Genomic DNA, 144,179 nt, shown 5'->3' with positions numbered 1-144,179 from the left:
GACGAGAGACGTAACACCCCCCCAAATTGTATTTGTCACATGTGTCGAATACAACAGGTGTACAGTGTACAACCTTACAGTGAAATTCTTACTTACAAGCTCTTAACCAGCAATGCAGTTTTAACAAAATACCTAAAAGAGAGTAAGACAATAATAATTTAAGAGCAGCAGTAAATAAATAAATAATAGCCATTTGATTAGCTGTTCAGGAGTCTTATGGCTTGCGAGTAGAAGCTGTTTAGAAGCCTCTTGGACTTGGAATTGGCACTCCGGTACCACTTGCCGTGTGGTAGCAGAGAGAACAGTCAATGACTAGGGTGGCTGGAGTCTTTGACAATTTTATGGCCTTCCTCTGACACCGCCTGGTATAGAGGTCCTGGATGGCAGGAAGCTTGGCCCCGGTGATTTACCCGGCCGTATGCACTGCCCTCTGTAGTGCCTTGTGATGGGAGACTGAGCAGTTGCCATACAAGGCTGTGATGCAACCCGTCAGGATGCCAAGGAATTTGAAGCTCTCAATCTGCTCCACGACAGCCGCGTTGATGAGAATGGGGACATGCTCAGTCCTCATTTTTCTGTAGTCCACAATCATCTCCTTTGTCTTGACCACATTGAGGAAGAGGTTGTTGTCCTGGCACCACATGGTCAGGTCTCTGACCTCCTCCCGATAGGCTGTCTCATCGTTGTTGGTGATCAGGCCTACCACTGTTGTGTCATCTGCAAACTTAATGATGGTGTTGGAGTCGTGCCTCGCCGTGCAGTCATGAGTGAACAGGGAGTACAGGAGGACTCTGAACACGCACCCCTGAGGGGCCCCCGTGTTGAGGATCAGCGTGACGGATGTGCTGTTACCTACCCTTACCACCTGGGGGCGGCCAGTCCGGAAGTCCACTATCCAGTTGCAGACGGAGGTGTCATTTAGGCAGGTTACCTTGGGCACAGGCACTATGGTGGTCTGCTAGAAACACGTTGGTATCACAGACTCAGACAGGGAGAGGTTGAAAATGTCAGTGAAGACGCTTGCCAGTTGGTCAGCGCATGCTCGGTGTACACGTCCTGATAATCCGTCTGGCCCTGTGGCCTTATGAATGTTGACCTGTTTAAAGGTCTTACTCACATCGGCTGTGGAGAGCATGATCACACAGACGTCCAGAGAAGCTGATGCTCTCTATGACTAGTGGGAGTTAGACTGTACTTGCCTCGAAGCGAGCATAGAAGTTATTTACTCGTCTGGTAGGTTCATGTCACTGGGCAGCTCTCGGCTGCGCTTCCCTTTGTAATCTGTAATAGTTTGCAAGCCCTGCCACATCCGCCGAGCATCGGAGCCAGTGTAGTATGATTCAATCTTAGTCCTGTATTGATGCTTTGCATGTTTCTTATAAGCTTCCGGGTCAGAGTCCCACTCCTTGAAAGCGGCAGCTCTACCCTTTAGCTCAGTGTGAATGTTGCCTGTAATCCATGGCTTCTGGTTGGGGTATGTACGTACAGTCACTGTGGGGATGACGTCATCAAATGCACTTATTGATGAAGCCAGTGACTGATGTGGTGTACTCCTCAATGCCAATGGAAGAATCCCGGAACATATTCCAGTCTGTGCTAGCAAAACAGTCCTGTAGTTTAGCATTGGCTTCATCTGACCACTTTTTTATAGACATAGTCACGGGTGCTTCCTGCTATAATTTTTGCTTGTAAGCAGGAACCAGGAGGATAGAATTATGGTCAGATTTGCCAAATGGAGGGCGAGGGAGAGCTTTGTATGCGTCTCTGTGTGTGGAGTAAAGGTGGGCCAGAGTTTTTTTCCTTCTGGTTGCACATTTAACATGCTGATAGAAATTAGGTAAAATGTATTTAAGTTTCCCTGCATTAAAGTCCTCAGCCACTAGGAGTGCCGCCTCTGGAAGAGCGTTTTCCTGTTTTCTCATGGTGGTTACAGCTGATTGAGTGCGATTTTAGTGCCCGCGTCAGTATGTGGTGGTATGTAAACAGCTCCAAAAAATTCTGATGAAAACTCTCTAGGTAGAATGTGTTGTCTACAACTTATCATGAGATACTCTACCTTAGGCAAGCAAAACCTTGAGACTTCCTTAGGTATCGTGCACCAGCTGTTGTTTACAAATATGCGTAGGTCCCCGCCCCATGTCTTACCAGAGGCTGCTGTTCTATCCTGCCGACAGAGTGCATAACCCGCCAGCCGAATGTTATTAATGTCGTCGCTCAGATACAAACTCGGTGAAACATAAGATATTACAGTTATAGTTTTTAATGTCCCATTGGTAGAATATACTTGCTTTCAGTTCATTCCATTTATTTTCCAGTGATTGAAGGTTAGCTAGCAGTACAGAGGGCAACGGCAGATTAGCCATACTTTGCCTGATCCTCACAAGGTACCCTGATCTCTTCCACAAAATCTCAGTTTCCTTCTCCAGCGAATTATGGGGATGTGGGCCTGTTCGGGTGTTTGGTGTATATCCATCTCGTCTGACTCATTAAAGAAAAACTCTTTGTCCAATTCGAGGTGAGTAATCGCTGTTCTGGTGTCCAGAAGCTCTTTTCAGTCATAAAAGGCGGTAGCAGCAACATTATGTACAAAACAAGTTACGAACAACGTGAAAAATAAAAATAGCACGGTTGGTTAAAAGTCAGTGAAACGGCAGCAATCCCCTCCGGAGCCATCTTTCTCCTTTCTGCATTATTTGGAGTGGCGCCAGAAGAGGCCCCTCTAAACAGTTCTTAGGGCAACATACTGGCATTTACTACGCTTCTAACTTGACGTCTTATACCATTTAAGTAAAAGGATCGGTTTCCTCCTACTTTTAACCATTGAAAAAAGGATGTTATGCAACATCTCAAGCTAGAGAAAATACGTTACTCCATTAGGGGATCTTTAATTACATTTTATAATATCTGGCAACCACTCCTTGTCACAGTTGTTTGAATGATTGGACCAAGGCGCAGCGTGCGTACCATTCCACATGTTTAATAAATATGAAACTCACCAAACAAAACAGAAGAAAACGAAACGTGACGTTCTGGGCTGCTCACAGGCAGCTACAAAAAAACAAGATCCCACAATCTAAGGTGGGAAAAAGGGCTGCCTAAGTATGATCCCCAAAACATATAAGTATTGTTGTAATTGTCATTGTTAAAAATAAATAAATAAAAATATAAAAATATAAAAATGGCAGATTAATTGGTATTGACATTTTTTGGTCCTCCAGCTGCCTCTGATTGGGAACCATACTAGGCCAACAAAGAAATAGAAACATAGATATGCCCACCCAAGTCACACCCTGACCTAACCAAATAGAGAATAAACAAGGCTCTCTATGGTCAGGGCGTGACACTCCTATCCTTTGTAGAAGACAGGAACCCATCTAATTTCAGAACTCCATAAACCAATCCAAATTAATATTTTGTAACTTTATGTTTTATAATATGTTTGTATTTCTTTTTACTATTTGATTATATTACTCATTTTACGGTATATGCCTGCTTTAAGTCTGGTTTTGAGGTTGGGCTCTATTAGAGCATGGGGGTGTTGGGGTGGGTTTGATTTGATTTGGTAGGGGATCCGTGTGTGTTCTGCCCTCTACCTGTTCTGTCTGTTATCTGTAGAATCATAAATGCCAAAAATAAAAAATAAAAATATTTGATAGATGACCAGCAGGATCAAATAATAATAATCACAGTGGTTGTGGAGGGTGCAACAGGTCAGCACATCAGGAGTAAATGTCAGTTGATTTTTCATAGCCGAGCATTCAGAGGTCCAGATCGCAGGTACGGTAGAGCGATCGATAGAGAGTCGAAAACAGCAGGTCTGGGACAAGGTAGCATGTCTGGTGAACAGGTCAGGGTTCCATTGCCGCAGGCAGAACAGTTGAAACTCGAGCAGCCGCACGACCAGGTGAACTGGGGACAGCCAGGAGTCATCAGGCCAGGTAGTCCTGAGGCATGATCTTAGGGCTCAGGTTCTCCGGGAGGTTAGGGAGAGAGGGAGAGAGAGAGAATTAGGATACCAGATAAGACAGGAGAATTACACCAGATATAACAGGCTGACCCTAGCCCCCCGGCACATAGACTATTGCAGCATAGATACTGGAGGCTGAGATAGGGGTGGGTAGGGGGACACTGTGGCACTGTCCAACGATACCCCCGGACAGGGCCAAGGCTTTCCACTAGATGTTGGAACATTGCCGCGGGGCATTAGTGAGGTCGGGCACTGATGTTGGTCGATTAGGCCTGGCTCGCAGTCAGTATTCCAATTCATCCCAAAGGTGTTCGAAGGGGTTGAGTTCAGGGCTCTGTGCAGGCCAGTCAAGTTCTCCCACACCGATCTCGACAAACTATTTCTATATGGACCTCGCTTTGTGCTAGAGGTAGAACGATTATGATTTTTCAACGCCGATACCAATACTGATTATTGGAGGACCAAAAAAAGCCAATACCGATTAATCGTCCGTTTTTCTATTTTTATTTATTTATTTGTAACAATGACAATTACTGTAATTGCTGGACTATTAAGCGCACCTGAATATAAACCGCACCCACTGAATTATTAAAAAATATGTATTTTGTACATAAATAAGCCGCACATGTCTATAAGCCGCAGGTGCCTACCGGTACATTGAAACAAATGAACTTGGTCACTATCTTCCTCCTCCTGTGCACTGAAACCATTGAAGTCATCTCCTTCGGTGTTCGAGTTGAATAGCCTCAGAATTGCTTCATCCGATGTTGGATCGTTTTCATTGTCGCTCTCGTCACTTTCATCCGGAGGCAAATACCCCGCTGAGCTCATGCTGCCCCTTCAACACGCAGCAGTCCAGCCTTTCGAAACCCGTTGATGATAGTGGATTTTTTGACAATGCTCCACGCTGTCAAGACCCACTGGCAGACTTGACCATAAGTTGCTCTTCGCATGCGGCCCGTTTTAGTGAAGGATTTCTCCCCACTTGTCATCCAAGCCTCCCACTGAACAAGGAGTGCCACCTTAAATGCACGATTTACACTGATGTCGAGTGGCTGCAAATACTTTGGGCCATCTGCTTTTCTTCCCTCTGAAAGCTTTTGTGGTCTTTTTGCACTGAGTCAGTTCCTCACGCTGCTGTTTCCAACGTCTTATCATCGACTCATTAAGGCCAAGCTCCCGTGCAGCAGCTCTATTTCCTTTTCCAACAGCCAGATCGATCGCCTTCAACTTGAAAGCTGCATCATATGCATTTCTCCGTGTCTTTGCCATGATGAGGGTGACAAAATTACTACCGTAATCAGAATGATGGGAAGTTTGAGCGTGCTCGATTTACGTCACATTATGTGACGGTGCTCAGTTTTTTGGCGGCATGAATCTTGTGAAAGCGGGAAAAATCCATAAATTAGCCGCGTCATTGTATAAACCGCGAGGTTCAAAGCGTGGGAATAAAGTAGCGACTTATAGTCCGGAAATTACGGTACAACAATACTGAATAAACACTTTTATTTTAACTTTATATAATACATCAATAAAATCAATTTAGCCTCAAATAAATAATGAAACATGTTCAATTTGGTTTAAATAATGCAAAAACTAAGTGTTGGAGAAGAAAGTAAAAGTGCAATATGTGCCATGTAAAAAAGCTAACGTTTAAAGTTCCTTGCTCAGAACATGAGAACATATGAAAGCTGGTGGTTCCTTTTAACAAGAGTCGTCAATATTCCCAGGTAAGAAGTTTTAGATTGTAGTTATTATAGGAATTATAGGACTATTTCCTCTCTGTACCATTTGTATTTCATATACCTTTGACTATTGGATGTTCTTATAGGCACTATAGTATTGCCAGTGGAACAGTATAGCTTCCGTCCCTCTCCTCGCTCCTACCTGGGCTCGAACCAAGGACTTTCTGCACACATCGACAACAGCCACCCTCGAAGCATCGTTACCCATCACCCCACAAAAGCCGCAGCCCTTGCAGAGCAAGGGGAACAACTACTTCAAGGTCTCAGAGGGAGTGACGTCACCGATTGAAACACTATTAGCGCGCACCCCGCTAACTAGTTAGCCATTTCACATCGGTTACACCAGCCTAATCTCGGGAGTTGATAGGCTTGAAGTCATAAACAGCTCAATGCTTGAAGCACAGCGAAGACCTGCTGGCAAATGCAGGAAAGTGCTGTTTGAAGGAATGCTTACGAGCCTGCTGCTGCCTACCACTGCTCAGTCAGACTGCTCTATCAAATATCAAATCATAGACTTAATTATAGTATAATAACACACAGAAATACGAGCCTTAGGTCATTAATATGGTCAAATCCGGAAACTATCATTTCGAAAACAAAATGTTTATTCTTTCAGTGAAATATGGAACCGTTCCGTATTTTATCTAACGGGTGGCATCCCTAAGTCTAAAAATTGCTGTTACATTGCACAACTTTCAATCTTATGGCATAATTATGTAATTATGTAATTAATTACAGTCTTTGTTAGGAAGAAATGGTCTTCACACAGTTCGCAACGAGCCATGCTGCCCAAACTGCTGCATATACCCTGACTCTGCTTGCACAGAACGCAAGAGAAGTGACACCATTTCCCTAGTTAAAATAAATGTATGTTAGCAGGCAATATTAACTAAATATCCAGGTTTAAAAATATATACTTGTGTATTGATTTTAAAGAAAGGCGTTGATGTTCATGGTTAGGTACACATTGGTGCAACGACAGTGCTTTTTTCGCAAATGCGCTTGTTAATTCATCACCCGTTTGGCGAAGTAGGCTGTGATTCGATGAGAAATTAACAGGCACCGCATTGATTATATGCAACGCAGGACAAGCTAAATAAATCAGTAATATCATCAACCATGTGTAGTTAACTAGTGATTATGTTAAGATTGATTGTTTTTTATAAGATAAGTTTAATGCTAGCTAGCAACTTACCTTGGCTCATTGCTGCACTCGCGTAACAGGTAGTCAGCCTGCCACGCAGTCTCCTCGTGGAGTGCAATCAGCCATAATCGGTGTCCAAAAACGCCGATTACCGATTGTTATGAAAATGTGAATTTGGCCCTAATTAATCGGCCATTCCGATTAATCGGTCAACCTCTACTTTGTGCACGGGGGCATTGTCATGCTGAAACAGGAAAGGGCCTTCCCCAAACTGTTTCCATAAAGTTGGAAGCACAAAATAGTCTATAATATTATTGTACGCTGTAGCGTTAAGACTTCTCTTCACTGGAACTAAGGGGCCTAGCTCAAACCATGGATAACAGCCCCACACCATTATTCCTCTACCAAACTTTAATATATTTGTTATTTAACTAGGCAAGTCAGTTAAGAACAAATTCTTATTTACAATGACGGCCTACCCCGGCCAAACCCTAACACGGATTGCGCTGGGCCAATTGTGCGCCGCCCTATGGGACTCCCAATCACGGCCAGTTGTGATACAGCCTGGAATCAAATCAGGATCTGTAGTGATGCCTCTAGCACTCAAGATGCAGTGCCTTAGACCGCTGCGCCACTCGGGAGCCCAAATGGCACTATGCATTGAGGCAGGTAGCATTCTGGCATCCGCCAAACCCAGATTCATCCGTCGGACTGCTAGATGGCGAAGCGTGATTCATCACACCAGAGAACGCGTTTTCACTGCTCCAGAGTCCAATGTCAGCGAGCTTTCCACCACTTCAGCCAGCGCTTGGCATTGTGCATGGTGATCTTAGGCGTGTGTGCGGCTGCTGATGTTGTTTCCAGAGGCAGTTTGGAACTCTGTAGTGAGTGTTACAACCGAGGACAGATGATTTTTATGCACTCGGTGGTCTCGTTCTGTGAGCTTGTGTGGCCCACCACGTCGCAGCTCAGCTGTTGTTGCTCCTAGACGTTTCCACTTCACAATAACAGCAACTGGATCCTGGACTTCCTGAAGGGCCACTCACAGGTGGTAAGGGGAGGTAACAACACATGCGCCACGCTGATCCTCAACACGGGGGCCCCTCAGGGGTGCGTGCTCTGTCCCCTCCTGTACTCCCTGTTCACTCATGACAGCACAGCCTGGCATGACTCCAACACCATCATTAAGTTTGCCGATGACACAACAGTGGTAGGCCTGATCACCGACAACGATGAATCAGCCTATAGGGAGGAGGTCAGAGACCTGACCATGTGGTGCCAGGACAACCTCTTCCTCAACGTGATCAAAACAAAGGAGGTGATTGTGGACTACAGGAAAAGGAGGACCGAGCATGCCCCCATTCTCCAGCCATCCTAGTCATAGAATGTTCTCACTGCTACCACACGGCAAGTGGTACCAGAGTGCCAAGTCCAGGTCCAAGAGGCTTCTAAACAGCTTCTACCCCCAAGCCATAAGACTCCTGAACAGCTAATCAAATGGCTACCCAGACTATTTGCATTGCCCCCCCCCCCCCTCTTCTACACTGCTGCTATTCTCTGTTATTATCTACACATAGTTACTTTAATAACTCTATCTACATGTACATATTACCTCAATTACCTCGACACCGGTGCACCCGCACATTGACTCTGTACCGACACCCACTGTATATAGCCCCACTATTGTTATTTACTGCTGCTCTTTAATTATTTGTTCTTCTTATCTCTTACTTTTTTTAGATATTTTCTTAAAACCCCATTGTTGGTATCTGTTGTTTGCTGTCAGCCAAGTGTAGCTGAGGGATGCAGTGCGCTACTACCTAATAATCTCACACCATCATCACTTATCTGTAATGACTTTTATGGTGGGACTATAACACTGAGTGGCTGCTCACTGGGGTGGAAATGCACATTTATCATCAAACCCAAACAAAAAAGAAAGGCAAGGAAAGGAATGAAAGTGTTTTAGCTCTACCAATATGCTGCCTAATGCCTGAAAACACTCATAAAGTATCCTTTCAGACAGGAACTCAAGCATACCTTTTCTACTCTGTCATTATGTTTGCTGTGCACCTCTCAAGTTATCCCCATACCCAGAACGTATGAGTGATTTACCTTCCTAGTTCCCTTTCTCCTCCACACAAACACAGGTAAAGATAATTATAGACTCAAACAACTACCCCTAGAGGTTATTCTTCTCAAAGGATAAGTGCAATATGTGTGTGTGTTATTTTTCAGTTTACTGGGCATGTTGTGTCATGAATAGGTTTGCCAACTTGCTGCTCCTCATGTACAACATGCAGAAGACCAGAGCAAAGAAATTAGAGACATAAGAGGTGGCTAATATGAATATATGAAATCAACTCTGGCAAGGCATCAGTCTGTGTTGTACTTCCTCATTCAATCAGATGATTCATATTCATTGGCCCCAAACAAATCTATTAATGTCCCCAATTGGGTGACGGCAGTATGTGGGAGTTACTCACAGAGCCACGAGTCTGGATTTTTATAATCTCAACACTGTCCCTCTTACAGATATAGGATCTTCATTTGATCACTCTTTTTTTGCAGATCATTTTCCTGCACTGCAGGAAATACAAACTTGTCATGTATTTGAGTTTCAAAAAGGCTTCTAAAGTTTGTCATTTCCACTTAGACATTTCAGACTTGATTTGCGGTAACAAAATTGTATCAACCCCTAAAAAATATCCATTGATTATAGTCCACATTCTAATTCACATTTCCTGTTGCTGGAGGATTATTTCCCTGCCCTAGCAAACTGGCTCAAATTAAGATCCTACATCTGTATGTGTCATAAAGATAATTGATAAAATTTTATACTACAACAAAATATGCTTCCTGTTGTCATTGTCTTCAGGTTACTTTGCTAGACATGCGTAGGTTGGTATCTGCAGAGTAGACATTTTTGGGGAAGTTAAATCAACAATATACAGTTGATGTACTCTACAGAGGAGCAGGAAGACATCAGATCAGATCAGCATCAGTTAACATAGCACACCATGTTCAATTCTGTTCTTGACCTTGCTACAAATGATCCTGGTCCTGTCCAACTATATCTCCATAGAAACCACCATGTGTTTAGAAAAATGTTTCTAAGAATATTGGTTCTGAAACGCAGTCAAATGTAATAACTTGCCTCAGAACATGTAGCTATGATTACCTGGGACAGGTAGAAAGGTGAGGGGTCTGTTCTAGTGAACACAGTAAGTCCACTATTCTAATGCCTTCCTCAAATCGGTCGACTAAGAGATAGAGAAACAACAGATTTGTGAGACTGCTACCATGTGACCATGAGATTGTGATTGGGAATGGCACATGGAGGTTGCACTCAAACACAGGGTTCTGGTTGATTGTGGTGATGGTATGAAGGGGATTAGAGTTACCCCCAGGGCTCTCACAGTGCCAGGCATGAGCGTAGTGTGCAGTAGGTGTGCTGCGAGGTGGAGGTGTTCCTGTGTGCACAGGATTTGGGTTGACCAGGTCCCGACACAGGGAAACTGAAACCCCCGGCTTGTTTTCTGTCATGATTTCTCAGTATATCTCTGCCCATTGACCATGCTTATAGAAATGGCTGCACTTTGTATCTGTGAATGAAACTCTCTGTTTAGGTTATCCTCAGATCACTTTGTTTTGAGGCGGTCGTATAAGCTTGAATACACCAGTCAACAGTAGACCCTGAAGGTTGGGCTCAGAGGTCATCTGTAAACCTGTGAACAACATGTAAGACTGACATATTAATCCAACTTCTACACAGACTACTCCATTGCTTTCAATGATTCCCCTGGCCCCTCTAGATCAAGAGAAGTCATAGATAAGCTTTGAAACGTCTTTCATCAGCGTTTGGAGCTCTAAGGTGAAGAGTGGGCCAATAGCGCAATAGATTTGGCCTTTATACGACTGCATCTGATACACAGCTGAAATAACTTATTTCTCAATTGTTGTCATCAGCCTAGAAATATATTAGGCTGCCTCAGAAAAGCAGCAAAGTGTAAATGTCAGTGGTTTGTCACAGCTGCATTATTTATGTTGACATATTGAGAAGGCCTATTCATCAGCCCTATCTGATGTCTCTGGCATCCAGGATAAGGGTAAAACAGAAAATATGTAATAGAAAAGTGCAGGAACGCATTGCCACTGGCTGTATCACAGTAATGTTTTCATTTATATGGTTTAACGTCTTCATTTATGACATACAGACTGTTTGAGCAGGACGGAGAAGACTGTCTGAGTGATGGACTACACTCATTATCTGCATTCATCTCTGTGGCTGTGGTGGTGGTGCAGTGGTGTTGTGTTCAGGCAAGCTGCAGAGTGTCTAAGAATTGATGATCTGAGCCCAAATCATGAAACACAGTAGAACAGGTTATAAACAGTCTATGCCGCATGCTTTTAAAACATGACATGACTGTTGATATGAACAGTATACATGTCTACTACAGTGTATATATACAGTTGAAGTTGGAAGTTTACATACACCCTAGCCAAATGCATTTAAACTCAGTTTTTCACAATTCCTGACATTTAATCCTAGTAAAGATTCCCTGTTTTAGGTTAGTGAGGATCACCACTTTATTTTAAGAATGTGAAATGTCAGAATAATAGTAGAGAGAATGATTTCAGCTTTTATTTCTTTCATCCCATTCCCAGTGGGTCAGAAGTTTACATACACTCAATTTGTATTTGGTAGCATTGCCTTTAAATTGTTTAACTTGGGCCAAATGTTTCGGGTAGCTTTCCACAAGCTTTCCACAATAAATTGGGTGAATTTTGTCCCATTCCTCCTGACAGTGCTGGTGTAACTGAGCAGGTTTGTAAGGCCTCATTGCTCGCACACGCTTTTTCAGTTCTGTCCACAAATTTTCTATAGGATTGAGGTCAGGGCTTTGTGATGGCCACTTGACTTTGTGACCCTTAAACTATTTTCCCACAACTTTGGAAGTATGCTTGGGGTCACTCCTAAATGCAGGTGTTTCAGCCTAGCTTAGTGCTTTCTGCCAGGGGAAAATATGGAGTGTGGGGGTTGGTAATGTTCTCTTGTTGCGCCGTGATTGGCTCAGTGTTCTGTCACTCATGGAGACACTATGTCACCGCAAAATCTACGGGGACAGCTCGAAAATGTAAGCTTCTTGGGTGCTGCCATAGAGTTACATTAGAAGTGCCCATCCAAGAAATCACGTGATATCTCCCATAGTTTTGATTGGACTGATCATGTCAACTTTCAAAAGCTTAGCTAGCAAGCTAGACAAGCAGTCATCATCATGAATCACATCAAGAATCTACTGGCAAATCATTTTCAATCCTTGTCATATGAACAGAAATGATAGATAAAACATATCAGTGCTCATCGGCCATTGGACAAACATTACACAACAAGTTGTGAATCGCAAATTCAACAATGTGGTTTGGAAGGAATCAGTGGCTAACTGCAAGTGTTGCAAAGCAATCTCTAGCCTGCTATTCAGTGGAGTGGGTGTGATCCAAGTCTGGGTTTAAGGGTCTCTTTTCCAAGCTTAAAGGGATAAACATTCAACACCATGGGCCAGAGAAGGTTGAATACATTGGCCGTTCTGTCAAATGTTCTAAACAATTGGAAACCCGGAACGGGGATATCTCAGACTTCAGTGAGTTCTCTGGATTTATGGTGCTTTCAAGACAACTGGGAACTAAAAAAGAAAAAAACAACAACTTGGAATTCCAAGTCAGGAACTCTGGTGTCTTTCTAGAGCTCTGACCTGAGGATCACTGACGTCATAAATCGACCTTGTTTTTTTTAGTTCCCAGTTGTCTTGAAGTGACTATGCATAGATGATAACGACAGCGGTGTAAAGGGGGGGGGGGCAATGCAAATAGTCTGGGTAACCATTTGATTAGGTGTTCAGGAGTCTTATGGCTTGGGGGTAGAAGCTGTTTAGAAGCCTCTTTGACCTATACTTGGCTTTCGTACTGCTTGCCATGCGGTAGCAGAGAGAACAGTCCATTTTTCGGGCCTTCCTCTGATACCGCCTGGTATAGAGGTCCTGGATGGCAGGAAGCTTTGCCCCGGTGATGTACTGGGCCGTTCGCACTACCCTCTGTAGTGCCTTGAGGTCGGAGGCCGAACAGTTGCCATACCAGGCAGTGATGCAACCAGTCAGGATGCTCTCGATGCAGCAACTGTAGAACCTTTTGACGATCCGAGGACCCATGCCAAATCTTTGCAGCCTCCTGAGGGGGAATACGTTTTGTTGTGCCCTCTTCACGACTGTCTTGGTGTGCTTGGACCATGTTAGTTTGTTGGTGATGTGGACATCAAGGAACTTGAAGCTCTCAAACTGCTCCACTGCAGCCCCGTCAATGAGAATGGGGGAGTGCTCAGTCCTCTATTTCCTGTAGTCCACAATCATCTCCTTTGTCTTGATCACATTGAGGAAGAGGTTGTTGTCCTGGCACCACACTGACAGGTCTCTGACCTCCTCCCTATAGGCTGTCTTGTCATTGTCGGTGATCAGGCCTACCACTGTTGTGTCATCGGCAAACTTATTGATGGTGTTGGAGTCGAGCCTGGCCATGCAGTCATTAGTGAACAGGGAGTACAGGAGAGGACAGAGCACGCACCACTGAGGGGCCCCTGTGCTGAGGATCAGTGTGGCGGATGTGTTGTTACCTACCAGTCAGGAAGTCCAGGATCCAGTTGCAGACGGAGGTGTTTAGTCCCAGGGTCCTTGATGAGGCTTATTGATGAGCTTTGAGAGCACTATGGTGTTGAATGCTGAGCTGTAGTCAATGAAAGGCATTCTCACATAGGTGTTCCTTTTGTCCAGGTGGGAAAGGGCAATGTGGATTGCAATAGAGATTGCATCATATGTGGATCTGTTGGGGCAGTATGCAAATTGGAGTGGGTCTAGGGTTTCTGGGATAATGGTGTTGGTGTGAGCCATTACCAGCCTTTCGAAGCCCTTCATGGCTACAGACGTGAGTGCTACAGGTCGGTAGTCGTTTAGGTAGGTTACCTTAGTGTTCTTGGGCACAGGCACTATGGTGGTCTGCTTAAAACATGTTGGTATTACAGAATCGGACAGGGAGAGGTTGAAAATGTCAGTGAAGACACTTGGCAGTTGGTCAGCGCATGCTCGCAGTACACGTCCTGATAATCCGTCTGGCCCTGCAGCCTTGTGAATGTTGACCTGTTTAAAGGTCTTACTCACATCGGCTGCGGAGAGCAGCTGGTGTTCCCATGCATGTTTCAGTGTTATTTGCCTCAAAGCGAGCATAGAAGTAGTTTAGTTTGTCTGGTAGGCTTGTGTCTCTGGGCAGCTCTCGGCTGTGCTTCCCTTTGTAGTCTGTAATGTTTTGCCAGCCCTGCCACATTCGACGAGCATCAGAGCCGGTGTAGTATGATTTGATCTTAGTCCTGTGTTGACGCTTTGCCTGTTCTGTTCGTCGGAGGGCAAAGCGGGATTTCTTATAAGCTTCCGGGTTAGAGTCCCGCTCCTTGAAAGCGGCAGCATTAGCCTTTAGCTCAGTGCGGATGTTGCCTGTAATCCATGGCTTCTGGTTAGGGTATGTATGTACGGTCACTGTGGGGACGACGTCATCAAATGTACTTATTGATGAAGGCAATGACTGATGTGGTGTACTCCTCAATGTCAACTGAGGAATCCCAGAACATATTCCAGTTTGTGCTAGCAAAACAGTCCTGTAGCTTAGCATCTGCTTCATCTGACCTTTTTTTATTGATCTAGTTACTGGTGCTTCCTGCATAATTTTTTGCTTGTACGCAGGAATCAGGAGGATAGAATTTGCCAAATGAAGGGCGAGTGAGAGCTTTGAATGCTTCTCTGTGTGTGGAATAAAGGTGGTCCAGAGTTTTTTTCCTTCTGGTCGCACATTTAACATGCTGATAGAAATTAGGTAAAACAGATTTAAGTTTCCCTGCATTGAAGTCTCTGGCTACTAGGAGCGCCACCTCTGGGTGAGCGTTTTCTTGCTTGCTTATGGCGGAATACAGCTTATTCAATGCTGTCTTAGTGCCAGCCTCTGACTGTGGTGGTATGTAAACAGCTATGAAAAATACAGATAAAACTCTCTAGGTAGGTAGTGTGGTCCACAGTTTATCATGAGATACTCTACCTCAGGTGAGAAATAGCGCGAGACTTCCTTAGATATCGTGCACCAGCTGTTATTTACAAAAATACATAGTCCGCCGCCCCTTGTCTTACCAGACACCGCTGTTCTATCCTGCCATTGCAGCGTATAACCAGTCAGCTGTATGTTGATAGTGTCGTCGTTCAGCCGCAACTTTTTTTTGATTGCACGTTTGCTAGCAGAATGGAAGGAAGCTGTGGCCTACGAATTCTCAGTAGGCAGCCCGCCCGCCCTCCGGGCTTTTTCTCCATGTCCTCTTCACGCCAATCACTCACAGGGATCTGGGCCTGTTCCCGAGAAAGCAGCGTATCGTTCACGTCGGCCTTGTGAGGGCCGAGAATCCACTCTCACATAGGTACATGGTTGCAAAGGGCATCAGTGTCTTAACAGCGCAATTTGCCAAGGAAGGATACTCTGAGCACAGCCCAATCCAGAAATTGTTGCAATTTCGATGAGGCTCTCTTCAGATATTGTTTAGTGGGCTGGAGGCAGGGCATGAAAGGGATAACGAATCCAGTTGTTTATGTAATTCATTTTGGGAAAGTACCTGCGTAATTGCGCACCCAACTCACTCAGGTGCTTCACTATATCACATTTGACATTGTCTGTCAGCTTGAGTTAATTTGCACACAAAACATCATACAGAGTCCCTGTAATCCTAGATTCAGATCATTCAGGCGAGAAAAAACATCACCCAGATAGGCCAGTCGTTTGAGAAGCTCGTTGTCATGCAAGTGGTCAGACTATGAAAACTTTGGTCAGTAAAGAAAACTTTAAGCTCGTCTCTCAATAACAAAAAACGTGTCAATACTTTGCCCCTTGATAACCAGAGCACTTCTGTATGTTGTAAAAGCATTACATGGTCGCTGCCTATATCATTGCATAGTGCAGAAAATACACGAGAGTTCAGGGGCCTTGCTTTAACAAATTTAACCATTTTCACTGTAGTAAGCTGTCAGGCATTCCCTTGATAGCTGAACACTAGATGGTTTAATTATATTTTTGGCAGTGAAACGAGGCTACTCAGGCGAGATAAAAAAACTCACCCAAATGTATAGCCCCTTTGAAAAATATAAATGGACTGTTGAAAATGTGAATAATTTATTATTATGTTTTACATTTTTAAAAATGTGAATCACATTTTTAATTGGGAGTACCCCCGACGGCATTGCGCATACCCAGTTTGGGAATACCTGCTTTAGATGTTTATAACAGCTGAATCTGAATTCAGTTCACATTTAGCCTTGAATACAGGAAGTGTTAGATTTCTTGAATATGCTTCGCATCATGACTGACCTTTCTCTATTCAGAAGTGATCAAATTGGAGAAACAAAAGGGGCCCAGAAAAATAACGTTTTTTGATCGGCACATTCATTAGCTACCACTGCATGACATTTGCAAGGCCTTTAACAGTAGTGAGTGAAGACGTAACACACTCCAGGTCCTATAGCTTGTCAATGTCAGGCATAATGGCAATGTGAAGAGGGCTTAATTATAGGCCCATTTGTTGGAAGAGTCTGACTAATTTGTCATTTTTAGCTGTATTAATAAAGAGAGGTTAGGAAATTGAAAACGGATTTAGACTGGGCTGTAATTATTCGTTCTATGGATCAAATCTTACAGACTAATTTGTGCAGAGGTTGAACATTTGAATTCAATCTAAAGGAAATTAAGACAAAACCTATATGACCTAATAGCAGGTCCATTTTCACTTTGTGTTTTTATTCTTCTATAGCAAAACTTTATCACCATACATCTCAGGCCTCTGCTCCACCAACACAGCACAGCGTCTCTAGAGAGAAACCTGTGAAGTATGTCCATGGCCGTCACATTAAATGTGACAACACGGTCATGTGCACTATACTGCGCCCACATCGCTGTCTGTGTTTCATTATTAAAGGGTACCAATTTATTGATATCTCACTGGCTGCAGGCAATATCTTGAAATAACCTGTCAGCCACTGTTTGATGGGGATATTTCAGTTGTAATTTCATCAGTTTCTTAATATCTATGTGTTGAGCAGCTGACTACTCTCAGACACATTTTGTCTTTAAGAATCTTCTCAGATGAGTTAATTCATAGCTTACTATAACCACTTAATCTGATTTCATTTCAGTAGCTTTATTAGTCACAGTCTTTAAAATAATACACTCACAAACATCACAACTGCTACAGACTTGAAATACACCCTAGATATGAGCAGGCAGCGACAAGTGGTTTTTTTCCCATCTAATGACCTCACATCTTGCTGGGTGATATTAAACCATCCAACACAGTCAACGGCCACATTACACACACAACTTACTCCACAACTGACAATATTGTTTCAATTACAGATATGCAGCTTGCTTCACCTGTGGGAATACTAACTGTAAAGATGTGAAATAAGATAGCCTAGTGGTTAAGAGCATTGGGCTGATAACCACAAGGTTGCTGGTTCAAATCTCTGAGCCAATTAGGTGAAAACTTGTCAATTTTCCCTTGAGCAAGGCACTTAACTCTAGTTGCTCTGGATAAGAGTCTCTTTTATTTAATGTAAATCACATAATAGTTAAGTGAGGGCTTAGTGGATAAGTATTGGTGTGTTCTCCAGAAGCAGTACTAGGTCCTGATGCCATTTGCTAGAGGGTCTGTCAAATCAGATTTTATTGGTCACATACACATATTTAGCAGATGTTATAGTGGGTGTAGCTCAATGCTTGTGTTTCTAGTTCCAACGGTGCAGTAATTCCTAGACTACCTTGGCTTGCTTTCCTAGTCTCATGGTCTCAACATCTGGGCTCTCGTGTAAGGTACAGTAGGCTACGTAGTGAACAAGACAACTGTAGATTACGTAGTGAACAAGACAACTGTAGATTAGTCCTAATGCCCCATTTGAGTACTCTCTCTCTCTCTCTCTCCTCACTCTCACTCTCCCCCCTCTCTCCCTATCACTCTCTCTCTTTCTCTCTCCTTTCTCTCTCTCTCCTTCTACATCTCTCGCTCTCTCTCTCTCTCTCCCTCCCCTACTCCCTGTCTCTCTCCCTCTCTGCATGTGGGTAATCTATCATTTGGACTCCCCAAATCACTAACTAACAAATCGAAATGCTCTAGTGTGGTGACTAATGTTGCTCTTGGGAACTGTATGACAAATAGCTGACGCACATAAACCATCAATCCCACCATGTCTTTATCAATCCACCGACATCTCTATATATCTATATATCCCTACTCCCTCTTGTGGAGCTATGGGGAACTGCTTACAAGAGCACAGGTTGATTTTTTTTCCATTGGAGTTTATTTTTTCAATGAATCTTGTTGCATGCAGCACCAGCAGTCGAGGTGATTTTATATACCCCCAATCAACTGATAAAATACTGTATTTGACACACACACACACAGTGAGTAGGTCTATAATCAAAGAGCAAACATGTTTATCCTTCCCCTGTCCTTACTAAACAGGATGAGATGGAGAACACTGCTGTAATAGATTCTGACAGCATTCATAATAAGCCATTGTCATGATGATTCACAATACGACAGGTTGGGCACATTCATCAGAAAGGAATGGCAGCACTTGAAAATCCATTAGTGGTATTTGCCACTTCTCCTGGACTGATGACACATACAATCCCCGTACAATGTGGGAGAAACTTTCAGAGTTTATGCTGTTTTATCAACTCCAAAACTCTCTGATGACTTTGTGATTTGATGTCCTTAAGGTGGGGGTGCAGTCCAACTCTCTATTGAAGATAGTAGTTGCATGGACAGAACAAGCCTAATCCCACATCAGTCTTTCATTAACGCAGGGCTCATGCACATAATGCCTCTCTCCCCTGCTCAAGGATGTCAATCACGCTGGGAGATGAAAAGAGTTATGTGAGTTTATTTATGGGTGCTAGTAGATTTGTGAGGTGGGTGGAGTGGGGGAGAGGGAGAGACCCTTAACTCTGGCAAAGACACACAGTAGTCTCTCTCTCTCTTTCTCTCTCTCTCTGCCAGGCCAATCTTCCTGTCTTCAGTTAGGTACCAGCTGTCTATCAAGCCATCTGCTGCCTAGCCCCCGTCTCAACTGTGGAGCTGCCCTTCGCTGGTGGAGGGAGGGAGCCAGGCAGGTTCAAGGTGGGGGCCACCAGTAGGTTGCCTCCTGCCCTGGTTCTGGTGCAGTGACCTGGCAGGGAGGGCTCAGGGGAACAGTTTCTGATTAGCAGACTACTGTGCCGGGAGGGAAATGTACAGTCCACTCTGGACAATATTGATCTGATGTGCTGCCAGCATGACAATTAATATAACATTCCTTTCATTCTTTTAATATTTAGTCAGATAGAGATATGATTGTTTCATTAAAAAGGTTAACTGCAGTGAGCACTTACTCACTCTTCAGATTAAACATTGCATATTCTTGGCAGTTTTGATTACTCCCCAAATCATACATCATTTCTCTCAGCAGTTTTTTTTACTATTTCTTCACAGTCGTAAACTTACCCTCCTACTTTTGAGTGTAAAGAAGCCTCCTTCATGTTGCCACAACCATTTCCCACGGATTCATTCCTTCTCCAAATAGAGAGATTGCATAGCTTTGGATACTGCCTTTGTCTATAGGCCACAGCAATGTGTATAACTAGTGCAATGGGTCTATCCATATGGCAAAAAATGCTGACTACTAATTACATTTCATCTCTGGTATGAATAAATGTTTGTGTTGACCATTTTAGAGACAGTACTTACAGTACTCCACCAGAGGGAGGTAAAAGCTCAGAGAACACCTTATCCCAAGAATTACAGCCACAATCAGACAGCCACAACACAAATGCTAATATTGCCACATTTAACTGCCTATAATCTCATGTAAGAAGGCTGATCTGATGCCGTGTGTCAATTATCCACATCTAGGCTACTCAGCCATTGAATTAATTCAGTAAATCAACTATTTCAGAAAAGGGTTAGAGATTTTAGTCAGCCTTGGTTATGGAAAATCACTTGCTTATGTTCAGTTTGAATATTTCAAGCCTGAATTACAATATTCATTGTGTTTAGGGTGAGGTACTCGCCATGCACACGGATGATGTTGTGATTTTCATAATATTGATGCATGAGCTCAAGAACTTTAACATGTTTTGCATGACCTTTGCCTATATGTTGCATAGTGAGGTTGTCTTTAATGAACTCAAGGATCAGCGGTGGAGAAATATCCCAAGGTCTTATTCAAATGATAAAAGAGTTAAGATGCTTCTAGGCTGTTCTATAGAGAAGTGCTTGATTTTGTGCTTCATTTGGTCAACAATGGTTTTTGAATGTGAGAATTTAGGCCATACTTTGTGTCTTGCAGGCAGGAAGTATGCTATCAGATCAGATGGTTTGAGTTGAGAATGCCTGACAAGGTTGTTGTCCCAACCAACCTTGCAACACCTGTGAGACTGAGAGGGATGTTTATGAAATATAAAACCTGTTTGTTCAAAGAAAAGCAGTACAGCGATGATTTAAAATGTATGTGGAATTTCATAAATTAAAGCAAAGCATGTAAAAATATCAGATTTGTTTTTGTATTCAAATGTATTAGTTTTCTGCATTGGCAACAGTCAATTTATTTTCACCCCTGCTGGAAATCCATTTTAGCTTCTATCGATCGATGTGTCACAATGTCATTCAGATTTGAACAGAAAACACATTTGCTGTTTCATGGACAGCACAAATAATGTTGAAGAGGAATTAAGATTGATATGTTTTTTGTATATATATATATATATATATATATATAAGATGGGGGTTATCGTTACTGCCTTGCTAGTAACGGGCTGAGAATGGGACAAGTTGCTAGGTAACAGTGTAAAGAAAACACTAAACCGCTCAAATCCAGGCTGCGATTGAAATCCTGCAGCAATTCCACACATATTGCTCTATAAAGTTCTGTAGAAAACACTCAAGCTGAATGAAGGTCAACTCTTTTGATGGTCCAATCATTAACATCTCAATGGTGCTAAAAATAATCTTGCAATCAATTACTTTGTTGCCAGATTTTACATTATGCCATTAGTACCACTATAATGAGAGTACCACTATAATGACAGTATCACTATAATTTGCTTGGAAATGGAAGAGTAGTTTGACACACAACAGGTGCCATGTATGTGTCTTGAATGAAAATGTGTAGCCTACAGTTACACACTGAATGGCTGATTCAAGGTTTCATGAAGTGATTTTAATGCAAAAGGTGACATAATGTATGCAATTGAACAATTGGCATAGAACCCTCTGGAGTCCCTGGTTCTACCAATATGCTGTCAGTCAGGTGCCAAGGGCTGCGGACATATGATACATCATCATGTTTTTTAACCTAATATAAAGGATTAATGTGCCTGAAACTGTTATTTCCAACTGAAATGATTAGTTTACCTTTATTTAACTAGGCAAGTCAGTTAAGAACAAATTCTTATTTACAATGATAACCAAGGAACAGTAACTGCCTTGTACAGGGGCAGAATAGATTTTGATAGATTTGATAGATTTTTACCTTGTCAACTCGGGGATTCGATCTAGCAACCTTCCAGTTATTGGCGCAACGCTCTAACCACTAGGTTACTTGCCGCCCCATGAATGGTAAACATAAGACTGAAAATGATCAATCTATTGTTTGTTTATTGTGCTACGTTTACAGAGGCTACTAGTCTACTAGTCTAAATACATGTCATACAAATATTTGATAATCACATCCTTTGGAGTATGAAGCATTGTGACTGTGCTGCAAACAATATGGCTCTGTGTGAGAAGCAGGCCTTTGTGGTGGAGGTTTGGGAGAGAGAAGAATCCCAGTGTTGGCAAGTAGGATGACAAATCAGACATTCATGGGTGTACTGTCGCTATGGAAACTACTGTTAAGATGACAAGGAGGCAGCATTATGCAGTAGCGGGAAATCTTTCAAGCTGATACTCCTTGGCTAGCTGCTTAATTAAAAAGGCTTGTGTAGGGAAGCAGAGACAGTTGTGTTTAATCATAACTTTGATCCACCTGGAGATGATTACCATCAGGTATCCTGACACTGGCCTGACTCGTCTGTGGTAATACTCTCTCTTTCTGTCTAACAGAGCTGCTTGGCTCACAAAGTCCAATTTAACATTTCCTTATAAACTCCAAATGCAACAGTTTGTAAGTTGTTTTGAGAGTGTTGGAAATCAGTTGGAAATGTGTGTTTGCTAGTTTAATGCTACCATGTCATGACAATATTTTCAAGCCGGTGTCTGAGCATTTTTTTCTCTCGATTTTGTGTTATTGACTGCGTCTCCCATGCTTTTCATCACATGCATTCAGTACATTATGAAAAACTGTTGACATGTTGTACACAAACACACATGCTCATAGACACACACACACACACACACACACACACACACACACTTTTGTTTTACAGAGATGTACTTTACCGTTTTATTTAATAATTGGCCTTTCAGAAAAGGCTTTGACTGCTTGGGGAAGCTGGTGTCTTTGTGTTAGGAGAGCTCTGTGGTTATACTGAGAATACCTTATTTACAGAGCAGGTCTATTCTATCCACAGAGCCTGTCAGTGTCAGGATCTGCAAGGTTCTGTCCCCAACAGAGACTTGTTTAGTTCAAGACTTATTTTGACAAACATCAGTCTCATAATCAGGTTTGAGAGAAGAACCAGTTTTGACCTCTATGGGATCGGCGTCCCCCCCGTGGGACGGTTGAGCTAACGTAGGATAATGTGATTAGCATGAGGTTGTAAGTAACAAAAACAATTCCCAGGACATAGACATGTCTGATATGGGCAGAAAGCTTAAATTCTTGTTAATCTAACTGCACTGTCCAATTTACAGTAGCTATTACAGTGAAATCAAATCAAATCAAATGTATTTATATAGCCCTTCTTAAATCAGCTGATGCCACAAAGTACTGTACAGATACCCAGCCAAAAACCCCAAACAGCAAGCAATGCAGGTGTAGAAGCACACAATTTACCATGACATTTTTGAGGAGAGTGCACAGTTATGAACTTGAAAATGGATTAATAAACCAATTTTTGTACAACATTTTGAACAGATATGCAATGGTTCATTGGATCAGTCTAAAACGTTGCACATACACTGCTGTCATTTAGTGGACAAAATCTAAATTGCGCCTGGGCTGGAATAACACATTATGGCCTTTCTCTTGCATTTCAAAGATGATGGTACAAACAAACAAATACAGTTTTTTTTCTTTGTATTATCTTTTACCAGATAGAATGTGTTATATTCTCCTACATTAATTTCTCATTTCCACAAACTTCAAAGTGTTTCCTTTCAAATGGTATCAAGAATATGCATATCCTTGCTTCAGGTCCTGAGCTACAGGCTGTTAGAATTGTCATGTTAGGCAAAAATTGAAAAAAGGGGTCTGATCCTTCAATGACAGGTGCTTTCATTCTCTGAATGGTCTCATGTATATGAATTTGTTCTGTAGCTGTAGGTTTGTGATCCTTTGATCTTAACTAATGGATATGTCAGGACCAATATTGAAAACGAATCAAATAGGACAGATAACACAAATCCAATGTGTCTTTAATCTTTAACATTTAACACACCCTCTCTCTTTTAATTAAAAAGGCTTTAAAATCCTTCTTTAGCCTGTCTCCTACCCTTCATCTACATTGATGGAAGTGGATTTAACAAGTGACATCAATAAGGGATCATAGCTTTCACCTGGATTCACCTGGTCAGTCTGTCATGGAAAGAGCAGGTGTTCCTAATGTTTAGTACACTCAATGTATTTGCACTACAAATTTGATGGACAACGGATAGATTTTCCATTCTCCTTGTGGATTTTGGCTTTAAAAAAACATAAATGTAGCTTCACAATGACACTCTTTACCTTGGACAAAGTAAAGCATGATTTCCCACGTGTTCTATTTCTGCCCTCCATGCTCTGCAGCTGTCTTTTTAATGACCTTGATATGAGACAATACTGGGTCTGTTACTGGATCACTGCTCTCGCCATAATAATTCATTAAACCAGAGCCTATTGGCCAAACTGTGCTAGTTTAACTATGCAAAATATGCTTATTAGCCTCTTACCTTTCGCCCTACATCATCATCATTTTAATCTCTCCGTTGACGATATTATAAGGCCATGCATAATGATTTCCAAGTCCTCGCACGCGGGTTTCTGTGGGTTAGTCTAGAAAGTTTTAGCTTAATTTCCCTTCTCAGTATGAAATATTTAAAGTTTTTTTCTTAGCTCTCAATGAGTTCCAATGCTTGTTTGAAATAAGACTGCCTGTTTGCTCCACACATCAAAATATAAATTAAAGTTGATAGATATTTTTGTTTTTTTGGAACTGCCATTGTTTCTGTGAAATATGCTAGCAGCCTCCCCTGACTTGTGTACACTCCACACATCCATTTCCCGTTCAGAAAATACAGCAGCAGCAATACTCCCACTCACTAGGAGATCATGTCCTGAAACAGTGACTTTTACCCAGCAATTACCTTTAATCTTCGCGCAGACTGTCTCATAGTGGAGAACCTACTCGAAAAAAATATCATGCCTCCCCTGTAATGAATTTCTAGCAGGTGTTTGCTCTACATTTTGGTGCGTTGACTTCCACATTATGAAAGTTTTACCTGAATAATATTTACATTAAATATATAGGCTATGCATGAATGTAACTTGCATTAAATACCCTTTATTTATAGGCTTTGAAGGCCTTATTTAAGGGCAGCTAATATAAAAAGTATTAATAACCTTTTGAATTATCATCATGGCTATTACAAATATTGTTTTATTCTCATGGTATTGAATTTGAGACACATAGCCTATTTGAAATGTATGGACTGAAGATAAAAGGCAAAAAGAAGGCAAAGCGTATAGTAGAGAGACGCATTTTCTGTGAGTAGTGTAGCCTAGCCCTAGAGCCTCGAGCTTTGCATAACCAGTTGACACCTCATTGCGGAAAAACCCTCTAAAAAACTGCGCGGACATGGTGCCTGTACCTTGTACCTGTGTGACTTCCAGTTTAGCTTGTTGCGCATCATCGCATGCCATCTACGCTTTGAGAAGTGGTGGGGTCCTTGTGGCAACGAAAAGCGAAGCAAGATTTTAGAAAATGCAAAAAGTTTGCTCGGTGCTTATTTTTTTGCAGTGGGAATATGTTTATGACAGATGTGCAAGAGAAAATGAGAGAGTGAGGACAGGGATGTCGGTTTGTCCATGGACCCATACAAAATACTCTTGTTCTTATCTCTCATGAGGACAAACCTTCGGGAGACGTGACTTACGGTGGTTTTGTGTTGAGAACAGTTCCAGTGGGATCTGGATTGATTTTTATTAAGATTTGTTTTAGTGAACAGATTTAAGTTAGAATTTGACATTTTGAGTCTCGAATTATATATTTTTTTTTATTTTTGCTTATTGGGTTTGAATTTTATGCGGACAATTGTTGTGTTGCTTTATAACCTACCCACTCGATGTAGACGTGCGTCGACTTTTATTCACAAGAAGTGCTGTAGCCCACGGTCAAAGAAGTCAAGGCTTGAATTCTAACTTCAAAACGGAGGAATATTTATTTGTGAACAACTCGACATGGGGATATTAATATTTATCATCACTTGTTGCCTTGGCTAAGGACATTATGATGGACTAAAACAAGTATTTCTTCTGTTAGATCTGTTGCTGTAACCTACCCCGCCCTGCTTCCCAGGGGCTAACCCTTTCCCCTCTATTCTGTTTTCCTTACTCCTCGCAGAATGGCCCGGTTCGGAGACGACGTCCCCGGCTTGTTGGGCTCTGGAGATGGGGGCTCTGAGCGCAACAGGACCCGGGAGGGACCGGCTCTGTCTACAGGTGGTGGAGTGTCCCCAGCCTTCAAACAGACCAAGGCGCAGAGAGCCCGCACCATGGCCCTGTACAACCCCATCCCTGTCAGACAGAACTGTTTCACCGTAAATAGATCACTCTTCATTTTCGGAGAGGACAACATTGTTCGGAAGTACGCAAAGAAGGTCATAGAGTGGCCATATCCTTTGTGTTTAAGTGTAAACACACACACACACACACACACACACATTCGACAAAAGTTCTTAACTATATTGAACTGTCTATCTATTATGTTAACGTTTGTCTTATAATAATGAATACCGTGAACAGTAGAATTCAGCACCATGGACAGCACCAGCAGTGGTTGTTAAACTTATTATAATTCCACTCAAAATCAGGTGAATACAAATATTTTACCTATAGTACCATCTTTTTACAAATTAAGTTCCAAAATGTAACACCTAACAGGTCCACTTCATTGACCACTCACAATCCACTCAAGGTTAAGGCAGACATGTTTTAAACCATGATAACTTCCCACTGAGTAAAATAGCTGTTTATGATGCTGAACGATTTCCACAGGAGTAGACTTCAGGGTTCTGATGTGTGTCATTGATCAAAAGTCCTACAGGTATTGATATCCCCAATGGAATAAAAGGACACAACCAAATGGAAATGCATGTGATGAGTCAGAGTCAAGAGATGTGTCTGGGCAGAGCACAGACAACAGTATAACACTGTCAGTGGCCCCTTCTTTGTGGTGCTACTAACACAGCCCTTGTTAACCTGTTGGGATTCAAGCCTCAGTCTCCTGGTGGTGAATTAGCATGATGGAGCACGACAGGACAGGCTGTCATAGAGGCAGGCAGCAGGATGCAGGATAAGTCTGGCACTGTAATTGACTGCCAGGAATGAACATAAACCATGATGAAGTGTTTGAGACTGAAGTCTTGTTAGTTGACAGTGTTTTACTCAGTCGTAATTCTTATAGCAATACAGCTCTGGGTATAGATCTTTATTATCAGTGGATTTCAGATTCCTTGTAATTCTACCTTTACCTTTGCATTATAGCTGATGGGCTTCATTACCACCCCTCTACCTCTGGTCTGTCCATCATTTTATGGTTAATTCACTGTGTTAAGATAAATTGATTTACCTAAATTGGATCAATATCCGAAGGCACTCTTGAATATCATTTAATGTCACCATTTTCCACTATTCTAAGGTTATTTACAATGGTTGATTTGACTATGAATATAATGTAATATGGTCTAAGCATTTTTCAAAATATCATAGAGGATTTGCATCAGATTTTAAGGTGTGTATGATGATCAAAATGCATGAACAAAATAATGTGTGTTATCATTGGAAGACTGCTGTAGAGTATGTAAGGCTTAACATGCATGGTTGTCTTTGCCTTTGTCTCTCAGTGGGAGAGCGTGACTCACATGTCAGTCAGTGGAAACTGAATTACACACGTAGACCTCCATTCTGCTCCATGCAGCATTTTCTGTCAACAAGATGCAGGTGTTGTTGAGCGTGATGATCACTGGCTGTATATTTGAGGAATATCACCACATTACCACATGTCACTGAGGAGAGGCGATGGAGGGATGGAGAGATGGAGGGATGGGAAATGGAGGGATGGAAAAATGGAGAGATGGAGGGAACGAGAGATGGAGAGATGGAAAGATGGAGGGATGGGAAGATGGAGGGAACAAGAGATGGAGAGATGGAGGGATGGGAAGATGGAGTGATGGAGGGAACGAGAAATAGAGAGATGGAGGGATGGAAAGCGGAGACGGTCACTAATAGCCTGGAAATGACTTGGCAAAACACCAAACCAAATGGATGGCCATTTCTTAGTGAAAAGGAAGCAAAAGAATGCACTTCTGTTGGTCAGCTACTGTTAATCTACAGTACAACAGGTGTCCCAGTTGTGTTGTTATTGTGCTGCCCTGCTAAATGGCTTTTTGATAGACTATTATAGCAAAATAGTCCTTACGCTATCATTTTCATGGGAGTTCATATTTGTGGTCTGATTTCCCATTATTAATTCAACATCGAATCCACTGTTTACCCATTGAACATATCAAATGAGATTGTAGTATGTGGTGAGGGTAGGCAACATGCGGAGGAGTTCAATCCATATATTATTGTGACTGCAAGCATATCATTGTTTATGCTCTGCAGTTTGTGGCTATCTTGCTGTTTTGTTGGGTGGAAATTGCAGAAACTAACCCCAAGGTTAATGTGGCATTGTGTGGGGAGTGTCTCATATTATCTAATTGACTTTCCCAATTTAATGAACAACCATTACATCTAATGACATCTGATCAGTCTGCTGTATCATGTGGTATAAAGTGATTAGAACTGTAACTGAGGATCTCATTCAGAGTAGTTTCCTATCATGATGTGGCACAGCACAGGCTGATGTTGGTGAGCTTTAGATTCAGCATTTAGAGAGCGCTGGCAAATATCCAACATAAACCTTGTAAGACATCCTCACTTGTTCACACACACACACACACACACACACACACACACACACACACACACACACACACACACACACACACACACACACACACACACACACACACACACACACACACACACACACACACACACACACACACACACACTCTGCATGACTTATCAGAAGGTCATGGCTGTGTGCAGAACAACATGCTCCATATCATAAGCAGTTCTTTATTTTTGAGTGCTCAATTAAAACCAGTGATTGATGAGGGGTTTATTTCCAGGCTTCCGTAACTGGCTTGATGCAGGAGCAGCAGGGTTGTGTCAGGGTCGATGTGGAGGCTGGCAGGGACTGGGTGGAGGAGCCAGGCAGGCCTAATGAAATGTGGCCCACTCTGGTGCAGGTGGCCTGGGGAGGACGAGCAGCTGCTCTCCCTGCCTGATGCCCACTGGGAGGCTGCTACAGGAAGTGCCCCGGGGTGTAGATACTCCTTTAATAATTGATCCTGCCCATTGCAGAGGAGGTCTGAGGGGCGTGGAGCTGACGCCACCCTCTGTAGCCACACCCCACCTTTAGCGTCACATTCACTGACAGCAGCAAATCACAATTTATCTGGCATTGGCACGTCACTACATTTGCCTTTTCTCTTGGTTCCTGTATTCTTGGTTGATCTATGCATCATTTTATTGCGATCATTCAAAATTATTTTTCGCTCAACTCTTAAGACAGCCTTGCTATTCTAGATCGAATTCCCTCAACAAGTTGCCTTCCATCAATCCAGTAACCTTTACATTCATAAGATAATGGTAATATACTTTCAATCAGAAAGGTACTTGAAAGGCTACCTGTTGTGTTTCAATGTCTTTGTTTAATATTATAATCCATCTACAAGCACTATTTGGCATTTTCTCATGTTTGTTTAAAATCATGTTCCCCTCTTCAGTAACCCAGACTCAGTCTCAGTGATTGGTTATTTTCCTCCATATGTGTAATAAGGTTTGAATCCAGTCTAAAAACACAGATGCACCCTGTATCACATTCCATCTCCACTGCTATTTTTAACCTGTTTGAGAAGCGCGAGCCAGCGCAAACTTGTCAATATGACTCACACGTCCCCACGAGCCCTCATTACAAAGTCCCTTCGTGGATAAATGACATAGTTTCCTCAGAAGACAATTCATGAATGATAAAACTGAATTATACATATTGAGATAAAAAACCTTGAGGTTTCTCTGCAGCCCCATGCCTCCTCAATATAGGCTGATTATAAGATGATACTGTAGATACACCTGTCCCTGGAGAAATCACACTTCTCACATTGGATGATATAAAAACACATGGCTTTGTGTATGTATTTAATATATTGTGTAAATGACTCTGAGTGGAGAAGAGATTTTAAACGCAAATTAAATGAATAAGGCAGGTTTGGATTGTCAGGAGGGTGGTTGCAACATGTGGGCCGTCGCAATAGCTCTGACTGACGCCCATTAAATGTGAGCGCTGACTTTTGGCCGAGAGGAGCCTGTTGCCGTGGATACCTCTCTCTCTATCTCTCTCTTCTCTCCTCCCCTCTCTCTGAGTGCAGTGTCAGTGCTCTTGTGTTTGAGGGGATGGGGGTAGGGTGTGGTTGTGGAGGAGTGCCCATAACAGAGAGAGCCATGGGAGTTTGGGTCCCATTTTGTGAGACTGTAACAGCTACAGTAGCACAGTTTTCTATAAGTCCTGGTTGAATATAGTTTGTTCAGTGCTCCCATTAGAGCAGGCCAGGAAGTATTTAAACCCAGCAGAATGGTAAAGGTGTGACGGTATGGGAGCTTCTGTTTATTTAGTTCTTCAATGCTCAGACGATGAGGGGCGTCCCTGTGTGACCCTCCAGGCAGCAGCTCCAGCTGCCAGCTCTGTTTGCATTGATCTCTTTCTCTTCCTCCCTCTCTCCCCTGAGGAGATTTAGGCTCCCTCGTTCTCTACCTCTTTTTTCCAAACAGCCAAAATAAATCCAGTGCCCACGCACAACATTTGAGAAATACACATCCTTGGTGTCATCTATGTACTCCATTTAAACCTCCAACCACCAGGGGTCCCTTGGTACAAGTGGTACGCTTGTAGTAAAGTGCCCTTATTTGTAGGATCAGACTCCTGATCTTCCCACACATCCCCAGTGTGCCTATACTCGCCTCTCCTCCAGCTCTCCTCCAGCTTACAGGGTTATGGCCTGTCTCCTGCTGCTGTCCCCAGCTATTGTGCACAGCAGTCTCCTGCCCCTCTCCATGGCTGGCTGGCTGGCTGGCTGGTTGGACAGCCTCAGGGCATTGTGAGGAGCTGACAGCCAGGGCCTCTGTGTGCCAGCCAGCTGTATGGAGGAGAGGAGGAGGCAGCAGCACTCTTCCAGGTGCTCAGCAGCAGGCTAGATTCACACTGGTGTGCCTGCCAATGGAGAAGTCAGAAGAATAGATACATCCTGACATTCAATCAATGAGAGGGATTGTCATCAGATGTCTTAGGAGGGTGGTGTTTTAGATAGGGCTGATGATACTGTCATCCCTGTCATTCTGTATGGGGATTATTAGGCCTCAGCACTCTATGATATATCTCTCTCATGGTGGGACTGAAATACTGCATTATGTTTTTGAATATTACAGGTTACTGTATTTGGAAAACTGTGACTTTGAAATTAGATAGAAGAACAGTATTTATGTGAGGTATATTGTGACAAAGGATTCTTCCTTAACTTGTTGCTTCACTCCGTTTGAGTACATGATCTTAGCCACCATCATCGCCAACTGTATCGTACTGGCTTTGGAGCAGCACCTGCCTGGAGAGGACAAGACTCCCATGTCCAAGAGACTGGTGAGTCAACCATCTACTAATGCACTGTGTCTTTATTCAGTTATTATCAGTGGGATTCTCTAACCTTACGGAGTCTTATTCAAAAAACACTAATTACTTCAAAATGTCTTCTTCATGAAGCTTGATATTTATTTAAAACCTGAAATGTTCTCCAAAGATTAAGTGGATAGTTGCAGCAAAACGAGAACACAAAATCTTGTTTTATTTCTTTATAGTACATTGTTAGCTTAGAAATGAGTATTTTGTGGAAGGCATGTCCCATATTTCTGAGTTACTGTGCGATGTTGCTGCATTGTTTATTCATGAATTCTGATTTCAGTATACCCATTAAACCAGGTCCAAACCGGGCTGTATCCTCTCAGTTCCCTACTGTCTGTGAATGCCCAACACAGAAGAGTACAAATAACTGTGTACTACTGTGACATTTATTATAAACCGGGTAGTTTGGGTCCTGGATGGTGATTTGCTGAAATAGCTTTCAGGCGTGTGTATATTTGACAATATGTCATTGGTATGATGCAAAAATACTTGTTTACTGTTTTATTTATGTTGGTAACCAGTTGATAATAGCTATAAGGCACCTCTGGGGTTTGTGGTATATGGGCCTTATTGCTTAAATATAGCCTGCTATTATATGGGTGTTTTGGCAAGTCACAGTTATCACCTCTAGCTTGTTAGTAGCTCGTTAGTTTCACAGTTGTGTTTTACAGCTTCCTCCAGTAGAGTAAGAAACTAGCTGGATTAATTGGTTCTTATTCTATAGCTATTAGAGCCACAGCCCTCCTCTATATTATCATGCCAAGTGCATCTGAGCGCATGAGAGTGCTTACCTACCCGCTGAGAGAAAGTGTAATTAATCCTTTCCTGAGCATGTGTAAGGGTTAGAGAGAAGCTCTTGGCAAGGGCAAACAACAATGATTAGAATATGATTGTTTGTTATGTAGTACCTATATTCAATAGGGTTATAGTATATGCATCTCCTTTTACACAGATTTCAGTTTTTTTCTAACGTGTGAAAGTGTGATAAATATGTTCACACACACAATACTGTTATTGTATAAGCCTCTGTTCTGTGACCTTTCATATTGACATGGCCATTTTGTGCTCTATTTGTCTGATGTGTCCGTTTTTAATTCACAGGAAAAGACAGAGCCTTACTTCATTGGGATGTTCTGCTTTGAAGCTGGGATTAAGGTTGTGGCGTTGGGATTTGTATTCCATAAAGGATCCTACTTGAGGAACGGCTGGAACGTCATGGACTTCATTGTGGTTCTGAGTGGGTGAGTACCCTGGCCACTGAGACACTACAGGACTACTACTGCTGTATTACATTCTGTATTGCATTCTGTATTGCATTCTGTATTGCATTCTCCTGTTTTGACACCCTGTTTATGGCTGCTTCCTCAAATAAGACAGTTGTATTGCACTTGCACTAGCCTAGTTCATAAAATATATATTTTTTAAAAACATTTTATTGAATGTTCGTCGATGTTACTGGTGTGTTTAATCGACTATTTTATATGTATTAGACTTTATCAGATGGATGGTTATCTGTTGTTAATTTCCTGGAAGGAGTTGAATACATTTCTGAGGCAAATATCGTGGCACATCTTCTCAGTTCTGATGCCAAGCACAAAAAACACTGTCCATGGAATAATCCGATTTTGCGGAGGCATAGCTTTAGGGCTCGTGGTGTCGTCCACTAAAATAACACACAAGATTGCAGTTTACCTTTTACAAACAAGGAAAGGAACTGTCTCGACTCCTGGAGCAAATTATTGCAGTGGTCAATGGAAAGGTTACTGCAGGTTATTTGCAGAGTGGCCTTTGATTTACAATATAATACCTAAAAGGGGTAAGGGATTCTCTTGAAAGGCTGAGGTATGGAGGACAAAGACAGTTTATGTTCGTAACAGCACTGCCTGTTAAAAACAGGGGGGCAACGCTGGTTCACTTCTGCTCCAAATCAAATAGAAATACACACATACGTTCACAGATTAAATATTAATCCATTCCAAAGTGCAAAAGTACAAAGTGTGGCAAGGCTCTTACAGAATTATACATGTTTCTCTGCGTTTCCTTATTAATGGGTGCTGAATGAGGCCCAGCCGTCTGCTGAAAGGAGGAGAGGAAAAGAAGGAGAGGAGAGAGGGATGAGGTGGTGAGAGAGGGGTGTCAGACTGGGGCTGTGGAGCTCATTTTGGCATATTTAACAAAAGGCTTGTAACTCAGAATGAATTTGTAGCACAACACACACTATAGGCCCAATGAATAAGTCCTATGAGTTATTTTCAGAATAACCAGAGCATATAACCAGCACTCTATTATGGTCAGTAAAAATGTAAATTGGCTCTTATGTTGGAGCGTATGTACAGTACTAGAATCAAAAGAATCAAAGTATGTATTGTAACAGTGTCACGTCTTCTAGGAGTAGTGGGTTTGGTCTCCTAGGAGTAGTGGGTTTGGTCTCCTAGGAGTAGTGGGTTTGGAGTCAGGTGCAGAGAGCAGAGGGTTCGGACAACCGTATTTTTTGGGGGTACAAGAGGTCACGCCAAAACACTAGGCGCATAACACTGACCGGCCCAAACACAGGATCCAAACAGTCCGGAAAAAATAGAATACAAATGCACATCCACAAACGAACAGAGGAACAATCCCGCACAAACATAGGCGGGCCTAACAGGCTTAAATATACATAAATCAAGAAACAAAATAAGAGACCGGTGCAACCAATAAGACCAAACGAGCAGAAAAGGAAAAAGGGATCGGTGGCAGCTAGTAGACCGACGACGACTGCCGAGCGCCGCCCGAACAGGCAGGGGAGCCCCCTTCGGTGGGAGTCGTGACACACTGTGAGCAGAGCCCATCTGCTACTGCCTAATATGACAGGCTTGTGCTATAACACACTCCACATATGGTTAAAATCACACTCTTAACATGAAATGTTCCTTGCCTCCTTCCCTCTGTGCCCCATTGGAAGATCCAGCAGACCAACGTTAGTAGAACACCAGAAAACAGGTCCCAGCCGGCTCTCGGGAGAGGATTTCCCTGCCATAGTCAATGTAGTCTGGAGCCTCCCGCGGCCATTTTTGAAAATAGGCCTCCTCGCCACTGGAAAGTCATCCCCTGAGCCAAACTGGTGCTCGCTCTGTGGTCATTTGAACCAGTCATGGCCTTTAAGGTATTAAACATAACAGTGTTGTGTTTGGCCTACAGCAGGATTCAGAGTAATCACTCAGCGGGAAACTCTGGATCTTTCTGATGAGGCTTGAAATATGCTCTCTGGCTTCGAACGGGGCAGAGAGTAACAGTGTTATAGTGATCAGATGTTAGGTGGCTCATTTCTGTGATGCCGTGTTCTTAAAGCTTTGATAATGTCTCCTCAAACACACTGCCCTTGACCCCCTCCTCCACTCAACCCTCCTCTCTGGCTGTGTGTCGTGATGTGTGTGTAGATGGTTGTGAGTGGAGATGTTAGACTTGTCAGATAATCCCAGCCAGGTGAGAGGAGGGTGGTCTGGCTATAGCTATTCTTTCTTCTGCATGAATTACCGCACCACAGCCCAGATTAAAGATTGAATTAAAACACAGCAAGGAGCAGATAATTCAAATTGATTGGTTTACTCCGGTTCACTTTCTCTGTAGACTCCATCTCATCTGGCCTCATTTCCCCCTTAAATGACCTGTCGTGTCTAACCTTTGAGATACATGATTAACACTCTACTCAGACATTTGTCTTCTCACACTGCGTATATTGATAGTCTTACATCTTCCTTTTCAGGCTTTACTGAACATTACATTATTTTCAGGGATACAGTTGAAGTCGGAAGTTTACATACACCTTAGCCAAATACATTTAAACTCAGTTTTTCACAATTCCTGACATTTAATCCTAGTAAAAATTCCCTATTTTAGGTCAGTGAGGATCACCACTTTATTGTAAGAATGTGAAATGTCAGAATAATAGTAGAGAGAATGATTTATTTCAGCTTTTATTTCTTTCATCACATTCCTAGTGGGTCAGAAGTTTACATAAACTCAATTAGTATTTGGTAGCATTGCCTTTAAATTTTTGAATTTAGGTCAAACGTTTTGGGTAGCCTTCCACAAGCTTCCCACAATAAGTTGGGTGAATTTTGGCCCATTCCTCCAGACAGAGCTGGTGTAACTCAGTCAGGTTTGTAGGCCTCCTTGCTCGCACACGTTTTTTCAGTTCTGCCCACAAATTTCCTATGGGATTGAGGTCAGGGCTTTGTGATGGCTACTCCAATACCTTGACTTTGTTGTCCTTAAGCCATTTTGCAACAACTTTGGAAGTATGCTTGGGGTCATTATCAATTTGGATGACCCATTTGCGACCAAGATTTTCCTTCCTCATGATATCTTCCCATCTATTTTGTGAAGTGCACCAGTCCCTCCTGCATCAAAGCACCCCCACAACTTGATCCTGCCACCCCAGTGCTTCACAGTTGGGATGGTGTTCTTCGGCTTGCAAGCCTCCCCCTTTTTCCTCCAAACATAACGATGGTCATTATGGCCAAACAGTTCTATTTTTGTTTCATCAGACCAGAGAACATTTCTCCAAATGACCCACTGGAATTGCGATTCAGTGAAATAATCTGTCTGTAAACAATTGTTGGAAAAATTACAAGTGTCATGCACAAAGTAGATGTCCTAACCGACTTGCTAAAACTATAGTTTCTTAACGAGGTTTGCGGAGTGGTTGAAAACGAGTTTTAATGACTCCAACCTAAGTGTATATAAACTTCCGACTTCAACTGTATGTGCCGGATGAGTGCATTCCAGTCTCTTGATACTTGATAGACCAATATCTTGTACTTTTAATGTCAGACAATAGTAATGTGAATTGAATATAAAATTCATATAGTGTGGGGTGAGCAGTCTGCTTCTCAGATCATTTCGCCAAATTCCTCAAATTGCTTGGCTTACCAAGCATACAGTATGTGTTGTTAGATGACTGTATTTGGCAGTAGTTTCTTACCTCACCTGTCAGTGACTGGCTCTTGCCAACTGATCTCAGCTTCCAGATGTGACATTCTTGCGTTTCTTTTGATTGTATTACTCTTGGTGAACCCTTTCCACTTTCCAGCACTGACCACCAGACAGGTTGACATCTGTGTCATATTTTCTCCACTTTGAATGTACAGAGAGAGTTGAATGATTCATGGACCTGGATGGTAGAAGACATCTGCTTTCTGACTTATAGAAAATCTGGGCACATATCAGCTTCCAGTCAAGCATGACATCAGTCAAGGAAGTCATCAGGCCTGGCATACAGCATGATCAGTATATTTCACATGAAATGGTCCACAGCATGAATACAGTATGCCCCGATCTCATCTTGAAAACATCCCCCTCTGTGGGGGATTTGATGTAGTCTGGAGGTTTTATTGGATTCATTTTGAGTATAATGAAGTGACGTTGAGATGTTTTTTTTCTTTATTATTGTTCTGTCCACGGCAACCGTAATGTAATGCAATGAATTTTGCTCCCGCTGTTGTTCTCTCTCACAGACAATCACACTCACAATTCCGGCAGGGGTTTGCAACCTTGTTAAGAAATGAGTGAAGATTATGAGATTCGGTGGTAATAGGGGATGAGTCATCAGTATCCATTCGTTATTAATTAACAGATGTGCAGACAGCGGTCAGAGGGAAAAGGAACGGTCTAAGGACTCAACATTATATTTCTCTGCAACTTAAAGGATTTTACAGTATTGCTATTATCTGCTGTAGCCTAAATGTATTTCACTACAAGTGAAGTGAAAGAGAAAGGGATTTTGTGCGTTCACTTGTGTTGACATGCAGATGTGAGAGATATCTCCTACTGTACTCAAATGTCTTCCCACTGGGCACACCATGTCATTTCAACGTGGAAATGTGGGGAATTTTTGGTTGAGATGTTGATAAATGGGATTTCAACCTTTATTCACCCACTCAACAAGACAGACAGAAGTGTATTGAATTCCCAAAGTGTTATCACTGCACTTTCAACCATTTAAAAGCACCACAAAGTTCAAATGAGAATACAATGTGAGATATTTTGTATTTATGTTATCACTGTGCTTCATCTAATTGCACAACTAAATGACCTGGATTGTAGTTGGGATTACATTAAAAGTACATAGTGCAAGTGATCAAGGCTGTTTGAGATACTGCACAGATGTTTATATTGTGAAGATCTCCACAGACCTGCAACCTTTGCATGCTATCTTGAACATGTATGCTTTCTATGATCACATAAGAAGTTGCAGTAACCTCTATGTGGCCATGGATGAGATACACATTTTAAGGTTGACTAAAAACTGTTACATTAGTTTGTAAGATAGCCTTAACTTTAGGCTAGTTACTGTATTACAAAAGTCATATTGAATAGTGTTCAGGTTGACAATGCAACCAAATATCAACATTTAGAGATGTATCTAATGCTTGGATAGTTTCATCTGAGCCACTGGCTTAATCCTATTCTTTAACTTTATTTTTGGTTTAGTTAAGACTAAAGTTAATAGGCTATTTAATGTATCGCAAAAGTGACATTGAATTGTGTTTGGTTGTCAATGCAACCAAATATCGACATGTGAAGGAGATATACACTACTGGTCAAAAGTTTTAGAACACCTACTCATTCAAGAGTTTCTCTTTATTTTTTATATTTTCTACATTATAGAATAATAGTAAAGACATTAAAACTATGAAATAACACATATGGAATCATGTAGTAACCAACAAAGTGCTAAACAAATCTAAATATATTTTGTATATGAGATTCTTCAAATAGCCACCCTTTGCCTTGATGACAGCTTTGCACACTCTTGGCATTCTCTCAAACAGTTTCACCTGGAATGCTTTTCCAAGGAGTTCCCACATGTGCTAGCACTTACTGGCTGCTTTTCCTCCACACTGCGGTCCAACTCATCCAAAACCATATCAATTTGGTTGAGGTCGGGGGATTGTGGAGACCAGGTCATCTGATGCAGCACTCCACCCCTCTCCTTCTTGGGAAAATAGCCCTTATACAGCCTGGAAGTGTGTTGGGTCATTGTCCTGTTGAAAAACAAATGAGCGGGCCAAACAAGATGGCATTGCGTATCGCTACAGAATGCTGTGGTAGCCATGCTGGTTAAGTGTGCCTTGAATTCTTATTAACAAGTCACAGACAGTGGCACCAGCAATGCACCATCATACCTCCTCCTCCGTGCTTCATGGTGGGAACCACACTGAGACCATCCGTTCACCTACTCTGCGTCTCACAAAGACACGGCGGTTGGAACCAAAAATCTAAAATTTGAACTCATCAGACCATTGGACAGACTTCCACCGGTCTAATGTCCATTGCTCATGTTTCTTGGCACAAGCAAGTCTCTTCTACTTATTGATGTCGTGTAGTAGTGACTTCTTTGCCGCAATTCGACCATGAAGACCTGATTCACACAGTCTCCTCTGAACAGTTGATGTTGAGATGTTTCTGTTACTTGAACTCTGTCAAGCATTTATTTGGGCTGCAATTTCTGAGGCTGGTAACTCTAATAAACTTATCCTCTGCATCAGAGGTAACTCTGGGTTTTCCATTCCTGTGGTGGTCCACATGAGAGCCAGTTTCATCGTAGCGCTTGGTGGTTTTTGCGACTGCACTTGAAGAAACATTCAAAGTTCTTGACTTTAACCGTGGTGACTGGCCTTCATGTCTTAAAGTAATGAAGGACTGTTATATCTCTTTGCTTATTTGAGCTGTTCTTGCCATAATATGGACTTGGTCTTGTACCAAATAGGGCTATGTTCTGTAACCCCCCACCATACCTTGTCACAACACAACTGATTGGCTCAAATGCATTAAGAAGGCACACCTGTTAATTTAAATGCATTCCAGGTGACTACTTCATGAAGCTGGTTGAGAGAATGCCAAGAGTGTGCAAAGCTGTCATCAAGGCAAAGGGTGGCTATTTGAAGAATCTCAAATATAAAATATTTGGATTTGATTAACACTTTTTTAGTTACTACAAAAAGTTAAAGAATTTAACGAAGTTAAAGAAAGGGACTAAAATCTAACTTTAAATGCACTTTAAATGAAGTTTGATTTGATTTAGTCTTATTCTTTAACTTCGATTTTTGGTTGAAATGGAGATGTAAATCCAACATATTCAGTATTATCTTTAAGATTACATTTGATTGAAACCAAAGATTGAAACCTTAGGCTTATATGTATTGTCTATTTTTAGTTGAAATTAAACAATAGCTGTTGGTTGATAACTTCGCAAATGACTTATAGAGAGAGTATGGTTACATTTCATTTGCAATGTTAAACCTATCCTTTGGAATGAATTCAATAGCAACAGTGAATCTATTAAGAGATCTCTCAAATATAGTTCTGACAATAGCACATTGGTTATAGTCATTGACACATATCAAAGCTAAGCAACGCTGGTTTTGGTTTAAATCCTGCTGATAGTGGATATAATGTTGAAGATCTGACATTGTTTTAAAGGTACAAATTCAACATATTCTATACAAGGTTTGTCTATGATGAATATTGGTTACCATGATGATACAATTATGTGGTTGAAATTTCCACCTGAAAACAACAATTGAGGACTTTTTGCAAATTCAATGTGCACAAAATTACCAAAAGTATGTGGACACGTGTTCGTCAAACATCTCATTCCAAAATCATGGGCGTTGGTCCCCCTTTGCTGCTATAACAGTCTCCACTCCTCTGGGAAGGCTTTCCACTAGATGTTGGAACATCGCTGCGTGGACTTCCATTCAGCCACAAGAGCACTAGTGAGGTTGGCCGCTGATGTTGGGCAATTAGGCCTGGCTCGCAGTCGGCGTTCCAATTCATCCCAAAGGTGTTCGATGGGGTTGAGGTCAGGGCTCTGTGCAAGCCAGTCAAGTTCTTCCACACTAACCATTTCTGTATGAACCTCGCTTTTTGCACAGGGGCATTGTCATGCTGAAACAGGAAAGGGCCTTTCCCCCGAACCATGAAAAACAGCCTCTCTCCATTCTTCCTTCTCCACCTAACTGTAGATGGTGAAGCGTCATTCATCACTCCAGAGAACGGGTTTCCACTGCACCAGAATCCAATGACGGCGAGCTTTACACCACTCCAGCCGATGCTTGTCATTGCGCATGGTGATCTTAGGCTTGTGTGCGGCTGCTCAGCCATGGAAACCCATTTTAAGAAGCTCCTGATGGAGCGCTACGCGCTTCAGCACTCCCATTCTATAAGCATGTGTGGCCTATCACTTTGCGGCTGAGTCGTTGTTGCTCCGAGACGTTTCCACTTCACAATAACAGAACTTCCAGTTAACCGCGACAGCTCTAGCTGGGTAAAAATTTGATGAAATTACTTGTTGGAAAGGTAGCATCTTAGGACAGTGCCACGTTAAAAGTCACTGACCTCTTCAGTAAGGCCATTTTACTGTCATTGTTTGTCTATGGAGATTGCATGGCTGTGTGCTCGATCTTATACACCTGTCAGCAATGGATGTGGCTGAAATAGCCAAATCCACTAATTTGGTATGTTCACATACTTTTGCATATATAGTGTATTTTCCACATACTGTAGATTCCACGTCACAATATGTTGCAAATTACATTGAAACAATGTTGATTCAACCAGTTTGTACCCAGTGGGTTGTGTGTTTGTGTAAGCTTAATACAAGGTAAACACAGGAAGTGCAGATTTGCCTACCACACTATAGCAGTAGATTAAAAAAGACCTGATTAGTGCAGTGAATGTGAGTGGGAGGGTAAATGGATTGCCAATCAAGCCAGCTGTGGATTGCCTGTTATCGGCCAGCTGTGGACTGTAGTGATTTAAATGCAAATACAATGTTGCTAATCTTAGGCCTGGTTACAAGTGGAAACGTCCCCAGCACCATGTAGAAGAGAAGACAAGAATCCCCCCATGCGTAATGGTATTAATTGGCACCTTGGTCCTAGTGGCACGCAGCCCCTCTATTAGACTGAGAACACAAGACACTGAGCTCCTCCCTCACAGGCCTCACTGTGACAATGGCACTGCTCTGAGTGTGTCACTGCTCTGTGTCACAGTGCCGTGCCACACTCACACTGGAAAGAGTGAGTTCATCCATATAATTTACAGTATTTAATTGTGTCTGATTACATCCATTTCTGTAACCTTGACTTGAGCTTCAGATTACTAGAATAATTGCTAGATTTAAGATCTACAGATGCCAGAATACACTGACAATATTTTGCGAAAGCAGCAGTTACTTTTCCTGGGGTCCACACAAAACATAAAACATGACACAATACATTAATAGACAAGAACAACTCAAGGACAGAAATACATCTATTTCAAAAAGGCACAAGTAGCCTACATATCAGTACATACACACAAACTATCTAGGTCAAATAGGGGAGAGTCATTGTGCTTTGAGGTGTTGCTTTATCCTTTTTTTTAACCAGGTTTGCTGTTCATTTGAGCAATATGAGATGGAAGGGAGTTCCATGCAATAATGGCTCTACAGGATATAATACTGTACGCTTTCTTTATTTTTTTCTGCATTTGGGGACTGTGAAAAGACCCCTGGTGGCATTTCTGGTGGGGTAAGTGTGTGTGTCAGAGCTGTGTGTAAGTCAGTGGCGGTCGGTGCCGTTTAAGATGAGGGAGGATGCTACATATTTTTTATGAACATGGCCTTATTTATATTACAGCATATTGGATGACTGTCATTCATATTCCATTCACCTAGCTCAATGCAACATCGGTTAGGCTACTACATGATACTCAAATTTTCCCTGTACCCATCATGAGGTAGCCTACGAAAGAAAATTTACAAAAGTAGGTGCACAGGTCGAGAGAATTTTGAGTAATCAATATGACAGACAGTGACACATTCAATACCACATTGCACACTCTTGCCTGAATCTAGCTGACCTAGGGTATAATCATTAGTCCAACAACATTAGTCCAAGAGTTTCTATTGGACAAATTTAGGTATGTTTATCCCCGTTGTGTTTTTCAGCCGATTCGGTGCTATGAATACACACCTGATCACATGCAAACACAGTTCACTTTCATACGAGACACATACAAACAGCTTGTTGTATTTATAATTCCTTCCAGCATCTATCTGGAAGGCAGGGTAGCCTAGTGGTTAGAGCGTTGAACTAGTAACCGGAAAGTTGCAAGTTCAAATCCCCAAGCTGACAAATCTGTCATTCTCCCCCTGAACAGGTGGTTAACCCACTGTTCCTAGGCTGTCATTGAAAAAAATAATTTGTTCTTAACTGACTTGCCTAGTTAAATAAAGGTAAAATAAAAAAATCTATGCACTCTCCTCCTCTGACATTTTCCCTTCGCTTGTGGACTTCAGTGCAGAACACATTGCTCTCTATGCCTTAGCTAGCCATTTTGTTCTACCTCCCACACATGCAGTGACCTCACCTGGTTTAAATGTTGTCTCTAGAGACAAAACCTCTCTCATCGTCAATCAATCACTAGGTTTACCTCCACTGTATTCACATTTTACCATACCCTTGTCGGAAAATTATGCCTTGAATCTATTCTTCCACGCAAAGAAACCTGCTCCTTTTACTCTCTGTTCCGAACGCACTAGACGACCAGTTCTTATAGCCTTTAGCCGTACCCTTATCCCACTCCTCCTCTGTTCCTCTGGTGATGTGGAGGTTAATCCAGGCCCTGCAGCGTCTATCTCCACTCCCATTCCCTAGGCGCTCTCATTTGTTGACTTCTGTAACTGTAAAAGCCTTGGTTTCATGCATGTTAACATTAGAAGCCTCCTCCCTAAGTTTGTTTTATTCACTGCTTTAGCACACTCTGCCAACCCAGATGTCCTAGCCGTGTCTGAATCCGGGCTTAGGAAGGCCACCAAAAATGCTGAAATTTCCATCCGTAACTATAACATTTTCCGACAAGATAGAACTTCCGAAGGGGGCGAAGTTGCAATCTACTGCAGAGATAGCCTGCAGAGTTCTGTCATACTATCCAGGTCTGTGCACAAACAATTCAAGCTTCTACTTCAAAAAAATCCACCTTTCCAGAAACAAGTCTCTCACCGTTGCCGCTTGTTAAAGACCACCTTCTGCCCCCAGCTGTGCCCTGGACACCATATGTGAATTGATTTCCCCCCATCTATCTTCAGGCCTCGTACTGTTAGGTGACCTAAACTGGGACATGCTTAACACCCCGGCCGTCCTTGTGGAGTTTGGAGTGTGACTGTTTGAGGTTGTGGACAGGTGTCTTTTATACTGATAACAAGTTCAAACAGGTGCCATTAATACAGGTAACGAGTGGAGGACAGAGGAGCCTCTTAAAGAAGAAGTTACAGGTCTGTGAGAGCCAGAAATCTTGCTTGTTTGTAGGTGACCAAATACTTATTTTCCACCATAATTTGCAAATAAATTCATTAAAAATCCTACAATGTCATTTTCTGGATTTTCTTTTCTCATTTTGTCTGTCATAGTTGAAGTGTACCTATGATGAAAATTACAGGCCTCTCTCATATTTTTAAGTGGGAGAACTTGCACAATTGGTAGCTGACTAAATACTTTTTTGCCCCACTGTATAAGTATAGTTTTTTCTAAAACTTTTTAATGTTTCACTATTTTTATTTTTATGAAATTCACTGAGAAGCATGATCCTCCTCTTCCTCTTCTGGGGAGGCCCCACTGGTGTATGTTGACTATGCAAACAATTTTGAATTTTCAACACTAATGTTTCTTATAAAAAGAAGACGTGATGCAGTCAGTCTCTCCTCAACTCTTAGCCAAGAGAGACCGTCATGCATAGTATTTATATCAGCCTTATAATTACAATGAAGAGCAAGACGTGCCGCTCTGTTCGGGGCCAGCTGCAGCTTTACTAGGTCTTTCCTTGCAGCACTCAACCACACGACTGGACAATAATCAAGATAATACAAAAGTGTCTTGCTTTTTGGAGCATGTCTTTGTTTGGTAGGACTGTCTTTTGCCTCTGGAGTTTGAGGGGATGAGCCTGTCCGCTGGAGGGGCCCCTCACTCAGATATGAAAATGCGTAATGCATTCGCAAACAAGGGTGCCTATTTCGTCACATATACACTTCGGTTAATTACAAGTGAAAACTATATAGGTCATGCGTGCATATCATGAATCCTACCCTTGATATGCCCTTCTGTCACCTCGTTGTCAATGTGTTATTAATCATTAGCTAAAATAAATGTTATTAACGTGACCAAACATAATGTGTCCAGAAAGAACACATACTTTTGGCTACTCACCCTTGCTCAGCATTGGGGGAAAATGTGGAAGACATTTTACCTATTGCAATGTCAACCATAACAACCCAATCAATATGTCCTAACAGCTCGCAGTAACTATTAAGTCTGTTAAATCCGATTAGTGTCTTCCACCTTCTTGTTGGAAATGCCTGAGTCTCTCTCGGATGTGAACGTCCTCTCAATGAGGTGATTTCCTTCTTTTTCTGTGACTCTGCTCGCCGACAACGATCTATGGGATGGCCTGCTCTAGTCTTTCCGGTGAAGGCGCCTTTCTTCTTGTGGTATACTCCACTGGGATGCCCTTGACTTCAGGTCGTCAGCCGCCTCGTCTGCATGCTCGTATGTAACCTGGCCATTATCCAGAAATACCGGCATTTTTTGCCAGGAATGGTTTTTGGAAGCGAATACCTTTCTCTTTAAGTATCTCACCCGCGTAGTCATGATCAAAGAACACTCGTTGGCCTTGGAAGTTAACAGGCTTTTTCCTGGCTGCACGTAAGACTTTCTCTTTGATGGAGAATTTTAGGAACCGTAGTACTATGGATCTTGGTGGGACGTCGCTGGAAGGTTTTGAGGCCAGAGCTCGGTGTGGTCTCTTGATTCCCAGGTCAATGTCGTCTTCAAGTATTTCTTTGAATAGACCCTTCACAAATTTGTGCATAGAGTCTTTTTCTGCACCTTTTGCTACAGAATAAAGTCTAAGGTTGTTTCGACATGAAAATTAAAAATCATACAATGTGATTTTCTGGATTTTTGTTTTTAGATTCCGTCTCTCACAGTTGAAGTGTACATATGATAAAAATGACAGACCTCTACATACTTTGTAAGTAGGAAAACTTGCAAAATCGGAAGTGTATCAAATACTTCTCCCCACTGTATATGGTTGAATGATCAGTATACATGGACACACATACTTTTGTTTAGTAGCAGTTCATTGGTCAAAATAGAAAATGGTAGAGGGTCTAGAAAGCTGCCCTGCGGTACACCACACTTTACATGTGTGACATTAGAGAAGCTTCCATTAAAGAAAAGTTATATTAGAATAATAGCTCTGAATCCACGATATGGCAGAAGTTGAAAAACCATAACATATAGTTGAAGTCGGAAGTTTGCATATACTTAGGTTGGAGCCATTAAAACTCGTTTTCAACCACTCCACAAATGTCTTGTTAACAAACTATAGTTTTGGCAAGTCGGTTAGGATATCTACTTTGTGCATGACACAAGTAATTTTTACAACAATTGTTAACATTTCACTTATAATTCACTGTATCACAATTCCAGTGGGTCAGAGGTTTACATACACTAAGTTGACTGTGTCTCTAACAGTTTTAGAAACTTCAGAGTGTTTTCTATCCAATGCTACCAATTATATGCATATCCTAGCTTCTGGGCCTGAGTAACAGGCAGTTTACTTTAGGCACCTCAGTCATCCGAACTTCCGAATACTGCCCCCTAGCCTTAAGAAGGTCTTACAGTCAGTTTCTTAACAGGTGCATGTTTATAAATAATTGGAAGAAGCAATTTCATAAATTCATCAAGTGCAATGTCTGGATGCTCATTATTAATCACATCAATCACATTTTTGACATCATCCACATAAGAGTCACTGCAAAATCTTTTGTATGATCTCTTATACACTAGTTTAGCTTTATACACTCTTTTAGGCCCAGGTTTTGGAACTTTGTCTTTCTTGGATATAGCCACTATACTGTGGTCACTGCATCCAATGGGTATGGATACAGCTTTAGATCAAAGTTCTACAGTATTAGTAAAAATGTGATCAATACATGTGGAGGATCTTGTTCTTGTAGTGTTTGTAGACACCCTGGTAGGTTGATTAATAACCTGAAACAGATTACAGGCAGTGGTTACAATGATAAGCTTCCTCTTAAGTGGACAGCTTGATGAAACCAGTCAATATTCAGATCCCCAAGAAAGTAGACCTCTCACATACACTATATGTTTGTCTGTTGCCAGTTCGTCTTGTTTGTCAAGTCAACCAACCTTTTGTTTCTCAGCTCCTGCTTTTCCCCAGTCTCTCTTTTCTCGCCCTCCTAGTTTTGACCATTGCCTGTCCTGACTCTGAGTCTGCCTGCCTGACCACTCTGCCTGACCCTGAGCTTGCCTGCCGTCTGGTGCCTTTGCCCCTACTCTGGATTACCGACCCCTGCCTGCCTTGACCTGTCGTTTGCCTGCCCCTGTTGTTGTAATGAACATTGTTACTTCAACACGGTCTTACCTGAGTCTTACTTGAAACGTGATACTATCAAGCATTTCACATATTATTATTAAGATACTGACTGTTAGCACTTTGTGGCCTATACCAACACCCCAAAAGAGAAGGTTTTTGATGTGCCAAGTGAACCTGCAACCACAACACTTCAATAAAACTTGACATAAGATATTTTTTAAGCATTACAGGGATTTGGCTCTGAATATATACAGCAACACTTCCCCCATAAGCATTCCTTTCTCTTCGATAGGCGTTATTTCCCTGTATTGCTACTGATGTATCATCAAATGAATTATCTAAGTGAGTCTCAGAAATGGCTAATTATGAATGTTATCTGATGTTAGCAAGTTATTGATTTCATTAACCTAATTTCTAAGGCTACATATATTAAAATGGGCTATTTTCAGCCCTTTCCTGGGTAGCTTATCATAATATGGAAAAGAGCAAACAAAGCAAGAGAAAAAATATACATTCAGCAGTCCATTAATCAGTTGGTGTGTGTAAGTAAGTATGTGTGTGTGCTGCAGGGTTGAAACTACGAACCCATTGGCTTGGCTCTCTCATCCCTTCCAGGCTTTTGGGAGGGAGGGTAGACAATGAGCCTGTCATAGCGGATGTAAGCAATGTCCCCACGCGCTCTGGCAGCTTTCATGGCTGGGATAAGTTATTTCCTCTTCTGGCACAGAGCTTCGTGATAGTCCTCATTGAGGAAGATATACCGTGCATTCAGAAAAGTATTCAGACCCCTTGTCTTTTTCAATTTTTTTCCAATTACAGCCTTATTCTAAAATTAATGAAATAGTTTTTTCCTCTCATCAATGCACACACAATACCCATTTTTTTGCTATTTATAAAAAATTTAAAACTGAAATATCACATTTACGTAAGTATTCAGAACCTTTACTCAGTACTTTGTTGAAGCACCTTTGGCAACGATTACAGCCTTGAGTATTCTTGTGTATGACGCTACAAGCTTTGAACACCTGTATTTGGAAAGTTTCTCCTATTATTTTCAGCAGATCCTTTCAAGCTCTGCCAGGTTAGATGGGGAGTGTTGCTGCACAGCTATTTTTAGGTCTCTCCAGAGATGTTCGATCAGGTTCACGTCCGGCATCTGGCTGGGCCGCTCAAGGACATTCAGACTTGTCCTGAAGCCACTCCTGCGTTGTCTTGGCTGTTAGGGTCGTTGTCCTATTGGAAGGTGAACCTTCGCACCAGTCTGACGTCCTGAGCGCTCTGGAGCAGGTTTTCATCATGGATCTCTCTGTACTTTGCTCCGTTCATCTTTACCTCGATCCTGTCTCCCAGTCCCTGCCGCGGAAAAACATCCCCACAGCATGATGCTGCCACCACCATGCTTCACCGTAGGGATGGTGCCAGGTTTCCTCCAGATGTGACACTTGGCATTCAGGCCAGAAAATCTTGTTTCTCATGGTCTGAGAGTCTTTAGGTTCCTTTTGGCAAACTCCAAGTAGGCTGTCATGTACCTTTTACTGAGGAGTGACTTCCTTCTGGCCACTCTACCGTAAAGGCCTGATTGGTGGTGTACTGCAGAGATGGTTGTCCTTCTGGAGAGTTCTCCCATCTCCACAGAGGAACTCTAGAGCTCTGTCAGAGTGACCATCAGGTTCTTGGTCATCCCCTTGACCAACGCCCTTCTCCCCCGATTGCTCAGTTTGGCCAGGCGGTCAGCTCTAGGAAGATTCATGGTGGTTCCAAACTTCTTCCATTTAGGAATGATGGAGGCCACTGTGTTTTTGGGGACCAATGCTGCACAAATGTCTTGGTACCCTTCCGGGGGATCTGTGCCCCGATACAATCCTGTCTCGGAGCTGTATGGACAATTCCTCCAACCTCATGGCTTGGTTTTTGCTCTGACATGCACTGTCAACTGTGGGCCCTTATATAGACAGGTGTGTGACTTTCCATCATGTCCAATCAATTGAATTTACCACAGGTAATTTGTAGAAACATCTCAAGGATGATCAATGGAAACAGGATATACCTGAGCTCAATTTTGAGTCTCATAGCAAAGGGTCTGAATACTTATGTAAATAAGGTATTTCTGTTTTTATTTTTAATATATTTGCATACATTTAAAAAAAAGTTTTCGCTTTCTCATTAGGGGGTGTTGTGTGTAGATAGCAGAGGAAAATTATTTATTTAATATTATTTATTTAATCAACAACATTTTGAAAAAGTAAAGTGGTCTGAAAACTTTCAAAAGGCACTGTATGCTCCTCTCAAGTTCTTTGCTCTTTCCAGAACAGCTATTCTTGAACCTCAGGAACGTGACCTCTTTCGGCCTGGGCCTGTCACCTGGGCCGGTGGTGGGTTGTGCGTAGTTTAAATTATCCTTCACCTGTAATAGAGAGACACCACTGTCCTCAACGGTGCTCCTGATGGCTTTGGTCTTTGTCATGGTAGCAAAGTAGGTTACGCTCTTACTCCCCGCAGTTCCAGACAGGGCAGGTTGCAGGGAAGATTGAAAACAACAAATCATTAAAATCCAGACAGAAATATATTTACACAAGAAGCAATCTAATATCACACAGTCAAAACTCTCCGTCGTTTAGTTAAGTTCACCAAGCCCGGGACAATCCACGGTCCCAGCCACAATGGCTAACCGTATCACGGGCTGCTTTCTAGCCCTCAAGAAAATCCTGCTAACTTGTTTGTTTTAAACTCTAGTCTGTGCTTTGTTCCTCTGTCTTCAGGGACATTGTGACATGAATGATTTGGACCTGCTTCACCTCCATCCAGATCTGGCTGTGTATCAGCGCTGACTTATGACCCGTGCTGCAGACTGAGACATGTTTATGGCAGAGCTTTGAAAAGTGGGGCAATTCAATCCCTGACTCTAGGCAGGATTTACAGCTGTGTCTGAGAGTAGAGGAGAGAAGAGACGGATGTGACGGAGCGGGACGGTGCAGGGGTGTCCACACAGACAGGACAGACAGACAGGACAGACAGCTATCACAGCTAGCAGGCCCATTGTTCTTCCTGGGCTTTATAGCCAGGCAGCTATTTTAAAAAGGCTCCTAATGGGAGAGTTTCTCAGTTTCCGTCCTGTCACAGCATCAGCAAAGAAACTAGCACTGGCAGAGCCGACAGAGCCATAATGAGGGGAAGAGGAGTAAGTAATGGGAGCCCATGGTTAGTGTCACATTTAGGAGTGAGCAGGAGGAGTTCACAGATGAGGGCTGACTGTACTTTGAGTGTGCCGTGGGTCTGGTCACAGCTCCATGAAGGAGTGACTGTGTTAATCAGACATTCAGTCTGTTGGTTCTCTTCACCATGTGATTCGGGTGCTGTGCTGATCTGTTCACACACTATTATTATCTCAGGCTGACGTAAGAGAGGGTGTTCCGTGACAATGTGGCTCTGGAATGAGCTGGCCAGAGGCAATGCTTTACTGAACCTAAGGGAGGATCCCTGACAGTGTAGGCTTCTATCATTCAGCCGTCACGCACACACGCCCATGCCCACATATGCTCACACATACGCACACACGCACACACACACACACACACCCACAGACACACTCAAACACACACACACACCCACATACACACTCAAACACACACACACGCACATACACACTCAAACACACACACACACACACACACACACACACACACACACACACACACACACACACACACACACACACACACACACACACACACACACACACACACACACACACACACACACACACACACACACACACACACACACACACACACAGTCTCAAGAGGCCATCTGCTGTGTGATCCATTGATGAGTATGGACAAGGCAGGGGAGTTTGTGTCTCCTGGAGCAGTGACCATGGTGACCCTCCACTATGTCCCTCTGGTCTGGTCTGACCACCAGGGACAGCATGTCAATAGACTCTGTTTGGAGGTTTCACATAATGCTTTGGGACATCAAACTGGTTCAAGGAGTAAATCATTATTTCTGGACAGAAAGAGTATTATTGACCTCTTTATGTTTTTGTGTGGACTGTTTTCACTTCATTCAACAACATCATGAATTGTGTTAGAGTAGGAAATGGAGTGAACATGTTTTATCTCTTATTTAGGATTTGTCTAGTGAATGATAATCGGATTGGTCAAGTACCCACGGTGAGCACTTGTTGCTGTGCTTCAAAGAGAGGATGAGTGGGAGAGACACAGGGAGAGATTTTAGAGAGCTGTCTGCTCCTCTCTACACAAGCGCACTGGAAAGCTTTTGAGATCAGACAAAACAGTTATGATTTTTAGGGTAGTGTACATTATTACTTGTTAAAGGTTTGGTAAATTGTTGTTAAAGTGTCACAGTTTGTTATATTTGTGAGAGAGATAGGCCTCCTCCACAAACTTGAGGCATTGTTCAAGTTTTGTAAGATGGAGAGAACATTTACTTCTCTAGGAAGAAAGGGGCTGGTTCTCTGTACTGCTTCTCTATATCACAGCATGATACATGATATTTGTATCAGATATTTACAAAATGATTTACAAAACAGATATTTGAAAATGATCTGGATGTTAAAGGTCCCCATTTCTGTCCTCTGCTCTTTGTCACCGTGTATTGGTAATGACCTAAATCAGTTTATACTGTATCCTCAAAGAGAAAGGTGAAGGCAGATTAACCACATACAGAACTGAATTATACTCCTCTTGTCTTTGCTCAGTGTCTCTATGGTCCCCTCTAAAGGATGTAGTACCCTGAACTATAATAGATATGACCAGTATATTGAATTTGATCAACCTTTCTGTTTCCCATCTGGTCTCAGTGGTCAACATATAGTACAAAAAAATATCCAGCCATGTTGTAACTCTCAGAGGACTTATAGGCTATTATAAAACGGGTGGTTCGAGCCCTGAATGCTGATTGGCTGAAAGCCGTGGTATATCAGAACGTATACCACGGCTATGACACATTTGTTATTTTTACTGTTCTAATTATGTTGGTAACCAGTTTGTAGGAGCAATAAGGCACCTCAGGGGTTTGGGGTTTATGGCCAATATACCAGTGTCACGTCTACTCCCGCTCCTCCTCTCTGGCGCTCGTTGTCGCTAGTTTTCTTATCATTACGCACACCTGTCACCATCGTTACGCGCACCTGCGCCTCATGAGACTCACCTGGACTCCATCACCTTCCTGATTACCTCCCCTATAACTGTCACTCCCTTTGGTTCTTTCCTCAGGCGTTGTTGTTTCTGTTTATATGTTTAATGTCTGTACGCTACTCGTGTTTCTTGTTTTGTTCCATGTTCGTTTATTTATTAAATTCACTCCCTGTACTTGCTTGCTGATTATTAGTGTACACGTTACAACCAGGGCTAAGGGCTGTTCTTAGGCATAATGCAACTTGACCATATACCACAACCCCTTGGGCCTTATTGCTTAAATATAGCCTGTGCTTTCAAATGACAACACTGGAATCATGCAGTATTAACTTCTGCAATGTTAACACCCTTTGGGCTTTGGTTGGTATATGAATTTGAGGATGCAATTTCCAACCAAATCCTACAAGACATGGAATATGTTTTTTCTATGTGGGTTATTACATTTGTATCCTGCTGTAAAGAAACCAGATGGCTCTACTGTATAGTTCTTCTACTGTTTGTCTTTCTATTTACCTCTTGATCAGACAAACAAAGACACCTGGCATCTGCTAAGGATAATTCATATCTATAGCAGCACAAATGATCAACCTGTGGTTTTATTCCCCATGGTGTGGGTTTGTGGGGCAAGCAATGTTAAGGTAACTCACCATTCCCCCTTTTCCTGTAGAAATGTGTTTTGTAATTGTTTTGGAGTCACATTGTTTCACTGGGACACAAGTTATTTGCTGAATTGTCCTCAGGGAGCTTCAAATGGCCCATTTAGGTGAAATTGCGTTTTCACTGCTGTAGGATGCCTTTTCTAACTCCTCTCTACGAAGAGTACATTTTTTCATTATTGGCTGTATTGATATCCATGTTCTACAGGATACCTTAGATATAGTTAGGGTGTTTGACTGTGTTTGACCAAAGTGTTTGGTTTGGGGACACTGAAATCAAATGGGCCTTCCTTAGCACAGGGAGGTACAGGCTTCCTCCTGCTACACACACATCATGGCCTTTGATAGCTGCCCACTACTGGGCTGTCTGAAAGGGCTGGTATCCCTGGGTGTGGATCCAGTTCCCACACATATAAAAAGTGCCCACAGACTGGGTCAATGCAAAAAAAAACGACTGAAAGCTTCAACTTTTGTTTTTAATGTAGTGGCTTTAGGGCCTGTAGTTGTAGTGTACAGTTAGCTCAGGCCCTCTGGTCCAGTGGGAGATTCAGGGGTGAGGCTGGGCAAGGGCATTCCTGGGATGCATGGAGATACAGAAAGAGATTATGAATGAAATAAAAGGCTCTTTGAAGTCTGCATGTGGTAGTTATGTAATGGAGGAAGAGACTAGGCATTAACTCACCCTGCTGGGTCAATATGGAGTGTAATATAGTAGAGACTTTCAGTTTAGTATTGTAGGCTACTAGGTGATACAGTAACCATTGATGTCAGATGCCTAAGAGTACAATTTTTGAGAAAACATGATTTCATCCTGGCATCCTGGTGTAACATAAGCTATTTTTCACAGCAGATGGCTGCCAGCGAGAGAATGCTCTTCCAAATACAGTATTTTGCTTAGAAACTGTCATGTGTCAAGGTTCTCTGGTACACTATAAACATATAGAGCAACAGAATGAATTTAGCATATTATGTTTCAGTTTCAATTTTTATTGTCATGTGCACAAGTAGGGTGAAATGCCTTTCTTGCAAGCTCTTTCCCAACAATGCAGTAATAAATACACTATATCTACAAAACACCCCTTCAAATGAGTGGATTCGGCTATTTCAGCCACACCCATTTCTGACAGGTGTATACAATCCAGAACACAGCCATGCAATCACCATAGACAAACATTGACAGTTGAATGGCCTTACTGAGGAGCTCAGTGACTTTGAACGTGGCACCGTCATAGGATGCCTCCTTTCCAACAAGTCAGTTCGTCAACTGTCTGCCCTACTAGAGCTGCCCGGTCAAAACGTCTAGGAGCAACAACGGCTCAGCCACGAAGTGGTAGGCCACACAAGCTCACAGAACAGGACCGCCGAGTGCAGATGCGCTTAGCACTCACTACCGAGTTCCAAACTGCCTCTGGGAGCTACGTCAGCACAATAACTGATCGTCGGGAGCTTCATGAAATGGGTTTCCATGGCCGAGCAGTCCCACACAAGCCAAATATCACCATGCGCAATGTCAAGCGTCCTCTGGTGTAAAGCTCGCCGCCATTGGACTCTAGAGGAGTAGAAACGCGTTCTCTGGAGTGATGAATCACGCCTCACAATCTGGCAGTCCAACAGGACACATTTTTTACTTATTTATTTTTTAACATATTTACCCCTTTTTCTCCCCAATTTCGTGGTATCCAATTGTTTAGTAGCTACTATCTTGTCTCATCGCTACAACTCCCGTACGGGCTCGGGAGAGACGAAGGTTGAAGGTCATGCGTCCTCCGATACACAACCCAACCAAGCCGCACTGCTTCTTAACACAGGGTTAGGGTTAAGAAGCAGGGTTAACCTCACTAATGCTCTTGTGGCTGAATGGAAGCAAGTCCCCACAGCAATATTCCAACATCTAGTGGAAAGCCTGTTATAGCAGCAAAGGGGAGAGTCAGGGGACCAAAGGGTCAAAGGGGAGAGTCAGGGGACCAACTCCATATTAATGCCCATGATTTTGGAATGAGATGTTTGACGAGCAGGTGTCCACATAGTTTATCAGTTGTAAAAAATATTACACTATCAAATAAAGTAAAGTAGAACAAAATGGCATGTTATTTTTAGTTATAACAGGTAACCTTCTGTCATTAAGTTTGCAGATGACACAACAGTGGTAGGCCTGATCACCGACAACGACGTGACAGCCTATAGGGAGGAGGTCAGACCTGGCCGGGTGGTGCCAGAATAACAACCTATCCCTCAACGTAACTAAGACAAAGGAGATGTTTGTGGACTACTGGAAAAGGAGGACCGAGCACGCCCCCATTCTCATCGACGGGGCTGTAGTGGAGCAGGTTGAGAGATTCAAGTTCCTTGGTGTCCACATCACCAACAAACTAGAATGGTCCAAACACACCAAGACAGTTGTGAAGAGGGCACGACAAAGCCTATTCCCCCTCAAGAAACTAAAAAGATTTGGTATGGCTACTCAGATCCTCAAAAGGTTCTACAGCTGCAACCTGACTGGTTGCATCACTTGTACAGCAACTGCTCAGCCTCCGACCGCAAGGCACTTCAGAGGGTAGTGCGTACGGCCGGGTACATCACTGGGGCTAAGCTGCCTGCCATTCAGGACCTCTACACCAGGCAGTGTCAGAGGAAGGCCCTAAAAATTGTCAAAGACCCCAGCCACCCCAGTCATAGACTGTTCTCTCTACTACCGCATGGCAAGCGGTACCGGAGTGCCAAGTCTAGGACAAAAAGGGTTCTCAACAGTTTTTACCCCCAAGCCATAAGACTCATGAACAGGTAATCAAATGGCTACCCAGACTCTTTGCATTGTGTGTCCACCCAAACCCCTCTTCTACACTGCTGCTGCTCTTTGTTTATCATATATGCATAGTCACTTTAACTATACATTCATGTACATACTACATCAATTAGCCCGACTAACCGGTGTCCCCGCACATTGGCTACCCTGACAATCTGCATTGTGTCCCACCACCCGCCAACACCTTTTTTACGCTACTGTTACTTTCTGTTTATCATATATGCATAGTCACTTTAACCATATCTACATGTACATACTACCTTAATTTGCCTAATTAACCGGTGGTGCCTGTACATAGCCTCGCTACTGTATATAGCCTCGCTATTGTTATTTTTCACTGTCTTTTTACTGTAGTTTTTATTTCTTTGCTTATCTATTGTTCACCTAATATCTATTTTTTACTTAAAAATTGCACTGTTGGTTAGGGCCTGTAAGTAAGTATTTCACGGTAAGGTTGTTGTTGTATTCCTGTTGTGTTCGGCACACGTGTCAAATAAACTTTGATTTGATTTAATAGGAGCCAAATCTTTCCCGCAAAACTAAGTGATGAACATGTGAACAAGCAGATAATGCACTTTGTCTTCATAAAGTACATGAAATCCCCAGTGAATCAATGCTCAAGGCTTAGCGCAATGTTTGGAAATAATCTGCAAGCTCCAGTTATTCATATGAAATCGAGGTGTCGTCATTGACACTTCTGTGTCTCTCTCTGTTGTCTCTCTATCCTTGAGTGTCTATCACTGGTTCTCTATATTACACCTTGTGACAATTAGCTCAAGTCTTTGCTCTTTGCACAAGTTGATTAATAGATCTGGTGGTGAGTGAATGATTCATAAGACACAGAGGAACAGAGCAGGGTTGGTGTGAGACGAGCCCTCATCAAAACACAAGGCTCTCTCTCTGAGTACTGTAGAGTAGACAGGTTATGGAGCGGTTATATATAGGTGCAAATACACAGAGTGCTGGCTAACATTTCACACTTACCACAGACACACCATCATGGGCAAACACATAGAAGGTGTCTTGTAGAAACGGTGAAGGCACAAAGGTAGGCCTTGGTTACAGCAATCTGTCAAAAGCAAAGACTTCAATGACGCAGCTCCATGTCCTCCCTATCAAAGTAGTCAGTTAGATAACTTCCTAACCTAGATTTGCCCTCAAGAAATGACAGCTGTCTGTCATTTGACATAATGTTCATGACAGGTGCCAATCATGTCATGATATTGATAGTATTATGACTTACAGTATGTCACTGTCAAGGGACTTATTATTGTTGTTTCTTGTGTGTGGATTTACAGTTGAAAATGACACCAGCGAATCATTATCAGAAACGGAGATAAATAGGATCAGTAATGAGTGTGAATTCTGCAGCTGAGGGTCCAAGTGGTGTTAAAAGTGAACAGCTTTTGTTTCCTGGCATGATGCAGTAAAATCAGTGACAATACATTGTTCCCTTGCATGCAGTGGTACCAGTGACAGTGGATCGTCCTTACCCAGGCTTTGTGCTGCTGAGGTACTCCCACACTGCTCTGCTTTCTGGCACAAAGAGATAGCATCCATTCCTTCTGGAGCCTCCCACAGTGTCTTCACTCCTCACAGGGTTTTAACATGCTGGATTATGCTCCTAGGTTGAAAACTTAAAAAACAAACACTGTTGCCTCTGAATTTTGTTGCGTAAATTGTATTTGCTGAATGAAATATTAAATTGTAGGAATGTGCACCATCCACATAGATAAGGTTTGTCCGGTATCCAGATTTTCATACTGTCATACCGTTTCTGTATCATACCGGGTTATACAGTATTTTAATATACATTATTATAAAGCCACTTGCACACATAATTTTTCTATCAATATTATTTTTGACACACAAAACAATTTGGCAACAGCGATCTTGATCCAGGAGGGGATTGAATGTCTCTAGTCTGGGAACCAGTCTCTTTAGCTAACATTAAACTCATTGTCACTCCATGTCATTGCCAAACAGACCTTCTTTTCGCAGTGGTTTAAAATACTTAAGTAAAACTACTTTAAAGTACTACTTAAGTCGCTTTTTTTTTAGGTATTTGTACTTTACTTTACTATTTATATTTTTGACTACTTTTACTTTTATTTCACTACATCCCTAAAGAAAATAATGTACTTATTACTCTATACATTTTCCCTGACACCCAAAAGTACTCCAGTTACATTTTCAATGCTTAGCAGGACAGGAAAGTAGTCCAATTCACTCACTTATCAAGAGAACATCCCTGGTCATCCCTACTGCCTCTGATCTGGAGGATTCACTAAACACAAATGTTTCGTTTGTAAATTATATCTGTGTGTTGTAGTGTGCCCCTAGCTATCTGTAAATAAAAAAACAATTTGGTTTTCTTATTATAAGCTATTTGAAATGATTTATACTTTTACTTTTGATACTTAAGTATATTTTTGTAATTATATTTACTTTTGATACTTAAGTATATTTAAAACCGAACTACTTTTAGACTTTTACTAAAGTAGTATTTTTCTGGGTGACTTTTACTTTTACTTGAGTCATTTTCTACGAAGGTATCTTTACTTTTACTCAAGTATGACAATTGGGTACTTTTTCTGCCACGGGCATTTCAGCAATCTCCATATGCAGCTGGATTTATTGTGGAGTTGCTCATTGGTTGTTGGAAACATCATTCATATTTTCCATGACAAAATGTGTAGCCTCAAAAATAGCATTACAATTAGAATAAAGTGAAAAACAAACATTTAGCTGCTAGCTAGGCTGAAAATCAAAGCAGAGGTTTTGTGGTTGGAATTGCAGTATGTATTTAGTTTGAGAATTTAGACGTGAGTTAGCAACTTTTGACAGAATGGTTTCGTCTGTACAAACAAAAAATGGTTGCTTAGCAAACGGTATTGAAATCATACCGTCAGTTTTTCAAAATACCCTGGTATACAGTGTAAACGGTATATTACCAAAGCCTAATGTAATGTTCTCTTTGTACTTTATTTATGCCTTCTGTTGAATGGGACTTAACGGCTACACATGTACTGTAACTATGTATCATCAAGCTCATGTGCCTAGCCTACACGTGTGTCTGCCCAGTGGCCACTTTCTCTGTCCACTAATATAGACCAGACCAGAGTACAGCTCACCTGGCTGGCTCCTCACAAATCACAAGGGTGTCTGCCTGAGCAGGAAGTCCATCAGCAGAATAAATGGGGATTACAATTTTAGCTCCTAGATCCCCCAGTCTCCATAACAACTAAAGAGCAGGCCAGACTTGGTAATGATTTGGAGAAGGGGAGGAGGCTCTGTCTGTTCTCAGCTCATCCTAGATGGAATAATATAATTTCTGTCTCTGAATGGACGTGCTATTTTAAGATCTCTCTCCAGTCTTAATTAAAATGGCTGACACCCCAGTGTCCTGACACCCCAGATGTGACTAATCTTCAGGCTATAATTGGATCTATGCCATATTCAATGTACTCTGTATTATTTATGTGTAACACTGTGTTAACAGAAAATGACAAAACAGGGATATAGCAATTTACTAATGTTGAAAAAAGTACGCCCTTCTTTGTTGTTTGAAGACATCATCTGCAGCCGCACGTCATTTAATCTCTGTATCTCTGAATTCAGACCTCAGGTTGTTACTTTGAAATGTTCCTGGAACTAATCCTTAGCATCTCTCTCCAGTAAGTCCTGCTTGCTGTGTTCAGAGGGGTCCCAGACTACATAAAACTACACAAAAAGGCAAAAGGCGAAAATGAATGAAAGGCAAAAATGAATGAGGGAGAAAACAGTGAGAGGGGTGACCATGGGTTGTCTATCACTCCCATTATGGTGTAAAGTGAGCCGCGCTGGAAGTGTATTTAGAGAGAGAGGGATGAGGAGAAAACGGGGGAGGGTGATCTGAATCCCCCCGAGTGTGCACAGCAGCCTAGTGCCACTAACACGTGAAGGAGAGGAGGGAAGGAGTAATGGAGGAGATTGGGAGTACACAGTAAACACATAGGCCTCCCTTACATATCTCTCTTCTACCTGCTGTGCTGTATCTACAATGTGTACCATCCTATTAAGAGGCACATCAGAGAAAGGACAACATTTGCATTTTATAATGAGCTGCTTCACATGTGCTCCAGGTAGCTGCTGTCTGTGGACTGCACCATTTTATCCAGGGGGCTGAAACTCTATGCCCACTGCTTAAAGTATTGAAACTCGGTGATCTTGTTTTCATTCAGCGTTTTAGTATGTAAGCCACAGCAAGAATACAATTCAATAATATATGTATCTATTTAACAGTTTACAGCATATTAGCCGGAATGTGCATTGCCTTGATAGAGCTGCAGCCTTCATTTCCTTAATAGAATTTGTCAGTGCCTACGCAGTGCAGCCAAAAAGACGACTTGTTTTCTGCTGCATTCATTGCCTGTTGTAGACCCTCACACTCCCTATTATTTGTGTCTGCGTGCAGGCACACCTGTGTGCCTTTCACAAACAAGAACCAGGGAAACCAGATTGCTTGAACAACAGTACCCCCTTCCCCTCCCTGCTCCTCCTGAACCTTCTGAGTGGGACACATCTATAATGGCTGGTCTCATTTTACTCCAGTCTGATGGGAAAACATAACTAATGTGGTTAGCTGCACACATGTGACAGATGACTCAGATGATAAGACCCAGAGATGAAGTGCTAGGATGGCTGCTGAATGTTAGCTAAACAGAGTAGGAGCAGAATTACACTAATGGACCATTTCACTGCAATATTGATCTGTCAATCATGTGTGTTGAGTCTCGAAAAATGCTATTTTATTGTTTAAAATCAGGAATTTTCTAAGATTCTAGTATTATCCATGAGTAATAGCCACGAATAGTCTTAAGTGTAGACCAATTTGTAAAAGATAACAGCCTTGATAGACTGCGTCGTGTTGTTTTGAGCCAATTTTGTTCTAATAGCATGAAGGGGACACACGGTTCTAATTGCGTAGGTACATAGTTTAATTAGAGCTAATCAGACTGTGTAATGAAGAAGTGTCATGTTTTCCTGGGGAGCTGATGTGATGAATACACCGCCAACAAGTACTTTATTTGGGGGCACCAGTGCCAATACATTACCCTCTCCCCCAACTGTGGTATAGGTTCAGTCATGACCGGTCCTGGACCTGCACAAAGAAATGTATCACACAATGCCTGATTCAGATCATGTTTGACATTACATTCAGACCCCTCTTTGAAATATTAATGGAATATTAACGGTGTATAAATGATTTAATAATTCCCTGTGTTGTGTGTGTGTTGTGTGGGTGTTGTGTGGGTGTATGCAGGATTCTGGCCACAGCGGGAGCTCACATGAACATCCCAGTGGACCTGCGGACCCTGCGGGCCGTACGCGTGCTCCGACCCCTCAAACTGGTCTCTGGAATCCCCAGTGAGTAGCTTACACCACCAGATGTACTGGGTGTCCATGGATCTGCTCTGCCTATCTAAATCTATACTAGTGGAGGCTGGTGGGAGGAGCTATATGAGGACAGGCTCATTATAATGGCTGGAATGGAATAAATGGATTGAGTCAAACATGTGGTTTCCTTATTTGTTTGATGTGTTTGATACCGTTCCATTTATTCCATTCCAGCCATAGCAATGAGCCCATCCTCCTATAGCTCTCCCCACCAACCTCCACGGATGTATACAGTACACATATAGGTATCTGCACTGGTTCTACTGGTGTTTTCTGGACCGCTGTCTAACCTCAATTTGGAGTCCGTAAAGTTAGTCCTAATGAGTTCTTCTGTTGGCAGAACACATCTGAGTCCGACTGACAACTAGCAGATGCAGTAGTGACCCACTCCCAAAAGGCAACGATGTCTTAGGGGGATTGTTGTGTTAGCCAAAGTGAGAGTTCTGACAGTATCTGCTTGAAGTGGTTCCCACACTTACCATTTACAAATGTTTTGTGCTGTTACTCATTGTTGGCACTTATAACACATGACAGTTGTCTCTTTCTCTATCTTTGTCTGTGTGACCAGGCCTGCAGATAGTCCTGAAATCCATCATGAAAGCCATGGTGCCGCTGCTCCAGATCGGCCTGCTGCTCTTCTTTGCCATTCTCATGTTTGCCATCATCGGCCTGGAGTTCTACAGTGGAAAGCTCCACAACACCTGTCTGCCCATGCCAAATATCCTGGGTAAGACAGAATATGCATCCCAAATAACCACTGTATTCCTTTTGTAGTGCACTACTTTTGACCAGGGATTATATAGGCTATAGAGTACCATTTGGGACTCACCCAGACAGAGAAAGGGCACTTTGAGCTCCAAGCCTTAGAGAGATGCCATCAAGTCTGCAGTCATTCAGGACGCACACTGCTCTGCGTATCAATTCGGGTTGGTTCTGTAGCTGTTGGTGTCCCTTTATGAGGTTGAATGTGTTGTATTCAGTGTATTTATACCTGTACTTGCTTATAGCCTATGCTTGCATTGAACACCTAGCTACATAGAATTGTTTTAAACAATGCGTTAGTATCGTGCTGTGATCCTTCGCTGATGTATACATTTAGGGTAAGTTATCGTAAACATCCTTCAAGCTGATCATTTATCAGCAAGGTTATACTGCGCCTACACAACAAGTGGATTATTATTTTCTACGAGGCTTCCTCAGCTGTAATGATAAGCCATACAAACGTCCTGTGAGTGCTCTCTGCTGTTCCCTCCCACCCGCCCAGTGTAATGTATTGTCAGTGGTCAGGATGACACTAGCTGTGTTATCCAACAGACCTGAAACACACAGTACCAATCCTGACTGCACCTGTAAATGTAACCACAGCCAACATGACTGCCTATGTAATTAAACCCCACAATATAGCAGCTCAATACAGTACCTCGACTAATTGTAAAGTCATAGATGCATGAATCATGTTATAATAAAGTGGGTTACACAGTTCTATTCACACACATGTTTATCTCCTGAACATAATTTGTTATTCAGGTAGTGTGGTCTTTTAACAAGCTTACTGGGGATTTGTTCCTTCGTTTCTTTTACATTATAGGAACTTAGTTGTCACAGATAGAGAAGATGATGAAGTTATCTTTCCTTTTCAAAAAGGGTTACCTTACCTTATCTTTTGTCGAGGTTTCAATATCACTCACAGCTTGACTTGGTTATAAAAATGTTCCTTGGTCTGCCATTGACAGGCTGTAGGGTGTTCACTCACTGCTGTACAATGTGGAATAAAATCTGGCAATTCAAGAGGGTGCTACGAAATGAATGTCAAAACGTAGTTGTCTTTGCCCAATGTCATTATAAATGACATAGAATACACCCTTAGATTGTTTTCTACAATATTATAACCTTAATAGACTAGTACTTGACAGTGTTGATGAAATAAAGTGTTAATTTACTGTGACCATTGCTCGTTTAGACTGTGCCGCTTCTATATTTAATGTTGTGATGTTGTACCATTTGGAGGTGTCTCCGCTGGTTGGACCAATCAAAATCAACTTGATACCTTTGTCATTTTCATCACCAGATCCTTGGCTTTTATTGTCTTCTTTATTGCCTAATTGGCGATATATATATACAGTGCCTTGCGAAAGTATTCGGCCCCCTTGAACTTTGCGACCTTTTGCCACATTTCAGGCTTCAAACATAAATATATAAAACTTTATTTTTTTGTGAAGAATCAACAACAAGTGGGACACAATCATGAAGTGGAACGACATTTATTGGATATTTCAAACTTTTTTAACAAATCAAAAACTGAAAAATTGGGCGTGCAAAATTATTCAGCCCCCTTAAGTTAATACTTTGTAGCGCCACCTTTTGCTGCGATTACAGCTGTAAGTCGCTTGGGGTATGTCTCTATCAGTTTTGCACATCGAGAGACTGACATTTTTTCCCATTCCTCCTTGCAAAACAGCTCGAGCTCAGTAAGGTTGGATGGAGAGCATTTGTGAACAGCAGTTTTCAGTTCTTTCCACAGATTCTCGATTGGATTCAGGTCTGGACTTTGACTTGGCCATTCTAACACCAGGATATGTTTATTTTTGAACCATTCCATTGTAGATTTTGCTTTATGTTTTGGATCATTGTCTTGTTGGAAGACAAATCTCCGTCCCAGTCTCAGGTCTTTTGCAGACTCCATCAGGTTTTCTTCCAGAATGGTCCTGTATTTGGCTCCATCCATCTTCCCATCAATTTTAACCATCTTCCCTGTCCCTGCTGAAGAAAAGCAGGCCCAAACCATGATGCTGCCACCACCATGTTTGACAGTGGGGATGGTGTGTTCAGGGTGATGAGCTGTGTTGCTTTTACGCCAAACATAACGTTTTGCATTGTTGCCAAAAAGTTCAATCTTGGTTTCATCTGACCAGAGCACCTTCTTCCACATGTTTGGTTTGTCTCCCAGGTGGCTTGGGGCAAACTTTAAACGACACTTTTTATGGATATCTTTAAGAAATGGCTTTCTTCTTGCCACTCTTCCATAAAGGCCAGATTTGTGCAATATACGAGTGATTGTTGTCCTATGGACAGAGTCTCCCACCTCAGCTGTAGATCTCTGCAGTTCATCCAGAGTGATCATGGGCCTCTTGGCTGCATCTCTGATCAGTCTTCTCCTTGTATGAGCTGAAAGTTTAGAGGGACGGCCAGGTCTTGGTAGATTTGCAGTGGTCTGATACTCCTTCCATTTCAATATTATCGCTTGCACAGTGCTCCTTGGGATGTTTAAAGCTTGGGAAATCTTTTTGTATCCAATTCCGGCTTTAAACTTCTTCACAACAGTATCTCGGACCTGCTTGGTGTGTTCCTTGTTCTTCATGATGCTCTCTGCGCTTTTAACGGACCTCTGAGACTATCACAGTGCAGGTGCATTTATACGGAGACTTGATTACACACAGGTGGATTGTATTTATCATCATTAGTCATTTAGGTCAACATTGGATCATTCAGAGATCCTCACTGAACTTCTGGAGAGAGTTTGCTGCACTGAAAGTAAAGGGGCTGAATAATTTTGCACGCCCAATTTTTCAGTTTTTGATTTGTTAAAAAGTTTGAAATATCCAATAAATGTCGTTCCACTTCATGATTGTGTCCCACTTGTTGTTGATTCTTCACAAAAAAATACAGTTTTATATCTTTATGTTTGAAGCCTGAAATGTGGCAAAAGGTCGCAAAGTTCAAGGGGGCCGAATACTTTCGCAAGGCACTGTATATATATTTAGTCTCTATTTAGTTTTATATTGAGCAGATTTAATTTAGAAAAAGCCCATATTTTCACTCACAAACCTGCAGCCAGCTTGTTAGCTGATGTTCGAAGTTAGCACTGTTCTGCCCGCGGAGCAGCATCACAGGGTTTTATTGGGCAGTGACGACTTATTTGATCATGCCTGTGATGACCTTCCATTCACATGCTACATAAACATGCTACATATTTATTTAAATATTTGTATAAACCTTGAAGGAATTAATCATTTTATGGGTGAACACCCTACAGTCTGTCTCGGTGGTTTAATACAGTAAAGAATTATATATCATATATATTCTAGTATTCCTTTACTACATTTCAAATATATCCCATTTAATACAGTACCCAATTGTATCAAACAACATACTCTCATTTTTAAGATGACATAATAAAGGTTATGTGGGGACCACACTGTACGAGTTAACATTATTGGCTTTAGAGAGATTATTTATGATAATCACACATTGCACAAATCAAATAGCGTATTATTAGTGTCATCTTTCACAAGGGTTCAGGAAAGGACTTTCACACAGAGAGCTGCTGCTGCTCACTTCATTGATCGAGTCATGCATTACATTACAATCATCATATTGTGCTACTTATTCATGCATCTCCAGTAGATGCAAGTCATTTCTCAGAATTGAGACATTTCTCTGAAGTCATCATATCTCTCATGGGAAAAATCACGTTCAGTTAGATTGATTTCAGTATTGCATCGTTTAAAAAAAATCTTTAGCCTAACCTACACATCCTATAGTGGACTCTGACTCAGGACAATAAGAACAAGTTGAGGAACTTTATTCTCTCTTGTCCCTCTGTCAGAGAATGAAACGGTGGACAAGTCAGAGTCAGAGTTCCCGTGTGGGGTGAGGAAGTGCCCTGACAAGTACGCCTGCAGTGAAACCTGGATCGGCCCCAACGATGGCATCACCCAGTTTGACAACATCCTGTTTGCTGTCCTCACCGTCTTCCAGTGCATCACCATGGAGGGCTGGACCACCGTGCTCTACAATGTGAGTCACACCTGCTTCTGCCATATATGAGGGAAAAATAAGCCTATTATTTGACCTGGTAATATATTTCTTTGATATACCTCTCCGAATCCTAGCTAGCTGTTTTTATCTGTCATTACTAAAGCTATCGGATATTTGTTGCAAGATGCACTCAAACATCCCTTACAGTAGCTTCCCTGTTCTGTGATTGTGAACACAATTGATTACACACCATACCTGAGAAATGATTGAAGCATTGCACAACGATAAACAAACACACCATTTAGGCTGCGTTTACACAGAAAGCCCAATTCGGATCTTTTGCCCAATTATTGGCAAAGCAGCTGATCTGATTAGTTTTTTTGTTTCTGTTTTTTAGAGGGTAGATCAGCTGTAATATTGAAGATAGATTGTGGTTTCTATCAATGTCTGAATCATTTCCAAACACCTGGAGGTGTGTTGGGTCATTGTCCTGTTGAAAAACAAATGATAGTCCCACTAAGTGCAAACCAGATGGGATGGTGTATCACTGAAGAATGCTGTGGTAGCCATGCTGGTTAAGTGTGCCTTGAATTCTAAATGAATCACTGACAGTGTCACCAGCAAAGTACCCCCACACCATCACACCTGCTCCTCCATGCTTCACGGTGGGTACCACACATATTAACCTACTCTCACCTAAACAAAAATCTCAAATTTAGCCTCATCAGACCAAAGGACAGATTTCCACTGGTCTAATGTCCATTGCTCGTATTTCTTGACCCAAGCAAGTCTCTTCTTATTATTGGTGTCCTTTAGTAGTGGTTTCTTTGAAGCAATTCGACCATGAAAGCCTGGTTCATGCAGTCTCCTCTGAACATTTGATGTCGAGATGTGTCTGTTACTTCAACTCTGTGAAGCATTTATTTATTATTTCTAATAAACATATCCTCTGCAGCAGAGGTCTTTCTTTCCTGTGGCGGTCATCGTGAGAGCCAGTTTCATCATAGCGCTTGATGGTTTTTGCGGCAGCACTTGAAGGAACTTTCAACGTTTTTTTAAATTTCCGGATTGGCTGACCTTCATGTCTTAAAGTAATGATGGATTGTCGTTTTCTTTTGCTTATTTGAGCTGTTCTTGCTATGATATGGATTTGGTCTTTTCGGGCTATCTTCTGTATACCACCCCTACCTTGTCACAACACAACTGATTGGCTGAAACGCATTAAGAAGGAAAGAAATTCCACAATATAACTTTAACCTGTTAATTGAAATGCATTCCAGGTGACTTCCTCATGAAGCTGGTTGAGAGAATGCCAAGAGTGTGCAAAGCTGTCATCAAGGCAAAGGGTGGCTACTTTGAAGAATCTAAAATATATTTTGATTTATTTACAGTTTTTTTTCGATTGCTAAACGACAGTGGGCACAACTGGAGTCACATGTGCAAAACTCTAACTACAGTCTGCACTACCAACAGTCACCTGAGCTAAACAGTTCACATCACCTGCAAAACAAATTCCAAGCAATAAAACTCTTAACACATGGCTCAAAACACGCTCAGTGCAGCCAAACACTATGCACAACCCTCACTGAGATAACACACACTGTCACTCAGAACACACTGAGAGTAAAAACACTAGCATCAAACACCAATACAGAAAATACAAACTTTTCATCTTTACAGTTTGAAAAATTTCAGTGACTTCATACAAAGTAATATTTTCTTCAAAGAAAAGAGTGACATTCTTTCACATGATTTATAATTTTTTTTAGAACATAACAATTCTTTAAGGTAAATGAAAATTAGCAGTTTGCTTCAATAGTCTGTAGTAATTTACGAAATTACAGTAATGAGAAAAAAAAGGTAGAAACTAAAAGTACATACTGTAATTTGAACAAATAATTGAGGGGCTAATCCTGCCTCTCTCTAGCATCAGGCCACAGGTTTTCTTCAACATCACATCTAATGTTTTCTCTTGCCATGCACCTGGGGAAGAACCTTCTGGAGTGCCTTATCCATCCCTGGCAGTCCTCTGGACTCGTGTCCTCACATCCGGCACGCATGGCTTCCAAAAGAGACATTTGGTCATGTGGGTGGTGACCAAACACTTTCCACCTCCAGGCAGAGAAAAACTCCTCTATTGGGTTGAGGAAGGGTGAATATGCAGGCAGGTCCAAAATCATAAATCTGTGATGTGCTGCAAACCAATCTGTGACAGCTGCAGAGTGGTGAAAAGCAACGTTATCGCAAACTATGACAAAAACTTGGGGGTTTCTTACTGGCTCCACCTGTTCTGCTGGCACTAGCTGAGCATAAAGCTGTTCTAGGAAAGCTATAAGCCTTTCTGTGTTGTATGGACCAATGAGTGGTGTGTTGAGAAGCAAACCATCATTGGCCATTGCAGCACACATGGTGATATTTCCCCCCCTTTTGCCTGGAACCTCCACAGTGGCCCTTTGACCTATAACATTCCTTCCTCTGCGCCGTGTTTTGGCAAGGTTAAATCCAGCTTCATCGATAAATACAAATGAATGTGGTCTTTCCAGTGCTTCCACCTCCATTACTCTCTGAAAAACAGTAAGTGCACAGTTTTACTGTAGAAATGCTAGTGTTTTTTTTTACTGTAAATATTTTGTATAGCTTTGTACGTAACCTCAGATGTCTTACCTGGACATATTGGTATCTTTGCTCTTTTACCCGTTCACTGTTTCTCTCGAACGGTACAGTGTACAGTCCCTTGCGAAAGTATTCGGCCCCCTTGAACTTTGCGAACTTTTGCCACATTTCAGGCTTCAAACATAAAGATATAAAACTGTATTTTTTTGTGAAGAATCAACAACAAGTGGGACACAATCATGAAGTGGAACGACATTTATTGGATATTTCAAACTTTTTTAACAAATCAAAAACTGAAAAATTGGGCGTGCAAAATTATTCAGCCCCTTTACTTTCAGTGCAGCAAACTCTCTCCAGAAGTTCAGTGAGGATCTCTGAATGATCCAATGTTGACCTAAATGACTAATGATGATAAATACAATCCACCTGTGTGTAATCAAGTCTCCGTATAAATGCACCTGCACTGTGATAGTCTCAGAGGTCCGTTAAAAGCGCAGAGAGCATCATGAAGAACAAGGAACACACCAGGCAGGTCCGAGATACTGTTGTGAAGAAGTTTAAAGCCGGATTTGGATACAAAAAGATTTCCCAAGCTTTAAACATCCCAAGGAGCACTGTGCAAGCGATAATATTGAAATGGAAGGAGTATCAGACCACTGCAAATCTACCAAGACCTGGCCGTCCCTCTAAACTTTCAGCTCATACAAGGAGAAGACTGATCAGAGATGCAGCCAAGAGGCCCATGACCACTCTGGATGAACTGCAGAGATCTACAGCTGAGGTGGGAGACTCTGTCCATAGGACAACAATCAGTCGTATATTGCACAAATCTGGCCTTTATGGAAGAGTGGCAAGAAGAAAGCCATTTCTTAAAGATATCCATAAAAAGTGTCGTTTAAAGTTTGCCACAAGCCACCTGGGAGACACACCAAACATGTGGAAGAAGGTGCTCTGGTCAGATAAAACCAAAATTGAACTTTTTGGCAACAATGCAAAACGTTATGTTTGGCGTAAAAGCAACACAGCTGAACACACCATACCCACTGTCAAACATGGTGGTGGCAGCATCATGGTTTGGGCCTGCTTTTCTTCAGCAGGGACAGGGAAGATGGTTAAAATTGATGGGAAGATGGATGGAGCCAAATACAGGACTATTCTGGAAGAAAACCTGATGGAGTCTGCAAAAGACCTGAGACTGGGACGGAGATTTGTCTTCCAACAAGACAATGATCCAAAACATAAAGCAAAATCTACAATGGAATGGTTCAAAAATAAACATATCCAGGTGTTAGAATGGCCAAGTCAAAGTCCAGACCTGAATCCAATCGAGAATCTGTGGAAAGAACTGAAAACTGCTGTTCACAAATGCTCTCCATCCAACCTCACTGAGCTCGAGCTGTTTTGCAAGGAGGAATGGGAAAAAATGTCAGTCTCTTGATGTGCAAAACTGATAGAGACATACCCCAAAGCGACTTACAGCTGTAATCGCAGCAAAAGGTGGCGCTACAAAGGATTAACTTAAGGGGCTGAATAATTTTGCACGCCCAATTTTTCAGTTTTTGATTTGTTAAAAAAGTTTGAAATATCCAATAAATGTCGTTCCACTTCATGATTGTGTCCCACTTGTTGTTGATTCTTCACAAAAATATACAGTTTTATATATTTATGTTTGAAGCCTGAAATGTGGCAAAAGGTCGCAAAGTTCAAGGGGGCCGAATACTTTCGCAAGGCACTGTATAACTAACTGTTTCATTGTAACTTGGTGTTTCTTTAGGACTCGAGCAATAGTTGTTGTGCTGACAGAATTAACATTTTCAAATATATCATTATCAGCCATCACTCTTTCTTGAATCTCCCGCAGTTTTATTGCATTGTTGACAACAACCATGTCAACAATAGCATTTTCCTGCGCATCTGAAAATATTTTTCCTCTTCCCCCTGTTGGGGGCAGCCTTTGGGTCCTGTTGTAAAAATATATTTTACAGTCAAACTTACTGTAATATATATCTGTGTAAATATTCTATAATTGCAATACAAAATAGATTCCTGTAATGTTTTCATTTACTGTAAGGATGTAACTCTCACCTGTTTGCATGATGGAAAATTCGCATTACAGATGCCACTGTGGATCTTTGCAGATTGGGTTGCACCCTCAACCCTGCCTCTCTCAATGAGAGACCATGGTTCACGACATGGTCTATTAGTGTAGCCCTTATTTCATCTGAAATAACAGCTCTTTGTCTTCTTTGTCTTCCTCCACGCATCCGCCCTCTCCCTGCCACCCTTCTCCCTCCACGAACCCATCTTCCTTGTTCCATTTCCAAAATGAGTCTTTCTGAGCTCTACCTATATATACTGTAATATGTGTGTGTGTTCACTAACAAGTCTAAAACAAGACACCTGCTTAGCCTTTCAGCTGAAATTGCAATCAGCAGTGTTTGAAAGGCACAAGGCTGAAATCTATTCCGTTTTGAATGTGTGGTTCACAGTTTTGCCAGCAGTGTGTTAGCATTTGAACAAAGTGCTGTAAATCCACAGTGTTGTGCAGGTTGTGGTTAAAGTCATGGGATAAGTGTGTAGAGTTTTGAAAACTGTGTTCAAGCAATGAAAAACGAACTAGAGTTTGGTCCACATGAACTGCTGCTGTGCAGACTGTAGTTAGAGTTTTGCACATGTGACTCCAGTTGTGTCCACTGTCGTTTAGCAATCGAAAAAAACTGTAACACTTTTTTGGTTACTACATGATTCCATATGTGTTATTTCATAGTTTTGATGTCTACACTATTATTCTACAATGTAGAAAATAGTAAAAATTAAGAAAAACCCTTGAATGAGTAGGTGTGTCCGAGCTTTTGACTGGTACTGTATATTTAAAAAAATATTTTCCTTCTCTAATATTTTCCCTTAACCCTTTCATCCCTTCCCTAATTGGAGTATAATAATGTTTCAAGTTCTAGTGCTGTGAATTGCCTTTCTTGCAAACTCAAAACCCAACAATGCAATATTCAATAACAAGTATTACTAGAAAAAAATACACGAGAAAGTAAGTAAGTAAGCTTACTATATACAGGAAATATTTAAAAAGTCAGTTCCAATAACATACTTACATGTGCAGGAATACTGGAGTGATGGAGGTGGGTGGATATGTACAGTATAGGGGTAAGAGGACTAGGCAACATGATATAAGATTAACAGAGTAGCAGCAGGTTGTATGTGAGTGGGTGTGCGGGTGTGTAGAGTCAATATAAATGTATCTGCATATTATGTGTGAGTGAGCAAATGATGGAGTGAGTGTTTGTGTGTGTGTTGGAGTGACTGTGTGTGTGTGTGTGTGTGTGTGTGTGTGTGTGTGTGTGTGTGTAATGTGTGTGTGTGTGTGTGTGTGTGTGTGTGTGTGTGTGTGTGTGTGTGTGTGTGTGTGTGTGTGTGTGTGTGTCGGGCCCTGTGAGTGTGCAAAGAGACAAGGTAAACTTAGATAGTCCATGTAGCTATTTTGTTAGCTATTTATCAGTTGTATTGCTTGGGGATAGAAGCTGTTGAAGATCCTGTTGGTGTCAGACTTGATGCACCGGTACCTCTTGCCGTGCGGCAGCAGAGTAAATAGTCTATGGCTTGGGTGGTTGGAGTCTGACGCTTTTACGGGCCTTTTTTTCACACCGCCTGATATAGAGGTCCTTGATGGCAGGAAGGTTGGTCCCAGTGATGTACTGGGCTGTCCGCACAACCATCTGTAGGTCCATGCGATTGAGGGTGGTGGTATTGCCATACCAAGCAGTGATGCAGCCAGTCAAGGACCCATGCCAAACTTTTTCAACCTCTTGAGGGGGAAGAGGCACTGTCATGCCTTCTTCACAGCCGTGTGTTTGGACTATTTGAAGTCTGTAGTGATTTGGACACAGAGAAACTTGAAGCTGTCTACCTGCTCCACTGCCACCCACGTCAATGTGCTCTGAAAATGTGCCCTGGAATACCGTTGGGGCCCGCGGCCTTGCGGGTGTTGACCTGATTAACGACCCTTCTCACGTTGACCTCAGAGAGCGAGATAGCCTAATCCTCTGGGTCGGTGACGGCCTCACACCTGGCTCGATGTTGTTGTTGTCAAAGCATGCATAAAATGCATTGAGTTTGTCTGGTATTTGGCATTTAGTATTTTATTAGGATCCCGATTAGCTGTTGGAAAAGCAGCAACTACTCTTCCTGGGGTCTACACAAAACATGAAACATAATACAGAATGACATAATACAGAACATCAATAGACAAGAACAGCTCAAGGACAGAACTACATACAAAAATGTAAAGGCACATGTAGCCTACATATCAATGCATACACACAAACTATCTAGGTCATATAGGGGAGAGGTGTTGTGCTGTGATGTGTTGCTTAATCAATTTTTTTGAAAACAGGTTTGCTCTTTATTTGAGCAATATGAGAAAGAACGAAGTTCCATGCAATAAGGGCTCTATATAAGACTGTACTATTTCTTGAATTTGTTCTGGATTTGGGGACTGTGAAAAGACCCTTGGTGGCATGTCTGGTGGGATAAGTGTGTGTGTCAGAGGTGTGTTGTTGTTTTTGCAAATGATTTGGGATTTCCAACACATTAATGTTTCTAATAAAAATAAAAAGTGATGCAGTCAGTCTCTCTCAACTCTTAGCCAAGAGAGACTGGCATGCACAGTATTTATATCAGTCCTCTGATTACAATGAAGAGCAAAACGTGCTGCTCTGTTCTGGGCCAGCTGCAACTTAACTGGGTCTTTCCTTGCAGCACTGGACCACAAGACTGGACGATAATCAAGATTAGACAAACTCGAGCCTGCAGAACTTCATTTTTGGAGTGTGGTGTCAAAAAATCAGAGCATCTCTTTATTACGGACAGACCTCTCCCTGTCTTTACAACCATTGAATCTATATGTTTTGAACATGACAGTTTACAATCTAAGGTAACGCCAAGTAATTTATTCTGCTCAACTTGTTCAACAGCCACACCATTCATTACCAGATTCAGCTGAGGTCAAGCACTTAAGGAATGATTTGTACCAAATGCAATGCTCTTAGTTTTAGAGATGTTCAGGACCAGTTTATTACTGGCCACCCATTCCAAAACAGACTGCAACTCTTTGTTAAGGTTTTCAGTGACTTCATTAGCTGTGGTTGCTGATGCGTATATGGTTGAATCATCAGCGTACATGGACACACATGCTTTCTTTAATGCCAGTGGCAAGTCATTGGTAAAAATAGAAAGAGTAGAGGGCCTAGAGAGCTGCCCTGCGGTACCACACTGTACATGTCTGACATTAGAGAAGCTTCCATTAAAGAAAAGTTGTATTATATAGATAGCTCTGAATCCACGATATGGCAGAGGTTTAAAAGCCATAACACAAAGTCAAACACCATTTTTTCCAACAGTTTGCTAAGAGCTGTCAGCAAGCTCATAAGTCTGCTGTTAGAACCAGTAAAGGCTGCTTTACCACTCTTGGGTAGCGAAATTACTTTGGCTTCACTCCAGGCCTGAGGACAAACACCTTCCTCTAGACTCAGATGAAATATATGACAGATAGGAGTGGCCATAGAGTCAGCTACCATCCTCAGTAGCTTTCCATCTAAGTTGTCTATGCAAGAGGTTTGTTATTATTGATCGATAACAATCATTTTACCACCTCTCCCACACTAACTTTACAAAATTCAAGCTTGCAATGCTTTTCTTTCATTATTTGTTTTTTTATGCATGAATACAATTGCTCACATTTTGTTGTTGGAATTTCCTGCCTAAGTTTGCCCACTTTGCCAATTAAATAATCATTAAAGTAATTGGCAACATCAGATGGTTTTGTGACGAATAAGCCATCTGATTTGATGAAAGATGCAGTTGAATTTGTCTTTCTGCCAATAATTTCATTTAAAGTACTCCAAAGTTTTTGTACTCCATCTTTCTTTATATCATTGATCTTGGCATCATAGTACAGTTTGTTCTTCTTTTGTTGAGTTTAGTCACATAATTTCTCAATTTGCAGTAAGTAGGCCAGTCAGATGTGCAGCCAGACTTATTTGACACTCCTTTTGTCCCATCTTTTTCAACCATAATGTTTTTCAATTCCTCATCAATCCATGGAGCCTTAACAGTTCTAACAGTCAGTTTATTAAAACTCTTGCTCCTACCTGAGACGCAGATGTCTCAACTAGGCACCTGGAAATGCAAATGCACTACGCTAAATGCTAAATGTACTCGTTAAAACTCAAACGTTCATTAAAACACACATGCAGGGTATTGAATTAAAGCTACACTCGTTGTGAATCTAGCCAACAAGTCCGATTTTTAAAATGCTTTTCGGCGAAAGCATGAGAAGCTATTATCTGATAGCATGCAACACCCCGAAATACCTGAAGGCGACGTAAACAAAATAATTAGCGTAGCCGGCGCTACACAAATAGCAGAAATAAAATATAAAACATTCATTACCTTTGACGAGCTTCTTTGTTGGCACTCCTATATGCCCCATAAACATCACTATTGGGTATTTTTTTCGATTAAATAGGTCCATATATACCCAAAATATCCATCTATAGAAACTGTGTGATTCAGAAAAAAAACACTGTTTCAAAACGCAGCGTCATTTTTTAAAATTAAAAAAGTCGACGACAAAACACTTCGAAATACTTTTGTAATCCAACTTTAGGTATTAGTAAACGTTAATAATCTATCAAATTGAACACGGGGCGATGTGTATTCAATAGCTCCACGTCTTCAAATCATGTTTGGGAAACCTCTCTTCCAAGACGTCCTGTCGGAGACCGGATGGAATGGAATCTCTCTCCTTTGTTTGACCAAGAAATAACTCTCAGGAAAATGACAAGACTGGCGAGACTTGGTGTCCCTTAAACAATACATGCAAGTGGCGCATGGATCTTTTTTTCAGTTTTCAGTGACCAGTTTTTCTTGCGCTTTTCGATTAAACACACGAACTGTTATAGTCACAGGCGTGATTTAACCAGTTTTAGAAACTTCAGAGTGTTTTCTATCCACACATACTAATCATATGCATATACTATATTCCTGGCATGAGTAGCAGGACGCTGAAATGTTGCGCGATTTTTAACAGAATGTTCGAAAAAGGAGGGGGTAGACGGAAGAGGTTTTAACAGGTGCATGTTTATCAATAATTGGAAGAAGCAATTTCATAAATTCATAAAGTGCAGCGTCTGGATGCTCCTCATTAATCACATCAGACCAACAAATATTTTTAACATCATCCACATAAGAGTCACAGCAAAATCTTTTGTATGATCTCTTATACATTATTTTAGGCCCAGCTGTTGGAACTTTGGCTTTCCTGGATCTAGCCACTATACTGTGATCACTGCATCCAATGGGTACAGATACAGCATTAGAACAAAGTTCTACAGTATTAGTAAAAATGTGATCAATACATGTGGATGATCTTGTCCCTGTAGTGTTTGTAAACACCCTGGTGGGTTGATGAATAACCTGAACTAGAATACAGGCACTGGTTACAGTGAGAAGCTTTCTCTTGAGCGGACAGCTTGATGAAAACCAGTCAATATTCAGGTCCCCAAGAAAGTAGACCTCTGTTTACATTACATACACTATCAAGCATTTCACACATATTATTTAGACACTGACTGTAAGCAGTTGGTGGGCTATAGCTACACCCCAAAAGAAAAGGCTTTAGATGTACCAAGTGAACCTGCAACCACAACACTTCAATAACACTTGACATAAGATCTTCTCTAAGCATTACAAGGATTTGGCTCTGAATATATACAGCAACACCTCCCCCATAAGCATTTCTGTCTCTTCTATAGATGTTATATGCTTGTATTGCTACTGATGTATCATCAAATTAATTATCTAAGTGAGTCTCAGAAATGGCTAATTACGAATGTTATCTGATGTTAGCAAGTTATTGATTTCATTAACCTTATTGCTAAGGCTACATATATTAATATGGGCTATTTTCTAATGTAGCCGGTGACGGAGGTGGTTAACTTGTCCATGTTTTCGGCGGAGTCTCGTTACATAATCCAATTAGCGCAGTCCTGTAGCATAACCTCGGATTCTGATGACCATTTATAAACGGAGCGAATCGTTGGTTCTTCCTGTTTCAGCTTCTGCTTGTAAAGAGGAAGCAAGAGTACGGAGTCATGATCTGATTTGCCGAATGGCAGGTGAAAGAGGGCCTTGTATGCTTGCTTGTGTTTAGAATAGCAGTGGTCCAGGACTTTATCACCCTTAGTGGTGTTGGAGATCTCTTCGTGTTGGAGTCTCTTAGTGACGCCAATCGCCGACAACCAGAAAGGCAGCCACTTGGTGTAGGTTATCCTGCTTGTTTATAGCCTTGTACAGTTCATTAAGTGCCAGCTTGTTATTTTTATTGTCCTGAGGTGGAATGTATACAGCAGTCACGATAACAGCTGAAAACTCCCTCAGGAGGCAGAAGGGTCGGCATTTGACCATCAGGTATTCCAAGATGGGTAAACAGTGGGTCGACACTTCCACCGTGCTGGAATTAGAACACCAGTTGTTGTTGATGAAGAAGCAAACCCCTCCCCCTGTCAATTTCCCTGGCCACACGGTGAATGAAGAATCCATCGAGTTGGATAGCTGTGGGGGGTATCTTGTCCGAGAGCCATGTTTCTGAAAAGCAAAGACTGTTGAAGTTTCAAGAGTCCCGTTTTTAGTAAATCCATGATCGGAAGTCATTCATCTTATTATTAAGTGACTGTACATTACCCAATAGAAGGGAGGGAAGAAGTGGCCGGTTTTCACTTCACCTTAATCCTACAAGGACCCCCCTCTTGCCTCTGTAACGCCAGTGTTCCCTATTGTGTAGCCCGACAATTGGATTGGAATTACGTAGAGAACCCAGGGCAGATGAGTCGAAGTAGAAGTCGGAATTGGGGTCAGTAACTGCCATTCTGATGTTCAAGGTTTCTTGTCGGTTGTAAGAAATAACAGCGGAAACATTTTGTGAAAATAGAGTAAAAATAAACAGCAAAACAATTACAGAATAGCAAAGTTGTGTTGGAGCTTGCAAAACGGCGGCCATCCAACACGACTCCAACAATACTTAGGTTTCTACTTCCAGCTTATACATACTATATACAGTTGAAGTCGGAAGTTTACATACACTTAGGTTGGAGTCATTAATAAAACTTGTTTTTCAACCACTCCACAAAATGCTTGTCAACAAACTATAGTAATGGTAAGTCGGTTAGGACATCTACCTTGTGCATCTTTTTTCCAATAATTGTTTACAGACAAATTATTTAACTTATAATTCACTGTATCACAATTCCAGTGGGTCAGAAGTTTACATACACTAAGTTGACTGTGCCTTTAAACAGATTGGGAAATTCCAGAAAATTATGTCATGGCTTTAGAAACTTCTGATAGACTAATTGACATCATATGAGTCAATTGGAGGTGTACCTGTGTTTGTATTTCAAGGCCTACCTTCAAACTCAGTGCCTCTTTGCTTGACATCATGGGAAAATCAAAATAAATCAGCCAAGACCTCAGAAAGAATATTGTAGAATTCCACAAGTATGTGATGTTCGTCCTTGGGAGCAATTTCCAAATGCCTGAAGGTTCCATGTTCATCTGTACAAACAATAGTACAGAAATATAAACACCATGGGACCATGCAGCCGTCACACCGCTCAGGAAGGAGATTCGTTCTGTCTTCTAGAGATGAACGTACTTTGGTGCAAACAAAAGTGCAAAATCAATCCCAAAACTGCAAAGGACCCTGTGAAGATGCTGGAGGAAACGGGTACAAAAGTATCTATATCCACAGTAAAACGAGTCCTATATCGACATAACCTGAAAGGCCACTCAGCAAAGAAGAAGCCTGCTCCAAAACCGCCATAAAAAAAGCCAGACTACGGTTTGCAACTGCACATGGGGACAAAAATCGTACTTTTGAGTACGAAGGAACTTTTGGGTACGGAGGAAGGAAAATTATGTGGATATATTGAAGCAACATCTGAAGACATCAGTCAGGAAGTTAAAGCTTGGTCACAAATGGGTCTTCCAAATGGACAATGACCCCAAGCATATTTCCAAAGTTGTGGCAAAATGGCTTAAGGACAACAAAGTCAAGGTATTGGGGTGGCCATCACAAAGCCCTGACCTCAATCCTGTAGAACATTTGTGGGCAGAACTGAAAAAGCGTGTGCAAGCAAGGAGGCCTACAAACCTGACTCAGTTACACCAGCTCTGTCAGGAGGAATGGGCCAAAATTCACCCAGCTTATTGTGGGAAGCTTTTGGAAGGCTACCTGAAACGTTTGTCCAAAGTGAAGCAATTTAAAGGCAATGCTACCAAATACTAATTAAGTGTATGTAAACTTCTGACCCACTGGGAATGTGATGAAATAAATAAAAGCTGAAAAAAATCATTCTCTCTATTATTATTCTAACATTTCACATTCTTATAATGAAGTGGTGATCTTAACTGACCTAAGACAGGGAATTCTTACTAGGATTAAATGTCAGGAATTGTGAAAAACTGAGTTTAAATGTATTTGGCTAAGGTGTATGTAAACTTCTGTCTTCAACTGTACATTTTATGGACACAGTATATTTTACATTAGTTATCTTGTTTTTTTTGTTATTTTTAGTCCCACCTTTCAGCTCCCCTCACACCTCCCATCTTTGTCTGAACAGCATCCATTCTATTAGACATATATTTTTCAACTGTGCTGTGATGTTTCACCAAAGTCCTGAACCTTTCTATTCTCGTAATTTCTACAGATTGTAAATTAAAGATCAAATATTTTGCTAAGAGTATGATTATATTATTGGTGAATTGACTATAACTTTTCAAATCACCCAGCAGTACTATTTGCAGAGTTAGCTCCAGATAAATGATGTAAATCTTTAGCCATTCCTGTACCTGCGACCAAAACAAGCTACATATGGGCAGTACCAAAACAAGTGTTCAAGAGCTGATCTGATTGTTCGAAAGACATACAGTACCAGCCAAAGGTTTTGACACACTCATTTTTTTATTTTTTATTTTTTTTATTTTTTATTTTTTATTTAACCAGGTAGGCCAGTTGAGAACAAGTTATAATTTACAATTGCGACCTGGCCAAGATAAAGTGAAGCAGTGCGACACAAACAACACAGAGTTACACATGGGATAAACAAACGTACAGTCAATAACACAATATAAAAATCTATATACAGTGTGGGCAAATGTAGTAAGATCAGGGAGGTAAAGGCAATAAATAGGCCATAGTGGCGAAATAATTACAATTTAGCTATTAAACACTGGTGATAGATGTCCAGAAGATGAATGTGCAAGAAGAGATACTGGGGAGCAAAGGAGCAAAAAAATTAATAACAATATGGGAATGAGGTAGTTGGGTGGGCTATTTACAGATGGGCTGTGTACAGGTGCAATGATCGGCAAGCTGCTCTGACAGCTGATGCTTAAAGATAGTGAGGGAGATATAAGACTCAAGCTTCAGTGATTTTTGCAATTCATTCCAGTCATTGGCAGCAGAGAACTGGAAGGAAAGGCGGCCAAAGGAAGAGTTGGCTTTGGGGATGACCACTGAAATATACCTGCTGGAGCGCGTGCTACGCGTGGGTGCTGTTATGGTGACCAGTGAGCTGAGATAAGGCGGGGCTTTACCTAACAAAGACTTATAGATGACCTGGAGCCAGTGGGTTTGGCAACGAATGTGAAGCGAGGGCCAGCCATCGAGAGCATACAGGTCGCAGTAGTGGGTAGTATATGGGGCTTTGGTGACAAAACGGATGGCACTGTGATAGACTGCATCCAATTTGTTGAGTAGAGTGTTGGAGGCTATTTTGTAAATGACATCGCCGAAGTCAAGGATCAGTAGGATAGTCAGTTTTACGAGGGAATGTTTGGCAGCATGTGTGAAGGATGCTTTGTTGCGAAATAGTAAGCCGATTCTAGATTTAATTTTGGATCGGAGATGCTTAATGTGAGTCTGGAAGGGGAGTTTACAGTCTAACCAGACACCTAGGTATTTGTAGTTGTCCACTTGAATATGTGGACACTCCTCCAACACTCTGCTCAACAAATCAGAACCGTTCAGAGTCGTGATGCTAGACGGGCAGGCGCGAGCAGGCAGCGATCGGTTGAAGAGTGCTTTTCTTTATTTTTTATTATTTTCTACATCAAAACTATGAAATAACACATATGGAATCATATAGTAACCAAAAAAGTGTGAAACAAATCAAAATATATTTTAGATTTTAGATTCTTTACAGTAGCCACCCTTTACCTTGATGACAGCTTTGCATAGTTTTGTCTTCAATACTATTTTAAAATGTAGAAAATAGTGAAATTAAGAAAAACCCTTGAATGAGTAGGTGTGTCCAACCTTTTGACTGGTACTGTATTTGTTTAAAAAATATCATAATTGGGCTGCCTGGCTAAACACAGCCATAGAGTGTATCTGTGTCAAGTGAGTAGGGGAATTAAATTCAGTGAATGGGCTAGAGCATTAGGGTGGTCATTCATTCTCCTAATCTCCCAGCCAACCTCCCTCCACTGACTCACTACTAACATCTGCCTGCCCACGGACCCACTTCATCTAATCCCACTAAATTACATCCTAAGCACATGGGCACGATTGGGCCGGGCTGGAATGTTGCTAGTAGACATTTAATGCTGACACCATTTTTTGAATGATCAGTTACACTCATTATCTGTATGTTAGATCAGTTGCTTACAGATTGACCATTGTGTCATGATAATAATCGTGTTAGGACATTATAAGCATGTTAGGATATTACTGAGTTCAAACTGGTTCTCTTTCAATTATTAATTTCAATATCTCACATGTGGGATACACCTGAATCTCAGAAGCTTGATGCACCTGAGTCTCAGAAGCTTGATGAACCAATTAAACATGTCTGTCGGAGACAGACTGGACGCGTGGCGAATTAGATGAGCCCCTCCCCTCATGATAAGGAGCCACTCGCCTTCCGTATGGTCATTCTCACCTTTGTTCCTGACAAAGAGTACCTACAGTATATAAGCTCTCCTCAGCATGACTTGATCCCTGTTTTCCTGCTTAACTGTTCACAGGTGTGCTGCGAGGTTACACTTCCGAGTGCAGATTTTTTCATCTTGTCTTTTGTGTTGGGTGACTTTACCAAAAGGAAAGTTTTCACTTCGAATAAGAATTAGCTTTTCAGCTTTTTCTTCCCTTTGTCTCAGTAACATCAAACGGAGGCTACTGAGACTTGGCTATGCAAGGCTTAGCTAACCTGGCTAGCCCGCCGCAAAGCTAGCTACCCTAGCAACTAGCTTTTCTACCTGGAAGGGTAGAATTACAAGCTTGCTCTCTCGTTTATCACAAGCCACTACCGTGCCACGTTGACTAGACCGTAGTGCTTAGCAATTAACAAAATGTAGGTTATTTTTCTTTTTTTAAGAACTAATTGACCACAGTCTGTTCAATTATTTGATTTCCATTTATTTGTTTATTATTTGCTCAATGCGCACATTGCTCAGTTTCTCTAGAGATCAGAGTCAGATCAAGCCTGAACTGTGCGATGCAGTAGGGAGTTGTAGTTTTCAACAGGCCAATATTCTGCATAGTTTAGTGCAGACAACATGGTAATTAACCACAATGACCATAATCCATTGTGTGCCTACTTGTTCGGTCGGTCTGTGTGTTTCTTTTACACCTGCTACGTTTGGTTACAGTGGAGCAGACATGAAGACAAAGAGAAGAGACAGAAGAATGTGCGATCGAGAGGGATAGAGAGCAGTTGCTTCTACCTGAAAATACATGATCTCAGTGATTGATAGTTGGTATTCAGCAGTCATAAAAGTATGCCTTATTTACTTTGAGGAACTACTAAAATAGTGATTTTGCCAAATAGCATAGGCTGCAGCTCTATAGAAATTAGATGATGACTTGGAATCAAATCAAATCAAATTGTATTGGTTAGCAGATGTTAATGTGAGTGTAGCGAAATGCTTGTGCTTCTAGTTCCGACAGTGCAGTAATATCTAACAAGTAATCTAACAATTCTCAAACAACTACCTAATACACACAAATCTAAAGGGAGGAATAAGAATATGTACATATAAATATATGGGTGAGTGGCATAGATGGTATAAGGTACAGTATATACATATGAGATGAGTAATGTAAGACATGTAAACATTATTAAAGAGACATTGTTTAAAGTGACGAGTGATCCATTTATTAAAGTGGCCAATGATATGAGTCTCTATATAGGCAGTAGCCTCTCTGAGTTACTGATGGCTGTTTAGCAGTCTGATGGCCTTGAGATAGAAGCTGTTTTTCAGTCTCTCGGTCGCAGCTTTGATGCACATGTACTGACCTTGCCTTCTGGATGGTAGCGGGGTGAACAGGCAGTGGCTCGGATGGTAGTTGTCCTTGATGATTTTTTGAGCCTTCATGTGACATCAGGTGCTGTAGGTGTCTTTGAGGGCAGGTAGATTGCCCCCGGTGATGCATTGTGCAGACTACGGCTCAGTCTGGAGAGCCTTGCAGTTGAGTGCGGTGCAGTTGCCATACCAGGCGGTGATACAGCCCAACAGGATGCTCTCGATTGTCCATCTGTAAAAGTTTGTCAGGATTTTAGGTGACAAGCCAAATTTCTTCAGTCTCCTGTGTGTCTGTGTGGACCATTTCAGTTAGTCTGTGATGTGTACGCCGAAGAACTTAAAACTTTTCACCTTCTCCACTACTGTCCCTTTGATGTGGATAGGGGGGTGCTCCCACGGCTGTTTCCTGAAGTACACAATCATCTCCTTTGTTTTGTTGACGTTGAGTGAGAGGTTGTCTTCCTGACATCACACTCCGAGTGCCCTCACCTCTTCTCTGTAGGCTCTGTAGGCTCTGTAGTTGTTGGTAATCAAGCCCACTACTGTTGTGTTATCACCAAACTTGATGATTGAGTTGGAGGCGTGCATGGCCATGCAGTCATGGATGAACAGGGAGAACAGGAGGGGGCTGAGCACGCACCCTTGTGGGGCCCCAATGTTGACGGTCAGCGAAGTGGAGATGTTGTTTCCTACCTTCAACACCTGGGGACAGCCCGTCAGAAAGTCCAGGACCCAATTGCACAGGGCGGGGTTGAGACCCAGGGCCTCCAGCTTAATCTTGATCTTGGAGGGTACTTTGGTGTTGAATGATGAACTGTAGTCAATGAACAGCATTCTTACATATTCCTTATGTCCAGATGGGATAGGGCAGTGTGCAGTGTGATTGCGATTGTAAATTGAATATGTCCGTAAACACGCCAGCCAGCTTGTCTGCACATGCTCTGAGGACGCGGCTAGTGATGCCGTCTGGACCAGCAGCCTTGCGTGGGTTAACACATTTAAATGTCTTACTCACGTCAGCCACGGAGAAGGAAAGGGGAGAGGGCGCAGTCCTTGTTAGCGGGTCGCGACGGTGGCTTTGTATTTTCCTCAAAGTGGGCAAAGAAGGTGTTTCATTTGTCTGGAAGCGAGAAGTTGGTGTCCGTAACGTGGCTGGTTTTCTTTTTGTAGTCTGTGATTTCCTGTAGACCCTGCCACATACGTCTCGTGTCTGAGCCGTTGAATTGCGACTCCACTTTGTCCCTATACCAACATTTCACTAGTTTGATTGTCTTGCGGAGGAAATAACTTCACTGTTTATATTCGGCCATATTCCCAGTCCTCTTTCCATGGTTAAATGAGGTGGTTCGCGCTATCAGTTTTGTGTGAATGCCACCATCTATCCACAGTTTCTGGTTAGGGTAGGTTTTAATAGTCACAGTGGGTACATCTCCAATGCACTTCCTTATAAACTCATTCACCGAGTCAGCGTATAGATCAATGTTATTCCCTGAGGCTACCCGGAACATTTCCCAGTTCACGTGATCAAAACAATCTTGAAGCGTGGATTCCGATTGGTCAGACCAGCATTGAATGGTTCTAGTCACGGGTACATCCTGTTTGAGTTTCTGCCTATAAGACGGTAGGAGCAAGATGGAGTCGTGGTCGGATTTGTCAAAGGGAGGGCGAGGGAGGGCCGTGTATGCATCGCGGAAGTACCAGCGATCAAGTGTATTGCCCGCGCGAGTGCTGCAATTAATATGCTGATAGAATTTAGGTAGCCTTGTTTTCAAATTTGCTTTGTTAAAATCCCCAGCTACAATAAATGCAGCCACAGGATATATGGTTTCCAGTTTACATAGAGTCCAGTGAAGTTCCTTGAGGGCCGTCGGGGTGTCTGCTTGAGGGGGTATATAGACAGCTGTGACTATAACGGACAAGAGTTCTCTTGGGAGATAATATGGCAGGCATTTGAATGTAAGGAATTCTAGGTCGGGTGAGCAGAAGGACTTCCTGTATGTTGTAATAATAATCAAGTCATCAATAAAAAAAAAATGCAATATACACAACAAATGAAATATTGTATTAAAGTAAAGTAATGTGAATGAATGATGGTTAATAAGTGATAAGCAGTAATGGGAAGTCTTTCATTCATTGTTTTATTCTGTGTTGTTACAGCATTCAACACACATAATAAAAAATGGATCAAAACCGAAATCGTAATTTTTAAAATAATTGAACTGAAACCAAACTGACCTCAAAAGAACAAATTTATCTCCACTACTAGACTAACCGTCCTAGCTTCACTGCTTATCAGTCAAGAGACACGCTTTTGTTCATTACACTGACTAGTAGGACAGGAGGAAACTCCCCTCACACCGTCCCAGGCAAGCAACTCCTCCCAGCCATCCCAGCTTGCGTGGCCGAAGCCAAACGTAACTGGGACAGACTTTTTGCCAACATGAATGTCAAATACATGGAAGAGCTGGGCCTCGGCAAGCCACCAGTGGTAGAGTGGCCAACCAACTCAACCCTGCTAGCCTACCAATCTGTTTTGATGCTACCGGATAAATGTCTCTTCGCATTGTATGAAAACGTGGACTGCCCGCTGTTCGCTGGCACACTCTTGGCCGAGGGTGCTGCTTTACTCTTTTCCTCCTCTAACCCTCATACACCCCAATCTATTCAAAGTGAGGAAATGCCTCGATTGCCAGGCAGATCGTTCTTTTGCTGTACGACAAGCCCTGGCAACTCCAGTTACGCAGGGATCTTTTGACCCAAGCAAACTGATATTTTCCACCCTCACCTGGACACCATAACCCTCTGGGCCTGGTCCGTGAGAGGTTAAATCTGGATATGACAGGGTTGCCTCTTGGAGTCATTGAGACTATCCAGAGTGCCAGCCAATGTTACCTCCAAAAAATTGGGGCACTGAGCAAATTTCAGGTTTGCTGAGCGCAAACTTGAACGTTGTGAAAATTCTATGCAACTTCCTGGGTGCGTTTACTGTGAGCACTGAGGCTGTTCCCACTTTAAGGTACAGTTTTAACAGTGGCCAAGTACGCTACTGAGGCTATTTGATCGTCATGTAGGCTTAACATTGTGGCCTACCATCAAAAACAATGGAGAAAATAAAATGTTAATATGGAAATAGCTGTTCTGTCATTTAGCCTACAGTAGCAGCCAATGTGTGGTGTTCAAAATAGGCCTACATTCCATGAGACTTTTGGAAGAAAAAACAAAGGGCTTGTCTCGGGGCTACTGCATGCCCAAAACCAGATAATTCATTACCAATGCTCTGTATCTGAGGTTTTCTGCTTTTTGTAGGACCGCAAAGTGAGTGAGTGAGCTGCATGAACTGTCAGTTCATCATTCGTGCCTAAGGTTTGCCCCAGGTTTTTCCAAGGTTTCCTTGTTGCCCAACCCTGCTTTTATGCCTATGGGCAGCGACTATTACAATTGAGCTTGTGACTTTCCACCCACCGCCCTTCACTTCATAATATTAGAGAACCGGGGTAACGAAAGTAACCTTGAGTTTTACTCTGTCAGGATGGTGTATTGGAGACGAAGTCAAGTGTAGGAGAGCAGATACAATGAACAGGGGAACTTTTATTATAGTTCCAAAAACGAGAGCACCACATGAAACAAACACGCTCAAAAAACAGAACATAAAAGTAGAGCGCGTAAACTAACACCACCTAACATGAAAACAATTACACACAAAAAATGATGGGAAACAGAGGGTTAAATACAAGTAGATTGATTGGGGAAATGTAAACCAGGTGTGTATGGAAACAAGACAAGACAAATGGATATAAGAAAAATGGAGCAGCGATGGCTAGATAGCCGTTGCCCGAACAAGGAGAGGGGCTGACTTCAGCAGAAGTCGTGACATACTCAATGATCTGGGCTTTCTGTTCAGTGCAGCTGATTGATTTCTGATTAGAGTCCTGGAAGCTAATATGAAATTCTGATTCCATGATTTTTCTCCTTCAGATTCAACTAGCAATATGAAATGACTGGGATGATGTTGTTGACACTGCAGAGAGTTGTGATGATTCTTACATGTCTGACTGCTGCTTCACAGCTTTTGATTTCCATTTCATTACTGATTATCTTGGGACTCTGAGGGATAAGAATACTCTCCTATATATAGCACACTGTTACTCTCCCCATCTGTTGCTGCCAAATGACAGCCAACAGTTATCCATATTACAGTATACGTAACATAACACTTCCTCGATATTATACTATACCTGGATTCAATGTGAAAAGGGTACAGCCGCTGGACTAGGAGGAGCAGTTGTATTAGTGTGTTTAGTTTAATGGTTAACCCCCCCTGTCCTCCATCCATAGATTCGTCAGCAGCATACCACCCTGCATCCCACTGTTAGCTTGCTTCTGAAACTAAGCAGGGTTGGTCCTGGTTGGTCCCTGGATGGCACACCAAATGCTGTGGAAAGTGTTGTTGGAGGGCCAATAGGAGGCACTCTTTCCTCTGGTGTATTTTTTGTATATCCCAATACCCCAGGGCAGGGATTGTGGACATTTCCCAGTGTAGGGGGCCATCTTTCGATGCGACGTTAAACGAGTGCCCTGACTCTCTGTGGTCACTAAAGATCCCTTGACACTAATCGTAAGAGTAGGGGTGTTAACCCTGATGTCTTGGCTAAATTCTCAACTTGGCCCTCATACCATCATGGCCACCTAATCATCCCCAGCATCCAATTAGCTCATTCATCCCCCACTCCTCTTCCCTGTAACGAATCCACAGGTCGTTGCTGTAAGTAAGAATGTGTTCACAGACAATCTTACCAGGTAAAATAAGGGTTAAAAAAAATAATAATAATAACATTCTGTCTGACGAAGATCATGTCACTGAGCGTTTTCTTAGAACGTCCCCCATGTCCAAACCACCAGTGCCTGACTGGCTGGCTGGTGTTATGTTGCGGCAGGCAACGTCTATTTCTGGAGGGGTGCAGAAAGACAGTGTAGGAATTCCCTAATCTGATCATCTGCCTGCCCAGTTCAAGCAAACTCAATCATGTTCGCTCTTCTCCCTTGGCAAGCTGAATCAGTTATCATCATTAAAGATGGGATCCGCAGTAGGGGGAAACAGCACCGCTGTCAGCCCCACAAGCGTTGTTATTGTCTTTGTTGCCGAGCTGAGGAGCGTTGTGTGGAGTGGTGATTTTAGCCTGTAAATCTTGGTGGGGCAAACTCCCACCCAAAATGTTTGATGCATGCCAGCAAAGCCACTACACTACACAACACAACAATAAACAGTACATGAATTACACTATAATGGTGACGAACGGTGGCCACAAACTGTTAGGGCCTACATAAAGCTGTCCCAACAGCAGAGTCCCAACAACAGTCCCAACACCTTCCTATTGCTCTACCTGGCTATCAGCAGAGCCTTGTCTGGCAGCGAAAAAGTTTATTTATTGCCTTTTAAAAAACATAGCTGATATGGCTGACCTGCTTAAACAAATGTGGTTTCTACTGTCAACTGAGATGGACAACAGAATTCAGAACATGGGCCATCCTTACAGTATTCTCCCTGTACACCAAGTCAGAACCCTAGGATAAATAAAGGGTGCATATAAACAGACAACGAAAGCCCTTACAATATTTTATAATTACATTTCTCTAAAACAGGCTATAGGCTACATGTGCACCATCAAGTCAGAACAGTAAAAAAGCAAAATTATGAGTGGAAAAGGGAACAAATTATTAGGGTGAGGCACATTGGCTCCTAACAGCTTACCACACAACATACACTTAGTATTACTTTCTTAGCTACAGTATACAGTGCCTTCAAAAAGTATTCAGACCCCTTGACTCTTTCCACATTTTGTTACATTGCAGCCTAATTTTAAAATTGATTTTTAAAATATTTTAGCAATCGACACACAATAACCCATAATGACAAAGTAAAAACAGGTTTTCAGAATTTCTTTCAAATTTATTACAAATTAAAAAAACAGCTATCAAATCAAAACCCTTATTTACTTAAGCATTTGCTATGAGACTCAAAATTGAGCTCAGGTGCATGTGGGAAATTCAATTGATTGGACATGATTTGGAACGGCACACACGTCAATATGGATCAGCACACACCTGACAGAGCTTGAGAGGATCTGCAGAGAAGAATGGGAGAAACTACCCAAATATACAGTGCCTTGCGAAAGTATTCGGCCCCCTTGAACTTTGCGACCTTTTGCCACATTTCAGGCTTCAAACATAAAGATATAAAACTGTATTTTTTTGTGAAGAATCAACAACAAGTGGGACACAATCATGAAGTGGAACGACATTTATTGGATATTTCAAACTTTTTAACAAATCAAAAACTGAAAAATTGGGCGTGCAAATTTATTCAGCCCCTTTACTTTCAGTGCAGCAAACTCTCTCCAGAAGTTCAGTGAGGATCTCTGAATGATCCAATGTTGCCCTAAATGACTAATGATGATAAATACAATCCACCTGTGTGTAATCAAGTCTCCGTATAAATGCACCTGCACTGTGATAGTCTCAGAGGTCCGTCAAAAGCGCAGAGAGCATCATGAAGAACAAGGAACACACCAGGCAGGTCCGAGATACTGTTGTGAAGAAGCTTAAAGCCGGATTTGGATACAAAAAGATTTCCCAAACTTTAAACATCCCAAGGAGCACTGTGCAAGCGATAATATTGAAATGGAAGGAGTATCAGACCACTGCAAATCTACCAAGACCTGGCCGTCCCTCTAAACTTTCAGCTCATACAAGGAGAAGATTGATCAGAGATGCAGCCAAGAGGCCCATGATCACTCTGGATGAACTGCAGAGATCTACAGCTGAGGTGGGAGACTCTGTCCATAGGACAACAATCAGTCGTATATTGCACAAATCTGGCCTTTATGGAAGAGTGGCAAGAAGAAAGCCATTTCTTAAAGATATCCATAAAAAGTGCTGTTTAAAGTTTGCCACAAGCCACCTGGGAGACACACCAAACATGTGGAAGAAGGTGCTTTGGTCAGATGAAACCAAAATTGAACTTTTTGGCAACAATGCAAAATGTTATGTTTGGCGTAAAAGCAACACAGCTGAACACACCATCCCCACTGTCAAACATGGTGGTGGCAGCATCATGGTTTGGTCCTGCTTTTCTTCAGCAGGGACAGGGAAGATGGTTAAAATTGATGGGAAGATGGATGGAGCCAAATACAGGACCATTCTGGAAGAAAACCTGAAGGTGTCTGCAAAAGACCTGAGACTGGGACGGAGATTTGTCTTCCAACAAGACAATGATCCAAAACATAAAGCAAAATCTACAATGGAATGGTTCAAAAATAAACATATCCAGGTGTTAGAATGGCCAAGTCAAAGTCCAGACCTGAATCCAATCGAGAATCTGTGGAAAGAACTGAAAACTGCTGTTCACAAATGCTCTCCATCCAACCTCACTGAGCTCGAGCTGTTTTGCAAGGAGGAATGGGAAAAAATGTCAGTCTCTCGATGTGCAAAACTGATAGAGACATACCCCAAGCAACTTACAGCTGTAATCGCAGCAAAAGGTGGCGCTACAAAGTATTAACTTAAGGGGGCTGAATAATTTTGCACGCCCAATTTTTCAGTTTTTGATTTGTTAAAAAAGTTTGAAATATCCAATAAATGTCGTTCCACTTCATGATTGTGTCCCACTTGTTGTTGATTCTTCACAAAAAAATACAGTTTTATATCTTTATGTTTGATGCCTGAAATGTGGCAAAAGGTCGCAAAGTTCAAGGGGGCCGAATACTTTTGCAAGGCACTGTAGGTGTGCCAAGCTTGTAATGTCATACTTGGTGCTGTAATCGCTGCCAAAAGAGCTTCAACAAAGTACTGAGTAAAGGGTCTGAATACTTATGTAATGTGGTATTTCCGGGGGGGGGGGGGGGGGGGGTTTAATTCGCAAAAATGTCTAAAAACCTGTTTTTGTTTCTCATTATGGGGTATTGTGTGTAGATTGAGGACGGGAAAAACGATTTAATACATTTTAGAATAAGGCCGTAACGTAACAAAATGTGGAAAAAGTCAAGGGGTCTGGATATTTCCGAAGGCACTGAACATATCTCCCTGGCATATTACATAATTTGTTCAACAGCATACAATACCGTTTTGCATTCAAGGCGGCAAGTAGCCTAGTGGTTGGAGCGTCGGGCCAGTAACCAAAAGGTTGCTGGATTGAATCCCCGAGCTGACAAGGTAAAAATCTGCTGTCCTGCCACTGAGCAAGGCAGGGTGCGCCGAAGAACCCCCTGTTTTCTGAGCGCCAAAGATGTGGATGTCGATTAAGGTAGCCCCCCGCACCTCTCTGATTCAGAGGACACATTTCAGTTGAATACATTCAGTTGGACAACTGACTAGGTTTTCCCCTTTAACTTGTGCTATGCTCACTTGAACTGGAAGGTGGCACTGCAGTCCTTCGTAGGCTAATTTTGTCATCAAAGTCTGCCATTCTCTATAAACTCTGAAAAAAACAAGGTTGAATCATGATGACGTCAGTGATATTCAGGTCAGAGCTCTAGAAAGAGGCCTGAGTTCCCGACTTGCAATTCTGAGTTGGATGACTGTCAGAGCTCTTTTTTTCGGAGTTCCCAGTTGTCTTTATCTCAGAAGTCAGATTTCGCAGTTCCGAGTTTCCAGTTGTTTTGAGCGCAGCAGAGGTCATGCTGGATTGACAGCATGGCCAATGTTGAATGTTTATCCTTTTAAGCTTGGACCCTTAAACCCAGACTTGGGACCACACACCCACTCCACTGAATAGCAGGCTAGTGATTGCTTTGCAATGCAATCTGATGTCTTCCAAACCATTCATTGTTGAATTTGCGATTTCAAACTTGTTGTGTAATGTTTATATCCAATGGACGATGAGCACCAATACGTTTTATCTATAATTTCTCTTCATTACTTCTCTTCATATGACAAGGATTGAAATGATTTTCCAGTAGATTGTCGACTTGATTCATTGTGACTGCTAGCTTGCTAGCTAAGATTTTGAAAGTCCAATCAAAGCTACTGTAGATATGACGTGATTTAACGTAATTTTATCTGTGGCCAATGACCTTGAGCCGCCTTAGATGGGCACTTCTAAGATGCACTTCATAGATGTTGTGGTGACGTAGTGTCCCCATGAGCAACAGAACACTGAGTATAATCACGGTGCAACAAGAGAACATCACAAACCTCTACGCTCTATATTCTCCGCTGGCTGCCCCACCACCACAAAAAGCACTGAGCTAGGCTGAACCACCTGCATTTTGGAGCTGCCTTATTCAAGAAAGCAAAAAAGAGACCATGTTTGCATTCAGCCTTATTAACTTAATGATTTTTATATTTTTTTCATTATTTGCAAACTGATATGTGACATTCAAAACAGGCCAAAACAGGGGGGAAATTATATGATTATGTTTTTAGCTAAACAGGTGGGGCTCAAAACCCCCCTGAATGACTGGTCATCACTGGTGGTGCGACATGGTAAAAAAAAAAAAATCAGTACATATTGTGCTCTTCTGTCACACGTGTGTTCGTTGTTTGCAGTAACTTCATTGTTGATATAATATCACAAACGAACGTGGCTGTTTCACCATTAAGGATTCCAACTTTAATGCCTCTTCCTCTTTCCCCATTAATTTCGCTCTCATGCTAATATCACAGTGGAGTAGCAGCCTATTGAACCCTCTGTTGTTAATGATGGTGATGCAATACAATGCAATACAACTTCCTTCATGGCATGCCTAGGGATATTAGTAACATCAGCATGTGCCAATGTATGCTGATGAATAGCTTTATTTAGAAATGACAAACTTCTACTGTGTTGGATAGCATCTACCACAAGTGTAACATTTTGAACGTGATAGCAATAGCATTTTGTCAGCTTGTATCTAATTATTTTATTTTCTAGACATGGATTGATGGCACTGGTTTCAGAGCAAGAATCAATGAGTTGCCAATTGAAGACTGTTGAAGCCCTCTTGCCTTTTTGTGTTGACAAAATTAATCAATATAGTGAAAAGGGCCTGGACACAAGAACATCATCTTTTATCTCATTTCAGCATTTTATCAAAATGCTAATTTGAAAATGAAAATGCCTGTGGCTTTACTCTGGATAACATGCTTGCCATATGCTCCACAACCTCTGAAAACCACTGTCCTCACCAGGGTAATCATACAGTTTAGATCATAGATACCCTGGGATTGAGATTCACGGAAAGATTATCCTAACACATCTTCCGTAAGGTAGTGGAAAATACATTGAATTGATTTTGATTAAAGATGTCATTTTCACTGCTTGACTACCAGTGTAGCACAGTGTATGATAGGCCTACCCACAGAGCATAGATGCCAGGCCATACTTTCTGCTCACTGCTTTCACGGCTCTTTATTTAAATTGATGGAAGCAGATGATTTTCTGCTGTGATTATATTATGTTGACTGACATCATGGTGAATGTAATTTATTAAGGAATGAAGAGAGACAGTGGAGGGTAGAGAATGAGAGTCTCCTCTGGTGGTTAAAAGGGCTAGCAGACAAGATAGTCTCTAATACTGTTTGCTGTTTTATATTCCTTTCTACAGGAATGCAAACACTGCATGCACGTACACACACACACTCAGTCAAACACACATGTGCACATGAAGAGTTTATTTCCAAAACGCTACATCCACCAATTTTTCAGATGTATTTTTTTTCATCATGATTGCTTATGGGTTCCTTCATGTGTGTGTAAAATATTACTGCTTTCTTCGATTTGTAATTAGAGATTTATGTATGAAAATGTGTTTTTCTGCAAAACGCTATATGTCCATCGTTTAACTGGAATGAAATGTTCTTATCCAAAATATTTGACTCTGATATGTGGTTGTCTCACCTAGCTATCTTAAGATGAATGTACTTACATTAAGTCGCCCTGGATGAGCATCTGCTGAATGACAAAAATGTCAAATGTAAATGTTTTCAAGTACAGTGAAATGCCTTTCTTGAGAACTCAAAACCCAACAATGCAATAATCAATAACAATGTATTACTAGAAAAAACACATGAAAAGTAAGAATAGGAAATATGAAATACACAATAAAGTAATTACGTAAGTAAGCATACTATATACATAAAATATTTACAAAGTCAGTTCCAATAACATATTTACATGTGCAGGAATACTGGAGTGATGGAGGTGGATATGTACAGTTTAGGGGTAAGAGGACTAGGCAACAGGATATAAGATTAACAGAGTAGCAGCAGGTTGTATGTGAGTGGGTGTGCGGGTGTGTAGAGTCAATATAAATGTATCTGCATATTATGTGTGAGTGAGCAAATGATGGAGTGTGTGTGTGTGTGTGTGTGTGTGTGTGTGTGTAGGGCCATGTTAGTGTGCAAAGAGACAAATATTGAAATAAAAGGTCAATAAAGATACTAGGTACACTCAGATAGTCCATGTAGTTATAGTGTTAGCTATTTATCAGTCGTATTTCTCTGGGATGAAAGCTGTTCAAGAGCCTGTTGGTGTTGGATTTGATGCACCGGTACCTCTTGTTGTGCGGCAGCAGAGAAAATAGTCTATGGCTTGGGTGGTTGGGGTCTTTGACAATTTTCCTGGGCCTTCTTTTCATAATGCCTGATATAGAGGTCCTGGATGGCAGGGAGCTCGGCCCCAGTGATGTACTGGGCTGTCCGCACAACCCTCTGCAGCGCCATGCAATCGAGGGCGGTGCTATTGTCATACCAAGCAGTGATGCAGCCAGTCAATATGCTCTCAGTGGTACAGTTGTATAACCTTTTTAGGATTTGAGGGCCCATGCCAAACTTTTCTTTCTTTTTTTACATACAGAGCTCATATTACTGTATTGAATTATTTAAAATAATAATAATAATAATATTGTAAATTTCTTTATAAAATGTTTAGCTATTTGTTACATTTGACTGTGTAAAACCTACTGTGTAAAAGCTAGCAGTACTACTTATTTGTCTAAGAGTGAAGTGCAAAAAAACATGATTATTTGCCTCTCCGAAATGAAACCATCATGTGATAGATTTTAAATTAAACAAATGTGTGTCTGTCATTGAACAACCCCATACCTTGATAAGATAGTGAAAAAACACACCAATCTCTTTCATAATTTCTTTAAACAATAAAAACGAATTTACCAACATTTCTGAAAGTGGAAACAGTATATAGTGTTTTGGAGTGAAACTCTTCATATGTACACTTACACAGACTCTTAGTCAGTCAGTAAGTCACTCACAAACAAACCAATCCATCCACTTCATTGCAGTCTGCTAAAACAAGGTTGAGTACAGATGCTGCTCTTTATTGTTTTCATTGCATTCTCTGATACAGAATCCACTTACTGTCATACAGGATCCAACCTCCCCTCTCATGTTGGCCCAGAGCTAATCAATACTTCTGTTCTCTCTAGGATTGAGACACCAGCAGGCAGTTGCTGCCTCATCCTCCCTGCTGCACACTATATCCTTCTGTTTTATTTAACGCAGATCAAATTGGTTTTCAGTTTCATACATATCCATTATGTTCCCCAAAGTCCACATTCAGTGAAAACCGTTTATACAGTGAAAACCGTTAATACAGTGAAAACCATTTATACAGTGAAAACCATTTATACAGTGAAAACCATTTATACAGTGAAAACCATTTATACAGTGAAAACCATTTATACAGTGAAAACCATTTATACAGTGAAAACCATTTATACAGTGAAAACCATTTATACAGTGAAAACCGTTTATACAGTGAAAACCGTTTGTGAATCGTGGACAAAGGGCATTGTCACATGGACGTAGAGAACAGAATAGGCCCCTTCATTAAGTTATTGAGAGCTCTGTATAACTGTGAAACTGAGGATTTGGGGTACAGCCTAATAGCTTGTTAAAGACTACCACTCTCTGACTCTGAATGCTGCTGTCTGATAAAGCACAGATACCCAAGGTGCAACAGCATGCAGACAGTGCACAGCAGGTCAATGGAACGCAAGCCAGTACGCTTTACACTGGCTTTAGTCAGGAGCTAGTCATAGCCATGTTTACTTGTTAACAATTGCTTGGGATCGTGGTAACACCACCTTTTAGATAATTAAGGGATAGCTCATCCAAATTACCAAATTACACATTGGTTTCCTTAACCTGTAAGCAGTCTATGGACAAGCTTAATCCATGCCATGCTTTGGTCTTATTTCCCTGGGACTGTTTCCAAATGCTAATGTTTAAACATTTGTGGCACCAATCCCAACCAGGTCCTAGCATCGATGTTAGCATTTTTCACACATCATGTCCAAATCATCCAAAAATATCTAAACTTGATTGTGAAGATCAACAAAGTCATAGATGATTTGAACATGGTTCACACAAAAATATAATATTGGTACCATGACTTTGTGGTATTTGTGCCGATATCATACATTTTTGTGTGTGTGGAAGGTATCTGGAGCCCAGACTGTTTACGGCTCCGTCTGCAGCTCTGCACTGCCTCAACACTTCAGGAGGATTCCCTCTGGTTCCTCTCTCATGGCATCCCACTCTCACTAATGGATGAATAAACTGTAGGACTGTAGGATGGAACAGAGCCAGAGACATGCATGTCCATATTGGGCTCAATCCTGTCTTGAGACAGGACTGTACTTTGCACAAATCATGCATTGATGATGATGTCAAAACATGATTTATAATCATGGGTCTCAGGTGCAGAACAACAATGTGGGGCTCCATTTTTTGTGTTGGCATGTAGTACAACAATACAGTGCTTTCTCCTGGATTCAATAGCTCCTGGTTATTGTCTGCTGTTTGTTTTTTATCTCTACAGACCAACGATGCCTTAGGCCCCACGTGGAACTGCATGTACTTCATCCCTCTGATAATCATCGGCTCCTTCTTCGTGCTGAACCTGGTTTTGGGAGTTCTTTCAGGGTGAGTCCAACTTAACATTACAGCAGCACTGTGGCACCGCCACATTGTGCCGGGGTGGCTGACATGTATTTTATACACTCTGTTACCGTCTGTACAAGTTCATGTTTTTTTTTTCAAAAGGTGAACGCACAATATGCTCTAATTAACTGCATGGGAAGGAGACAAGGTTAGAGTCTCCCCCCTCCACAATACTTCTCTCCCATGGTGTCTGAATGATGCAGAGAAGAATAAGCGCTGAACAGCAGGTCCCAGAACAGTCATTATCTTCTGTTGTGTTTGGCTTGCAGGGAGTTTGCCAAGGAGAGGGAGCGGGTAGAAAACCGCAGGGCATTCATGAAGCTCCGGAGGCAACAGCAAATTGAGCGGGAACTCAATGGCTACCGAGCCTGGATCGACAGAGCAGGTACTGAAACCACTGTCTGTATTACACTATAGACCCAATACATGTCATGCTTTTAAAAGGTTACCTCAGAAATGTCCTTGATATTTACTTTCATACTGTATGAATCAGACTTCATTGTTGGGTCTGCTTTGCAGAAGAGGTGATGCTTGCGGAGGAGAACAAGAATTTAGGACCTTCTGCTCTTGATGGTAAGAATGGAAAGATGGCCCCATTGCTTATATTGTCTTTAGACCCCTGCATTAGTTTACTGTTTATCTGTCTGTACTGGATTATTGGCATTCTGTTTTGTACACATGACTGTCTACCATGAGAATATTTCTCATCTGCCTGTCCTCTAAGACAACCACACACTGCAAGCATAACTAAAACATTGGCCGAGACTGAAACATATCATTTGTAGAAAATTGTAATTGTTATTTGTAATTTAATAATATCATATTACCCTATGCGCTGTGCATGATACATACAGTGGGGCAAAAAAGTATTTAGTCAGCCACCAATTGTGCAAGTTCTCCCACTTAAAAAGATGAGAGATGCCTGTAATTTTCAATGACAGACAAAATGAGAATTTTTTTTCTCCAGAAAATCACATTGTAGGATTTTTTATGAATTTATTTGCAAATTATGGTGGAAAATAAGTATTTGGTCAATAACTAAAATGTATCTCAATACTTTGTTAAATACCCTTTGTTGGCAATGACAGAGGTCAAACGTTTTCTGTAAGTCTTCACAAGGTTTTCACACACTGTTGCTGGTATTTAGGCCCATTCCTCCATGCAGATCTCCTCTAGAGCAGTGATGTTTTGGGGCTGTTGCTGGGCAACACGGACTTTCAACTCCCTCCAAAGATTTTCTATGGGGTTGAGATCTGGAGACTGGTTAGGCCGCTCCAGGACCTTGAAATGCTTCTTACGAAGCCACTCCTTCGTTGCCCAGGCGGTGTGTTTGGGATCATTGTCATGCTGAAAGACCCAGCCACGTTTCATCTTCAATGCCCTTGCTGATGGAAGGAGGTTTTCACTCAAAATCTCACGATACATGTCCCCATTCATTCTTTCCTTTACACGGATCAGTCGCCCTTTGCAGAAAAACAGCCCCAAAGCATGATGTTTCCACCCCTATGCCTCACAGTACTTCACTTTGTCCTCCAAACATGACGAGTTGAGTTTTTACCAAAAAGTTATATTTTGGTTTCATCTGACCATATGGCATTCTCCCAATCTTCTTCTGGATCATCCAAATGCTCTCTAGCAAACTTCAAAAGGGCCTGGACATGTACTGGCTTAAGCAGGGGGACACGTCTGGCACTGCAGGATTTGAGTCCCTGGCGGCGTAGTGTGTTACTGATGGTAGGCTTTGTTACTTTGGTCCCAGCTCTCTGCAGGTCACTCACTAGGTCCCCCCGTGTGGTTCTGGGATTTTTGCTCACCGTTCTTGTGATGATTTTGACCCCACGGGGTGAGATCTTGCGTGGAGCCCCAGATCGAGGGAGATTATCAGTGGTCTTGTATGTCTTCCATTTCCTAATAATTGCTCCCACAGTTGATTTCTTCAAACCAAGCTGCTTACCTATTGCAGATTCAGTCTTCCCAGCCTGGTGCAGGTCTACAATTTTGTTTCTGGTGTCCTTTGACAGCTCTTTGGTCTTGGCCATAGTGGAGTTTGGAGTGTGACTGTTTGAGGTTGTGGACGGGTGTCTTTTATACTGATAACACGTTCAAACAGCTGCCATTAATACAGGTAACGAGTGGAGGACAGAGGAGCCTCTTAAAGAAGAAGTTACAGGTCTGTGAGAGCCAGAAATCTTGCTTGTTTGTAGATGTGATTTTATGGATTTTTTTTTCTCATTTTGTCTGTCATAGTTGAAGTGTACCTATGATGAAAATTACAGGCCTTTCATCTTTTTAAGTGGGAAAACTTGCACAATTGGTGGCTGACTAAATACTTTTTTGCCTCACTGTAGATAAACACACATTATTTTACTTAGGTAAGTGCTAGCGAGGAAAAGTAGGTGTTTTGATTCTCACTGTTAATTTCAGTCTCTCCTGAGGCCTGATATGTATACATTATGTCTCATTGAGTGTTGGAACTTACAGTACAATCTCTTTGGTTGACTCTGTGAAAGTAATTTACTTACACTTTCTCATGACAGTGTAACTACTTTGAGCAGTTTTGTCTCGCAATACTCTTAAATGTGTGTGCTATCCTGTTTTTGTAATATATCTGGGCTTGTGTGTACTCACGATATACAGTACCAGTCAAAAAAAGTGAGTGAAGGGTTTTTCTTTATTTTTACTATTTTCTACATTGTAGAATAATAGTGAAGACATCAAAACTATGAAATAACACATATGGAATCATGTAGTAACCAAAAAAGTATTGGTAGCCACCATTTGCCTTGCTGATTCCATATGTGAAATTCTCTCAACCAGCTTCATGAGATAGTCACCTGGAATGCATTTCAATTAACAGGTGTGCCTTCTTAAAAGTTTATCTGTGGAATTTATTTCCTTCTTAATGCGTTTGAGCCAATCAGTTGTGTTGTGACAAGGTAGGGGTGGTATACAGAAGATAGCCCTATTTGGTAAAAGACCAAGTCCATATTATGGTAAGAACAGCTTAAATAAGCAAAGAGAAACAACAGTCCATCATTACTTTAAGACATGAAGGTCAGTCAATCTGGAAAATGTCAAGAATTTTGAAAGTTTCTTCAAGTGCAGTCACAAAAACCATCAAGTGCTATGATGAAACTGGCTCTTATGAGGACCGCCACAGGAAAGGAAGACACAGAGTGACATCTGCTGCAGAGGATACGTTCATTAGAGTTACCAGCCTCAGAAATTGCAGCCCAAATAAATGCTTCACAGAGTTCAAGGAACAGACACATCTCAACATCAACTGTTCAGAGGAGACTGCGTGAATCAGGCATTCATGGTCAAATTGCTGCAAGGAAACCACTACTAAAGGAAACCGATAAGAGGAAGATAATTGCTTGGGCCAAGAAACATGAGCAATGGACATTAGACCGATGGAAATCTGTCCTTTGGTCTGATGAGTCAAATTTTGCGATTTTTGGTTCTTTGTGAAACGCAGTGTTGATGAACGGATGATCTCCCCATGTGCGGTTCCCAACGTGAAGCATGGAGGAGGAGGTGTGATGGTGTGGGGGTGATTTGCTGTTGACACTGTCTGTGATTTGTCTATATTTCAAGGCACACTTAACCAGCATGGCTACCACAGCATTCTTCAGTGATACACCATCCCATCTGGTTTGCACTTAGTGGGACAATCATTTGTTTTTCAACAGGACAATGACCTAACACACCTTCAGGCTGTGTAAGGGCTATTTTACCAAGAAGGAGAGTGATGGAGTGCTGCATCAGATGACCTGGCCTCCACAATCACCCAACCTCAACTCAGTTGAGATGGTTTGGGATTAGTTGGACCGCAGAGTGAAGGAAAAGCAACCAACAAGTGCTCAGCTTATGTGGGAACTCCTTCACGACTGTTGGAAAAGCACGACTGTTGGAAAAGCATTCCAGGTGAAGCCGGTTGAGAGAATGCCAAGAGTTTGCACAATTCTTGAAGATTATAAATACATTGTATAATAATATTGAAGACATCAAAACTATGCAAAGCTGCATCAAGACAAAGGGTAGCTACTTTGAAGAATCTCAAATATAAAATATTTTTTGATTTGTTTAACACTTTTTTGGTTACTACATGATTCCATATGTGTTATTTCATCGTTCTGATGTCTTCACTATTATTCTGCAATGTAGGAAATAGTAAAAATAAATAAAAACCATTGAATGAGAAGGTTGACTTGTACTGTATATCTATTCCAAAGACATATTTAGAAGCAAATCTTCACAAGAATAGCAATGCCTAAAATACCATTGTTGTTGCTTCTGATGTGGTGCACTTCAAAAACAACTTTGGTTAGGATTATTGAGGACCATGCATGCTGTACCCCCAAAATAATAATCTCTGCTACCTCAATATCAATATGGACTTTTAAACCTACAAGACAAACCCTTGCACAAAGCTATGACTCTATCAAGTGAAGCATGATTTTTTCCCCCCCAACAAACAAAAAAACAAATCGTTTTTATTAAATGTTGATTGACAGCTCCCAAGAGGCTGTCTGAATGGAATACAGGCGGTAACCATGGTGAGGAACAACTTATATTCTACACTTACTTGCCACCTTTTGTTCCTTTTCAACAACTCAGTCTGACATGAACATTTAAATAAAGCCAGCTATTGTTCCATAAACCACACTTACAAATAAACCAGGAGCCATTCTGAACTTCAAACATTTAATTTGGCACAAGCGAACCAAAAGTAGCCGTAAAAAGTTCCAGCTGTTCCAGTGGAAACAAATTCAGAAGATGTAATAGCTTTGAGAGAGTACGCCAGTGTTGCCATAGCAACTAAAATTAAATGTCTGGGTGTCAGCCAGTGTGTGCCTTGTGCAAACACTATTGGTTCACTGGCTTATTAAAAGGGAGAAAGCCTAGGTAAATATTAATAAATAAATTAGATTCTAACCAAAAGGTGGTGGGGGTGTACGAGGGTTGGCTGGAGGAAGAGTTCAACTTACCCTGATAATTAATGGTTATTTCCGCATCAGGCACATATAAAATGATATGTGTGCATCAATACAGCTCTTTAGAATGCTTATGGTATGATATTGTCTCAAACTTAATGTGAGTGTGGGTTATAGCCCAGATAATAGAACTAACAACAACAACGATTAGTTGAAGTTAAGTTGGGTTCATCATACAGTAGATAACAATAGATGCATATTTTAATAACACCATGTTGCTGTAATCTGTTGCACATGTCTACTAAATGCATATGTTTGTACTCTTGTTTTACAATACCCAAAGCACCAAACACAGTGGCATGTAAATGTGTTTATTATTTTCACCATTCTCTTCTTGTTAGTAATGCCCTCATGATCTTGTATATCTACTTGTGTGTCTCATGACATGTTTGGAGTGTCAGAAACATTGTGTTTTGTGTGGGCTTTCTGCGGGGTGACAATGTGAAACCTTTGGCTGCAGTGCTGAAGAGGACCACCATCAAGAGGAGAGGGTTGGATGCCGTCCACCGGGGCCCAGAGGAGGAGCAGTACGGTGACATCTCTTCTGTGGGTGAGTGTGTGTGAAGCCACTGAAAAAAGTAGTATGTTGTAGCTAACATCCCAAATGGTTGAATGATCTGCCATCAGGCAACAGGCACCCCTTCCGTATTAGACTCTGTAATTACAGAGGAGATTGTCATTGTCGTATTGACTGGAAATGGCAGCTCATCAGTTCCAGCCATCATTACATGTCAGTTGCGAAGCTAAATGGACGAGAAGGCCTTTGGCTCTTTGTTTTCCTGTTGGAGAAATTGTATCTATTGTGCAAGTGAAACATTTGACAGAGGAGAGATCTAAAATATACTGTCTATTTGTGATTGCACTACTAGGGGGATTTTAGTAATGATCTTAAATGGGCTGTCCCCTCCAGGCATCCCGATGACCAGAGCCAGCATCAGGAGTGCTAAGAGAGGACCCACGGCTTATTTCAAGCGGAAGGAGCGTCTGCTGCGTATCTCTATCCGCCGCATGGTGAAGACACACACCTTCTACTGGACCGTACTGGGCCTGGTGGCCCTCAACACACTCTGTGTGGCCATCGTCCATCACAACCAGCCCCACTGGCTGTCTGTGTTCCTCTGTAAGTCACACACAAACACACACACACACACAGGTACATACCATCATCTCCATCCAAAATAAATCAAGTCGAGTGACATTAATCTTTGAGATGATTGTTTTCTGCTGTGTTTATGAGTGTTGTTGTTGCTGTTGTTGTCTGCATTTCAGACTATGCAGAGTTTCTCTTCCTGGGTCTGTTTCTCACTGAGATGTGTTTAAAGATGTACAGCCTGGGACCCAGACTCTACTTCCACTCCGCCTTCAACCGCTTCGACTGCGGCGTGAGTCCCTTTATTTGTCTGCCTCATCTCTAACCAACATGGAGACACCATGCCAGATGGAAAGACAGGGACATACTATAGATTATAACATTGCCCCCAGTAACGAGGGAGTGAGAGGAAATGCTTTACTTAAAACATTGGACAGTGACTTAAAGGGGCAATCCGCAGTTGTTGCTTCCATTTTAAGATTTATAAATTCATTATATATACTCATTGATTCTTGAAGAATATAAATGCAACATGAGCTTAGTTCAACTGTTGTACCCCATCAGAACCGAATATATAAACTTATTTTACTCCGTTTGTAAACATTGTACATATAAACAAACACTGTATATCCTCAAAATGTGCTTAAAACAAGAATTGTGACATCTTGGATGGTCAGTCCTTGCATCAGTCGCTCTGTCTTTGAATGAGTGGCTACATTTCTCCAGACCCATCCCTCAGAATTTTTGCCAAAACCGATGTGGGGTGTCTGCTTTGTTAATTTTTCAACAATGAATTGCACCTTTAAAGACTTTTTAATGAAAGTGACACTGATGGGTGTAACTTAGTTAATGAAGTGCAGTAAATGTCCCTGTTCTGTTTCTGTCACCTCTGCACTCAGCTGTGAACGGACATCCTTCATCTTTGTCTCTCTGTATACTTACTGTATGTTAAAGGCTGCTGTTGGTGTGCTGGTACATCTGGTGACTATGTTGTTTATGGCTCTGTTGACAGGTGATAGTGGGCAGCATCTTTGAGGTGATGTGGGGGTTCTTCAGGCCAGACATGTCCTTCGGCATCAGTGTGCTGCGCGCTCTCCGTCTGCTGAGGATATTCAAGATCACCAAGTTAGTCCAAGGCCTCCTCATTGGTTTCTAACATTCTTCCTGCAGTATGCAATGAGGCAATGCACTGGCACCTAGCTATCAATGTCCTAGATTATGAAGATGCTGGGTGTCACGTCAGTGGGATATTTGTAGCCTCCTGCTAGGGATAGGTTATGCAGATACGTATGTTCATTTCCAGGCTGGCTACAAATAATTGAAAACACTCACAATAGCAACATTTAGACACTGTTAAATTAAGCAATTTGTCTCTTATTTCGACGGAATTCAAATGCACCCAATCCCGCCCCCGGTTGGTTGTGATTGACAGGTACTGGGCGTCGCTGAGGAACCTGGTGGTATCCCTGATGAATTCTATGAAGTCCATCATCAGCCTCATCTTCCTCCTCTTCCTCTTCATCCTGGTCTTTGCTCTGCTGGGCATGCAGCTATTCGGTGGCAGGTACTGTACCATAGACACAAGGACGAACTACTACTGCCCTTCTGTCAGATCTCATCACAAACTATGATGGACACTGGCAGTCAATGTAATCAAAGTGGATGTAGTACAACTGATTGTTTGATTTGTGTCACCATGACCTTCTCCTTGTGACATTTGATATTACAGAGGACATTTTCATCCCCTGTGGCAATGTAAAAACACCCTGACAGGGCTCAGTCTTCCCCAAGAAGATTCTGTCACACATCAAGTCTTAGCTGTTGTGCCACTATGTTCCCACAGAGAAAGGACAATTTCTGTGAAACTGTCACTTCAATGAATGCAGTGCATGCCGGAGACGTATGTTGCCTGGTCACTGGAGTACAGTAAAGAAAACAGACTTTTTATTACCAAGAAAAGGAAAATGTTTTCTCTCTCTGGGAAAAAAAAAAATATTTTAAAATCCTGGCTCAACTCGATGTCCTCTCTGTCCTCATCTTTCTATGCAGGTTCATCTTTGAAGACTACACTCCTACAAATTTTGACACATTTCCTGCTGCCATCATGACTGTCTTTCAGGTCTGGCTCAATTCAATTGTTTTGATTGAGTAAAGTTTTGTGTTTTTGATTAAGGTAACAAAGCTTTGCATGTGGAAATCTTAGAGTCCATATAAATATTTGGATTGTCATGAATTTACAGATGATCTACACTGTAGCTTGTGAGAGAATCCTGTGATACAGTATGTGGTATTTCCAGTCGCTAGTGAAATTCTACACACCCCTTGCACAATCTTAACATTTTGCTGTCCTAAATTGTAAAAAATGTACATGTATTGATTTTGTGTCTTCACACCCCAGAGTTAAAACTTGGTGGAAGCACCTATGGCAGCCATTACAGCTATGAATCATTTTTAATAAGATTCTACCAACCTTGCACAACTCTACCAACCTTGCACAAGATGGCGCCGAAGAACATAGCTGACGTTTTACATTCTCCCAAACAATTGTGCAATTTTATTCTTTTTTTTGCATTTTGTGTAACTTCTTTTTTCACTTATTGTGTACATAATGTTGCTGCTACCGTCTCTTATGGCCGAAAATAACTTCTGGACATCAGAAAAGCGATTGCTCACCGGACTGGAAGAAACTTTTTCCTTTAACGAGTCCTTCGAGAAGGATATCCTGCTTTCACTGGAATAGGCCCAGATCCACGCCTTTTGCGCAAAGAAAAGACGCTGAAAAAGGGGATACAGATCGGGGATCATTCTGAGAAGCGGGAGATGAGCGAGTAAACTCCCAATGCTTTCCATACTCCTTGCTAACGTGCAATCGTTAGAAAGTAAAATTGATGACCTACTATTAAGATTATCCTACCAACGGGACATTAAAAGCTGTAACATCTTATGTTTCACCGAGACGTAGCTGAAAGAAGAAACGGACAATATAGAGCTGGTGAGATTTTCCATGCACCTGCAGAACAGAGACCCTACCTCGAGGAAGACGAGGGGTGGGGTGTGTGTCTTTTTGTCAGTAACGGCTGGTGCGTGATGTCTAATATTAAAGAAGTCTCGAGGTATTGTTCGCCTGAGGTAGAGTACCTTATGATAAGCTGTCGACCACACTATCTACCAAGAGAGTTCTCATCTCTATTATTCATGGCCGTCTATTTACCACCACAAAGCGAAGCTGGCACTAAGACCGCTCTTAGCCAACTCTATAAGGCCATAAGCAAAGAAGAAAATGCTCACCCAGAAGCGGCGCTCCTTGTGGCCGGGGACTTTAATGCAGGCAAACTTAAATCAGTTTTACCAAATTTTTACCAGCATGTCAAATGTGCAACCAGTGGGGAAAAAAATCTTAGATCACCTTTACTCCACACACAGTGATGCATACAAAGCTCTCCCCCGTCCTCCATTTGGCAAATCTGACCACAATTCTATCCTCCTGATTCCTGCTTACAAGCAAAAACTAAAGCAGGATGTACCAGTGACTCGCTCAATACGGAAGTGGTCAGATGTTGTGGATGCTACACTACAGGACTGTTTTGCTAGCACCGACTAGCATATGTTCCGGGATTCATCCAATAGCATTGAGGAATACACCACCTCAGTCATCGGCTTCATCAATAAGTGCATCGATGACGTCGTCCCCACAGTGACTGTACGTACACTCCCAACCAGAAGCCATGGACTACAGGTAACATCCGCATCGAGCTAAAGGCTAGAGCTGCCGCTTTCAAGGAGCGGGAGACTAATCTGGACGCTAATAAGAAATGCCGCTATTCCCTCAGACAAACCATCAAACAAGCAAAGCGTCAATATAGGATTAATATTGAATCCTACTACACCGGCTCTGATGCTCGTCGGATGTGGCAGGGCTTGAAAACTATTACGGACTACAAAGGGAAACCCAGACGCAAGCTGCCCAATGACGCGAGCCTACCAGACGAGGTAAATGCTTTTCATGCTCACTTTGAGGCAAGCAACACTGAAGCATGCACAAGAGCACCAGCTGTTCTGGATGACTGTGTGATAACGCTCTCGGTAGCCAATATAAACAAAACCTTTAAACAGGTCAACATTCACAAAGCCGCTGGGCCATACGGATTACCAGGACTTGTACTCAAAGCATATGCAGATCAACTGTCAAGTGTCTTCACTGACATTTTCAACCTCTCCCTGACCGAGTCTGTAATACCTACATGTTTCAAGCAGACCACCATAGTCCCTGTGCCCAAGGAAGCGAAGGTAACCTGCCTAAATGATTACTTCCCCGTGGCACTCACGTCGATAACCATGAAGTGCTTTGAAAGGCTGGCTCACATCAACAGCATCCTCCAGGACACCCTAGACCCACTCCAATATGCATACCGCCCCAACAGATCCACAGATGATGCAATCTCAATCGCACTCCACACCGCCCTTTCTCACCTGGACAAAAGGAACACCTATGTAAGAATACTGCTCATCAACTACACCTCAGCGTTCAACACCATAGTGCCCATGAAGCTCATCACTAAGCTAAGGACTCTGGGACTTAACACCTCCCTCTGCACCTGGATCCTGTACTTCCTGACGGGCCGCCCCCAGGTGGTAAGAGTAGGCAACAACACGTCTGCCATGCTGATCCTTAACACTGGGACCCCTCAGGGGTGTGTATTTAGTCCCCTCCTGTATTAACACGACTCCAAGTTTGCTGACGACACAACAGTGGTAGGCCTGATCACCGACAATGATGAGACGGCCTATAGGGAGGAGGTCAAAGAACTGGCAGTGTGGTTCCAGGACAATAACCTCTGCCTCAATGTGTGCAAGACAAAGGAGATGATTATGGACTACAGGAAAAAGGCAGTCTGGACAGGCCCCCATAAACATCGACGGGGCTGTAGTGGAGCGGGTCGAGAGTTTCAAGTTCCTTGGTGTCCAGATCACCAACGAACTATCATGGTCCGAACATACCAAGACAGTCGTGAAGAAGGCACGACAAACGGGGCAACAGGGGCAACAGAAGATGAACAGCATAGGGGCTAATGACTTTGGAGATGGGAAATGGGCCGATAAACCGTGTGGACAGCCATACATTCTGCCCTAGCCGATACCGGGGAGCCAGGGTCCAGTGGCAATCTACTTGTCGTCGATACCTGGAGGTGGTCTTGAGGAGGACCGACCGGGCTCTCCTCCAGGTATGACGACAGCGGTGGACAAACATCTGGGCAGTGAAGAGCGGGGGCTGATACCCCAGGGAACATTCAAAAGGGGATAGGCCAGTGGCAGAGCAGGGAAGGGTGTTGCGGGCGTATTCAACCCACACAAGCTGCTGGCTCCAGGTGATGGGGTTGGTGGAGACCAGGCAGCACAGAGTAGTCTGTAGTTCCTGGTTGGCTCGCTCCGACTGGCTGTTGGACAGGGGTGGAACCCAGAGGACAGGCTGACCGATGGCCCAATGAGGGTGCAGAATGCCTTCCAGAACTGGGACAAGAACTGAGGACCCCGGTCAGAGACCATATCTACAGGTAGACAATAGGTCCGGAAGACGTGCTGCACCATGAGCTGGGCATTCTCTTTGGCAGAGGGTAGTTTGGGGAGAGGAAGGAAGTGGGTGGATTTGGAAAACCGATGCACCATGGTCAGGACGGCGGTGTTGCCATCAGATGGGTGAAGACCATGACAAAGTCCAGGGAGATGTGATACCAGGGACGGTGAAGAACAGGCAGAGGTTGGAGGAGACCAGCTGGAGCTTGCAGAGGAGTCTTGTTCGATGCAGACACATCAGGGACCATGGTAGGCCACCAAAAGCGTTGTCGCACAAAAGCCAGGGTCCGACAGGAGCCCAGGTGGCAGGCAAGCCTGGAGGAGTGGGCCCACTCCAGGACGGCGTCAGGAACGAACATCCAGTTATCAGTGCATCTGGCTTGACATTCTTGGATCCCGGCCGGTAAGAGAGGGAGAAGTTGAACCATGTGAACAGCAGGGCCCATCTAGCCTGCCTGGAATTGAGGCGCTTGGCGGTGCGGAGATACTCCAGGTTCTTGTGATCGGTCCACGCAATGAACGGCCGTCCCTCACCCTCCAACCGGTGCCTCCATTCCTCCAACGCCATCTTCGCCGCGAGAAGCTCACGATTCCCCACATCGCAGTTCTTCTCCATGGCGTTGAGGCAATGGGAAAAGAAGGTGCAGGGATGTAGCTTGAGGTCCAGGGCAGAACGCTGGGACATGATATCCCCCACACCGACATCCGAAGCATTGGCCTCCACCAAGAACTGACGGAATGGGTCAGGATGACCCAAGATGGGAGCTGTGGTGAAGTGATGTTTGAGGTTCCGGAACGCCCGGTCAGCAGCTGGAGACCACATGAACAGAACCTTGGGCGAGGTGAGTGCTGACAGGGGAGAAGTAGGCTGGGGCCAATCCACCACCGCTCTCACCTTCCCAGGATCCATTTGTACATTCCCTGCAGCAATGATGTAACCCAGAAAAAGGAGGATGGACCTCGCACTTCTCTGCTTTTACAAACAGCTGGTTCTCCAGGAGGCGTTGGAAAACCTGTCGGACATGGACCACAGGTTCTTGGGTGGAGCGGGAGAATATCGTTAACTAGATTCTGGAACACAGCAGGGGCGTTGGTAAGGCCAAATGGCATGACCAGAAACTCGTAGTGACCGCTGGCCATGTTGAAGGCAGTCTTCCACTAGTCCCCTTCCCGTATCTGCACCAGATGGTAGGCGTTCCGTAGATCCAACTTGGAAAACACAATGTCCCCCTGTAGTGGCTCGAAGGCCAAGGAGATGAGGGGTAGCGGGTATTCACCATTATGTCGTTGTGACTCTGGTAGTCGATGCACGGGCACAGGGACTTGTCCTTCTTCTTCACAAAGAAGAACCCTTCGCCAGCGGGAGAGGAAGAAGGAAGGATGAATCCTGCAGCGAGGGAGTCCCCAATGTAGGTCTCCATCAAATCAAATCAAATTTATTTATATAGCCCTTCGTACATCAGCTGATATCTCAAAGTGCTGTACAGAAACCCAGCCTAAAACCCCAAACAGCAAGCAATGCAGGTGTAGAAGCACCTTGGTCTCTGGTCCCGACAGAGAGTACAGTCATCCCCGGGGCAGAGTAGTGCTAGAGTCCTGCGGGAGTCCTGCAGCTACTCCGAAGCTGGACATCTTGCTGGAGCAATTCCGCGGGTTGGCTGAGAGGCAGCCTACTATGACTGTAACCTCACAGCCCCCCAGTAACTCAGCTGTTAGCAGCGTCGCCTCACCGGTCACTCCGCCTTCCCGGGAGCCTATTCTGGCACCTGTCGGGCGTTTCTAGCTCAGTGTGCCCTCATCTTCGAGCAACATCCGGGCAGCCTTTCTCCCGGAGAATGGGGCATCAAACACCTTCTTGACCTCTCCCACAAATTCATCCAGACTGATGCATATGGCCAGCTGTTGCACCATACAGCTCTAGCCCAGGTGGTGAGCTCCGTCCCGGACATCAGCATGATAAGGTACGCTATCTTAGAGCGGTCCGAGGGTAAAGAGGAGGGATGAAGCTCGAAGATGGTGGCTATCAATGGTGGCTCCTTGGGAGAAGATGGCGTTGCGCAGCTGGTCCGAGTCTGCTGGTTCAGTCATGGATAGGTTGTACTATCATGTTTCAGGTAAGACCTAGATGCAGACAACGTCGAAGTAACAACAGTTTATTAATCCAACAGGGGCAGCCAAAAGGCAGGGAAAAGGTACAAGACGGCAGGCAGGCTCAGGGTCAGGACAGGCATGCTCAGGGTCAGGGCAGGCAGAATGGTCAACAGCGGGGAAACTAGGAAACAGGAACAATCGAGAGACAGGAGCAGAGTGAAAACCGCTGGTAGGCTTGACAAAACAAAACAAACTGGCAACAGACAAACAGAGAGCACAGGTATAAATACACAAGGGATAATGGGGAAGATGGGCGACACCTGGAGTAGGGTGGAGACAATCACAAAGACAGGTGAATCAGATCAGGGTGTGACAGTATTGTGTGTAGATTGATGAGGAAAAATATGAATTTAATCCATTTTAGAATAAGTCTGTAACATAACAAAATGTGGAAAAAGTCAAGAGGTCTGACTACTTTCCGAATGCACTGTATGTTCCCCTAAGAGGTTGGTAGAATCTTATTCAAAATGATTAACAACTGTAATGGCTGCCAAAGGTGCTTTCACCAAGTATTAACTCGTTGGTGCCAAGACATGCGCAATCAAGACATCTTAGCTTTTTTGTTTATTTATTAATTTGGCAAATGTTTTGTAACCTTCTTTCACTTTGAAAATGTGGAGTAGGTTGTGTAGATCTGTATGAAAAAACCCAAATGTAATCTGTTTTTAAGGCAGAAAACTCTGAAGACTGTGCAAGGGGTGTGTAGACTTTCACTAGGCACTGTATATCTAGATCCTGACAGGAGAAGACTGGAATGAGGTGATGTACAATGGGATCCGCTCCCAGGGAGGAGTGAAGTCAGGAATGTGGTCCTCCATATACTTCATTGTGCTCACACTCTTTGGTAACTGTATCCTTTCTCAGCTAGCAAATCACTTTTCACACTGTCAGTATGATTAGATTACATGTCTGATGTGTGGATTTTGTAGATCAGACATGTAGGTCCTTGACATGAGTGTGACCAGACACACTGCTGAATGTCTTCTTGGCCATTGCTGTGGACAATCTGGCTAATGCCCAGGAACTAACCAAGGTAAAAAATCTAATTTCAACAATGCACTAGTCTTCCCATAATTGAAGATGATACCCGCTCTCAACAGCATCTGTGATTATTTATTCTGTTCTATGCAATCTTATATCTAGGACGAAGAGGACGAAGAGGCTGCTTTCAATCAGAAACATGCTCTCCAAAAAGCCAAGGAAGTTGGGGCCATGTCTTCCCTGATGTCATCACAGTAAGTGGTGTGTGTACGTACCCCTGCTGCCTGTTCCCCTTCCTCTCTGTCTCCCTCAGGACTCTAATAGACTGCTAACTAACCGTACTAACACTGTGTAATCCCACCAGAGGCTATTGCTGCAGCACAGACAACACTAAAGGAAGGGAGTGGTTGAGGCTGACAGAACAACAGATTTGTACATTGCAGCTCAGGGATTCGAACTTGCAACCTTTCGGTTATTAGCCCAACGCTCTAACCACTAGGCTACCCTGCCACCCCTAACTGGTGCACCTGGCACATACTACCATACCCTGTTTAAAGGCCCTTAAATATTTAGTCTTGCCCATTCATCTTCTGAATGGCACAGATACACAATCCGTCTCAATTGTCTCGAGGCTTAAAAATCCTTCTTTAACCTGTCTCCTCCCCTTCATCTACACTGATTGAAATGGATATAACAGGTGCATCAATAAGGGATCATAGCTTTTACCTGGATTCACCTGGTCAGTCTACGTAATGGATGAGCAGGTGTTCCTAGTGTAGTTTGTGTTACTGGTAAATTATAGTTGATTTAGTCAGTTTGATCGAGGCACAGGCTACTGTAATTGGAGCCTATAATGGAGCCCCAGACAGTCGTAGTGCCCTTCATAATGACGTTTATATTGCTGAAAATATGTACTGGAAACAACTGAACTGAACAACTAAAGAGGTATTGATATGCCCTTCCTGATAAGGTCTATAGGTCTGCTTTAGCTTGTACCTCTGTAATTTGCTCTAAATTCAACAGTGTGTCACCATGGCTACCGGCAGTCTTCCAAGGATCTGCAGGGATAAGCCTATACCGTTGTCATAGAGACAGCAGTACTGGCATCCAAATTAATATATCATTCCCATTAGAGAAATATACTGCAGTACTTAGTCACCCTTACTTTCACAATACTGATTTTTTGTAATCATTATGTTTTTGGAATAAGTAGAAGAATTACCAAGTGTCAGGAAGTCATCTAGACATGCCATGTTGGGTTATAAGAGACAAGAGTCCTAAAGTAATGTTATTTCATCAAAGCCCACGGTATTGATTTCCTATATGAATGGTCTGACACCCAGTCTGTCTGGTGGAAGTGCATGTACTTGGGCATGGTGCAACATAGAGAGATGGTACGCATGTTGAAAATGAACAGCATATTGCATGGTCATTCAAACCACATGCACGGAAAAGTAATTTTAAAATGTTTCATAATGAAACATTTTGGTCTCATGCTGTGCAGCATTAAATTCTCCTTGGCAATACGTTAGTACAGCAGGAGTAAAGATTAGCAGAGCGGTTGTGATACAAATATAAACAGTTCTATGAATTGCTTATGCGGAAAGATCAAACTGCAGGATTTTTGCCTCAGTATCTTGAAGTTGTTGGTTTTTCATCTAGGTTCACCCAGGTTGAGGCATAGATATACGTGCAGGGTTTTGTAGTGTACCTTATGACATATTCAGGGTCAGGCACTTGTCGAATCACATTGATGAGATTTGAATACCATAGGGTTTTCCAGCATCTGTGTTTGGAGAAAACTTTGAACTTTGGCAGCATTGCATCATGTCAGTGATGTTTGGGGTGAAATGCTGTAACTGTCTTCCTTCCGGGGGCTCTTGCACAACTGACCTTCAGAGCATGATGATGATGATGATGTTGACTAAGTGAAAAAGGTTGAAGCATGTCTGAGACTCCTGATAATGTAGAGAGCGATGGGTGCATGTCTCTCTCTGACCAGCATGACCAATGAGAATGTTACCCTGGCACAACTTTGGAGAGGAGCGCTGCACACATAATGCAAACTGATATGGTTGCTTTGCCTAAACGATCTCCGTCTCTGTTCTGTTTGTGCCAATGAAGGCCATTTCTGTGTTTTATTCCTGTGCCATACTGTATCTCTGAATGTCTTAAACATTTCAAACTTCCTGAATATTTTATATGTTGCACCTGTTGATGTTAATGTTGTTCTGATCTAATACTGCTGCCATCCTGTTTGTCATGTGGCGCTTTGCCTGGCTAGAGGCACAATACAAAACATTTAGGCAATATTCATTTGGTTGAATCATTTAAGAGGATTTTCCTACTTGGTAATACAGAAAATAATGATTTCGGCTATACAGAAATACAATGCAGTAGACTATAGTCTAATAGTGATCCATTGAAATTGGTCATGTGTTTTGAACTGTGTCTCAGGGCCTGTTTTGTCTCTGCTCACAAAAGCACTAATGTCTTGTTTTCAACCAATCGCTTATTGATAACACGGACCACACAAGAGTACAAGTACGAGTAAGTATTAACACTGTCTGTTCATTTCAATTTCAAAACAAACTGCCTGATTTTCTTAACTGGGTAAATCTTCTGTTCTCATTTTATTACATTCCTCGTTTTACTTCCAGAATCTTACAGTACTTGGCTCTGCATTTAATATCAGTTCCACTGGTTTCTACATCTCCCACTTTCATTATAGTTATTACAACTTCCTAGTTACATTTTGCTTAATTTATTACATAACATCTTCATTGATCCAGTGAATTGTTTTTCATCAATGCTTAATTAAAATTCTGGATCTTGTTTACCAAGCTTTGAAAATCAGACTAGATTGCCTTTTCTTGAATGTGTTCCAACTGCTCACTGGTTTTGTACAAAGGTTTTATTTATAAATGTATATTTCACAAACATTTGTACACAAGCAAGTAAAATAAATTAAAAACAATTCTAACACATTTTGGAATTGGTTTAAAATAAAAAGTAGAGCTTACAACATTCAGTGTATATCACTGTTTTAGACAAGTACTGTGTTGCTATCTCCCTTACTGCTCATCCTGACAGTGTTGTTGTCCTCTCTCCCAGCAGGAGGAGGAGACCGTACCTGTACAGGAAAAGAGCGATACACAGGAGCCGGCCTGCCTACTCTCTGGAGGAGGCTGAGAGCCTCGCCGAGGGGCCCCCCTGCCCGCCATTGAATTCCTCTAACTCTTTCATGTCCAGGGGAGAGAGGAGAAGACGGATGACCATGTCTGTGTGGGAGCAGAGAACCAGCCAACTGCGCAGGCACCGGCAGATGTCCAGCCGAGAGATCCTCTTCAGCAGCCCCAGTGAGGAGCAGGAAGCGCCCCCTGGATGCCCCCACAACCTCAAAGCCACAGGCACACCCACAGGCAGCCTGAAGCTGGCTGACCCCACGGCTGACCCTACGGCCTCCACAACTCAGCCCCCCAAGCCCATGGACCAAACTCTAGAGGAGCCACCCCTGTCCATGGGGGTCCTTGAGCCCCCCTTGTCCCTCCCTTTAGCAGAGCCACCCATACCCATCGACAGTCCCCTGCCTGACCCCCCCACGTCCACAGTTGTGTCCATTCCGGAGCCCACTGAATCTGAGCCATGCCCAGAGGGCCAGCTTGATGACACCGACCACTGCCACCCAGGTCTCAATGGCCGCAGGAGCCCCAGGTTAAATGGGGAGAGAAGGCAGAGAGCAGTGCGTAAGTTCCGCCCTCCTGCTGGTGACACCCTGACCCCTGACATGGCAGGGATGAGGCTCAGGAGGCCAAGGGGCACAGGGCACCACGAAGCCCAGGCTGGGGCTAGAGGCCTGGACTCACCCCAGGGGGAGGGGAACAGTCGCTCTGTCAGCAAGGAGAGAAAGACCCCAGAGGAACGACAGGACAAGGAGAGGAGAGCCTGTAACACGGGAGAGACCAGCCAGCCTTCTGAGACCAGAGAAGCTGAACACAGGTGAGGAGGAACTGACACTGACGTACAGCTAGTTCTATTAGTTCAATAAATAGTAGACTGTTTGTATAGTATTCTGTAGACTCTGTTGGTATAGTAAACTCTCAGTAGTCCGTTTTCTGCTATGTTCAATGTATCAGACTTCAGGGTGCCCAAAATGCAACAAATCCCCAGTGAATCCAGACTCCAAACCAAGATGTTGTCCCTTGTCCCTCTGCTCCTCCACAGACAGGGTGACCCTAACCAGGCTGGGGGTCCTGAGCTGCAGAACAGGGAGGAGGGTCCACAGTCAGAACCACCCCCCATTCAGCCATTTCAGGCTGCAGTACCGGAGCGCCCAGAGGGCCAGACAAGAGACAGTGATACTGGTAACAACGCCACCACTCTGAACCAGGATAAGTCCCCTCTGAGCTCCAGTATCTACATAGAGGTGACCAATGTTCAGTCTTCACTAGAGCTCACCCCCATCACAGGTAACACCTTCAAGTGTGTCCTTATTCTATCACATATGTGCATTCAGTGTGCTCTACTCACATTAAAAATAGTTCAGCTGTGAGGTGTATGAAATGCCTTGGTGTATGAAAGCCTCCATCTCTTGGGGGTTGGAGATATCTCTGATATCCCAGCATGGTACCACAATCAGAGCACAGCAGCACACCCACATTCTCTACCTCTTCCAGGTAACAGTAAAGACATGGAGGCGTCCAAGCCTGAGAAAGAAGAGGAGCAGTTGACCAGCCCAGCCAATATTGTCACGCCTGACAGCATGTTCATCTTCAAACCTGGCAACCCGTAAGTCTCCCTCTGCTCCTCTCTGCACCTCCTATTATATTGTCCTAACACCATCAACTTAACACCATCATCTGAGTACCATCATCCTAACACCATCTACCTAACAACATCATCCTAACACCATCATCATAGTACCATCATCTCAACACCATCAACCTAACACCATCAACTTAAAACCATCAACCTAACACCATCAATCTAAGACCATCAATCGAACAACATCATAATATTACCATCAACCTAACACCATCAACCTAACACCATCATCCTAACACCATCAACCTAACATCAAATCAAATGTATTTTTAAGGCCTTCTTACATCAGCTGATATCTCAAAGTGCTGTACAGAAACCCAGCATAAAACCACAAACAGCAAGCAATGCAGGTGTAGAAGAACAGTGGCTAGGAAAAACTCCCTAGAAAGGCCAGAACCTAGGAAGAAACCTAGAGAGGAACCAGGCTATGAGGGGTGGCCTGTTCTCTTCTGGCTGTGCCGGGTGGAGATTATAACAGAACATGGCCAAGATGTTCAAGTGTTCATAGACGACCAACAGGGTCAAATAATAATAAGCACAGTGGTTGTCGAGGGTGCAACAGGTCAACACCTCAGGAGTAAATGTTAGTTGGCTTTTCGTAGCCGATCACATTCAGAGTATCTCTACCGCTTCTGCTGTCTCTAGAGAGTTCTTCTGCTGTCTCTAGAGAGGCCAGGTGGACTGGGGACAGCAAGGAGTTATCAGGCCAGGTAGTCCTGAGAGGTCCTCCGAGAGAGAGAGAAAGAAAGAAAGAAAGAAAGAAAGAGATAATTACTTACTTAATACTTAAATTCACACAAGATAGGAGAAATACTCCATATATAACAGACTGACCCTAGCCCCCCGACACATAAACTACTGCAGCATAAATACTGGAGGCTGAGACAGGAGGGGTCAGGAGACACTGTGGCCTCATCCAACGATACCCCGGACAGGGCCAATCAGGCAGGATATAACCCCACCCACTTTGCCAAAGCACAGCCCCCACACCACTAGAGGAATATCTTCAACCACCAACTTACCATCCCGAGACAAGGCCGAGTATAGCGCAAAAGATCTCCGCCACGGCACAACCCAAGGGGCGGCGCCAACCCAGACAGGAAGATCACGTCAGTGACTCAACCCACTCAATTGACGCACCCTTCCTAGGGACGGCATGGAAGAACACCAGTAAGCCAGTGACTCAGCCCCTGTAATAGGGTTAGAGGCAGAGAATCCCAGTGGAGAGAGGGGAACCGGCCAGGCAGAGACAGCAAGGGCGGTTCGTTGCTCCAGTGCCTTTATGTTCACCTTCACACTCCTGGGCCAGACTACACTCAATCATAGGACCTACTGAAGAGACAAGGCCGAGTATAGCGCACAAAGATCTCCGCCACGGCACAACCCAAGGGGGGCGCCAACCCAGACAGGAAGATCACGTCAGTGACTCAACCCACTCAAGTGACGCACCCTTCCTAGGGACGGCATGGAAGAACACCAGTAAGCCAGTGACTCAGCTCCTGTAATAGGGTTAGAGGCAGAGAATCCCAGTGGAGAGAGGGGAACCGGCCAGGCAGAGACAGCAAAGGCGGTTCGTTGCTCCAGTGCCTTTCCGTTCACCTTCACACTCCTGGGTCAGACTACACTCAATCATAGGACCTACTGAAGAGATGAGTCTTGGCCTCCCGGGTGGCACAGTGGTTAAGGGCGCTCTTCAGTAAAGACTTAAAGGTTGAGACCGAGTCTGTGTCTCTCACACCATTTCATAAAAATGGAGCTCTATAGGAGAAAGCCCTGCCTCCAGCTGTTTGCTTAGAAATTCTAGGCCTGTGTCTTGTGACCGTAGCGTACCTGTAGGTATGTCCGGCAGGACCAAATCGGAAAGATATGTAGGAGTAAAACCTTGAAATCAGCCCTTTCCTTAACAGGAGGCCAGTGTAGAGAGGCTAGCACTGGAGTAATATGGTCAAATTTAGCAGCCATGAAGTTTATTTAGTGCTATATCCGGATAGCCGGAAAGTAGAGCATTGCAGTAGTCTAACCTAGAAGTGACAAAAGCATGGACTAGCTTTTCAGCATCATTGTTGGACAGAAAGTTTCTGATTTCTGCGATGGTTCGTAGATGGAAAAAAGCTGTCCTTGAAACAGTCTTGATATGTTCGAGAGAGATCAGGATCCAGAGTAACACCGAGGTCCTTCACAGTTTTATTTGAGACGACTGTACAACCATCAAGGTTAATTGTCAGATTTACCAGAAGATCTTTTTGTTTTGTCCGAGTGTAAAAGTAGAACATTTGCAGCCATCCACTTCCTTATGTCTGAAACACAGGCTTCCAGCGAGGGCAATTTTGGGGCTTCGCCATGTTTCATCGAAATGTACAGCTGTGTGTCATCCGCATAGCAGTGAAAGTTAACATTATGTTTCCGAATGACATCACCAAGAGGTAAAATATATAGTGAAAACGATAGTGGTCCTAAAACGGAACCTTGAGGAACACCGAAATCTACAGTTGATTTGTCAGAGGACAAACCATCCACAGAGACAAACTGATATCTTTCCGACAGATAAGAACTAGAAGCATAAGCATTTCGTTACACTCGCATTAACATCTCCTAACCATGTGTATGTTACAAATAACATTTGATTTGATTTTGATTGGATTTGGAAGTGAGGGATCTAACATTAAGTAGCCCTATTTTGAGATGTGAAGTCTCTTTCAATAATGGCAGGAATGGAGGAGGTATTTATTCCAGTGAGATTGCTAAGGCAAACACTGCCATGTTTAGTTTTGCCCAACCCAGGTCGAGGCACAGCCACAGTCTCAATGGGGATAGCTGAGCTGACTACACTGACTGTGCTAGTGGCAGACTCCACTAAGTTGGCAGGCTGGCTAACAGCCTGCTGCCTGGCCTGCACCCTATCTCATTGTGGAGCTAGGGGAGTTAGAGCCCTGTCTATGTTCGTAGATAAGATTAGAGCACCCCTCCACCTAGGATGGAGTCCGTCACTCCTCAACAGAGGGCCAATTATCTACAAATTCTATCTTTTGGGAGGAGCAGAAAACAGTTTTCAACCAGCGATTGAGTTGTGAGACTCTGCTGTAGAGCTCATCACTCCCCCTAACAGGAAGGGGGCCAGAGACAATTACTCGATGCCGACCAATCTTTCTAGCTGATTTACACGCTGAAGCTATGTTGTGCTTGGTGACCTCTGACTGTTTCATCCTAACATCGTTGGTGCCGACGTGGATAACAATATCCCTATACTCGCTACACTCTCCAGTTTTAGCCAGCACCATCTTCAGATTAGCCTTAACACCGGTAGCCCTGCCCCCTGGTAAACAGTGTATGATCGCTGGATGATTCGTTTTAAGTCTAATACTGTGGGTAATGGAGTCGCCAAATGACTAGGGTTTTCAAATTGTCAGAGCTAATGGTGGGAGGCTTCAACGTGTCAGACCCCGTAACAGGAGGAGTAGAGACCAGGAAAGGCTTGGCCTCTGACTCCCACTCGCAGCTTAATGGGGAGAACTCGTTGAAAGTTTCTGTCGGCTGAATGAGCGACACCGGCTGAGCATTCCTACATCATTTCCCTCCAGAAGCCATGAGAAAGTTGTCCGGCTGCGGGGACCGTGCGAGGGGATTTATACTACTATATGTACTTACTGGTGGCACAGACACTGTTTCATCCTTTCCTACACTGAAATTACCCTTGCCTAACGATTGCGTCTGAAGCTGGGCTTGCAGCACGGCTATCCTCAACATAAGGCAATCGTTCTCCTGTATATTATGAGTACAGTGACTGCAATTATAAGGCCTTATGTTAATGTTACTACTTAGCTTCGGCTGGTGGAGGTCCTGACGAACCACGTCCAGATAAAGCGTCCGGAGTGAAAAAGTTGAATGAAAAAAAGTAGAGCGAAAAAGGGAAAAACTAAAAATATAAACGTTAATTAAAAAGTAAAAACCGTAAAGTTGTTGTTAGCAGCAACACAGCAGCACGTAAACAAGTCTGTAAATTGTGACTGGAAATGACAAAAAAAGAGTGTCCATGACAGACAGCCATCATCCTCACACCATCAACCTAACAACATCATCCTATCACCATCATCCAAGTACCATCATCTCAACACCAACAACCTAATCCCATCATCCTAGTACCATCATCCTAACACCATCAAACTAACACCATAATCCTAACACCATCACCCTAACACCATCTACCTAACAACATCATCCTAACACCATCATCCAAGCACCATCATCTCAACACCAACAACCTAACACCATCATCCTAGTACCATCATCCTAGTACCATCATCCTAACAACATCATCCTAACACCATAATCCTAACACCATCACCCTAACACCATCTACCTAACAACATCATCCTAACACCATCATCCAAGTACCATCATCTCAACACCAACAACCTAACACCATCATCCTAGTACCATCATCCTAGTACCATCATCCTAACAACATCATCCTAACACCGTCATCCTAGTACCATCACCCTAACACCATCATCCTAGTACCATCATCCTAACCCCATCAACCTAACACCATAATCCTAACACCATCACCCTAACACCATCATCCAAGTACCATCATCTCAACACCATCATTCTAGTACCATTATCCAATTACCATCATCCTAACATCATCATTCTAGTACCATAATCCTAGTACCATCATCTAACACCATCATTCTAGTACCATCATCTAACACCATTAACTTTAAACCATCATCCTAACACCATCATCATAGTACCATCAACCTTACACCATCATCGTAGTGCCATCATGTGGGGATAGGGCACGACATCACCTTTTCCCCCTCAGGAGACTGAAAAGATTTGGCATGGGTCCCCAGATCCTCAAAACGTTTTACAGCTGCACCATCGAGAGCTTCCTGACTGGTTGCATCACCGCCTGGTATGGCAACTGCTCAGCATCTGACTGTAAGACGCGACAGAGGGTAGTGCGTACGACCCAGTACATCACTGGGGCCAAGCTTCCTGCCATCCAGGACCTAAATACTAGGCGGTGTCATAGGAAGGCCCCATGTCACCCAGTCACCCATGTCATTCATAGACTGTTCTCTCCAATAGCGCACGGCAAGCGGTACCGGAGCACTAAGTCTAGGTCCAAAAGGTTTCTTAACAGCTTCTACCCCCAAGCCATAAGACTGGTGAACAACTAGTCAAATGGCCACCTGGACTATTTACACTGAACCCCCCCCCTATGTTTTTACACTGCTGCTACTTGCTGTTTATTATCTATGCATAATCACTTTACCCCTACCTACATGTACAAATTACCTCGACTAACCTGTACCCCTGCACATTGACCCTGTATATAGCCTCATTATTGGTATGTAATTTTCTTGTGTAACTTTTTGATTAAATTTATTTAGTAAATCTTTTCTTAACTCTATTTCCTTAACTACTTTGTTGGTTAAGGGCTTGTAAGTAAGCATTGTATTCGGCGCATGTGACAAATACAATTTGATTTGATCATCCTAGTTCCATCATCTTAATAGCATAAACCTAACACCATCAACCTAACAGCATCAACCTAACACCATCAACCTAACAGCATCAACCTAACACCATCAACCTAACACCATCAACCTAACAGCATCATCCTACTACCATCAACATAACACCATCAACCTAACACCATCAACCTAACACCATCAACCTAACACCATCATCCTAACACCATCAACCTAACACCATCAACCTAACACCATCAACCTAACACCATCAACCTAACACCATCAACCTAACAGCATCAACCTAACACCATCAACCTAACAGCATCAACCTAACACCATCAACCTAACAGCATCAACCTAACACCATCAACCTAACACCATCAACCTAACAGCATCATCCTACTACCATCAACATAACACCATCAACCTAACACCATCAACCTAACACCATCAACCTAACACCATCATCCTAACACCATCAACCTAACAGCATCATCCTAACACCATCAACCTAACACCATCAACCTAACACCATCAACCTAACACCATCAACCTAACAGCATCAACCTAACAGCATCATCCTAACACCATCAACCTAACACCATCAACCTAACAGCATCATCCTAACACCATCAACCTAACACCATCAACCTAACACCATCATCCAAACAATCTAACAGAGACATGATAGAGATATAGAAACAACACACTCAAATCAGTCTTGCTCTGTCAGATGTTTCTCAGTCAGAGCGGTTGTGTCCTCTGTTCCTTCTCTAGGATCCGCCGGGCCTGTCACTATGTGGTGAACCTGCGTTACTTTGAGACATGCATCCTGCTGGTGATCGCTGCCAGCAGTATCGCCCTGGCTGCAGAGGACCCCGTGTCAGCCACCTCTAACTGGAACAAAGTGAGAGCCAGTCTGGTCACTGGGCTTTACATGGACTCAACAGATGGCTGTTTTCCTCGCTGACCTTGAGCCTCACTATTCTAACTGTCCTTCTCCACAATGGTGGCTAGGCTATTGTCTTTGGTGTGTGGTTGCTTTTGTTTTGCTTTGTTTTCCTCTGCTGTATTATCTTTCTCTCAGCATAACGAGGGGTGCAAACGTGCGCCCCTGACGGGGATTGTGTCTGCGTCTGACACTCTATCTGATCTATATTAGAGTTGTCACTCTCTGCTCACACTGAGGAGCCAGATTGAGGAGAGGAGGGTGTTGTGGGGTGTAGAATCATCACATCACATTCCCTACAGCTGCCTCTGCTTTAGCCTCTTCATACGACAACAAACCAAACAGATAGCTGAAAGACTAAATGAAAGCATTATTAAAACTGCTTTGTGAAGGTCTCCCACGGTGACTTAATGAGGGGGGGGGGGGGCTTCTCTGGATGTTGGTGATTGAGGCAGATTGAGTTGGAAATGAAATGGGCCTGTGTGATATGCAAGGAAGATAATCAAAGCACATATTCATCAGAAGAGCGCCACTTAAAAGCATCGTATTAGAAATAAAAGGCCCTCGGGGTAAACGTAATCAATGTGACCATTAAAGAGAGAAGTTGGTTTCCTAAAAGCAAAATGTGTCCCTAGTTCAGTGGTGAAGAACAGATGCAACACATTAAACATAGTGTCTCAGAGTCTCTCTCTGGTCAGAAGTGCTTTTTGTTCTCCTGTAATGTATGAGCTAATGGCAAATAATGAAATGTTCTTCATCAACCCCTGGAGTCCAATATTGTGATTAATGTTTTAATATATTTGTCTACTTTTTACCCCACAGGTTTTGCGTTACTTTGACTACGTGTTCACAGGTGTCTTTACATTTGAAATGATAATAAAGGTGAGTTATTCAATCAGCAGGAATCCTGTTTTAAAACGGTGTCATATTGACATGACAGTGGACATACCATACTGTAGTGGTGTCAGTTGGATTTGACAGATGGTACATGAACATGTTTGCCATCAGCTGTTACCCACTGGGCACACACTGGTTGAATCAATGTTGTTTCCATGTCATTTCAATGAATGACGTCTGTGCCCAGTGGGTAGTCCAGGGAAAATTTAATGTCAGATAGACAGAATTTACAGTATTTTGCTAATGAACAGTGAGGCCCCCCTATGCCAATATTTAGTGCTGTTTTCAAATGACTTAATAAGATGTGTACTTGACAGATGATAGACCAGGGCTTGATTCTCCATGACGGCTCCTATTTCCGGGACCTGTGGAACATTCTAGACTTTATCGTGGTGGTCGGAGCTCTGGTGGCCTTCGCCCTCACGTGAGTCATGTGACCTTGCATATGTTATAACTTCCTGTGTAGTGGTTTGTGTAGTGTACAGTGCTAGACTGTAAACTGCCAGTGTAGCTTGACTGGATTGGACATAGCATAGTTTTTCACTCTGTTTTGTGATGTACATGTTTTTCCCACCCTGAGATGTACATGTTCAGTATCATGTCTTTCTCTCTGTCGTCCTCTGCTCCTGTGGATTGTGTTGCTGTGGGACTGCCAGGAATGTGTTGGGGTAAAAACACTTTCTTCACTCCCTTTCTTTCTGCTAATTTCTTAACAGTTCTGAACAGCATCCTGTCTTTCCTCTATAGTGCTATGAAAAAGTATTTGCCCCCTTTCTAATTTTCTCTACTTTTAAATATTTTTGATACTCAATGTTATAAGTTCTTCAACCTAAACCTAAAATTAGAATAAAGGAAACTGATTGAACAAATAAAACAACAATTACATACCTCTTTAATTGATTTCATAAACAAAGTTATGCAACACCCAATGCCCCTGTGTGAAAAAATAATTGCCCCCTTACACTCAATAACTGGTTGTGCCACCTTTAGCTGCAATGACTCCAACCAAACGCTTCCTGTAGTTGTTGATCAGTGTCTCACTTCACTGTGGAGGAAATCTGAACTGCTCACATTAGCTGCTCGTGTCAAGTTCTGCCACAACATTTGGGATTAGGTCTGACTAGGCCATTCCAAAACTTCAAATTTGTTGCCTTTTAGCCATTTTCATATAGACTTGATTGTTCGTTTTGGATCATTGTCTTGACCCAGCTGCGCTTCAGCATCAGCTCACAGATAGATGGCCTGACATTCACCTGTAGAATTATCTAATACATAGCAGAATTCTACTCTACCACCACCATACTTGACCGTTGGTATAAGGTTCTTACTGTGGAATGCAGTGTTTGGGTTTTGCCAGGCATAATGGGACCCATGTCCTCCAATAAGTTATACTTTTGACCCATCTGTCGATAGCACCTTCTTCCAAGGGTATTGCTGATCATCCAGGTGCTTTTTGGCAAACTTGAGTCAACTTTTTGGACGAGGTGAGTCCCATTATGTCTGGCGGCGACTTGCCTTAATAGAAGGAATGATAAACTCTGCTCTGTATCAGTGAATTCTACAGGAGAATGTCAGGCCATCTGCAGCTGGGTCACGCAGCAAGTCAATGATCCCAAACTCACAATCAAGTCTACATGAAAATGGTTCAAATGCAACAAATATTGAGATTTTGTAATGGCCTAGTCATTCCAGACCTAATCCTAATTGAGATATTGTGGCAGGACTTGAAACTAGCAGTTCCTGATTGAAAACCCACAAATGTCGCTGAGTTAAAGCAGTTCTGCATACAAGAGTGGGCCACAATTCCTCCACAGCGATGTGAGAGACTGATCAACAACTACAGGAAGCATTTGGTTTCATTCATTGCGGCTAAAGGTGGCACAACCAGTTATTGATTGTAAGGGGGCAACTACTTTTTCACACAGTGGAATTTGGTGTTGCATAACTTTACTAATTAAATAAATAAAATAACTATACATTTGTTGTGTTATTTGTGAACTCAGGTTCCCTTTATCTAAGATTAGGTTTTGTTTGAAGATCTGATAACATTCAGTATCAAAAATATGAAAAACTGAGAAAATCAGAAAAGGGGAAAATACTTTTTTATGGCACTGTATCTCTTTCTAATCAGAGATGTAAAGTACTGCAATACATCTCCTGTAGTAGGGTTAGCTCAATGTTGGAGTGAGTTTATCAGGTCTTCATTCTATGTGTTTTTACTTGTAGAAATAATAAAGGACGGGACATCAAAACCATCAAGTCTCTTCGGGTCCTGCGTGTCCTGAGGCCCCTGAAGACCATCAAGAGACTACCGAAACTTAAGGTAACCTTTTCCATTTGCTTTCTCAGCAATTGCTTCCCATGTTAACAGTGCCTGCCCCAGTCAACAGTTGGAGGGATAGACTACAGGGCAGCTCTATCAGGCTGTTCAGGGTTTATCAAGGCTGCAGTACTGTCTATGTGTGTGGTATAACGGTATCAGGTCAGTAGCCACTGCCACACATCCATTTAGTCACACCTATTTCCACATGAGGGTTTCCAGGCAGCAGAGAATCAGCTAGAGAAAAGATTGAGAGATGAGGTGATAAACCTGAGCGTTCGAGCATGAAAACATTTTGTCATGACTGAATTTCCCAAACCTCACACATTCCATTTCTGCTGGGGGGGGGTATCTGTCAAGGGGAATGAGGAAATGAGTCCGACTGATATCTGTGTGAGTGGACCAGGGAGTCAGTCAGCTGATACCAGACACACTGCAATCAATAGACCTGATTGTCCTGGGAATGGAAAGTGAAATAAAGATCTACAGGGTAATACAGTCCTCTTCCAATCACTCATGTAGCAACAACAGTTTGGGATCATATTGGACAAGTGTATGCTATTTACACCACTTGAGTTAGAAGTCAGCGTTAAGGGCCTCCCGAGTGGTGAAAAGGTCTAATCAAATCAAATCACGTTTAATTGGTCACATAGACATAGTTAGCAGATGTTAACGTGAGTGTACTGAAATGCTTGTGCTTCTAGTTCCGACAGTGCAGTAATATCTAACAAGTAATATAACACCACAACTACCTAATACACACAAATCTAAAGGAATGGAACAAGAATACATATATGGATGAGCGATTGCGAGCGGCATAGACAAGGTGCAATAGATGGTATCAGATACAGTATATACATACAGTATGAGATGAGTAATGTAAGATATGTAAACATTATTAAAGTGGCCTTATTTAAAGTGACTAGTGATCCATTTATTAAAGTGGCCAATGATTTGAGTCTGTATGTAGGCAGCAGCCTCTCTGTGTTAGTGATGGCTGTTTAACAGTCTGATGGCCTTGAGATAGAAGCTGCTTTTCAGTCTCTCAGTCCCAGCTTTGATGAACATCTAAGGCACTGCATCGCATGTGCAGCCTGGGATCGAACCAGGATCTGTAGTGATGCAGCTGGCAGCAACCGGGAGACCCATGAGGCGGCACACAATTGGCCCAGCATCATCTGGGTTAGGGGAGGGTTTGACCGGCTGGGTCGTCCTTGTCCCATTGCGCTCTAGCGACTCCTGTGGTGGGCTGGGTGCAATGCACGCTGACATGGTCACCAAGTGTACAATGTTTCCTCTGACACATTGGTGCAGCTGGCTTCTGGGTTAAGTGAGTTTTGTGTCAAGAGGCAGTGCAGCTTGGCGGGGTCCTGTTTCGGAGGACACACGGCTCTCGACCTTCGCCTCTCCTGAGTCCGTATGGGAGTTGCAGCGATGGAACAAGAATGTAACTACCAATTGGGGAGAAAAATGAAAATATATATATAAAATAAAAGTAAGCCTCAACAAATCCCTGGCTAACTGGACGAAAGCTGAACCCCCACAGTTTTAGCGTATCACTTTCTTTGACTCTCTTTTTCAATTGCCTTCCCTCATGCTTCGTCCTCTGCCTGTGTGTGTAGGCAGTGTTTGACTGTGTGGTGACCTCTCTGAAGAACGTCTTCAACATCCTCATCGTCTACAAGCTCTTCATGTTCATCTTCGCTGTCATCGCTGTGCAGCTGTTCAAAGGGAAGTTCTTCTACTGCACAGACGGATCCAAAGACACAGAGAAGGACTGCCAGTAGGTGTCTGCTGAGCTGCCTGTATACGCTCATACACTGGGCCTTACAGAACACTAACATACTGTAGTTGTGGTGGATGGAGACCTATTGGAGACCTACAGTATGGTCATGTTTTTTACTGCTTCTTTGTCCACTGAATGTCTATTGTACACTGTGTGTCTGTCTCTTCCTTTCAGAGGCTTCTACATTGACTATGAGAAGGATAAAAAGGAAGTGAAGAGAAGGGATTGGAGGAGACATGACTTCCACTATGACAACATAGTCTGGGCCCTACTCACTCTGTTTACTGTCTCCACTGGGGAGGGCTGGCCACAGTAAGTCTCACTCTCTCCATACACACTTTCCACTATGTTACAACAGCACCTTGTGGACTAGTGGTTAGAGTGTCCTGCCTGAGATAGAAAGGTTGGAAGTTCGATCCCTAGCCGAGTCATACTAAAGACTGCAATAGACTAGCGTTCTGTTCACGGGGTGTATTTGTGCCTCACACTACAGAAACACTATGAGCAGTTCCGACTCGCACAAGACTACTTTCTTTTACTATGTCACTACTGTACATAAGTTAGACTGAAATATCTTTCAGAAAGTCCATTGCTGAGTACACTGTGGTCTGTCTGTGTGTCTGTCCAGGGTCCTGCAGCACTCTGTGGATGTGACAGAGGAGGACAGAGGTCCCAGCAGGGGCAACAGGATGGAGATGTCCATATTCTATGTCATCTACTTTGTGGTCTTCCCCTTCTTCTTTGTCAACATCTTTGTGGCTCTCATCATCATCACCTTCCAGGAGCAGGGAGACAAGATGATGGAGGAATGCAGCTTGGAGAAGAACGAGGTGATGGAGTCACACACATACACAAACACACACACACACACACACAAACACACACACACACACACACACACACACACACACACACACACACATACACAAACACACACACACACAAACACAGTGAATCATAAAACAAGCTAAATGGAACCTAGACATTCCTTTTTAACTGTAGACTTTCCAGTGATAATCTAGAACACACCAGCTCAGTGTATGTGTTATTGATATGGTTTGCTGGTGGAATGTAGCACACACATCAAAATGACCCCGTCTGCGCTTTTAGATTTAACTCGCTCAGTCTTGACAGGTTATTACACAGAGGAGCACACTGGCTCATGGAAAATGCCTGGTAAATATACAGGAATAGTGAGATTTCCCCTCCAGACTCACATAGTCTCTCCCACCAGGTATCCCTCAGTCAATATTGACCAGAATGTTCCCAGCAGTCCATACAGCAGTGTCTCTACTTCAAGGAGAAAATATAAGGACTTTCCCAGAGCTAACCGCTTCATGCTTATTCCCAACAAAGTGTTCTTCAACTTTGCTTCTTGTGTGTTTTCCCTTACAGAGGGCTTGCATTGACTTTGCCATAAGTGCCAAACCCCTGACCCGCTACATGCCTCAGAACAGGCAGACGTTCCAGTACCGCCTCTGGCACTTTGTGGTCTCCCCCTCCTTCGAATACACTGTGCTGGCCATGATTGCACTCAACACCATTGTCCTGATGATGAAGGTGTGGATAATGATCACATTCAAACAATCCACTGAACTAATCCCATTTGTAAAGCAGAAGTCTAGTCCCTGTGGTGCAGAAGGTATTATGGCGCCTGTAGCTGTAGCTGATTGGGGTTGTAAGATGCATGTCCCTCTACTCTGTGCTGTTCTCTAGCTAACGGTCTGGGTTTCTTCCATTCCCGTCCTTGTGAGCATTTCATTTATTCCAAGAAAAGGCCTTCAGTCAGATGGAAGGAGTGGATGACTCAGCCTCTATTAAATATTGATCTATATCCACCGGCTAGTATTTAACATGGCCTCGTTAACTCTGTCTGTACAACTCAGAGGAATGACTCCTTTTATAGCCTCAGCTTAATGTTACGCTATTTATGTATCAGAGGAAATCTGCTATGAACCTGTGGCTATAGATCTACAGTTGTATGGTGATTGAGCAAGATGGTCTGTGTTTAGGTTCATTGTGTTATTTTGGGTTGTCTGTGCATCCCAGTAATTTGGGGTCATTCCAATGGTGTTTAATGGTGTCTCTCTTTATCTCCTATATGGTGGTAGTATTACTCTGCCCCACCAGCATACGAGGCTGTGCTGAAACACCTGAACACAGCTTTCACTGTGCTCTTCTCTGTGGAGTGTGTCCTCAAGATCATGGCCTTTGGCTTTCTGGTGAGGAGCAAGTTAATGCCTTACTGTCCCATGACATCATGATCTGATCCTGTTTGCCATGCTACTAACATCTACTGACTGAAGAATGGATGTGTTCCCCTCTTCTTCAGAACTACTTTCGAGACACTTGGAATATATTCGACTTCATCACAGTTTTGGGAAGCATCACAGAAATAGTGGTAGACTTGCAGGTAACAAAGCATTACTGAATATCAATCAATGGCTGATTGTGTTACCATTTCTATACAGTGCACTGATAAGGAGCTGTAAACATACTCTCTCATCTCCCTGAAGTCAATTGAGACCTTCAACATGGGTTTCCTGAAGCTGTTCCGTGCAGCCAGACTGATCAAGCTGTTGAGGCAGGGTTACACCATCCGCATCCTGCTCTGGACCTTTGTCCAGTCCTTTAAGGTCAGCTCTACACACAGTACAGTACAGCACTGGATAGGGACACTTAACACTGAAGGCAGGTGTGTGTGTGTGTGTGTGTGTGTGTGTGTGTGTGTGTGTGTGTGTGTGTGTGTGTGTGTGTGTGTGTGTGTGTGTGTGTGTGTGTGTGTGTGTGTGTGTGTGTGTGTGTGTGTGTGTGTGTGTGTGTGTGTGTGTGTGTGTGTGTGTGTGTGTGTGTAACGTCTGTTACTGTGTCATGACACAGGGTTTCTCTTTCAGGCTCTCCCCTACGTTTGTCTGCTCATTGCCATGCTCTTTTTCATATATGCAATCATCGGAATGCAGGTAAGGTGTTGCTTTATCTATTCTGCCACTTTCTAAGTTTGTCATTGCATGGTGTGAATCTGTCGTTTCTGTATACAAGACTGAGTCAGGACATATCTCATGATATATGCCTGAATATTCCTCAAGGTTTTTGGAAACATCAGACTGGATGAGGAGACACACATCAACCAACACAACAACTTCAAGACCTTTTTTGGTGCTCTGATGTTGCTATTCAGGTACAGTTGGACATCCTTCATGTGTCACACAGTGGCAAACCGGGGCTCATTTTCAGTCACTGAACGACACACCGCTGTCTGCCTGCAGGAGTGCCACGGGGGAGTCGTGGCAGGAGATCATGCTGTCATGTTTAGGGGGGCAGAAGTGTGAGCCAGACCCCTTAGCTCTAACATCAGACCACGAGGAGCGCTGTGGAACTGAGTTTGCCTACTTCTACTTTGTCTCCTTCATCTTCTTCAGTTCATTTCTGGTAAGAGTCCTACTCTGACTCCTACTGTCCTACTCTGACTCCTACTGTCCTACTCTGACTCCTACTGTCCTACTCTGACTCCTACTGTCCTGCTCTAAAAGTCCTACTGTCCTACTCTAAGAGTCATACTGTCCTACTCTAAGAGTCTTACTGTCCTACTCTGAGTCTTACTGCCCTACTCTAAGAGTCTACTGTCCTACTCTAAGAGTCCTACTGTCCTACTCTAAGAGACCTACTCTAAGAGTCATGCTCTCCTATTCTAAGAGTCCTACTGTACTACTCTAAGAGCCCTACTCTAGGAGTCCTACTGTCCTACTCTGAGTCCTACTCTCCTAACTCTAAGAGTCTTACTGTCCTACTCTGAGTCCTATTGTCTTACTCTAAGAGACCTACTCTAAGAGTCCTACTGTCCTACTCTAAGAGGTATACTGTCCTAGTCGAAGAGTCCTACTGTCCTACTCTAAGAGTTCTACTCTTACCAGAAATTAGCAGAAGAAGTTGAAGGAGACACCTACATGCATATATATTTCACTTTCATACACACATACTGTAGTTCCTTGTCTATGACCTCCTCTAATCACTGTTCAGATGCTGAATCTGTTTGTGGCTGTAATCATGGACAACTTTGAGTACCTCACCCGGGATTCCTCGATATTGGGGCCTCACCACCTGGATGAATTTGTTCGTATCTGGGGTGAATATGACCGAGCTGCTTGGTAAGTCAGAGGCCCAACAGCAACACAACACATACAAAGTAGCAGCACATATGTGAATTATTTACTATTTTACAGTTATTCTAATGTTACTCCCACCTACTTACAAAGACCACCATATAGCCCTAATGTCCAAAACATCTCATGATATGAAAAGTATTGCATATTTGGCTAATTGCTGTCCATTGTGTCCTGATGCTTTGCTTTCCAGGTTATTTATCTTAGGGCAATGCTGGCACTTCAGCTCTGGTAAACTTCAGCAAAGCTGAATCTCTATGTTCATTGTTAACTACATAAATGTATGTTCTTTCCAGTGGAAGGATTCACTATAAGGAGATGTACAAAGTAGTACGCACTATTTCACCTCCCCTGGGCTTTGGAAAGAACTGCCCCTACAGGGTGGCCTACAAGGTTTGGCTCCCCCACCACTATTCCTCGCTCCCTCAACCCCTTCCTACGTTGGGATCCTTGCTCTGCCCCCCGCCCCCTCCATTCCTCTCTACCAGTTACTACTACTGCTCTATGGCCTGCTTGCACTGCTGGAGGAGGCCAGCTCTGGCTCTGCTCCAGGCCAAAGAATGACTGGGCTGTGGCTTCAGGATACAAAGAGATGGGTGTTCCATAAGTACCTGCCAGATCCACAGAGGACCCTACTGTCATTCCTTTGGTCATGTTAGATTTCTTCTGCTCCCTCTTTTCTATGCCAGGTCTGCATAGAAAGACCACAACCTGATCTTATCATTTTCCTCTTTCTGTGTAATGCCATTGAATAACCCTCTTTCTGATATCTCTTCCCTTTTACATATTCCTTTCTTCCTCCATTCCTTGGGAATGCCTTCCTTGCCCTCCTCGTCATCTGCCTTGCTCCCTGCCTCCTCCCCAGCGGGCGTATTCATTACACTGACATGTATGAAATGCTGACCCTCATGTCGCCACCTCTAGGCCTCGGCAAGAAATGTCCATCCAAAGTGGCTTATAAGGTAGACCAAATGCAGACAGGCAAAGTTTCTATGTTAGGTCAATGGAGACGGCAAACTAAAACCTTGCTCTCTGTCATACCGGATCATCCCAATTCCAAATGAAGTGTGGGAAATGGCTGTTGTCTATCGTATCGTAATGTGTCGCTTGTTCAACTGTAAGAGAATCTACAATGGTGTTTTTTGATTGGTGGATGACAATACGTACAGTAAAAAGAAAATAAGCATTGTGCTTTGATGTTTTCTTGTTTTCTATTGGTTTGCATCTTGGCAGAGAACTGACTGAGTAATTAATTGATGTTTTGTGTGTTAAGAGCTGTCTGTGGAGTAAATGGCTTTTACAGTCAGTAAGAATGCAGCTGTTTTGAAACGGGTGCATAAACCTGACATATATTTCATAGAGCCACACTGTACAGTGTCAGAATGTCATACAATCTTCCTCAATCAGTGTTTCTTGATTACTTCCTATAAGTATATGCATATGCCTTCTGCCCTTGCACTCTTGCTTTTTTTCACATATCATTTCCCTGTCATTTATTTTGTGATATGTGTGCATGTGCAATGGCAGAGATGCACCTACCCTCTTTGTGCATGCTGTGTTGTGAGAGTCTCTTGGCTGTTCTTACTATGTCATTCTTATTAGAGTATTGTCTTATCACATGTGTTTTTATCCTTATATTGTAAGTTTAGCTTAAACAGTGAAAACATATTATCAAGTAGAGACTTGAGTACTACATTAAGACTGCAAATGGCTAGCTCCTCCCATTTGCATCATGTTGTCTCCTGTTTGATGAGATATATTTCCTGCTTCCCCCTCTGTTCCTTCCATGGACACCCTCAGAGGCTGGTGCTAATGAACATGCCTGTGGATGAAGAGATGTCGGTTCACTTCACCTCCACCCTCATGGCCCTGATCCGAACCGCCCTCGAGGTGAAGATAGCCAGAGGTCAGGCGCTAGCTAACATGCTATATACTTAGTATAACCTTGTTGTTTTTCTCTACTTTCTCCACACACTGTTGATCAATTTCCTCCATAAGTTGCATGCTTGATCTGCTGTTGTTGTGGTGGTTCCAGGAGGGGAGGACCGAGGTCAGATGGATTCAGATCTACAGAAGGAGATAAGTGTCATTTGGTCACACCTTTCACAGAAGACCCTGGACCTGCTCGTCCCCATCCACAAAGGTGACAGTCAGAATGTATGGTCCCACTGGCATTAGTCAATGTAATTGAACTATTTACTCTAGGAGTTATGAATTTCAAAGAATTCCAAATTAGTGACATTATGCCATTGGTCTTCCAGCCAGTCATATGACCATTGGGAAGATCTATGCAGCCATGATGATCATGGACTACTACAAGCAGAGCAAAGCCAAGAAGCTCAGGCAACAGCTGGAGGAGCAGGTATATACCTCTATGTACAGTATAGTTAGGAAACCACCTCCTCTTAACGGTAGTTTGCATACTCTCATACTGTACCTGTTTCATCTTCACCCTCTATAGAAACACGCTCCCATGTTCCAGCGTATGGACGCGTCCTCTCTGCCTCAAGAGATCCTCTGCAGTGCCAAAGCCCTCCCTTTCCTGCCCCACAGCCCTGGATCTGCCCTGTAAATATGTTATTTTACTCATGAATAGGGCTGCCGGCAGTCATGAGTTATGACCGCAGTAAAATTCCACGTGACCGCTACCCATCCCTGTCGCGGGATCATTTTCAACCGCTGAATAGCATAGCGCAACAGTCACATAATATTACTAAAAAATATTAATATTCATGAAATCACAAGTGCAATATTGCAAAACACAGCTTAGCCTTCTGTTAGTCTCAGATTTTGAAATTATGCTTTACAGCGAAAGCAATCCAAGCGTTTTGTGTAAGTTTATAGATAGCTTAGCATAGCATTATGTACACTTAGCATCAGCAAGCTTGGTCACGAAAATCAGAAAAGCAATCAAATTAACCATTTACCTTTGATGATCTTCGGATGTTTTCACTCACGAGACTCCCAGTTACACAACAAATGTTCCTTTTGTTCCATAAAGATTATTTTTATACCCAAAATACCGACGTTTGTTTGTCGCTTTATGTTCAGAAATCCACAGGAAAGAGCGGTCACGTCAACGCAGACGGAAATTCCAAATAGTCTTCATAATATCCACAGAAACATGTCAAACGTTTTTTATAATCATTCCTCAGGTAGTTTTTAAAATATATATTCGATAATATATCAACCGAGTGTGTAGGTCTTTCAATAACAGCGGGAGGAACAATGGAACAACTCTGTAGTGCAAAAACTCACTCTGAGAGCCCCCACCTATCCACTTACGCAATGTGATCTTTCACGCTCATTTTTCAAAATAAAAGCCTGAAACTATGTCTAAAGACTGTTGACACCTTAGGGACGCCAGAGAAAAAGGAATCTGGTTGATATCCCTTTAAATGGAGGATAGGCATGCAAAGGAACAGAAGGGTTTCAAAATGAGAGGCACTTCCTGATTGGATTTTCCTCAGGGTTTTGCTTGCAATATCAGTTATGTTATACTCACAGACAATATTTTGACAGTTTTGGAAACTTTAGAGTGTTTTCTATTCTAATCTGTCAATTATATGCATATTCTAGCATCTTGTCCTGAGAAATAGGCCATTTACTTTGGGAACGTTATTTTTCCAAACATAAAAATAGTGCCCCCTAGCTTCAAGAGGTTAAGTTATGGTAATCACCTCTTATGCACTCTGGGCATGCTTTGATAGTACCCAACTTGCTAACTACCATCAGGTCCTACTGGCCTGGTACTCAGGGCCCTCTAACCACTCTGACATCATCGCAAATGCAATTTAAAATCACAACAAACACTTATCATCAAAACAGTATAGTGCTTTTAAAACTGACTTCACTGTGATGATCAGTTTGAAGACAGAAGTTCAACAGCAGGTTGCATTAAGTGTAAAACATGGTAGTTGTGGATGTTATTTCAAAGCCTAATACAATGAAATGGACAGCGCTTTCTAAGGTGATGATTCATTCAAAACACCTATACACATATTAGAGCATATACATGTGCATAGACTTATGCGCTCAAGCCTGGGGAAAAAAACAGAATAAAATTATGATTGTGCAATACATAGCCTACCGCATGTTACCCATGGCAGAAAAACATAAAACAAAACTGATTTAAAATGTCTGGTGCATAATTGGTCTGGCCTATACTTTAAAATTAAACAAATTAGAGTAATCACCTTTGAGAGTGGTGGACTGTATTATTATGCATACTGGATGGACTGGTTACCTTATGCTCTGCTCCAAAATGTCTATCCATGATTCTGGTAGAGAGCCCTAGGCGATTCTGTTGGTTCATTGTGCAGGGCAGGGCAGCTTACAGGTAGCCTACAATTAAAGGGAATTTGTATTTGATTTTGAATAGCCTAGTAATAGGGATTTAAAAAAATATTTGTATAATGAATTGGGTGGCACATTACCTTTTAGCTACAGAATCTCTCACCACCGTGCGTTTCCATCTCCTCCTCTCTCCTTTATTCCTTTCTCAAGCATGCAGAGGGGCTGTCAACAGTTCAGTGAAATATGTTTTGTTTGCGAAAACATGTTACTATTGATGTTCCCGAACAGATTTCATTCACTTGGTATCCCAAATCAAGCACTGGGTAGCTGCAGGAATAGGGTTGGATAGCCCATTGCATACAGAGTTTGGGTGGAATATCACCTGTCACACAGCAAGCGCATGCTCCTCAAACAGTAATGCATGGAGTGAAATAAGTTTACTTATATGTATTTCTCAGCTGCTCATATTAAGCATAGCTCCGCTATAAAACCAAAGTAGCCTACCGGACCAGTGGGAAAGCACAGAGCCTCCATTCGCTATTCCAGTGCATACAGATGACATGTATTTTTATCATGTCCTTGTTCCTGCCCATTTGATAATGGGCCATTCTAAATCCGAACTCATTTTACATATTAGTAAAGACAAGATTATATTGCTTATAGCCGCATCATGCAGCCTATATATGTTTTCATTTCTAAGACATTCTAAGGTTTGTATCATTCACAACTAAAGTTGCCAAATAACTCTAAATCTTGAGTATAGGAGGACCTGTTTCAAATTATTTTTATGCTCCGGAATGGTAAATATATCTTATTTTATTCAGCTAGTTCAATTATATTCTTCTTACTATAAAATCATATACAATAATAGAACAGGACTTATAAGCGTATCTTGTAAGCTAAATGAACAAGCCTACAGCTTATGGCGCACAGTCAGAAAACATACAGTCTGTCACGGCCGTTGCTGGAAGAAGACCAAGGCGCAGCGTGGTGAGCGTACATTTTCCTTTTTATTTCAAAATGTTGCCAACAAAACAACAAACGAAAAAACAACAGTGAAGCTTACAGGGCATTAGTGCCACAAACAAAGTTAACTACCCACAATGAAAGGAGGGAAAAAGGGCTACCTAAGTATGGTTCCCAATCAGAGACAACGATAGACAGCTGTCTCTGATTGAGAACCATACCCGGCCAAAACATAGAAACACAAAATCATAGAAAACAAAACATAGAATGTCCACCACAAATCACACCCTGACCAAACCAAATAGAGACATACAAAGGCTCTCTAAGGTCAGGGCGTGACACAGTCGGCCTACTCCTATTCTGTTTTCTGAAATACATTTTCTTCGTATCATAATGTTTCTTTAGACTTGACTAAAATATATAATGGAATTATTGTGAAGGTGTATATTAAATTGATTTATTATACTTCTTAAATGTAGATGTTCATCGGCAGCTTGTATGCGTGGAGGGCTGGAGATGCTAAACATGTTTACATTAATTAACGGTCAATTGCAGTGAGACTGACAGTCTTTTTACATTGACATTTTAGTCATTTAGCAGACAGTAGTGAGTGCATACCTTTTCATAATTTGATTCTCCTTTTTTTCCCCGTACTGGTCCCTCATGGGAAATGAACCCACAACCTTGGCGTTTCAAGTGCCACGCTTTACCAACTGCGCCACAATAACCAGCTGCATGATAATAACCGTCTGACAAAATGTCATGACCGTCACAGCCCTACTTCTGAAGTCCCCAATCCTGTGTGTGCGTGCCTGTAGATGGAGTTAATAGATATGTGTTCATCCTAGATAGGCATGCCTCTCTGAGCGTCTGTCTGGCTTCCTATCTGTTCCATCAGGACCAGAGGAGGATTTGTGGCCTTGAGTCCCATATCCCCTCAGGAGATGTTCATGCAGCCCATGTCCCAGGACCTAGAGGACAGAGAGGAGGACTACCACAACTATCACCACCACCACCTGCTCCACCACCAGCTCCACACACTGGTAAGGACTTGGTCTCAAGTACTGTAACACCTCCATGAACACACTCACTCAATGCACTATAATCAAATCAAAATCAAATCAAAGTTTATTCATCCCGTGCACAGTTTACAGCAGGTATAAACGGTGCAGTGAAATGCTTACTTGCAAGCTCCCTCAACCAAGCAGTACAATACATTATGTCACATTGTATGTTATATGTATGTATTACTGTGTTACACACTTAATGGGGAAATAATTGTGTTATTATTACAAACATAATGCATGAGTAGACTTTTGATGGGTAAACCTCCAGTGAGATAGGATGGAGTGAGAAGGGTTCCATTATGGTCTGGTCGGCTGTGGTTGTGATCCAGAGAGATGGGGAGGAGAGGAGTGGGGGTTGAGGCTGTCTCTCCCAGGAGAGGCAGCGTCTGACTGGACTCACTCTGACTCATCCACTCCCCCATCCATCTCTTTGTCACTGTCCAGCCAATTAGCTGTCTCTGTCCACCAATTGTTACCCAAGAGGCCCGGTCCAATCAATATTCGGGTATTTTGACACTAGTTGATTAGTGGGGTGGAGTTGGTTGGGGGGTGGTTGTGGGAGGGTGTTGATTTGTGATTTGTGTTGAAATATTTGATGTATGGTGCCAGTATATTCTGATTCAACATCAAACTCTTGTCTGAAACAAGAACGTAAAAAGTATTGCTGTTGATCAGACTATCATCATAGCAATTAGACCCAGAACAGATTGGTCATTCATTTGTGAGTCATGCACACTCTTACCTTACACTCAAAGCCATTCAAACACACAACAACTTTAGTTAACTCTACACAGTCCAAGCCAGTTCTATCTAGCAGAGCTGGATTGTAGTCGATGATACGGCTGTCTGGCCCCTTCTGTGTCATTCTCAACTTCACCATGGCAATGTCTCACCATGCTGTTCACTCCACACAGTGTCCCTTGTTTAAGGCATTTATCACTACTCACCCATTTCTTTGAATGGTATCATAATTTCTCCGCCATAGGCTTTGATGAACCATGCGTATTATGCTTATTTTGCAAGATTGTTGTGATTCTGCTGAGTTTTGGCACTGTGGGGAGTGTGACTTTGACGACATGAAAGCGTGTGACTTTCTGTAAGTGTGTGAATGGAACAGGGACAGAGACGGCGGCTTGTCTCTGGTGGTTTGGTGTCAGCACGCTTCTCATGGTTTTGTGGTTTAATTATGCTGTGTTGGTATTTGGCACCTTTGTCATCAACAGAGCTATATGCCATATGGCACTCCCATCCATCTCTCTGTTCTTTGAGCAGCTGTACCGAGTTCTGTTGGAGGATACTGCTCATATTTCGTGGTTTTGGTTTCTCAGCTCTTCTCAGCTCTTTAGTGAAGAGTGGGGCATTTTGGTTTCCTATGCCTGCATGCCTGTGACTGGTTCTTGCCTCCGCTTCATGGCTTTCAGTTATTCAAGCTCCATTTTAAGCTTTAAGCCGTTGTTGCGCATGTAGACACCGCCCACTTCCTTCCTTCAGCCCCTCCTATCTGCCCTGCCCCGCCTGGTTGTCAGCCCCTCGTTGACAGTGGTACTCCTACCCACAGTACTTCTGAGCACCCCAGACAGTCACCACTCACACAGGTTCACAATGAATAATGAAAAATTAATACATTACACTGCCAACACACAGTGCTTTGGCTGCCGTTGTGCTCAGCCAGTGCTTTTAATCTGAGTAAAGAGGGTGTACGGCTATTCGATAGCAATACTGTACAAAATCTCAGTCAGCATACTACATCTGCTTGTGACGTGTTGGTACAGTAGCCCTCTGCTGGTCCTCTGACATCATTGCTGCCAACTCTGTTTTCACACATTAGAACTCTGCTGTGTTTCTCTCTCCTCCTTCTTTCTCTGACTATATAGGTTCCGGAGCGCAAAGAGTTTAACCGCAACCTTTGCCCCACTAACAGGCAGGATGCCCCACTCAGGGTGCCCGGGCGGGCAGTCTCTATCCGAGCCTCCTCTATGCCTCGGCTGGCTGTAGACACACAGGTACCTGTTACTGTATAGCCCCTCACCTCCCCTCCTCTACCCATGGGGCCTCAGAGAGAACAGGACCCAGGCAGACAGCCTCTGTGGGGGCTTCAGAGGGACTGAACACTGGAGCAGTGCAGCCACATATATACAGCAATCAGCCATGAAGTGGAGGAGGATTGGGTGTTAACTAGGTTGCTACAGTATATACATCTGATTTCAGCTGCTACCTTCAATGGTTGTTGACAGTGTGGATGGCGTACTTTGATGGTTTCTAGTTCATCCTTGCGTGGCCAACATGCCAGTGTGCCATGTTTCCCAGACGTTGTATTTTTAGTCCATGGTAATATGGATAGGAAGTGGCTTTGGGTCCTCAAAAAAGCACAATATAATTACCATGTGTTAAACATGGAATGTGTGTTGTGGATGAGAGAAAGTCTTCTGCTCAGAACTCAGATTAGAACTCCACACACTTTCTACCCTCTCACATTCTCTCAACCAAATGTATATGTGTGTATATGTCTGTATATCTATATGTGTGTGTGTCTACTGTATGTGTGTATGTGTTTATCTGTTTGTGTGTAGGTGGGGACAGACAGCAGCAAATCAATGAAGCGCTCCTTCTCCACTATTGGGGATCAATGTGTGAATGGCCTGTGGCAGGAGGAGTACTCTCTGAAGAGGGTCAGTCCTGACCGTCTGAACAGACCACGACAGAGGAGCATCAGAGGTATACTACACTCAGTAACAGTCAGCCACTGAGTTTACATGGCATCTTTTCCTTCACTCTGGTTAAAGCTGGAATGTTTTCAATATGCCTCTGCTTAGGGTCCATTCACTGATCCTGACCCCTTTCATACTTTAAAACCATTGAAGAACAGTGGAAGCTATCAGTTTCAGATGCCCCCTGATGGCTGTGTATTTACTATACTGTGTTCCTCTTCATAGCTCCCCTCTCTCCCCCTGCCTCTCAGGAATCAGGTGCAACCTCAGGGAACCAGTGGATCATGAGCGGGGGCGCTCCAAAGAGAGGCGTCACCTGCTGTCTCCCGACGTGTCCCGCTGCAACTCTGAGGAGCGGAGCCAGGACCCGTCACAAGAACGCAAGCAGTCCCGTTCCCCCAGCGAGGGACGCACACATGCCCTCCACAGACAGGTGAGTGTAGGCCCTGAGCCTATTATTATTCAATTCCTGGCTTTATCTATCAAACACTGTCCCTACTACCATTGAAGCTTGGTTTATGTGTGAGGTCTCTACTCTCTGCAGGGCAACACTTCAGGCAGCCCAGACCTGTCCAGCACACCCCGCGGCCGGCGCCAACTCCCCCAGACGCCCTTGCGGCCACGCCCTCACATCTCCTACTCCCCCCTGGTGTGCAGAGCCCACCTCTCCCCCCCTGCTGCCAGTGAGGGCAGAGCCCGGACCCAGGAGGCCCCCGGAGAGACGGAGGATCCCTCGTTGCGGGAGGAGGGGGAGAGGCTAGCCCCAGAGTCAGGAGCGGGGGTGGGGGTGGTAATAGGGGTGGGTGGCCCAGGGTTAGGGGTCAGTCACCCGCACCACTCACCTCACCGGTACATCTCGGAGCCGTACCTGACCCTGCACGAGGAGTTACACAGCCCAGACTCCTCAGGCCTGGATGAGACTCTGACCTTCGAGGCGGCCATTGCAACCAGTCTGGGCCGGGCCAACACCATCAGTTCTGCCCCCCAGCTCAGACACAACTGGCAGGTCCCCAACGGACACTTCCATAAACGCCTGGGTCAGGCCAGCTCTGTGGTTGCCTGCGAGCTCTTGAGTGACACGGACGAGGATGACCGCTGTTAGGGCCGGGACTTGTAGAAGAAGAGCAGGAAGATGGACAGCAAAACTGGGTATCAGAAAGACAGGGGTCCTCAGTTTGAAGCACACTGTCAGGTCGTGTACTGAGTGTGCATCTGTATGTGTGTGTATCTGCACTCTTAAAAAAAAGGGTTCCAAATGAGTTCTTCAGCTGGCTCCCGAGTGGCGCAGCAGCCTAAGGCATTGCATCTCAGTGCTAGAGGCATCACTACAGACCCTTGTTTGATCCTGGTTTGATCCCGGGCTGTATCACAACCGGCCGTGATTGGGAGTCCCTTAGGGCGGCGCACAATTGGCCCAGCGCCGTCCCGGAGGATTTGGCCGGGGTAAGCTGTCATTGTAAATAAGAATTTGTTCTTAACTGACTTGCCTAGTTAAATAAAGGTTCAATAGGATAACCCTTTTTAGTTCCAGGGGGGGAACCCTTTTGGGTTCCATGTAAAACCCTCTGTGGAAAGGGTTCTACATGGAACCCAAAAGCATTCTACCTGGAACCAAAAAGGGTTCTTTAAAGGTTCTAGAAAGCACCTTCTTTTCTAAGAGTGTGTGTTTGTAGGAGTGCAATATGTTTGTCAAATCAACAAGACAAGGAAGATATGGGGACTGCTGGCGTACAGTGCAAACGTTCACCAGTTGCATTTTGATTAATAACAAAGTCGAATAACTCAAGATGTAAAGAATGTTTCCTCACTTCTTAGACCTATGAAACAGAGTAAGTATGTGTTCAGTACAGTGTGTAGCAGAAAAATAGTATGTGGCACTGAAGTATCAGGAATGTATTGAAATTGTGCTCTTTTCCTCCTGTAAGATAAGAAGTTCTCAGTTATTAGATCTTTATTGATCATGACACAGTGGTAGGTGTGTAGGGATCTGAAGCAGACATTGTTTGTCACAGACACTGTTTTAAAACAACTCTCCTCTCTCATTTCACACGACATCAATGGGGTATTTCTCAGGCAGTGACGTGAATGGTTCTGTGTCAGTCAGCCAATGAGGAAGAAGGTGTCACAACAGAAATGACCGTATGCACCAGTTAACTCACCGATCGTGAGCTCTCACCTGAGAACAAAAAAGGTTGTTGAACAAAGTGAGAGGAAAGGCCTTTCCATTTGTTGTAATGTTCTCTCCAGTAGATATGACGATCCACTTCAAGACGAGACAAGGACCTGACCTTTCCCTGATATATGCTGTACATTTCCAGAGCTCTGGTGCTTTGATCCCTCTAAAGTCAGGTGTTCCAGCGTCATTTCATGTCAATGCTCTAGTTGTCATTTTCAGCCTAAATATGTTGGGTACTTGTGTGCTCCTCAGTGTGTCTCTGGACAGAGGACCCTCTTCCCTGCTTTTGTCTGTCACTGTCACCTCACTGGATTACGCATGATGTCCACTGTGAGGCCCTGGATGAGGTCCAGCCCTGAACTATAGACCCTCACTGGACAGCAGCAAAACTGGCCTCTTGTACAGAACAATATGGAAACAACAGACATAGCATGTCCATGTGCTGGATACTACTGAAAAATATAGTCTACAAAGCCATTTTTCCTGTAAATAGAATCAAGTGTCTTGAGGATGTGTTGCCTTTTATGTCATTATGAATACTATCTGTCCTTTGATGCAAATTATGTCAATATGGATGTGTTTATGGATGATTCCTAACTATGATTTATTTGTAAGTTAACTCCCATGGTACTCTGAACGCTGACTGAGTAAATTTTTGCCAACAGGTTTAGCAGTGCTGTATAAAAAGAGAGTTTTCCCTGATACAGCTCTTTGTTGTAGCAACATGATCGTGATGGTGATGGCGATGATGACGGTTATGGTGATAGTGATGATGATGGCTATGGTGATAGTGATGATGATGGTGATGATGGTTATGGTGATAGTGATAAAATGTGCCTGCCTGTGAGTAGGGCGACTCAGAACAGTTGATGGATCCATGTGCACTCAGTGGTGTTCTCTCTCATCAGACCCCAACAGAATGATGTTTACATTTTGAACAGTGATTGTTGCCAAAAAGAGAGCTTATATTATATCATGTGCTGTGTTGTAATTTGTTTTGTTGACATGTTTCTGAAATGTGAACAGGACGTATTTGGTCCGATGTTCTGCTGGCCTATATGGGCCCACTGCTCTGTGAAACATGATGAGTTTTATGTTGCTTCTGAATTTCTGGTATAGAAAAGCATTCTGGTATATATGTAGTATATATAAATAAATACATGTGTAGTTTAATGGATTGTTTATACTATATTTCAATCTAGATGCCTGTATGACTTTGACAAAAACAATTTGCATATCTGTGTTGTGGCAGAACAGAGGGTTTGGTCAAGACGTTTACACAGATCAGACACGGACAGAAAAGGATTAGCTCAGTTTCAAGGGTGTTTATTTAAATAATACATCAAAAAGAAAGGGTATGTCTCCCCTATGACACTCTCTCCGGGATACCGTCTTCTGGGCTCCGGGTCTTGCTGTATCCTGTTGGGATCAAAACT

The 144,179-nt window shown here is 42.7% G+C and overlaps 1 protein-coding gene across 7 annotated transcripts; it reads left to right on the top strand.

Moving 5' to 3' along the window:
• The first annotated feature begins 30,869 nt into the window (after positions 1-30,869).
• Positions 30,870-141,890, top strand: LOC110524442 (voltage-dependent R-type calcium channel subunit alpha-1E). Of its 7 annotated transcripts, none has more exons than XM_036978235.1 (47): positions 30,870-31,120; positions 32,261-32,400; positions 60,503-60,606; positions 61,205-61,363; positions 65,243-65,433; positions 96,200-96,303; positions 96,591-96,706; positions 96,841-96,894; positions 100,839-100,880; positions 101,779-101,868; positions 102,229-102,438; positions 102,588-102,700; positions 103,421-103,533; positions 103,841-103,972; positions 104,458-104,527; positions 110,863-110,980; positions 111,096-111,163; positions 111,274-111,365; positions 114,226-115,110; positions 115,336-115,580; positions 115,788-115,899; positions 122,196-122,325; positions 123,190-123,249; positions 123,582-123,688; positions 123,921-123,932; positions 125,491-125,587; positions 127,207-127,367; positions 127,545-127,682; positions 127,999-128,200; positions 128,766-128,930; positions 129,482-129,592; positions 129,703-129,783; positions 129,887-130,006; positions 130,265-130,330; positions 130,457-130,548; positions 130,637-130,799; positions 131,388-131,515; positions 131,827-131,923; positions 133,331-133,436; positions 133,566-133,673; positions 133,792-133,892; positions 133,992-134,098; positions 137,691-137,835; positions 139,734-139,862; positions 140,430-140,574; positions 140,819-141,000; positions 141,112-141,890. In XM_036978235.1, the coding sequence occupies exons 1-47, from the start codon at positions 31,028-31,030 to the stop codon at positions 141,667-141,669; spliced, it is 6,762 nt and encodes a 2,253-aa protein (XP_036834130.1). In that variant the 5' UTR covers positions 30,870-31,027; the 3' UTR covers positions 141,670-141,890. The 7 variants fall into 7 exon arrangements, with proteins under 7 accessions (XP_036834130.1, XP_036834129.1, XP_036834132.1 ...); XM_036978234.1 differs by lacking the exon at positions 131,827-131,923 and adding an exon at positions 132,396-132,492 and having other exon boundaries at positions 30,871-31,120; XM_036978238.1 differs by lacking the exon at positions 131,827-131,923 and adding an exon at positions 132,396-132,492 and having other exon boundaries at positions 30,872-31,120; positions 114,364-115,110.
• Positions 141,891-144,179: the final 2,289 nt, after the last annotated feature.

The sequence above is a fragment of the Oncorhynchus mykiss genome, chromosome 5 (assembly GCF_013265735.2).
Source record: "Oncorhynchus mykiss isolate Arlee chromosome 5, USDA_OmykA_1.1, whole genome shotgun sequence".
NCBI classification, from domain to species: Eukaryota; Metazoa; Chordata; class Actinopteri; order Salmoniformes; family Salmonidae; genus Oncorhynchus; species Oncorhynchus mykiss.
This window is presented reverse-complemented; position numbering and strand designations above follow the sequence as displayed.

Excerpts from the sequence above, each read along its gene's own strand:
- LOC110524442 (XM_036978235.1), top strand. The coding sequence starts at position 31,028 with ATGATCTTAGCCACCATCATCGCCAACTGTATCGTACTGGCTTTGGAG. Across the intron at positions 32,401-60,502 it reads TTCATTGTGGTTCTGAGTGG|GATTCTGGCCACAGCGGGAG; the intron begins GTGAGTACCCTG and ends GGGTGTATGCAG. Across the intron at positions 100,881-101,778 it reads GAATACAGGCGGTAACCATG|TGCTGAAGAGGACCACCATC; the intron begins GTGAGGAACAAC and ends CTTTGGCTGCAG.